This window comes from Carica papaya, chromosome 7, assembly GCF_054855325.1.
Source record: "Carica papaya isolate Zhongbai chromosome 7, ASM5485532v1, whole genome shotgun sequence".
Taxonomy (NCBI): domain Eukaryota; kingdom Viridiplantae; phylum Streptophyta; class Magnoliopsida; order Brassicales; family Caricaceae; genus Carica; species Carica papaya.
This window is the reverse complement of record NC_142315.1, coordinates 8212176-8337909: the sequence shown is the minus strand read 5'-3', so window position 1 is coordinate 8337909 and position 125734 is coordinate 8212176. Positions and strand designations below refer to the sequence as shown.

Sequence of the window (125734 nt, the reverse complement as noted above, 5' to 3'; positions counted from 1 at the left end):
GCGAATGGTTTGACATATCACTTGGAATGTCAGATTGGACATATTCAAGTTTCTCCCAATTCTAAGCTGCCATTTCATTAAATTTAACATCCCTGCTCACAATAATTTGGTTAGTTTTCAAACAACAATTATGTATCCTTTTGTGACAAGACTATAACCAAAAAAGATTCCTCTTTCAGCCCTTTATTCCAGCTTGTCCTTCTTCTGTTGTGGAATTTGATAAAAACAAATGCTGCCAAATATTTTGAGATGATGCACCGATGACTTCATACCATGTCAAGCTTCATATGGAGTCTTGTTTTTGAGAGCTTTGGTCGGTAGCCTATTTAAGAGATATACCAAAGTGTTTATAGTTTCAGTACAAAAATATTTGGGTAAGTTTTTCTCAAAAATTAGGCACCTAGCCATCTTCATCATTGTCCGGTTCTTCCTCTCGCTTACACCATTGAGCTGAGGTGCGTAAGTTACTATTAATTGGTGTTCAATCCCTTCATCTCTGCAAAACTTATCAAATTGGTTTGAGTTGTACTCAGTGCCATTGTCAGATTGTATCGTTTTAATTCTCAAATTGCTTTAGTTTTCAATATAATTTTTGAATTGTTGAAACATAGCAAAAACTTCACTTCCAACTTTGAGAAAGTAGACCCAACACATTATAAAATAATCATCAATGAATAGAAGAAAGTATCAGTTACCATTCATTAATGAAACTAACATGGGTCTACACACATCTATGTGTATGAGCTATAACTTCTGGGATGGCCTCCAAGTTTCACCTTTTAGAAATGATAACTTTTGACTTTTTTCCCAATTGACATACGTCAGTCATGAGAAGATTCAACTATAATTTTTGGTATATTATGAACAAGATTTTTTTTGTGAGTTTGGCTAAACTCCAATGGTTTGAAGTGCCCAAATCTTTTATATCATAAACTTGAATCATTTATATTTGCATCTCCATATCCATATTCTAATCCACAGCAAAGCTTTTTTCTTTTATTTTTATCGAAAATAATTCAGCCCCATCATTGTAAAAAATAATACAGTTTTTGTTTTTAAATTCAAGAGAATATCCCTTCTCCAACATTTACCCAACACTCAACAAATTTTGACTGAGTTCAGGAATATATAAAATATTATTAATAAGTTTGATATCTACAGATGTTCTTACTTCTGCTATACCTTTCCCTTTGACTTCAAGAAGATCTTCATTACCATTTCTCGCAGTGGTTCTGAAGCTTTTATCAAGGTTTTTGAAGATTGCTACATCAAATGTCATATGGTTTGTGCATCCGCTATCAATGAGCCAGCTGTTGTCAGTATTTATGCTTCAAAAGCATGAGGCAACAAAGAGCTTCTCTTCCTGAGTTTCTGTTTCTACTGCTTGAGCTTGTTGACCATTTTGAGAGTCTTTATTTTTTGCTTTTGCACACCTTAGTGACATGTCCGAGTTGTCTGTAAATACCACATATTGCATCTGGCCTCCACCAACAATATTTCTCCACATGAGTGGTCTTTTTGCAATGCTTGCAGGATACAAATCTTTTGTTGCCATCACAGCCTTCATTCTTCTCTTTTGACTTCTTGGTAAATTGTCGTTTGCCTTTGTTTCCTTGTTGCTGGTTTTGGACATGAAAAGCTCATTCAATAATCTTATCCTGTCGCAGAACCTTCCCTTGTTCTTGTGCTTGAAGAGCACTCATCAATTCAGTCATTAAAATAATATTAAGATCTTTGGACTCTTCTAGAGAGGAAATTTTGTATTCAAACCTCTCAGGAAATGTTACAAGAACCTTTTTCACAATTCTTCTATCTGGAACATCATCGCAAACAAGTGAATTTGGTTGACAATCAAGGAAATTTTATCTGAGTATTTGCTGATGGACTCATCTTCCTTCATACTTAAAGCTTCAAAATCCCATTTCAAATTCAAAATCTGCATCTGTCTGGTTCTGTCACTTCCTTGATACTCAACTTTTAATCCATCCCAAGCCTCTTTTAACAATCTTGCATGCCATGATCCTCAGGAAAACTGAGTCTCCCACTGAATTTTGAAGAATAGTTTTGGCGTTGGATCTTTTGATTTTTTCTTCGGAAAGGGCTTTGATTTGCGCCAAAGTAGGATCACTCGGGAGTGCAGGTACAGGTCTGTCTTCTACTACTACCTCCCAAAGATCAAAGGCTTCTAAATAAGTTTGTATTTTTACTGACCAAATTTGGTAGTTTTCACCATTAAAGGTGTTTGGAGCTGCCAAGGGAAAGCTGTTGCTCACTGACATTTTGGGTTTAAATTTTTTCTAGAATTTTTCTCACATATCCTCTAAGACCAATTATGACTATGATACAACTTGTTAGTTTTAAAAAAACAAGAAAGGTTGACAGTAACCTGAAAAGAAAATTTTCGGAAGAAAGATTGTTATTTTATTTTCATTTCAAAATACTTATTTATACAAAAAAATGATAAACTAATATCCTACTTTTTAATACCAAATTCCTAAACTGTTATAATTTAAAAATTTAAAGATAATAACTAAAATTTTGAAAGATCATTATCTGATGATCTTTATTTGAATAAATTTAAAACTAATTTGAAGTAATTTATCTTTTACAACTAATATTCAAAATGATTTTATCTACTAAATTTTGAATAAGTTTTTACTACTGGAACTAAAATATCAGATGTTCAACAAAACCAAATGAACAACAATTCAAGATTCTCATTTGTTTCTACGAGAAAAAAGGAAAAAAGAAGCTTGATGGATAGACCTCTTCTTCAACAAGAATACTATGAAATAGATAAGGGGGAGATAAGAAAGCAATTCTCTAACAACAATACAAATTTACCTATATAGTTGGTACGTTTTTTTCTCTATAAAAGATTGTGAGTTTTAATTTGACTGTACTTCTATGTCCTTATTAGGAGATTGTTCTATGTAGTGTTTTGATTGGTGTTTATGTATTTATCACCTAATTGATAAGTGTTAAAATTTCTGTTTTCTAAAAATACAAACTTAATTGAAGTCCCTGGCCTCTGATGGAAAAAGATAAAAGTAAAAAAAAAACCAGAGCAGGAAAAGCAAACGCAGTAGAACCTATAAACCTTTTCTTCTAATTCCAGTCTGTGTAAAATAAGCAAAAAGAGCCTTTATACATAGGCTTACATAAAACAAACAGAGCTAAAAAAACCATCATCAAATCCCACAACTAATCACACTACTCTGCTACTTATTTGCAACTGTAAAAGAAACTTACTTAAATTTAGGAAACTAACATATAAGAGAAAGACTCATTCAAACTTTTAATTACATTTCAACACTCTCCCTTGATTCAAAGTTACTAACTCCCATAATTTTTCTGAAATTCTCATGCTTTTCAAATGGAAGCACCTTTGTCAGTATATTAGCAACTTGTTCCTTTGTATTACAAGATTTTAACATGATTTCTTCACTTGTAACAAGCCTCTGAATGAAGTGATAACGAACGTCAATGTGTTTTGTTCTGCTGTGGTAAGCTTGATTCTTCATCATTGCAATAGCTGACATGCTATCACAAAAGATCTCTGTTGCTCCAGCTTGCTTTTGATCAAAATCAGCAAGAAATCTCCTTAGCCAAATTGCTTGACTGGCTGATACTGTTGCTGCAATACATTCAGCCTCTAATGATGAGAATGCTACCACCTCCTGCTTCTTTGAACTCCATGAAATTGTTCCTGATCCAAGATTGAACAGAAATCCATACGTGCTTTTTCTATCATCGATACAACCTGCATGATCACTATCAGTGAAACCTGTTAGTTTAAAAGTTGATACCTTGGAGTACCAAATTCCCAACTCTGCAGTTCCTACTATGTATCTTAAAATTCTCTTTGCAGCTCCAAGATGCAGCTTGCTTGGATTATGCATAAATCTGGACACAACTCCAACAGAGAAAGCAATATCCGGCCTAGTATGAGACAAATAGTTCAAGCCTCCAACAAGACTCCTGAAATATGTTGCATTCACACTTCCAGCACCATCATCTTGACTTAATTTTTCATTTATATTCATGGGTGTGACTTTTTTTTTACTGTTCAGCATATTGAACTTCTTCAAAAGATCCATTGCATATCTTCTTTATGAAATAAAGATCCCATCCACAACTTGCATTACTTCAATACCAAGAAAATAATGTAACAAACCTAAGTCTTGTCATTTCAAATTTTTTCATCATGCAAGCCTTAAACTCAGTAATTATAAACTTACTAAAACCCATATAAATCATATCATCAACATAGAGACATATTACCAGAAATTCATCTTTACCATTTTTCTTTAAATAAAGCGTATACTCATTTTCACTTCTTTCAAATCCATTCTCTTAAAAATAAGAATCAATTTTGAAATATCATGCCCGTGGTGCTTGCTTTAAGCCATAAAGCACCTTTTTAACTTGTAAACTTTATCTTCATTGCCATTTGCTACAAAACCTTCAGGCTGTGAGACGTACACTCCTTCCAAATCACCATTTAAAAAAGCAAATTTAACATCAAATTGATATACTGGCCAATTTAATTGAGCAACTAAAGCTAAAAAAATTCTCACCATTTCAAAGCGTGCAACAGGAGAGAAGGTTTCATAAAAGTCGATACCTTGTTGTTGAGAATAGCCTTTTACAACCAGCCTCGCCTTGTGTTTTTGGATACTCCCATCTGCATGATACTTGGTTCTGAACACCCATTTGAGGCCAATAGCATTCTTTCTTTTCAGTAAGTCAACCAAATCTCAGGTTTGATTTTTCTTAATAGCTGACAGCTCCTCTTCCATAGCTTTATACCATTCCTTACTTTTTACAACTTCTTCAAAGTGAATAGGATTTGATACAAGCAGAGCAAAAGTACAAGAATTATAAATTTCTTGCAAGGATCTATATTTCCTTATAGGAGTTTCACTTGATGAACTTGAAGATGATGATTCATTGCTTGTAGCGACAAATGAATTGCTACTTCCAGGAGTGCCGAAGCTAGAAATTGTTGGTGTTGAATTCAGCGATGATGCAACATTATCTTCTAACACTTGAACATGCTGCTCTTTGTTTTCTTCATTCCAAATCCATTTTGCATCTTCATTAAAAACTACATCTCTGCTAATGGTGATCTTGCCACTAGTGGGGTTATAGACCTTAATTGTTTTGGATTGTGAGCAGTAACCAACAAAAATATACTTTTCAGATTTTTCATCAAATTTTCTAGAATGGATTTTAACCAAAGCATAAGCTATACAACCAAAAAATTTTAAGTGGCTTACCGTTGGTTTTCTACCTGTCCAAGATTCAACAGGTGTTTGATTATGAACAGCTTTTGTAGGAGACAAATTGAGAATATACACCGCTGTTGCAACAGCTTCTGCCCAAAAATAAATAGGAAGACCTTTTGCTTGCATCATACTTCTGGCCATCTCCACTACTGTTCTGTTCTTTCTTTCAGCTATGCCGTTTTGTTGTGGTGTATATGGCGCTACAAGCTCCTTGCGAATTCCATTTTCCTTACAAAAAGTATTAAAATCAGTTGAAACAAATTCACCTCCTCTATCTGTTCACAATGTCTTTATTAAAAGACCTTTGTTTCTTTCTACAAGTGCTTTAAACTTCTTAAATCTGTCAAAAGCTTCAGACTTGCTTTCTAAAAAATAAACCCAATTCATGCGGCTATAATCATCTGTAAACAGCAAAAAATATCGACTACCACTAAGAGATTTTGTATTCATAGCCTCTGTGCATGCACTAACTCAAGGCAATTAGAGGCTCTCCAAGCCTTTCCTACAGGAAAAGACTTTTTACTCTATTTTATCGGACTCATCAAATTCCTTAAATAATGATTTTGTTCCACACATATGGTTAGAACAATCCCTGTCCAAAAACCAAACATTGTTAGACTGCTCTTTCTCACAAAAAAGAGCCATGAACAACTTACTTTCTTCATCTAGTTCCTCTGCAAAACTTGCTTGTTTGTTCTCATCTTTTTGTTTTTTCCAACAATAAGTCTCTCTATGACCTGGTTTGTTACAGTAGTAACATTTAAAGATCTTCCTTTGCCTCTCTTCATTAGATTCGCTTCTGCCTGCACCTTTTCCTCGGCCTCTTTCATGAAAGCCACCTCTGCCACTGTCACTGTCACTGCCACTGCCACTATCACATCCAGCAGCATTTTCATGCATTGCCCCCTTCACCTGAAAGGCTTTTTCTTCATTCTTTTCATATGATCTGAGCAATCTGTCTCCATGAGCTTGTAAGGAACTCATTAGCTCATCAAATGAATAATTTGATAAATCATGGGCTTCCTCAATAGTAGCAATAATATGTTCAAATTTAGGAGTAAGACTCCTTAATACTTTTGCAACAACCGTTTCTTCATAAATCACTTCACCATACGACTTCATTTGATTAACTAGAGAAGAAACTCTAGACAAATAAGCTTAAACAGATTCATTATTTTTCATAGACAGAGTTTCAAATTCACGACAGTATGTTTGCAACTTTTTCCGTAATTATCTTCGAGGAGCCTTGGAACTCCTTCTTCAAAATTTGCCAGGCCTCCAAAGATGTTGCTGCTGTTGCAATTCTTGAGAAAATTGTTTCATGGACAGCTTATTGAATTAGGAATAAAGCTTTGGCATCCTTCTTTTTGGTTTCTTTCAATCTTTCTTCTGCCTCTTCATCTGGGTCTTCTAAATCCACGAAACCATATTCGACCAAATCCCAAAGATCCTGAGACTTGAAAAGAGTTTTCATCTTAATACTTTAAAACTCATAACTTTCACCTGTGAAAATCGGTTGAGCGGCTGTGAGGATGATGAAAAAACGTTTGCTGCCATTCTCTGCACTTTCTCTTGTGTTTCCCTACACTCCCCAAAACCTTTTACTCAATTGCCCAAAGGACCAGAGCCTCGCTCTGATACCAGATTTGATGGAAAAAGATAAAAGCAAAAAAAAAAAAAAAACAGAGCAGGAAAAGCAAATATAGCAGAACCTGTAAACCTTTTTTTCTGATTCCAGTCTGTGTAAAACAAGCAAAAAGAGCCTCTATATATAGGCTTACATAAAACAAACATAGTTAAAAAAACAATCATCAAATCCCACAACTAATCCCATTACTCTGCTACCTATTTGCAACTGTAAAAGAAACTTGTTTAAATTTAGGAAACTAACAGATAAGAGAAAGACTCATTCAAACTTTGAATTACATTTCAACAGGCGAGAAGATTGATCATGTATGCTGGATTTTTTTATTCTTCATTTGGCATCTTAGTAAGAATAGTTTCTCTGCCTTCCTTTTTTAAGGAAATATTCTAACATTAATTTAGACGAGTTACTTGTTTCTCCTTATCTGCATACTAGACGAATTATGAAAATTTTGAAGTTTAGAAATCAAGTACTCTCTCGTTAAACAAGCGATTGCTCCATCTATCGTATATGCACTTACCGCTCTGGACTTTATAATGGGGGTTCTAAGCTCTCATGAGCTCTCACTCCCTTCTTCTTCTTGCTTCAGTGAATGAAAGTTCCAGTAACCCAGTTTCTTTCCCGCAAATTAGACTCCCAAAGACCCTGCAGACGCTGAAAAATCCTGGGGAAAGAAAAAACAAGTTAAGTTTAAATTATATAATTTCTTTATTTCCATCTTGAAACACATAGAAAACAAGAAGTAATGTGCAGGAATGAATGTTGGGTTCACCAGAAAACTACCTGAGAATGCAACTGAAATATGTAGCAAAGTAAAAAACAACCAAACAGACCACCACGAAGAACCAGCTCGTCCTCCTCCCTGTTATATGTTTCTTGAGCAAGACAACAATGCAGAAAACCACAGGTGGAGAATAGCCGGAGATTGATTTAAGGAAAAACTTAACAAGCCCAATCACCCACGAAACTACGCATATTACTTTCTGCAAACCACGCAAATTGAAGTCCCATTATCATCCGAATAAGAGATAAACATTCTATTTCTAGGCACTATCTGGGGCAAGCAGATCCTTACCTCATTACTCAAAATTCGGAATCTACTTCCGATAGATTTAAGTTCTGGATGTTGGGTTTTCTCTGCGGAAAAATCTCGATCCTCAGCGCGACAAATCTTCAGGCTGTGGAGAACCTTGAGAAGCCTGGACTTGAATTTCCTTCTGGGTTTCCTGGGAATTGAAATTGTGGACTCAGATTTGAGCTTGAAGAAATACTTGCGAAGCCTAAGCAAGAAGGAGAAATGGTAAAAGTTCCAAGTGGACGAGAATCTCGTTGCTTTCAGTTTGATGTTCAAGTTCTTGGCTCTCACTTGAACGCTGATTCTCCACGACTGCTGCTTCTGTTGGTCCATTTTGGTAATTTGATTTCCCGTGCAGTCTTTGTTTGACCTTATCTACTAACACTCGCTCATACTTTTTTACTTCCTGTGTCAAGTTTTATATTCAACTATTCATTCGTTCAAACTTGAACCTAAAAATACTACTATTAAAATTACATTTTTTTTGAAACTCGGAATGTACTTCTAAGTATATTTAATTTAAAATTTTAGTATTTATTGCTTTTATGATGTAAAAAATAAGCAACATGTAATAATTTTTTATTCAAAATACAATTTGATAGAATAATGTATTTTTAAATTCTGATTTATTTTAAAATAATTTTCAACCTGAGTGACTTGTCATTTTCTAGTGTGAGCAGGAACACTTTTTTAGTTGGAGGTAAGGGTTTTAATGTTTTTGTTTGAGCCTCTAATGCTAAATATTAAGACTCTACTGCATCAACTATATAATGATATTTCTCTATAATTTTTTCTATCTTGTACAACTACTTTATTCGTAATAGAAAATAATTTAATCAATAATATATATTTTTAAATATTTTTATATAATTCATTTAACTCAATTAAATATTTTATCACCAGTCTCTCTGGTAGTATTTTATTACAGATTTTAAGATTTTACATGTACAGTTTTGAACCGATTCTCTAATTAAGTAACTCATTTAAAAGTACTTTAAATTTCGAGACTATCAATTTATTCACCCCATAGATGTAACGGCCTCGAAATTTTAAATGAAATAAATCATAAATTAAATGCGAAAGCGAAATAATTAGTTATAGTTTATGTAACACCCAAAAAAAATATTTTATTTTATTTTTATTTTTATTTTATTTTATTTTTTATTAGAATTTTGTTTATTTTATTTTATTTTAATAATTAATTTATAAAGTTTTAATTTAATTTAATTTAATAAAAATAATAAAATGAGGTAAAATTATTTTTTGGATTTAATTGAAATTGATTTTGGAAAAAAAATAGTGAGAATTTGGATTATGAGAATATTTTTGAAAAGAAAATCGAAAATCGGGGGTCAAAACGCAATTTAAAAAAATAGTATCACGTCAGCAGCCGTGTCAGAAGCTCGGTCAGCAGTCTCGGCCAACCAAGACACGCCGCGTGGCAGGAACGCTGACGCAGGAAGCCACGCGGGATGGAGACACATGGGCGATCCGCGTGCACGCAATCGGACAGCCCAAATCCGTTCCCACGCGCACGGATGGCCCATATCTCACACGTGCGGACGGCCCAGATTTGATCACGCACGGACGGTCCAGATTTATTTCTAATTTAATCGCGATCAGACGGTCCAGATTAAATCATGATGGACGACTCAGATTAAAAGGAGAAGGTTATAAATAATCGCATCCACACTCAACCTCAAACCCTACCTGCCAGAACCCTCGCCGGAGAAGACGACCCAGCCACCGGAGGAACCGGCCGCCGCCACCCACCACTTCACCAGAGGATTTTCTGGCCGTCAAACGAGGTAAAATTTCTCCTCTTGGCTCGTTTTTCGATGTTGAACCTCCCTGTGGCCAAATCGGAGCCAAACCATCGGCTGATTGGCCAAAAAATACCGCCGAAGTCCAACGGTGCCGTCGCGGATTTCCTCAATTTTTGCCTCCGATGAGGCCCTTCCCAATTCCCGTTTGATGTAATTTTTATACCACTGTGACCACCGTCCTTTTCTCTATAGGTTAACCGGAGCAAAATACCAAATCGCAACTCGTGCCGGAGGAGCCGCCGTACCTGAGAGCTTCGCCGCTGGTAAGTCTCAGTTTTCTGGAATTTTTTTGCCCATCGAAGGCCCTAGGGGTGTTTTATCATAGGAACTAATGCAAGTTTGGCCAAATTCGACCGAAAATGGCCAACCCGAGGCGGATCGCCGCCATGGGCGACGGCGCCATCGCCGGAGCACGGCGGAGCCGCCGTGCCGAAATTCTAAAATTGGCCGAGAGGGCCTTGGGTCTGATTTGGAATTTTTTGGGGACATGTGTAGGTACCGAAAGTGTATTTCAGTTTCCGGAAAAAAATTCAGGGAATCTAGGAACTGGCCGTAGGCGCAGTGAGAACCCGATTTCAGACTCCAAAATAAGTAAGGATCTCTCACTCTATTTCCTATCACGGCATTAAAGTTTAATAAATGATAAAATGGTATTTTATGAATTAATAGATATGTGTAATTAATTAAGATTGCTAATGAAGCCCGAATCTGATGTATTTTTCGGTCAGATGTTATTTGATTTATTTTATAGTTTTGAATACAGTATGGTACTTGATGTGTTTATTCTATGGTTTCGTATGCATGAATCACGGTTTTATTTATTATAGTTTGAATTATTGTGAACCCAATATTGTGTTGTCTTGTTCGGTGTCCATTACTGGTTTACGTGTTTATGTTTGATTGGATAATTGAGATTAAGAAAAATGAAAAAAGGTATGTGAATTGATAAATGGATAATGCCGACAGCCTAACTAGATATTCTGGGAAATGGTGGACGGACCGGGTCCATAGGAAACCCTACTGGGAATGCGATCTCTCATATCGAACGGGATATGGAGACTTTATGCGTTTTGGCGCTCATACCGGACGGGGTATGGGGATGGCTCGTTTCACCTTCATATCGGACGGGGTATTGAGGTTTATGGTTTTGGCGCTCATATCGAATAGGGTATGGGGACGGCCCTGGAATTAAGTTATTAATGTAAATGGTTCATGTGTAGCGGGGACCCTCTATGGATCCCCATGGATATTAGTAGGCTGATAAAAGATGAAATTTATTTGCCTGATGATTGAAATACAAAAGCATGATATATGTTATGTTACAGAGTGTGCGTGATCTTATGATGGTTATGATGTAACTGTTTTCATAAATTGTTTTCATGAATCTCACCGAGGTAAGTGAACAGTAAAGGATTTTATTATTGATAAATGAGTTTGTTATAAATTATGCTCCATTGGTCGTTTTTGTTTTCTACCAATCTTTACTTCTGTGACAGTGAAATAGTGTGATGTCTTTACTGGCCTAGTATAGCTCATTCCTTACTTAACCATTTTATATCAGGAGGACTTGATTCCCGAGTCCGTTCTGCAGGAAGACAGCGAATAGAAGCCTAAGAGTTTATTAGTTTTCCTTATAGTATTCATTCATAGTATTTATTTTAGTTAGTTTATTCTTTCATACGTTTAATTCGTTTTGGTTATTGTGTAATTGATGTTAATCATAATCTATTTTATTTCGCTTCTGCACTTAGAATAAATTTATATATTCCTTTTAATTTTCGGGACCGTTACAGTTTATATTCCTTACACAATAAGTTAAAATACCAAATAGTGTTATGAAAATTTACCATTTTGAAGGAAATACAAAAAATTAAAAAAATAAACGGAAAATAAATAAAATTGGCATCCTATTCGTAACATTCTTGTGGATCGGACTTTGAATTCTGGTTCTCTTATTCTGAAATGGTTAAATAAGGAATGAATTATACTACTCAGTAAGAATATCACGCTACTCACTGACACAGAAATAAAGATTGGTAGGAAAATTAACACAACTAATTGAACTCTTAATTAAACAAATTCATCTAATCATAAACAAGATCTTTTACCACCTACTTACCGTAGTGAGATTTACAAAACAACTTATAGAGACAATAATATAACACAGATAATGATTTTATATGTAATCGATTTGAACAATAATTTTATCCTTTATCAGCCTACTGGTATCCATAGAGGTTCATATGAATGTCTCCACAACGCGTGAACCCTTTCATTTAATATTTTCAATTAAGGGGTCATCCTCATACCCCGTCCGAACAAACCTCGATATCCCATCCGATATGAGGCAACGTTCACGGTAGAATTTTCTATGAACCCGATCCATCCACCATCTCCCAGTATATCCAGTAAGGCTGTCGTTTCATTCATTTACTTAATTACACAATTTTTTATTTTTCTTTAATCTCTATTTTTTTTCATTTCAACCGTAAACATATAAAACAAATAATACATGCATTCAAAGCTATAAAATCGATCAATAAGATATTATCATGCATTCAAACCGTAAAAATAATCAACAAAAACAACAGTAGATAATTTTCAATTCTGGCTCCATTAGTAATCTGTAATTAATTATGGATATTTTCTAAATTGTACAAAACACCGTATTATTGTTAATTTGACTTCAATTCTATAACAGAGGATAAGGTGAGAGATTCTTACTCAACTTGATGCCCGAAAAGCTAAACTTATTGATTGTGCCTACTGGCGGCCTCCGGGTTCTCTGAATTTTTCTTTGGGGATTAAAACGTACAATAATTATCTATAAATAATAGAGAATAAAGTGAGAGATTCTTACTCAAATTGATGTCCGAAAAGTTAAACTTATTGATTGCGCCTACTAGCGGCCCCCGGGTTTCCTGAATTTTTCTTCGGGGATTAAAATGCTCAACAATTATCTACAGATATCCCAAAAACCCCAAAATCAGTGCCAGGACCTCTTTTTGGCCAATTCTAAAATTCCGACATGGCGGCTCCATTGTGTTCCGGCGGTAGTCCGCCTCGGGTTAGCTATTTTCAACCAGTTTTTCTTCAATTCCTATAATAAAATACAGTAAGGGGTCTCAGTTGGCCCAAAAAAATCGAAACTCACCAGCAGCGGGGCTCTCCGGTGTGACAGCTCCGCCATCTCACTTTACAATTGGGTATTTTGCTTCAGTCAACCTGTAGAGAAGGAAACGGTGATTACAACGGTGAAAAAATTTTGCAGAACGGGAATCAGAAAGGGCTTCATTGGAGGCAATTTTTGTAATTTTTCGCAGTGGCGCCGCTGGGTTTTGCCTGCGATTTTTGGCCAATCTGTCGGTCCTTTTGCTCTGATTTGGCCATGGGATTATTTAAAATTGAATTCCAAGTAAAGAGAAATTTTTTTACCTTTTTTGGCAGTCAGAAGTGGCTCCGGCACAGCGGTGGGTGGCGTCGGCATCCTTCCCACTGACTGTGTCTTCTTCTCCGGGGGGTGGGGGGGGGGGGGAGGTCTAGCAGTTAGGGTTAGGATTTGGTGTAAAATGGGTTATTTATATTCGTCTCTATTTAATCTGAGCTGTCCATCGTGTTTGATCTTGATCGTCCGATTGTGATTAAATAAGGAGTGAATCTGAACCATTCATCATGATCTAATCTGGACCATCCGATCGCGTTTAAATAAGAAATAGATCTGGACCGTTGATTGTGTTTAAATCTGACTGTCCAATCGCGTTTGGGGAGGGAATGCATCTGGGCTGTTCGATCGCGGGTACGCGGATCTCCCGCGTGGCCTCCCGTGTGGTACCGCATCAGCGTCCATTGCCACGCAGCGTGTTCTGGTTCGTCGAAACTGCTGACCTTTAAATTATATTTTGACCCCCCAGTTTCTGATTTTTCTTTCAAAAATATCTTCAAAATCCAAAATTTCACCTATTTTTTTTAAAATTATTTTCAATTTCATCCTCCATCAAATTTACTTCATTTTTACATTAAATTAAAATTAAAAAATTAAAAAATTATATTTACAAACTAATTTAAATTATACAAAAATTAATTTGGGTATTACAATAGATCCTAAGACCATTATGATGTGCATGTCTTTGCTCTAACTCGTTCCACAATTGATAGTTTCTGTTGGCATAAAAGGTTTTATACTTAAAGTTTACATATAATCATTTCATATCCACACAATAACAATATTGTTAACACTATAATCAGTGCTCCATGAATGGATTGCTTGGATCTTATGGTTCCTTCAAACTCATGTTGATAAAACATAGTTTATTTTTAATTCTTATAATGTATTTCATAAATTTCACGCAAATATATAGTTATTGAAGTCTAACAATTGTGTCACAAGTAAAATTTTTAAGTTCTCATTAATATGATGTAACTGTTCGGATAAGAGGAATTGAAGATAATTATAATCAGACAAATCTAAATTTTAGATCGAATTTTTGTAAGAAGTTTTAGTTTTTATTATCCGCTCTAATAGCATATAAAATTTTGCTAAAGAAAGATAGAAGTAATGAATTGAAAATGTGCGAATAATTGGTGAAGAATGAAGTAATGAGACGGATGATTTGAAATGACGAAACCATAGTCAGCTGCCTCTAGGTCCTCTTATTCATCTTTGAAACAGGAAAAAGAATATATTGTTTCAAAATAGAATATACATACATATATGTCCGGACCAACACATGATACACACACATACGTATCCTTTTAGGGTTAAATGATACTGTTTTATATTTATATATATATATATATATATATTGTTTGTTATACATACATGTATACATATAGCATACATACACAGGCGCGGATCCCTTCCCGGGTTCCGTTACCCGCTTCTCATTCCTCCGAGCTCTGCAATCCAACTCCCTTTGACATAATCCACACGATGAACAATTTTTATTTATTATCTACATAATATACACCTTCATAATTATTGAAGATGATAAGAAAGGGCAACCGCATATGCTTTCCCCAAATCCTCCATCTCAGGCGAATTGCGGATGCTCGAAAATGGCTATGGACAGCTTCATCGCCCACGCTCTCAATATACAACAGAAAAGTGAAAAAAGATTTAAGAAATACTAAAAACCTAAAAAACACGAACAGTCTCCTTGGATACATGAACCGCCGTCGTATCGCGGACAAAATTGGGCTTCGCAGATCTCAGCGGCGAACTCGGCAACCTCGACGCGAAGCTTGGATGAAACTCGGCGTCATCGAAATGATCGTCCTCGAAGTTGAGAGCGTAACTGAACGGATCGTAGCTGAAATCGGCGGAATGATGCTTCCTTCCGCTTTTCGCGCCGATCCTTGCAATGAGACCTAGACATTTTTCCTTAACCTCCAGCTCATGCGCCGTGGATTTCAGCCAAGTGTACGGAGACCTGTGCGAAGTCCTCATTCTCTCCGTCTCGACGACCGCAACATCTGTGGAGTTGGAACAGAAGCCGCCGCATATCGTCGATCTGAATCGACGCCTGGATCTGGGAGAAGAAGAGGAAGAGATGGAATCGCTGTACATTTTCTCGAGAAACAAACAGAAAGAGAAATGTGAATTTAGTGATTTGATTAAAAGGTGAGTGAATTTGAGTGTGGAATTAAGGGATACACACACACACACACATATATATAAATAAATTATACAGGAAACCGAAATGGATAAGGTGTAAAGCTTTGGGCGTTTCAGAGCGAGAGCTTCCTGATAAAAACCGTGGGGTGTGCGCGGATTTAGTGGTGGGGCCCAGACTGGATCCGCGTTGCGAACAAACTACCATTCAACTACTTTTAAATATGCTGTTCATTAATAAAAATAAATATATTATTTTTTTGAGAAATAGGATAAAAATATTTATAATATTTTATTTCAAAATTTTAAACAATTACAATATAATATATAAATGGATTTAAATAGATTTGTTATTGATAATTTGTTATAAAAAAATGTTAAAATATTAAATTATAAAATAAATATGTTATTGTTATTGCATATGTTGAACCACTCCTTTTCCAACTTGAGCTTTTTTACTCAGTTTAAGTTAGAGGTTTGGTATAGGAGGGTTTGTTTAAATGGAGAAAGGAAAGATAAATTTATAGGTATAATTTTTTTTTATAAATAATTATTGACATTTACTTTTATATATATATATATATTATTTAATAATTATATAAGTAACAATTATGTAGTTAAATGGATTAATCAAACAACTCTTAATTTTGAGGATTAGATTTTTGCATTGTATTTGGATGAGAAAGAGATGGTAGAAAATGTGGTTAATAATCAAACAAAATGTTGGACCAAGTCAATTAGGAAGAAATAAATACACCACCTAAATTAGATAGGTGTGAATTTGAAATATTCTTTTCAAATCTACTAGTCTCATTCTAGTTTTCTTTTTCTTTTTTTTTTTTCTGAAAAAAAGTCAAGAGGAGAACCTTATAAAAATATATGTGGGGAGAGACTCACATACATGAAAATTCGAAAATAAACTAGTCTCCTTAGTATAGTAGGCGACTTGGTTATATGATTTTTTTGAACTACACCACTTTTATGTCTGGTTAGAGTTCAAAATTAATTTTGTAATCTCAATTAAAAATTCATATTATGAACAGTTATCTTCTTCTATCATCAACACTCTATGCATTTTTAATGCATTAACTTCAATGACACATGCCCTAGAACTACGGGAGAGTAGATAATTTAGGGTATTTCGACAGTGTAGGAGTTATATAAGATAAGGAGACTTGCAACTTTAAAATTTTACGTATAAGACAACTAGTAAATTTTTTTATGAGAATTTGATGGTCGCATCGAAATCAGTTGTGCCATTTGTGTTGAAAATGATGTTGTCCACATTACACTTCAAAAAACTATATTATAGTGCCAACTACCTATTATCAGTGTCTAATTGTGTATTTTGAGTGCCACTTCATTCTCGAATATATTGGGCACACTTTTGTTCTAATAAATATAAATGAGTTAAAAAATATATAATTTGTTCGAGTTTAGTTAAATTATACAAAAAAAAAAATTAAATTGTGAATTAAAAAAAAACTATTAATTTTTTAATTGAATAGATTGTATTATGCTATTAAGCAACTTATGATACTTTATTTTGAATATTTTTCTTTAATTTCCGCCTATTAATTGTTTTCATATATATGTTCTAAATAATAATTTGAAGTACACAATAATTAATAAGTAAACACTATTATATTTATTATTTTGTGTAGTTAATTTTTTGTAAATCATTAGATCATGTGAAATCTAATTTAAATTTAAATTTTTAATTTTCATATATTATAGTAAATATATATGGGTCATCCGCGAGAGAATTCGGGAAGCGAGGTTGATGGCCACAGAAACCACGAACACTGAGATTACCATCCTACCCTCGTTAGGAGTCGTTGCAGAGCAATCGAACTGTTGAAAATGAAAAAAAAAAAAAACTAGAAGAAGAAGAAAACAAGAAGAACGAGAAGATGGCTGCTCTAAACTTGAAATTGAGCAGAACATCATCTCAGCCCCTTGAATCCTGGTTCAAGCCTCGAAAGCATCAGGTCTCCACAAAACTGCTTCTCAGGAGAGCCGTGAAATGCAGAGCCAATTCATCGGAGCCATCTGAAGAAGCAACCACCACGGCCACTCCCGAAATCGAGCTGGAGTTCATCGGAGTACGTTTTATTCTCTGATTGCATGTTATCTTATGTTTTTTCTTGCTCGAACCTGAATCAATTTTTGTGTAAAATAAAAACAAAATTCGGCGATTGTGGCAGCCGAAGCCGGAAAGTGATGGATCGTATAGAGTGGAGAGAGCGAAGGCCGTGAGTGGAGAGAAGCTACTGAGGAACATAATGTTGGATAATAAAATCGAACTCTATGCCACCTATGTAATTTCTTCCTTTCGTTTCCTCGAACAAGATGGATTTAGCTTACTTCTTCTCTGATTTCATTAATTTTATCCAAAACCATGGTTAGGGCAAAGTAATGAACTGTGGAGGAGGAGGGAGCTGTGGAACTTGCATTGTGGAAGTAAATACTTCTCTTCACTTGTTGTGGTTCTTATCCTGTATACACGTGTACATATTTATATGTACGTATGTGAATTTAGAATATAAACTTGCTGTGCAGATTCTTGAAGGCAAAGATGTTTTAAATGAAAGAACAAATACAGAGGCACGGTATCTTAAAAAGGTAAGAAGATGAGGTAGAATATATATGAAATTTTATATAGAAGTTTTATGAAGAGAGTAAATAACAATATAACATAGTCAAAACTGGGTAATTCAATGTGCATAGAAACCAGAATCCTGGAGGCTTGCTTGCCAAACTATAGTCGGAAACAAACACAACTCTGGCAAGGTACATTTCTTCTTTCAATATTCCAACTCTGCAGGCAATATTCAATGAATTAGTAAGTAATTGTAAATATGCACTTTGTAGGTTGTGGTTCAGAGGATTCCCCAGTGGAAGAAGAAATGACTATACACCTGCCATCATATATGTATGTAATATTCCCAACCAACTATATGATATTCATTCAGTGTTATTATATTACCTTCAATTTTTATACATAACACTCCTCTCAACTCTCAAACATTTTAGAATTGTATGTGAAATTGAATTGGATGAGAATACTTTGTTGTATTTCACCTCATCTGTGCACCCTTACAGTCGATTAAACATTGGTAAATTCACCCTACAAAAAGATTATTTCACTTAAAACCATGAAGTTCACCTCTAAATTGCACTTCAATTTTTTCCCCTCACCAAGAAGTGCTTGTTGGTGGGAAGTCAATTAGCAAAAAAAGAAGTTAAGACGCTCAGTGCTCGAAGTGTACAGTTGCCAGTGATTTTTTTTTTTCTAATTATTATTATTATTATTGTTGGTAAACTCACAAATGATTCTCATCAGTTTTACTATTTTCTCTAAAGTAGGGCGAGTCATACCATGTAAGTGTATATCTATTGCGCAAAACAACGCTTATGGGTGTTAATCCTAATTTACATAGTAATTAAGGTGCAAAAAATATATATTTTAGAAGGGAAATATTTTGCATGCTGCAATTTATAGTTTTATAGTTGTTACATGCAAATTTACCTTTCCATCGATGTATTTAATTATTAATGATCATTAACTTTGACTATCATTTGTCATCACATTTACCCATATTTTGTTATTATCTTTGACTATTACTTGTTATCATCTTTAATTGTTATTTTTTTTATTGCATATGCTAAACATGATTGTTAATTGTTATTTGTTATTTGTCAAATATTGTTTGATACTTGATAATGACAATCAACATTTAATAAATGGTCATCGCTATTCCTAAATAATCATTAGCAGATTTAGTCATTGAATTTTACTAAATGTAGGACTAGAAGCCTCTATGAGAATCCTTAAATGAATTGTCTCCTTGAAATTGACTAGCATTAAAAAACCCAACAAAACCCCATTCAAAATTTGACCAGCTAGATATTTTCTGTAAGTGCAACCTTTATTTGATTGACACAGTCTTAAGTTATCTTGATTGTCTGTCACTCACAGATTCTGTAACTTGACTACGGGTGATAATTTCACCCGAATTTTACAAGGATCTACCTAGGAATTTTTGCTGGGGACAAGATCAATGCGGTTATTTGATCCCAAATTATAGGGGTTGTGACTAATTCCCCATCTAGTTTAAATCAGCAACAAGGAGTGGTCTCATTTAAGTCTGAGGATGAGGACATAGAAAATGGGTTCTCATCCTAAGTTCTACTATGCCTCATTATGTTCCGATGAAAATAAATAAATATATTCTTGATATTGTAATATATAATATTCATATTGTTTAAATAATTTGAATACTTATGTTTTCATTTGTATTCAACATATTTGATCTTTTTTTTTTTTGGAATGATAAGTTTTATTGTAATTAAAACTCAAAATTGATTTATACTAAAAGTAGTAAAATAAAAATAAAAGACCATGTGGGTACTTTTACGAGTTAGAAATGAGAATGATAATCTAGTCCTAACAAAGAGTGGGAACAGTACTTATTAAAGCTTTGAAACCCATCCTGATGTCATTGTTATATCTATCAACCTATATAGAGAGGTATAGGACCTCTTGGGTCATATGCCTGTTAAACACTAAAAAAATTCTAAGATGGACAACCAATCTACTTTTGTAATGGAAAAGCACACTGACCCATAACCGACCATCGAACACTCATTCAATGTTGATAAATCAACCTTTATAAAATTATGACAAATGTGAAGGCCATTTGGAATATTTTTATTTTATTTAAAACTTTTACTAATAAAACTCTCATTCACATTTTGGAAGACCAATTGTAACATCTGGGTTCAAAAATTTGGTATGGGATAATTTTTTTCAATTTATAAAAAATATATATAAATAATTAAATTGTTATTTTAATTTGATTTTGTAGAATTTTTTGAGAAAAATAGAATTAGATATGAAATTAAAAATAATTCTAAAAAAAATATGTGAAATTGTGAATAAGATAAATATTTTCAAAAAAAAATTGAAAACAGAAGGTAAAATCGTAAAGAGGGAAAATTTGACCACGTGGGACGGTTTCGTCAGCAGCCACGACGAGTCAGAACCCGCTGCATGGTAGACACGCTGACATCAGCTCCACACGGGTGATCCGCGTGCCTGGACGATCCAATGACCTAAATTGCATCTCGCGTGCACGAACGGTTCATATGCATTCTCTCTTCAGATGCGATCGGACGGATGAGATTGATCGCGATAGACGGCCTATATTCACTCATGCAATATGCATAAACAGGCAACAATCGGACGACTCTCCTCGCTCCACGTCAACGTGAATGAACGACCAGGATTAGAGAGAAAATAGGTATTTAAACCTCTCTTCAGTCGGTCCTAAAACCCTAACCGACACTCAACAGAAAAAGAAGAAGAAGGAGGGCGGCCGGAGGGAAGATCAGCTACTGAAGGGACGCTGTTGCCGCCGCATCGGAGCCATCGCCGATGCCGAGAAAGGTAAAAAAAATTTCTTCCCTCTTGGAATTCAATGTCAAATCTCTCTATGCTTATATCAGAATCAAAAGGCTAACGGACGAGCCGAAAATCACGAGCGAAGCTCAACAGAGCCGCCGCGATCAAAATTCAAAACCCTCTCGGATGACCCTCTTCTTGTTATCCGTTTCGTGTGATTTTTTTACCATTATATTTTCCGTCTTTTTCTGGTGTAGGTTAGTCGAAGAAAAACCTCCATCGTGAAGGAGGAACGGTGGAATCGCTACACCAAGAGACCTTTCACTGGTAAGGTTTCGATTTTTTTGCCATTTTCGGTCAACCAAGGCTTCCTAACTTGGTTTTTTACATATTTACATGTAAAGCCGACCAAAATCGGCATAAATCGCAAAAAGGTCAAATCAAGGTGAACCACCGTCATGGACAATAGAGTCGGTGCGAGAGCGGCAATGCTGTGCCAGAACCCTAAAATTGGTCGGAAAAATTTTAAAACGTTTATTTTAGCATTTTGAGATATTTTTAAATATGTGACGAGTATTTTAATTTTCGTATAAAAAATTTAAGAAACCCGGGAACCGTGAGGAGGTGCAGTGAAAAGTATGTTGTTTCGGATACCGATCTGAGGTAAGAATCCCTCACTCTTTTTCCTATTTATGGTAAATTGAAGCCTAATAATCAATAACACGGTGTTTTATGAAAATTAAAACATCCAAAAATTAATTACAGGTCACTAGTGGAGACGGAACCGGTCAGTGCGTATTTGTCCTAGTTTATTGTTTATTTTTTCCTATACTGCCTAATGTGTTTACTGTTATATTGTGTGTTTTGAATTACTAGTTTTAGATTGCTTTCCTGATTATTTAGTTTACTTAACTGTATTGCCCTCATCTGTTGTTTTGTTCCTAATAAATGTTCTAATAATGATTTCTTGATTTATGTATCGTTTATTTGCATAACTTAATGTTGATTTGTGAATATGAGGTGTTAGTATATAATTGAGACTGGTTGATGACGTGGAATATATGTATAAAAGGTTTATCGGATACTTTGGGGAATAGTGTACAGACCCGGTGCATAGAAAAAATCCTACCGTGGGCATTACCTTAGCCGAACAGGAATGAGAAGTCCCATTCCAGAATGGGTTGTGAGGTATAATTCTTCCTTATACCGGACGGGGTATTGAGGCGGTGGTATGTTTTGGCGCCCATTACCGAACGAGGTATGGGGACGGTCGATTACTTAATAACTTGGATATTGGATTCACGCGTAGGGGGGACCCCTATGAACCCCTAGAGGCACTGGTAAATAAGTAAAAAATATAAGTTGCTATTTTGTTCATTTGGATGTAAAATCACAATAGTTTTTGAATTATTATCTTCATAGGTCGATTTTGGAAATTTATAAGGATAAGTTTGGAATAAACGATTTGATGTTGAATGAATTTATCTAAATTAATAACTCCATTAGTTGTTTTATAATTTTTGCCAACATTCAGTTTTCAGTATCAGTGATTAGTGTGATATTCTTAATGAGGTAATGTAGTTTATTCTCCTATTTAACCATTTCAAATCAATAAGACGAAAATCTAGATCCTGAATAGTAGGAGGGTTGCGAGTAAAGGTTACCTCACGAACTCCATCAAAGTTTTCAGTAGAGGTTAACCCCATAGGATTTTAGTTTCATTTCTGTTTTCGTTATTTTAACTTCTTTAAAAAAGACATTCCGCAACTTTATTGGGCATCGAATCTACTGTGTAAGTAATATAAATCCTAAATTATTATCTGCTTCCACTATTAGAATATATATTTTTTTCCTTAAGGGTTCGGACCTTTACACCGATCAAGTTAGAGCTCAACTTAACTTTATAGTAGAATCTTTCTATATATTATATATTCTTAACCTTAATTTTCTTGAGAAGACTCAATTTAAGGCAAGTCAAGTATTTAGTTATGATTTTTATTTGCCTTAGGAGCTTATCATTATGATTTTTATTATCCCGTATTCTAAGGCTTAGAGTCCTACACTTTCGTGGACTGTTGAAAGTGTGGTTATAAATTACCTTAAAATGCATAATGATGACTATATCCACAATATAAAAGTTGATTTATAAAATAATTTAGTGAAAGTAGCCTTAAAATTTTCTTAATTTATAGTTTTTACTCTTATTAACTAGGTATCTTAAAGATAAAAGAATTATCAATTGTTAATTTAGTCAAAGTAATTCCTCCACTTTATTTAACTATATTTACCTTTTCGAGAGCTAATTTGTTTATAAATTTATTTATAACATAACCAACTATCATATCTTATATTGGATTTGCACATAATGAGAAACTCAAATAAGTGCAAGGAAGAACCTCTTTTGAGATAAGCGGATTCGAACCACTGACATCCTCGACAGGATAAACCACTGCCTATCATGTCTCCCGATTGATTCTACCATAAAAGCTAACGATAGACAATAACTCCCTTTCCCTCCCCCTCTTCTCCGCCATCCCCTTCCTAACATAATTTATAACTTTCATCGTACTGTGCTATCCAAAAAGTAAATATTTTCAAATTTTCAAAATGTGCCGGGTTGGAATTTCATCATAACGAAAGATTCTTTTGGTTCCGGAGGATCTAGCTATAGGAGACCAAGAATGGAGATCTTTTCCTCCTTTTTTATCTGACTCTTTCAAATGCTTGTTTTAAGAATGAATGATTGTTCTTTTATATTAAAGTATGAAAGTATAAAAGTCGACGTATGGATAACATTCCATCATGCCAAATTGACAGTTTTAAGTAAGTTAATTTTCAATTTAGAGGCTATCTTAAAAGGTTCCAAATCTTTGACATTTGATATGTTTTATAAGATTGGATGAAAAAAATTTATAAGCATGCAAAATATTCAGATATTTGGGATACAAAAAATCCCTTGATATGAAAAGATAAACCTTTAGAAAAATCTTTCTTAATGCCAATGGTTGGCACAAGAAAAAGAACATTCAGTATCATGTGAAAAAGAGAAGAGCAAATAGGATCTCTTTATTTCAATCCCCTGTTTAGTTAAAAAGGTTGAGTATCTATTTTAACCGCAAGTGCTAAAATAGACACGTAGGAGATACGAAGGCAGATCAATGTCTTTACCCAAACATGATTTTGGCGTTAATTATAGCATAAACTACCACCTTAGCAATCAAATATTCATTTTCCACCCAATACAAAAATTGATTTTTGGAGATTATATTATAATATAGTATAATTCTTCATTAATTTGATAAGAGTGTAATAAAAATATTATGGATACAGGTAGCTACCGTGGAGACGGTGTAAAATTAAATACAGTTTTTATCTTTGCCTTTGCTAAAGTAAGACATGAAAATGCATTAATCTCCTTTTAGTATTAGTAGCTTGCCATCTTTTTGAAGAATTTCTTGATGACTTAAAAAAAAAGAATCACTCTTAATAATCTGCCAAAGTTCTTGCTTAAAGTGATTTTAATATAACATTTGTAGTTGCCTTCTAATCGGTAAGTTAATTCCTAGTTTTATTCCCTTACTAATAATTCAACTCCTTTATCCAATTACAAATGCAGCTACTCGAAGACTTTTTTAATTTTTGATGGATAACAAAATTTATGTCACCTTTATAAAAGAGTCACCACTTTGATTCTTCTAGATAATTTTAAAAAATAAATCATTTAGCTAGTAATTAAAGAACTTTTAAGGGTTAGGTTATAAGTTTTTGACCAATAAAAATAAGGGGTTTAGCTCATTATCCCACTTACACCCAAATTCAAATTTCTTCCAATCAAACATATGCTTCAAAATTAACATATAATATTTTTATCTTCGGCCAAAATAGGAGCCTACATGCTTACAAGAATGAAAATTCCTCTCTCATGGATGTCGCCTACTGTGTGTTCCACCAATCAATTAATGCCAAACAGAATTCAAACTTTGGAGGTAAATTATTTGTTTTAGATAATTGTATTTTCTTTTTTTTTTTTTTTCTGAGTAAATATTGATTGTTAGGTCTAATTTTGACAAACATGACATTGAACATGGCCCTCCACCTTCTTCATGTGAAATTCATGAAATTAAATAAAGATTGGGATCATGGTTTAAGAATTTCTGTAATGGGACCACAGGAGCCTCTTTAAAAATTGTGAAATGCAAAAGATAGTTGGAACTTTTTTTTAGCTCATTATACCTTTTTGGTTAAGAGGATAGCATGCACAAAATTAGTTGTGGATACTTGGTAGGGTTTTTTGCTCTTTTATTTCAAAGCTCCAAACTTTGCACCTGACCCCCCCTTCAATTCAAATTCTCTTATTATTTTTTGTCTTTGAATATACATATATATATATATATATGTACCGTGTGGGTCATTTGCTGCACCTTAATTAATTTTTGTTCTTAATTCAATTAGAAACAAAGGTCGTCTCTGTTAACACCGAGGACTAATTGAAAATTGTATAATCACTATATGAGGGAAGAAATCTCATGATTGACGGGTTTCTCATCCAGAGTTTTTTACTTTGCTTTTCTGTTTTCAAGTTCTCATACTCAATAATTTTAATTGAGTTTATGATAATTTTTCTCATGAATTCCTTAGTTTTAGCATGAATAATCCGCACCGATACGAGTATATGTAGTTTATATTTAACTAAATCGAGAACATATTTGATTTTATTATATGAAAATTGACCTGAAAATATCATCATATCTGAAAAAACTTTTAATTTTTTTTTTTTTTTCACTGTAGGACTTGTTCATTTATGATTGATTATATTTGTTGAAAGCAGACACTGGAATATAGTGTATAGCCCTATTATAACTACAGATTCAAACAGAACAAAAGAATTCCATTTGGGTCCACTTCACTTTTCAAAATCTCTAGAGCCCACTATGTACTAGCGGGAAAGTAAAATTTTAAAAGACTTCACCAATCATTTTCAAAAATTAAAGAACTGCTCTTTCTTAAATATATTTTTTAAAAAAAAAAAATACCAAAAAAAGTGTTGGATTGGCACAAAGTCTCCCTTAGTACTTTCAAGAATTATAAGTTTTTGGTCGTATGCCACAAGACATGGACATATTGAGTTGTAAACTTTCAAGACAATCATTAATTATAAGTTTTCACATCAATGGAGTTCATTTGTAAGTTTATTTCTATTATGCTAATTGAGAAAACTTAACACATTATATCGACTAATACCCAAAAACTTAATTCAATTTCAGTTTCTAAAGAAGAAGAATTGAAATTGACCAATTCAAAGTAATGACTTAAAAGGATATGAATATTGATCTACTAATCATATATATGGAGTATGTGAAAAATTAGTGGTTAATCTTGTAACATCCATTCCTAAATAAATAAATAAAAAATATGAAAAATAAATAAAAATTGAAATTTGGATTTAAATAAAAGAGTTTTAAGAATTTTAGGTAGTTTATTTAAATTGAGGGAATTAAATGAAAACAAATAAAAAAAAAGGTAAAAACATATATAAATGGAAGTGAAAGTGGAAGGGGGCAAAAAGAAATCAAGGAATTGATGGTTTTGGTCGAACCGTCTGAAAAGATCAAATGACTGAGATTTAGTGGAGAACGAACGACCCAGATCGAACTAGCGAGATCCAACGGTTGGGGATGACAGGTATAAAAAGAAAAAGTTTAGGATTTTTCTTCATTTGGGTGAGTAGCCAAAAAAGAGAGATGAGGAGAGAAAGAGGTGAGCCGATCGGGTGAAAGGGAAGAGAGGAGGTTGTCACACGGGGGAAGCCGAGAGGAAGAAAGAATGAGAGGAAAGGAAGAGGGAGGCTGGAGAATGAGAATAGGAAGGAGAAAAAAAGAGTGGTCGAGCAGAAGAGGAAATGGAGAGCCGAGAATGACCATCGCAAGGGAAGAAAAGGGCAGAATAGAGAGGTGGAGGCAAGAGAGTGACGGGAGCCAAGTCGAAAGGAAAAAAGAGGAAGAGAAAACGACCTGAGGCGTCGTGCAACGGTGGAGACTGACGCGAGCAAGGTAAGAAGGGTTTGTTTTTTGCCTTTTCTCTCCCTATTTTCCTTTCAATCTCTTTGTATTTTACACTAACCAATTTTTTAGGCATGAAAATCATCATTCCAATCGCAAGCAAGCAAGAGAGCCACAGGGTGGCTAAGAAAAAATCATCGAGAGCTAAACCGAGACCGAATTGCCCCACGCAAAAAAGGTAAAGCTTTTTTTTTTGTATTTTTGGTGTTGTTGAGCAACGGGGGAGCAGTGGTTGGTGTCGGACTGGTCGTGCGAGCTCGGTTGGGTCACCCACCTGTGCGAGAACCGAGGAGCCTTCCTCGGGAGTGGGAAATCGGCCCATCAGTGGAAGCCGAGGGGCCTTCCTCGGGAATAAAGACCAGATTCACCCATTCAAGAATCCAATTCACCGTTCGAGAATTTGAAAAGTCTTTCTCGGGTACGAAAATTTGAATCACTAAAAGGGAAACCGAAAGATCTTTCTCAGGTACAAATCCTGATATTTTCGGGTATTTCGTCGGGTTGTCATTGAAACTTGTAATTTCGGTTAATTAGTTTTTATTTAGCATTTAAATTATATTAATTAATTTGTGTTGTGCGTGTACATAGAATTAGGACGTTCAGGCAGATCTGGGAAGATTGTTATGTAGGAGTGTAAGTATTTCTGACTTTGAACCTATATTAAAATTTTTAAAATTTTACATGTATTTTTATTAATTTCATATATTTTAAATTTTGAACGAATACTAACTCGATTTTCGATGAAGAACATAACATGAATGTATAACCAGTGAACCTAAGCTATTGAAAATTATGAGAAGACGAAACCAGAAAACAAACCCAAAAACTAATGAATATTTGGACTGTGACGATAAATGAATTTAAAATTTAGAAAAATTCATAATTAAGTAAAAAATCGAAAAAAATAAAATAATATGAAGAAATAAAAAAAAAAAGGAAAAACAATAATTATGGTTGTGAAACGGTCAGTTAACTAAAATTTTAGATGAAGTAGAATGAGAATAAAATAAATAAGAAATCAAAAGCGAGATTATGCAAATAATTAAAGTACAGACCCTGAATACCTTTTTCATTTAGTCTAAATTGAGAAGGAGAGTGTGTGTGTGGGGCTGAAGTTCAGCAGGTATGATGAACCTGCACATGGATAGAGTTTAAAATCTAATTCAAATGTAGATAAGTGTTTGTGAGTGTAGGTCACCTAACAAACATATCTGTTGTGACTATTGTGAGATTTGTTTGTGTATGTTATCTATGCAATAGGAGGATCCATTTCACCTCTTCTCGAGAACGACATAAACGACATCACACGATGAAATCTTAAAAATGATATTTTGAATGTATATGTGATCTTTCATATGTATACAGTTATGTTTTGAGGTTGTGATTGATATTTGAGTGTATTTATGGTCTTTCGAGAGTATGTTGATATACATTAGAGAATTGTATTGGATATTCGAGAAAATTTAAAAATTCGATCAGAAACATATGAAATGGTAAAAATAATAAATGATTTTTGCATTGAAACATCCATATTACATTTGTCTCATATTGTGTGTTTTGTATTAAATCTTATCTAGATTGAAAGAACATAAATACTTATTGAGTTGGTGAAACTCATTAAATTTTACCTTGATATTTTTCAGATGAGAAAGAAGAGTCAGAACTGCTGCTAGACGAGTAAGACCTGTAAAAAGGTTACTGTTTATGTATGTGTTGTGCATATTCAATAAATTTTTATTTTGTTTAATTAAACTCTAAATTTTGACATCATATTCTGTATATATAATTATTTTATATATTACATGAGATGTTAGGTTGTATGATAAATTTTGATATGTGTATATGTATATTTTATGGGCCTGTTGTATAAAAATAGTACGAGCAAGAATTGCGTCTCATACTGTGTGTGGAGACGCATCGTGTGTAGGGTGTTACAAATCTCTTAAAGGAATGTACATATCCTTACAAAGCACAACAAATGTGTCTATTATAAAACAAGATATAATCTCATATTTTTCATGTATGTTAATTGATGGTTTAATTTAACATTCCATTAGCATGAAGGCATAGTTTATGATGATTTACTAAGGTATATGGTGTAGCTGCAATCATTAAATCCGCAATATATATATATATATATATATATGAGGTGAGCTACAAGAGAGCTAATATTTGAGCTCTTATTACCACATAGTAAGGGAGTTATGAAATAAATTTAATTAGATGCCTTAGTTGGACATGAATGATGAACTATTTACATGTGGTATGTAGAGAGTGGAATGAGATGATTGTATTTATAGGAATGAAGCAAATCCTTGCTCCAAGTTTAATCAAAATGATTAAGGTGGTTCAAGCCTCGGTATACCATGTGAAAATAATTATATCTATAAGAATTATATGTGTTACTTTGAATAGTGACTCACACTATGCTTTTGTGATTTTTGTAATTGAGAATGTTGTTACAAAGGATTTAGTTCGTTTGATAGATAATGTTTTGTTTCTTATTTATTTATTATTTATTATATTCTTCTTGTTAGATTTTTATAAATTATAATGTTGTTTATGTGACCTAACTAATGAGATATTATTTGTATCTAATAGTTTTAAAATTATTCAAGAGCCACCTACTTTTTTTTTTTATTATTCTATTTAAGGAGGATGATATTTACTATACAAAGAACTTATGTGTATAATTTTAATTTTGCATCAAATTTACCATACTATTTAAATATTAAATATAAAACACAAATATACTTTAACATATAAAAATCTAAAATTTAAGCAAAAACCTAAAATCAAAATTCTGAACAGAAACATATTCCTCAAACCTTAAATAATATGAACATTTAAACTTAGTGCCAGCCAAATATTCATCCTGAAATCTTCAAAAAGCATGATAAAAAATAATAATTTCTCTAATCATTAAACATAAAATACAGAAAATTAATATAATTATTATATTTTAAATACACACTTATTACAACAATTTAATAAAATGCATGTGGTTTAACAGTTTAAAACCCTTTATTAATTTCTTAATTACAAATAAATTTTTTTTTTAAGAAAACAATAAATAGCTATAATAAAATGAATTTTTTTTTTAAAAAAATTTTCATTTGAAAATGTGTCATTCCTGGCCCATCTCTAATTTATAACTAATAATTGTTGATAGCTTGCTCAGCTAATGCTATCAAAAGTCTTTTTCATTGATAATTTTGAATTACAAATTGCAACTCTTTCCTTTTTTTTTTTTGAAAAAAAAAATAGAAAAAAATTATTTTATTTACCCGATAATTTATTCTCGTCATTTATATTATTTAAAATAATAATAATAACAATAAGATACTAATATTTTAAAAGACGGGTATTAATATAATTTTTTTTTAAAAAAATTAGATTATATATCTAAATGAATAAATTTTAATATATTTTCTCATTTTTTACTATTTTAAATTATAATTTTATATGAATTGTATTAATGAAACATGGTGTAGAAAGTATTTAAAGAACAAATAAGTTAGTACTTGAAAATATCGTGTAATTATTTTCCAAAAAGAAAAAGTTGTAAGAGTCATATGTGATGTTTTCTTAAAATAATTGTACAAATTCACAGCATTTTATTCTTAATTTTTTTTTTTTGGGGGAATATAATGTTATTTTTAGTACAAGACTAATTATTATTTAATTCATAAAAGAAAATTATCTTTTTATCATTATTTTTTTGAAACTCTTTTCCATTTATTTATAATATATTTACGAACATATAAAATTAAAAATCTTAAAAATTGGAAAATGTGGAAATGACATATGTTGGGTCACTGTAGGAGTGGCCCACAACAATTTTAGAAAATTATTATTAAATAAATTAAAAACCTAAAATTTAAATACATAATAAAAAATTATTTAACCTGCCACGTAGCAGTGAAATTGATCCATGATCTGCCTTCAATTTTAATATATAATTATAATTTTAAACTAACAGAAAAATAATAAAAAAATTAATTATAAAAAAAGACTAGAGGATCATAAAATAAAGAATTATAATATCAATAAAATGAGTCAAAGCATCCACTGACCAACACTCTGGAAATCCAAAAGCTTAAAATAATAAATTAATTTTTTATTTAATTTTCTCTCTCTTTTTTTTTTTTTTTAATTTATTATATATTTCCTTTTCGCAATTTTACAAGTTCAAACTGTGCCTCCATCCCGCTCTCACGCTCCGCTCTACTACTCTTTATATTATCAACAATACTCTCCTCCCTCACCTCCTACCAACACCCTTCTCTCTCTACGCAGCTCTTACGACCGCCATTGGAGGTCTCGGAGCTCCCGATACCGTTGTAAGCTCAGCTCTCCATCCTCCAATTTACCTCTTTCTCTCTGTATCTTCTTCTCTGCGTCTTTGTCGTCGTCTACGTGTGCGTTTGTTTTTTACAGTGCTGGCTAGTTGTTTTGATTTACCTCTGGATCGAATGAGAGCCGCAGATTATTCGCTTAAATGTCCATGACGTTTCGAGTTTCGATTCGTAGATCTGCGGTGGAGGCTCTCCTTTGAAGGAGTTTGGTGCCTGTTTTTTGTTTTTATGTTTTTTCTGCTACTAATTTGGCCTCCTTAATCTCTCATTTGACTGGTTTTTCGTTTTTTGACCTGGAAGTTTTGTGGATTTTCGCCTGCATTGCGTTATTTAATTGTGCCTGTTAAATTTGAAGCAGATTTATCTAGTAATTTGGGCTAAATGTGGAGGATGGTTTCTGGAGTTCTGTTCTCTGGCATATTGGTTCGAATCACATTTCCGCGTTGAATCTTATGATGCTGGATATATGCTGTTTAATCGAAAATTCTTTGAACTGAACAATGTCGCATTGTGTTTGGTTATCCAAAACAAATAGGAGAAAATAAGAAGAAAATTGTGTTTCCTTCCTCAAAAGAGGCTAAGAGCCTACATAATGAGGCTAGATTCAGTCATTTAGCTTCTTTCGAGGTTATATTTTACATCAACGGGAAGACTAAAATAGTTGTTTTCTGTGTTTCAGTAGCTGTTGGGGCTAGCTGATAGAGATTAAGTGTCCAAAGCACATTATTGATTCTATTTCAGTTTCATTTGATTTCCGTTGGTTGCAACTTTTTGTTTTAATGATTAATTGGAAATGGATGGAACCTTATATATTGATTCCATTTACTTTTAAAAGGAGAATTCCCCTTCAACAAACTAGAAATATAGCATGGGGTAGTTTAAATTTTTTGGTTGTTTTGGTGAGTCTAATTTTTGCAAAAATGTAGATATTACAATAAGCAACAAAAGAAAATCCTTAAAAGGCATAAAATGTCCCAAGGGAGATTAATATAATGGATGGGCAGAGTGTAACTATTTGATACTGTAAGATGTTCTTATGCAGTTTGCATTAGTATCAAGGGAGATGAAGATTGTTCAAAAAATTAAAAGGAAAAGGAAATCAGCCAGCTAGCTCATATTAATATATGGTTTCTCTCCCTGCGATTTGAGGATGCAGTTGACAAATTGAAAGGCAATTCGTAACAAAACTTATTTTGAATCTGTTGTCATACTAGGTTAAGGTTTTGTGCATGTTGATCCACATCTCCATATATAGTCAAGTCCAAAATGATTCATTCATCAAGCAGGAAATCTTCATTGCTTGTCGAGTTGTCCTCACTCTTTCCGTAAAGAGTTGTAAGGCTTTGTTATGTGTCGATGTTAATAGCAGCAAATAGCACCTGTATTACCTATTGATTTATTGCGCTCAGACTGTTCTTTCTTTTTTCTCACACTGAGAGTGCTCTTGTAAGTGCAGGTTCAATGAATAAAATTCAAGTTTGAAACCATGCATTCCTCTTATACAAGGCATGCAAATATGAATAAGGAAAATGCTACTGCTAAAGCGGAGGAACCAACTGCAAGAATGACCCGAGCACGTGCCAAAGCCCTGGGAAAATCGGTGGGGATTCATCCTCCCTCCAAACCATCCTTTAAACAAGAGCAAAAGCGTGTTATTAGGGTGAATTCCAAGAGGCCAGCATCAGATGAGAACAAAACCTCTGCAGCTGCTGCCCGTGGCCTTCAGCGTAAGAGACGAGCAGTTCTTAAAGATATAACTAATTCTCCTGATGAAAGTTTATACATCAATTGCCATGCTGAGGCTAACATTCAGGTATGATGGTGGTCTCCAAGTATGGTTCCACATCGTGTAAGTTGTTTATGATTGGATTTCTTTTTAAAAACTTTTTCCATTTAAAGATTCCCCTTACCTAATTGTAAAATCAAGGGATACTTTGTTGTTAGTAGCAATTGTGTTAGGAAGTTTCACATGGTGAATATTAATTTTTCATTTGTTTCCCTCAACTTCTTGTTGAAACCCATTTTTTCTCAATGCTCAACTTAGTTTAGCTGAGCTAAGTTTTAGTCAATTAGTCACATGATTCCCTTTTCAAATTCACTTGGTTTTTGGTTTATGTGCTGTATCTGGACTAAAGTGCCTGTTGGCATCTTTGGTTGACAGTCTAGCGAGCAAGGAAGAAGAGAGCCTATGGAGAAAGATGTTTCCATGGGAATTCTATTGGATGAAGAAGGTGTTAAAACAAAATTAGCTGAAGACTTGTCAAAAATAAGGATGGTGGAACCACAAGAAGTAGCTATCCCAGCACATCTGGAAGAAAGAGAAATTACAGACTGTAGCATGCATCATGTTAGAAGAAAATGTGATGTAGCCGATAAATCTGCACCACATACTCGTTTGAAACATCTTTGTCTCAAGAGCCTTCTAAAGAAAGGTCTGTTTCATATTTCAAGAATTTCCATAATAATCTGGAGTTATAATTCTTAAATTGTTGAGTGACCAAAAATAATTTGAAATAGTGGTTTGAAGTAAGAGATTGGACTATATAGGCATTACTGATACATTATGTTCATTTATATGATGTTCAATTACAATGATATCGATGTTTCAGGATGGCAATCTTTTAAATATCCTTTCTAGAACAAAATTAAATTATATTGTAAATGCATTATATTACTTATCTGATAAATACATACAAGTAAAAGGTCTTGTATGTTGGCTAATGAACAAAAAGGCAAAGCAATACTTGATTTTTTCTCAATGGCTTTACAGACCTGTGGATAGTTTTTATCATCAGGATTCTTATGTATTCTAGGGTTCCACCTAAATATCATTTACTAAAACAATATTCAGATTTATAAGCAACCATTGCGCAATATTGATGCCGTGGTATTTTAAAAATTTTTAAACTCCATAATTATTTTTGATATCATTTTTTTAATTGTTAAGGAACTTATATGTTTTTGTGAATAAAACATATCATAGATTTAGAAGTGAAACTAAAAAACATTTCCGTGTATCAAAATGGAACCTAGTTTCTTGGAATTGAAAGGCAGATTCTGGCTAAGACAGTAACAGAAATCAGCCTTTCTATGACAATTTTTTTGCCCTAAAGACTATGAAAGCCTAACTTGCAAAAGATATTATTTCTGTTGATAGTGAATTTTTGTTATCGAAGTTGTTGCTTCTTATCTTCATCATCATTTCAAGAACTTTGTTTCTCAGAATCTCTCTCTCTTTATATATGTGGGTGTGTGTTTACTATTATTTGAGAAACAATCTTCTGGACGTGCTGAACAGTTGCTGTACCGTATAGCATGTTGATTCTGGTTGATGCTTTGAGAATAGAGTTCCAAAAAATTGTAACATTACAAATTTGTACAGGAAGTAGAAAACAGGCAGTCTGTGGATAAGAATACCCTGCTTATAAATTTATTTAACCAACACTGACGCTTCTTTTGTTGGATGCAGAAGAAAGTAAGGTTTCCGACAAACTGGGAATCTTGGGTGATCCAGGAGTCTTAGATATCGATTCGAACCTTAAAGATCCTCTAGCGTGTAGCTTGTATGCCCCTGATATATATGATAACATTCGTGTAACAGAGGTTTGATATTTGCTATTTTTGAATTCTAGAATTCATTTGCTTAATTCCTCTAAATTCTCATTTATAGCTGACTGCTACTGCATTATTTAACATTTTAGACATAATAATTATGTTCTGAATTGTTAATCACGGTTTTTGGCTTGGTACTATTGCTATTTCCTCTATCATTTGGAAAGCAGTTCTTTGAGGCATTTTAGAGTCTCTTTCATGGATTCTTTAGAAGGCCAATATTCAGTTGCAACATCTCTTGTTGGGTTGTTTTGGTTTTCCCACAAAGGATTTAAAATATTCTAGTTGCCTTCCTGAAATAAGTTTTGTTTTTCAGTTTAGCAATGATGCTAGCAGAGAAGGAAATAGTAGCTTATAGGTTCACTGCCTATCGCCAATATGTTTGATTCTAAAAGTGTAAAATATCTCCTTCTTCAGCTTGATCAACGGCCTTCAACTAATTATATGGAGAAGTTGCAGCGAGATATTACTCCAAACATGCGTGGAATTCTGATTGATTGGCTTGTGGAGGTTAGTATACTGAAACATATGTATGTCATCTGTATGGCAATAGTAGACGAGTTAATTTGCGTCAAATATTGCAAAATGTTTGTTTGCTGAAGGATACTGGATGGGACTTTTCTTTGGCCTAGAAACCGAAGAATTCCACCAGATTTTTCTTAGGCATATACAAACATCCACATCTTCCAGCCAACTCATAGTCCTTATCCAGATTAACAAAAAAATCAGTCCAATGTCTTTGTGTCATTCCCTCTTTGGCGTTTTTGACAACTGTATTTCTTATATTTCAGCTCTGCATTGGAAAAGATATTCATTTGTTAATATTTTGCTCCATAATGTGAACACTATCTGATTTCAGCTCAAAAAAAGAAAAAGATATTTGCATTTGTATCTTTTGTAGTTTGTATCTATCTACAAAAGATACAAATGTGTTCTTTTCTAGCTTTCTCATAATTGTTACGTCCTTTCTACATGTTGACTTTAGTGGCACCATTCAGAATGCGGATTATCTAATGGGATAGTGTCTTCATAATACTGTAGCACGTAATGCCACTAAGAAGAAAAGAGGAGTGCTGGTTAGATTTAAACTATCAAATATAAACTTTATATTATCCGATAATTGAGATTGACAGTATCTATGTCAGAACATAATACGGAAAAGCTTATGGATCTTTTGATCACTGAGATGCTGATTCATTTATAACTTATACTTCTATATCAGGTGTCTGAAGAGTATAGGCTGGTACCCGACACACTTCACCTCACAGTGAATCTCATCGATAGGTTTCTTTCCCAAAATTATATTGAAAAGCATAGGCTCCAGCTACTTGGTGTTACTTGCATGCTGATAGCCTCGTAAGTTCTCGATTTATCTGTGTTTTTGTTATTATTGAGAAATTATGTTGAACAAACTGTTCTGAACTGAAAATTATGTTCCATGAGGCTCTGTTGATGCACTAATGATGGTAGCCACAACAAGAATGGGAAATTATGGATTCAATAAAATGTTAACGTCAGTGTTAAGTGTCTACTATTAATGGTCGAGACATGAAGATCTTAGAGTATGGATTTCGATGTGCAAGCAGTAACTTCTCATCTAGGCCTTTTAGCTCGGAAGCTTTTCTATGGTTGTTTATATACAACTGGCAACATCAATTCCATTTTTGTTCTCTTCATTAGACAGTTAAAAGTGTTTATTTCTGTTTGAGGTTCATATATTTAAGCATCAGTGGATATATTTGGTGATACTTGTCATGTCTGTTTCTCCAATCACTGAGGGATTCTACTGTGTCTTTTATGTATGGTTCGAAGAAAGTACGAAGAGATCTGTGCACCTCGAGTGGAAGAATTTTGCTTCATCACAGACAATACTTACACAAGAGGAGAGGTATGTATAGATGATTTTACATGTATGACCACGAAGATTTCTGCATTTTGTTATCTTATTATTGTCATTTCTAATGTTTGTACGATCTTCCTGCCTACTGCCCTTTTCCTGTCTCCCCTCAACTTGTACGACCTTCATACCCTGATCTCATCTTTTTTCATATTTTATGTTACTTCTAAAAGCTAGTTTAAGCAATGATAATTTCACTCGGACGCGAGAGATCAGCGAGGAATCCTCGTTGATCACGGGATAATGAACCCTGAATTAAACAGAACCGAAACAGTTCAACCAGGAACACAGAAAACGGTCTCGCCCTGTTCCCGCTTGCCTCACTAACATAAATAAATATTTGTTTAAATATTATATTTTATTTTATATTATATTAAAATAATGTGGATATTTATTTTTTTAATTTGTATAGAATATATTATATTTATACTTTTTTTGGATTTTTTTTTTGTTTATATTAAAAAATTATGTGTAATTATAGTTAACTTTAATTTATACTAAGAATAGTAAATGTAAAATTCTCACAGTGGAACGGAAATTTTCCGTTTCCCTGCAGGGTGGGAACGGGGACGGAGAACAATTCCCCAACGGGAATCTGGGGCAAAAACAGGGAGGGTACCCTCTGCCCCAAATCAGCCTTGTTGTTTTTCACTTCATGCATTACCATAAAGTCAAGCTTGGTTAAGAACATGTTAAACCTATTGGTTCCTCAACATATAGGAAATTCTTAATGCAAAATAACAGTCGAGAGAAATTAATCTGAAATCTTAAGGCTCTCCTTGTTCAGGAATAGTTGGCTCTGGAAAGGGAAAGAACCCTCTTTATTTTTTCATGAAGTTTTATTTGTATTTTTCAACTATTGAAATCCATACTAGTATTTTATTCCGCGAGGCAATCATCTTAGCAACCATCAGCTTTCAAACCTAACATTCAAGGAATTTCCCAATTACCTAAGTTGTTGCTGATGACTGATATCAGAAACCACTCGAGTGTTACACATTATCTTTCATTTAAAAATAAGTAATATTTAAGGTTCCTGATTGAAGTCAAATAGCAGGTCCTAAAAATGGAGAATCAAGTTCTGAATTTCTTACGCTTCCAGTTATCTGTTCCGACCACAAAAACATTTCTCAGGTAGTTTTTTATTTTTGAAAGAATGCCATTGAATGGTGAAGTCACAAGTTGTTCTGACACACCTTTTTCTCTCAGGAGATTCATTCAAGCTGCACAAGCATCTTGCAAGGTATTTCATGTTAAACTAATCACCTGCGACTGCTTTAAAGTTTTAAAAAATATCTTCACCATACTTGAGAAACTGATTGACATCTTAAGTGCTTTAATTTACAGGCTCCTTGCGTGGAGTTGGAGTTCTTGGCAAATTATTTAGCAGAATTGACTCTTGTCGAGTATAGTTTCCTGAAGTTCTTACCTTCGACCGTTGCTGCATCTGCTGTGTTCTTAGCCAGATGGACGCTTGATCAGTCCGACCATCCATGGGTCTGCCCTTCTTTTATGTGTGCTAATATGATGCGTCTTTTTCTTACATTCCTTTTCTGTTCAACAAAAGTTGTCTGAAGAAATTCCTGCATATTCTTCCAGAATGTTACTCTAGAACACTATACTAGTTACAAAGCATCGGAGCTGAAAACTACAGTACTTGCACTTGAAGATCTGCAACTGAACACTAGTGGTTGCTCTTTGCATGCTATACGTGAGAAATACAGACAAGAGAAGGTACTACATGCTTCTGATATTTCACCTTTTTAGCAACGTAGAAATTTTTCAGATCACATTTTAGAATATGTCAAGATAAGGTTATAAAAGAAATGCGATTACATGTAGCCATATCAGCAAAATGTTTGAATTAGTGTGACCTTTACTTATTTAACATCACAGAGAAGAATTCAATGGTTAAAGGACTTAAGTGGACATCTTCTTTTTCTCACTGACCTTGTTATTTTTATGGTGACAGTTCAAGAATGTGGCAACTTTGATGTCCCCAGAACGAGTTCTTTCACTCTTTTCAAAGACGAACTGAAGCTGGTTAATCTTTAATGGATAATTACAGCAATCAATCAATCTCGGTATATCTTTTTCATGAGGACAATCCTCGTTTTTGTCCGCCGAATTTCTCCTTTGGTATTTAAGGTCTAATTTGTCTTCTTTCTTTCTTTTCTTTTTTCTTTCTCGTAAATTTGCCTGTAGTTGTTGTAACATCTTAATCCTGCTTGGTGCTTCCAGGCCGATTTGATTGTAATCTGTAATTGGTAGGGTTTGACACACCTAGAAAGTTGATCTTTAAGACTCATTAGAATAATTTTTCTCAAGGTTTTCTTTCTAAAAAACCAACTGATAACTGAAAAAAACAAAAGAAAGCAACTTGATTTCTTCCAATTTTTTATCCAATCTCCTTGTATGTAATTCATCTCTTTTTTATTGAATTTAATTATATAATTTGTATTCAACCATAAAGTAGCACATATCAGGTCAATTTGGTATTGGTTAAATTACTTTTAAGGTCAATTTGTTTATGAAAGTCATTTTAGTGTTGAAAATGGTAAGAAAAAATTTATGGTTAAAATGTGATGGTCACATTACTAGTACCATATATACAATAGAAAGTAGATGTGCTATACAAGAAATAAATGTTTATTGTATATTTGGTTAACTCAGACATGAATGTAAAGCCTATTTGGTGGTGTTTTTTACTGCTGTTTTTGTTATCTTGAAAGCACTTTTATAATTAAATGAATAAAATATAAAACACTTTTTTTAACAGGCAAAGCTAAAATTTTGTTTTGATAGTTTTAGAGTTAAAAACTATAATATGTAGCTTTTAAAAGATGGTTTGGTCTTTTATTAAACTTTATACTTAATTTTGAAAAGTTAATTTTATCAAATACAAATCTTTTACTTTCTTTAAGTAATAACTTTTTCTACAATTAGTTTACCAAATGCTAAATAATGTTTTATTAACATACTTTTAGTTACAAGTTATTTTAACAATATTTTTAAAACTTACAATACAAGTTATAATTCATTCAAACTACCACTAAATGTAATATGTGAGAATGATTTGTTACACTATTTGATTTATTGAATTAAAATTATTTTGTGATTGAAGTTATTGGACAAGTTATAGTATGATTTATGACGATTCAGAAATAGGACAAGCAACATTCGAGACATTTTTCAAAGAAGAATGAAAGGTTGAAAAAAACAAATTAATTCTCTAGATGTATGAGGGAATTTTCCTTGAGAAAGGAAAAGAAATCTCTCATAAGAAATTTTTCTCAAAGTGTAAAATTCTTCAAGAGGGATTTTCTCCCTTGGAGAAAATCTCCCATTAAAGAATTTTTCTCCAAGAGAGAAAAGTCTCTCATATAGGAGAAAAATCCTCAATCCTTAGTGGAAGAGAAATCCCCTGAGTAGGAGAAATTCACCCAACTAGGAGAAAAATCTTCTAAGTGGGAGAAAAGTCTCCTAAGTGGGAGAAATCCCCCAAGAGGGATAAAATGGCCCTAGGGAGAAAACATTTCCCCAGGTAAAATTAAAAGAATTTGAAAATGAAACTCAAGGGACGACAAGGAGACATGTTGGAAAAGAAAAAGAAGTAAAGAGAAAAATTTTCGATATAGGAAAAAAGAGAGAAAAACAAAATCCCTCGAAGAATTGAGAAAAATCCCCCAAGTAAAAATTCTCCTTTAATTAACTTAAAAATTAGAGGGAAAAATTAATTAATTAAGAACGAGACATGTTGGACCCAAAGCCATTAATTACATGAGAAGGTCAATCGAAAGCAAAAGAGCTTAGTGAGGTGAAAGTAGGGAATCATTAAGAGAAAAGATAATTGTGGCCAGATGGCCACCATGCATATGGATAGGGAGATTTTCCTCCACTCCCAAGGCTTCATTTCACCTTCATTGATCCACCTCACCGCTCATTTATCTCCTCTAACTACATAGGGCCTCAAACAGAAGCTAAGTCCCCCATTTTAGTAGTCTAAAACACAAAGAAAAGGATAGGAAAAGAAGAGGGGAGCAAGTGACTCGAGAGGAAGAAAGAAAAACCTGCAAGTGGCATCCTCTCTCCTCTTTCGTTTTTAACCTTTTTTCCTAGGCTAGAAAACTCCAAAAATTCTAAAATACGGGGAATGTTTAGGCTTATATCTTACGTAAATTTTAGTGAAAGTAGAGTGGGAAATGTTTTCTCCAAGAGGGAGAAATTAAAGAAAGAACACTATAAACTCAGGTAACCTCAGGTAAAGACTGTTGTACACATGACTTCTAGTTTTTGAATTTTTTCACCATTCAAATGAACTCCCAAAATTTTGAAACTTCAAGGAAAAGTAGTCGTATGTGGCAGAAAAATTTTGGTGTAAGAACCAACTAAAATGCTTCTTTCTATAGGGAGATAGATATAGTCAGTCGGACCACGAGAAGGTCTGGAGGCATTCTGGTAAGCTGACAATTACTTGGGTCATGGTTTTTTATTTTTATTTTTTTGAGCGCTCAAATGAACTCCAAAAATTCAGAAATTTTAGAGAGAAGTAGCCTTACGTGTTAGAAATTTTTTGGTGAAAACAGAAGTAAAATCAGTTCCAACCATTAAGGAGAAATAAGGGTTAAAGTGAGTTGTGGTCGGATGGTTTCTGGGTGAGAAAGAAGGAAACTGTTTGTGAAGAAACTTAACTAATTTTGAGGAAAATTTGAGGTGAATAATTTAATATTTGGAAATTTTTATTAATTAGGAAATTATTCAATTTTTAATACCTACCATCAAGAAAAAAAACTATAAAATAATTTCCACAATAAGAAAGTTATACAATAAAGTATATCAACTTCTATACTTTTTTATAGATATTAATTTTATATTTATATAAAATTAAAATAATTATGCCACTTTTTTTTTTATATATGTGTAATACAAATATTTTAAAACAAATATAATAAATAAGACTTATAGTTATTACCCATTGTGATTCAAACATTGTATTATATTACAATATTATTTAATTCTGAGTGGATATTTATGGTATTCGATTCAGTTAATTAATTCTATAAAACTACTCCTAACATTTTCACTCCCAAAAGGAAATCCTTGAGAAAAAAATCCTTGAGATTTTCTTTCTCTCTCTTAACACTTATTAAACCTCTTCATTTGCCCCAAATATAATACAATATAATCAAATTTTTGTATAATACAAATGCCACAACCAACACCATGAATACAGATTACATTGAAGGTGGTTAACAGGCAATGGAGGTTGCAAAAGGAGAGAGCAGAATCGGTGTATTTCTCGTTATGGGCTGTAGACTCGCTGCATTCTCTAGTTGTTCCCACACTTTCCTCCGTGTCTCAGCTACCGAGCATAATTTTGTTTCTTCCTCCATGTACCGAGAATGGCACGCCATGAACAGACTCTCATCCATCTCCAGCAACATTTTCCGGACATTTAAACTCAGCTTAACCACAGCTTGATTCCAATGCTTTTGCACATTCCTCTCCAGCGCTGCAAATATCACTGGAACAATCACCTGCCGGTTATGTGCAATCAGGTTCACTACTTGATCGTTGTTCCATAACAACAGCGTCCTTTCAGCCACCTGAAAATTATAACAAATCTACTTTTACCATACAACTTTTCTTCCATTCTTTCACTAGTTCAAGTCTATCCACTCAATACACTGTTATTATCCCTATACTATTGTTTTTATATAAGCTACCCATACAAGATTTCCTCCTTTTTGCTTAAGTTAGAAATATATATACATGATCTTTTAAGTAGAAACTAATACAACTTCATTAATTAAATAAGTGCTAACCTACACAAATGATATGTCAAACCTCCTTATGAGGACAAACGGAACACACATAACTTACAACTCGAACCTATACCATCATTGAATGAGATGGAAGTATGTACCATTCATCCATTGATATGTCAGTAAACATGGAATCAGAAGAACAACTAAGAGCTCAAGTAAAAGTTCAACAGATTGTAGCACCAAACACCATTGGTCTCCCTTAGCAAATATACCATAGAATAGAAAAAAGCCAAAACTTGAAATTGATACCTGAAGAAATGGACTGGTATTGAGAGAATGAAATGATGAGATCTTAGAGATATGGCATTAACATAATCAGTACTTGAAGATAACATTGTTAATAACAAGCAAACAAAAAAGAACTAGAGATTTCAAACATTTAAGAATCAGAATTCTCGCGCTAAAAATTGTGTATGTGTGTGTGTATATATACATGGAAGAGAAGAAAATTACCTGAAAGTGGAAACTGTTGATGCAACAACCCAATCTCCAAAACAATGAGATCATGACCTTTTGAAACTCCATCATGTTAATGGCTTCCAAAATCTCCTCCAACTCACCAAGAAACATAACCTCCTTTTGGCTATTTGTTACTGGCCAGTATTTCAACAATCCCTTTATCACACTACTTGCCAACTTAGGCTCCTTCTCTATGAACTGTGTAATACAATATGATAATTGTTGAAAGTAAACCCCCAATGATTTTGGTTTGTGCAAAGGAACAAGAACCCTCAACAAGAAAATCTTGTGTTCTTCTTTTAAAGGCAAAGCAAACCCACTAATTATACTCCCAAAAATCTCCAATAACTCTGCAATCCCATTATGCCTCTCAGTTTCAAACACAAATCGGTAGAAGATATTGCTCATCGACTTTCGAATAAAGGGACGATGAACCATGAACTTCCCATAAACCCTATGCAAAATGGTCTTCAAACACTCCCTTTCTCTTGGATCATCTGAATCAAACAACTCAAGCAATCTCAAAATAAATGTGTGATCTATATACTTCTTAGCTACCTTGGTGTCCAGACAAGATGAAGTGACGAATTTGAGTAGCAAATCATAAACAATCTGCAAATGTGGCCAAGCAGGATCAAACATTGGCTCATCATCATCATTTTCACCATTGCCACCTGAAGAATTAGATCTGTAATTGGGTGGGAAACCTCTAAAGAGATTAGCAGCACACATTCTACACATCGCTAGAATTGCTGGCTCACTAAATCTCATACACCCAGAACCAACAAAATCCAAAAGCTCAATCAATGTTTGCCGCTTAACATCTTTCTCTAAAGAATTCTTACCTGGTTCATTGTAATCAAAGGTTACACAACAAAGGCTCACTTTACTTACGAACAGATTCATCTTCTCTGCATTACCCACGTCCTTGAAGGGCACAATGGGTTCAATTGCAGTCACCACATTCGTTGGAAAAACCGCTGATGACGTCCGCTTTGTCTGGTTTGATAGACCAGGAGATGAGTTCCTACCATTGCTGCAATTTTGACCGGAGGACGAGGGGGCACCAGCTCCGGTGCCTGAGTTAATCCGAACTGACTCAGGCGACTCGGTTTTTGAGGATTTTCGAGGAAGCTTGCTTAAAATTTGCTTCAGCATGATGTTTCCTTTCTCTAACAAAAATCCCCCTTTTTTGTTAGATCAAACCATTGGAGACCAATTGAATCACCTGAAACCAGGATGAACACTATCGGGTGAAAATGCCATTAGATCTAAATGAAAGCGTGTAACACAGAAACAAAATAAAATAATTCTTGATGGATATAAAAGAGAAATGCTTCGTTGGGAAATGCATTTATGAAAATATTACATTAATTTTGAAGAAAGCAAATTAAAGGGAAAAGAAAATTAGGCCCTCTTTTTTTTTAATCTCTAATGGATTAGATTCTTTGAAAGAATGAAACTTTATTATTACCTGATTATACCCAGAATGTGGAAAGAGAATTAGAGAGAACTTGAGGCGCCCATGGCTCAAATTACAACATAAATGTCATGATTTCTTCATCGGCAAACTTTTTGAGGGAGAGAAAGAGAGAGGCTGTGAGAGAATCAAAGATGGATGAGAGAGAAACACAAACCCATATATTAACTTGTAAGAGAAAATATATACATATATTACAGAATTCGAGGCGTTAGATTGCGAAGTAGAAGTCTAAATCTTTGGCACTAAGAGATATTTTATAAAATTTCTAGATGGAGAAAGAAAGAGAAGAAAAACAAGTTGATGTGTAATGTCTAATATCCAGAATCATGTTTATTCGGGTATTTTGCTTGGATGTGAGAAAATTATGGCATTTTCTCAGAAAATACCAGCATGCTTTTCAGAAAATATTAGGAAGAAGAACATGTTTTCCTCTAAAAATAAATCATTTCTTTCTTTAAAAAATATAAATTAATATTTTGTTCAGGAGTAATTTCTTTATTCAGGAAAAGAATAATTGTTTGCATGCGTGCGATTAGTCAATCAGAATGTTCCACATGTATTAAAACCGTTAAATTTTATCCGTTAAATTTTTTAAAATAATTATTTATTTTTTTTACCATAATATTTAACATATTCAAAAAAAAAAGATTCGAAGCAGTTTTGGAATAATGTATTCTTAACTTTGAGACGGATTTAATTTTGTTAAGTCTATCACAATCCAAACTTTGTTACCATCCTTAATACTAATATCGTTAAACTATTTAATTTAAAGTTTTCTCTCCGATTAGGATGGGAAATATTATCTTGTTTTGCATTATAAAATACTTCCTACTTTACCTATTTCTGAATTAAGCAGAGGGATTAAGTAAATAATTAGAATAAGAACGTAAACAAATAAATTTTAAAAAAATTTTAAATTCATTTGTAAATTTATATTTAATTTGAAATTGTATTAGGAGATGATAAAAGTTAGATTAATTTGAAATTAGAACAGTATAAAGTTTTATGAAATTTAAAATATATGTGTAATTCTTTTTTAAATGTTTATATGATTTTTATTTAAAATAAATATAATTTTAATTAAATTTTTTGAATTTATATTAGTGGCACAAGCTGCAGGTTGGTGGGCCTGGGCCTGTCTATCCGAAAGAAGCAGATGGGCCTGGGTTTTTTGTCCCTACATAGCTGGAAAGAATGCCACGTGGCAGGCCCACATATCTCTATCCCTATAAAACATGTTTGCTTTCTGTGCCGATAATAAAGCTGCAAAGTCAGTTCACACATTATTTATCCCTCAGATCTGTTTCTAGGGTTTTCTCTTTCTTTTCTCTTTCTTACTCACCGAACAGACGTCGGCTTTAACCCACCCAAACCTAATCTTCCTTATCTCTCTCTCTCTCTCTCTCTCTCTCTCTCTCTCTCTGTGTTATCAGCTCAGCTCTCCCACTCCTTCTTTGGCAGCTCCTTGGTGATTTCTTGGTCAAGTCTCCGATCAGGTACTCAATCATTATGTCTATCTCTGCGAATCCTAGGTTTTTATTGGATTGCTGTTGTTAGGTTTTGTTTCCATAATTTCTTCTGACTAGTTTTTTATTCATGCTTTCTGCTTTTCGATTGATTTGGTTTGTTTTAGTTTGCTTTTTGATTGAATTATTTTAATTTAGTTTTCTCTTTTATCGCCTGTTGTAATACTTTTGAAATCACGGTTTTCAATTTTTCTTCTTCCCCGTTAGGGACGCCGTAGGAGAGTAAATTATCGTGATTACCGTTTTGGAGGTTTTTTTTTGTCTTCTACTTTTGGGATATAAGTAACTTTTCTTTATATTCATTTGATGATTAAATTGCGGTGGTGTAAGCCACGTTTTATTAAGTCTAATGATCTACTCGAGTTATCTTTTGGAATTTAATCATATGTAGGGTTTGGCCTTTTAGTTCTACTAAGCTTGTATTTGTAGATATATAGCTTATAGCTTATATAGGGGTTTAGAACTTTTCTATTGTAATTAAGCTCCTGTAGATCCTTTCAAGTGTCGAAATATGTTATCTTGACGGGGGATTTTGTTCTTGTGCATACTTGAGTTGTGAGTTTCTGTTCAAGGCAATACTTGCATGTTGTTAAGCAAGGTCCATTTCAGGGTGTTTAAAGGTTATACTTTGTCCTATTTGATTTATGTGAAAAGTAATAAGTATAAAAATTTGGAAATGGAGTCAAGAAAATGTGAATATGAATTTGCTGTATCTCTTTGAGAAGGGCATATGAAAAGGAATGGAAATTTGCTATATCCTCTTTGAGAAGAACATGCATCATGTTCATACGCTCCATATTCTATTGCGGAATTTCTGGTAGTTTCATAGTTTGATTATCTAACTGCAGACTTCAGAGATGTGTTTGAAATGAATAAATATGTCAATCTCTTGAAAGAAAACTTTTGCATTTGCTGCAAGTTTGTGAGCAGCTGTACACAATAAAATGTATTTTAAGCAGCATTTTACTTTAGCAAAAGCTGCAGATATTAAGCATCAAGTTTCTGAATGCAATAACTATATTTTATGGGCATGTGGTCTTTGAAGTTGTGGAATGATTGGAAAAATGCTGCTTTCTTTTGTTAGAATATTTATGCTATTTCCCCAACCTTTTTTATTCCAATGTTTGTACAACAATTATAATTGCTTACATGATAACAACTGAAAGTGAAGGCTCGTTAGAAGCCGAAAACTCTGTGAGTGGGATGCATATAACCATTATCTTCTGGTGCTTCCATTTATTCCCTTAGTTCTTTGTTATCATGGAAAGAAGACATTTCTTAGCAAAAAAAATTGGTAATATTGAGTTTAAATTAATAACCTTCTCTCTGATTTAACTTTCAGTGTGCCTTGCGGATGTAACAAGGTGCTGGTATAGCATGTCCAACAATCTGGTGTCTCAACAGCTTTCAATGCCAGGCAGCCAGATGGTTCGCCTGGAAGCGATATCTGACCAGTTGGGCTCTTCACTTAAAGCAGGGTTGAAGGCATCTGATACACCAATGCAGCAGATTCCGGTATCAAGCACGGAAATGGGGCTGATGGAAGCTGGTATTAGTGGCTCTGAGCAGATACCTACGTCAAACTTGCAAACAGGATCTTTGGATACTTTTCCTGGGTATCTTGGATCACAAATGCTGCCAATAGGAAGTCAGCAGACCAGCCAGATGGAAATTCAGCCATACAGGTCGATCTCACAGCCGTTTTTGGCCCCTCATAATTCATCAGGGATTATGGTAAATGTGATAAATAATTTAGATTCACAGCAGTTGTCGGTGAAGCGTAAGGCACCTATGGAAGCTATGCCCAATAGTCCTGCAATGCAGAAGATGTTAATGCCGAATAAGAGAATGATGCAAATGGAACACAGGCCATGGTTGCAGCAACCATCTGCACCAAATAAAAGAGTTTTACCGGTGCAATCTTCTTTCAGTTCTCCACGAGCACAATATTCGCCAGCACCAACTAAGAAAACAGTGCGCATGGACTCCATAACTAGTAAATCTGCTCAACAAACAACTCAAAAAAATCTACCAGCACAGATGCAGCAAAATTCAAAGGCTCGAAACGAGACACTTGAATCTGTTAGATCCAAAATGAGGGAGTCATTGGCTTCTGCATTGTCCTTGGTTTTTCAGCAGCAAAGTGAGCCTTCTAAGGTGGTTAAACCTTCTCAGATTGAATCTTCAAGTACTCCTGCTAAGTCTGTGGATGTTTCGCAAGCCATGGAATCCACTTCTATTGGTTCTGGAGTTGTTTCCCATGTGTCTGAAGGGACCATGCAGGCGTTGACCTCCAGTGATGAATGTTCTGCTCAGAAGTGTGCTGATGATCAACTTATCTCTCAAAGAAGCTCACCTGAGAGAAAGACGGGGGATGAACAAGAATCTCAAGTGAACAATGTTCTCCAACAGGAGGATGTTTCATTTAGTGACAACATTTTTGCCAAAGATGAACTTTTGCAAGGAAATGGCCTTTCCTGGGTAATGGATCCTGAAACAGATGGTGGGGTGAAAAATGAAATTCAAACAGCTGAAATTCAGAGGCCTGAAAATAAAGTGAATGGAAATGAGGAAGAAGAATCAGGTCAGTCTGTGCAGCTTTTGGCATTCAAGATTGAAGTGGAACTGTTTAAATTGTTTGGTGGTGTCAATAAGAAGTATAAAGAGAGAGGTAGGTCTCTTTTGTTCAATTTAAAGGATCGGAATAACCCAGAATTAAGAGAAAGAGTAATCTCTGGAGTAATTACTCCAGAGAAACTCTGCTCTATGACGGCAGAGGAACTTGCTTCAAAGGAGCTTTCTCAGTGGCGACAAGCAAAAGCTGAAGAGATGGCTCAAATGGTGGTTCTGCCAGACGCAGACATCCGGCGGCTGGTAAAAAAAACACACAAGGGTGAGTTTCAAGTAGAAGTTGAACAAGTTGATAGTGGTTTAATGGAGGTTTCTGTTGCAGCAAGTTCAGTAGTTCAGGTTCAATCAAAACCTAAGGATGCAGGATCGCTGCCTCCTGCAAAATTTATAAAGAAAGATGAAGTGAACTTTTCCAATGGAAAGAAAAATTCAGTGGATCAGGGTACTGATTGCACAATCACTATACCCTCAACTGAGGGTAACGATCTAATGCAAGGACTGATTGTGGATGATGGATTGAAAGATGCCGAATTTCTTCCGCCAATTGTCTCTCTTGATGAGTTCATGGAATCCTTACATTCAGAGCCACCGTTTGAAAATTTACCTGCAGATACTGGAAAGGTTATGCCTGTATCAGGAAAGAATGACTCAGAAGTTGGTTCCAAGTCAAAATCCGCTGCTCGGACTAAACAGGATATCATCAATGCTGTACTACAGAATCGTGAAACTACTGATGCACGTTCCCGAAAATGTGACGTTGATTCGAAACCCAAAGGTTCTGATATAAAATCAGAAACGAAACTTCCTGTTGTGTTGCCTAAGGGAGATCATGTATGGGATGGTTTACTTCAGCTGAGTATCTCCACCACAACTTCGGTTATGGGTATTTATAAAAGGTAAGTATTAGTGTCAGTCACTACATTATTTCTTTACAGCGGAGTTCAGGTTGTGTTTGATTGGGTTTGCAAACAAATTCTCTTGGTAGTTTTCAATAATCAGCTTATATGTTTTATTTTTATTTTTTGTGATCTAGATATCCTTTGTCTTCAAATCAGGAACCCTATATTTGTTTTATTTAGAATGTGCTGGAGTCATTTATTTAAGTGTTTTGGTTTTAATCTGTGAATCATGGATAATTTATTTTCTGATTAGATTGATAATTAAATTGTAATTTTTTGTTTGATTGTTGAGATATACTGGAGGAGAATTAGATTACCTCTGAGTACTTGTTACTGACTTGGTTTTGGTATTGCAGTGGGGAAAAATCACCCTCCAAAGAGTGGCCTGACTATCTTGAGGTGAAGGGAAGGGTCAGGCTAGATGCATTTGAGAAGTTTCTCCAAGAACTCCCAATGTCCCGAAGTCGAGCTGTAATGGTATCGCGAGTTTACTTCAATTGTACTGACTTTCTATTGTGTTTCTTTGTGTCGAATAAAATGAAAGAAAGGAGGAGTGAATTCCTTCCTTCCATTTTGTTTCTATTGAGAATTCCTTCCTGCTGCTATTATTTTGGGTCTTCTCAGCCACGGGAAATGTCAGATCATAGGCAGAAAGCTTCAATAAAATAAGGGGTCGGAGCAGTTTTTAGATGAGGGATCATATCGAAATTTTGTAGGATTATTATTTTTGTGGGTATGTATCTCATGCTCGTGCTTACAAGATTAATAACCGTCAAGTAATAAGCTGCATCTAATATAGAATCCTCGAAAGGAAGAATAAATGAAGGTCTATGGAGGCTCCCGGCAAGATTGGGTACACAACTGGGTTATTGTTATGTTATTATTTTGGATGTCGAACAAATTGAAAAGGACCTGCTGCTTAAATCTACTGAGCGTAGAGCTGGAGATCTGGCAACTATTTAAAAATCATGGAAATTTTAATATATATTTTTTTTCTTTCAAATTATTTTATCAATGAATGGGTACTATAATCAGCACCTTTGTAAAGCATGGGAGTGCAAGTGTAAAAATGTCGTATGAAGCAGGAATTATGGTATTTTTCTTTATAGAAGAATTTGTAACGCGGTCTGGCGGAAAATCTAAAATGTAAATCCTGATTATGGGAAGGCCCAAAATAACGGCTGCAAGAAGGCAATTCTCTTTATTTAAATGGATGATGCGTTGTCAGTTTAATAACCTACTAGGATGGCTATTAATGATGCAAATTCTCAAATTTTGCAGGTGATGCACTTGGTTGAAAAGGAGAGATCGCCTAAAAGTGAAAGTGAAACTGGCAGTCTGTCTGAGGTAAGAAATCAATTTTTTTTTTTTTTTATTTGGGTTCTGGAAAACTTCTTTTTAGTTTAAGGTTAATTTTATGTCGTACATATTTAGTTTGGCTCCTCCAATCAAAGTGTAATAACAACTGAAAAGGGCAATTTGATGCAGGCGGCTAATTCTTATGTTACTGACGGGAGAGTTGGTTTTGCTGAGCCTGCCCCCGGAGTGGAACTTTATTTATGCCCACCTCATGCTAAAATTCTGGAAATGCTCAGCAAGATCCTCCCAAAGGATCAACTGGAGGCTCTTATTACTTTAGATAATGGTCTAATTGGTGTTGTTGTATGGCGAAGGCCTCAATTAACTTCTACTGCTATGTCCCCCAACTCAACATCACACCCTAAACACACCTCAAAAAAGCAACACTCCAATACCAGGAGACATCATGAAAAGGATACTACAAACATGAATGTTAATTACACATCTAAACCTACTGCTGGGCTTTCTGCCTATAATACACCACCTTCTCAGGATGATGATGATGTCCCTCCTGGGTTTGGCCCTGCAGCCTCCCGGGATGAGGATGACCTCCCAGAGTTTAACTTCTCTGGTCGCCATTATTCTGCAGAAACCCTATCTCGGGGCCCAGCTTCAACCCCCATACACCCACCTTCTAAGACTCCAACCTTAGGTGTAAATCAAATGAGGGAGCTCATTCAAAAGTATGGGCAACCTGATGCTGATGTTAATGTCCCTACGGGGAACTGGCAGAATGAAATACGTACTGGAGGGGCTGCAATTCAGCCTTGGAATGATGACGACGATGACGATGATATTCCAGAGTGGCAACCGCAACACCAGCTACCTCAACCTCCAAACCCAGTTCAAAACTTTGGCGGCCACATGGTCAGCCAAGGGCACGGTGTACCAACGCATCTGTTGAGACCTCCTTCTCAACAGATACAGCAGGGTGCTTGGCGGGTTCCTCCGACTGATCTCCGTTTTTGTCAACCTAATGGAGGACAACACTATGGGGGCGTTGGCTGGCCGAAGGATGCCCCCAAAAGTAGAGGATTTTGAGTTGTTTCATTGTAAATATTATTTTGTCAGCCATAATGTGTAATACATCGGCTCTTTTGTTAGTTCCTTACACCAGAAGCACTAAATTTTGGCTTGCTTGTGTATGCAATGTTGTCAAAAGGGAGATTTTTATGAACTCAACCGGCCTTGTTTTTGTTTAGACGAAAGTAAAAGATAAACAAAAATCGTTTGATGGAGATATTACACATTATATCTTGGTCAGCGACAAAACTAAAAGGAATATAAAGGTGTGTTTACAGCTTTTTGTATTTCAATTTTATCATGTTTGCTCATTGCCAGTAACCATCGGAGATATATACATATGTATAGATTATGTATAGTGTGTTGTCGTCCCTGTTACTAGATTAATTTAGATTAAATCAGTTCATTTATGATACGGGACTAAAAATCAAATTTAAAATCATATTATTTAAAACTTCAATTCTAAACATGGAACAGTGCATATGATAATTTGAGAGGAAGAAATTAATGACTTATTTTTTTAATCTTCAAATGAAAAATAATTCAACACATACATTCTGCACATGGTACATATAGTACACAGGTGACCCGATCTCCGCAAACGAATACAACAAAAATTATTAAAATGTTAAACCTACTTAAATTAAAAGAAAAAGAACACCAACAGTACATATAACAGAAGGTACGATGCTATCACCTTTTAATCTTGGTTACTGTATAAATTTATATGAACAGTCCGTCTGCTGCCCATATCTTTCGGTCCAAAAATCTAGCCAGATACCAGGGCGAATCAGCTTGCTTTGGCATCAGAGTCCTGCTCAAGTTACTAGCCAAAAAGTATTGAACAAAATCATATTCAACCACCCAAGGCACGCTTGAGTCCTGCCTTTTGTTCTGCTGTCAATTTTGTTGGGAATTTAACCTCAAATTTAATCTTAAGATCTCCCCTATTGCCGGGCTCCTTTGCTATTGGCATTCCCTCCCTAGCAACAACAAGCTCGAAGCCAGGACTTATAATATCAGTTACAGGTATTGATAGATTACGGCCATCTAGTGTGGTGATATTCACTGTGGTTCCCCCTAATGCCTCGGCTAGTGATACTTTATGGTTTATGATGAGATCGTTACCATCTCTCTTGTAAAAATCATGTGCCTTCTCATCAATAACAAACACAAGATCAGCTGGAAGCTGATTTAACTGCTCATTTCCTTTATCAGGGAAAGTGATTTTTGTTCCCTTTTTCCACCCAGGCTTCACATCAATGGTTAATATCTCTGTTTCTTGTACCTGCCTTCTGTGAAAAATTTTGTTTTTAAACATCAGTCAAGAGTATCAGAAATTTAGAGAAGGGCAGCCTCATGTCTTTTGAATACAAAGCAATTACTTTTAACAAAAAGAAGCAGACCAGAATAAGATACTAGGGGAAGAGGGACGATTGTGGTCCGGCTAAAACCAAGGCACCAGATGCTCTAGTGAGTGCAATGCTACAACGCTTAGATGAGAATGAAAGGAAAGGTTTATTTCGGAAAAAAAAGGTGAATGAAAGAAAAGGCACTACAATGTACTAAATGGTTGTTGAACATGTCATGCATGTAGATTATTTCTCATCTTCCTTTTATTTCATTCACTTTTTTCTTTAAATAAAAAATTTTCGATCTTCTTTTTCATTCCTAGGGCATAATAAGCTTATTTTTATCAGTATCCGCTAAGAAAGCATAAGTTACTCAAAAGATGTCAACTATCAACTTAAAAGATATCAGCTAAGCACTCAAAAGACATTGATTAAGAATTGCTATAAGGGATAGAAAAGTTTATTTAGTGATCTAAGCTACTTGGCTCAAGATGGCAAGGAAGCCGAATAGCAAGTGTCATGCTTTCAACATAACATTTTGATTAAAGCAGAGGAAACCACACAAGGAGAAAAGAAGTTTTCCATTAATGCTTATTTAGTATAAAAATTTTATTAGATCTAATTAATTAATGCTAAAAATATAAATTATATATTATATACTGCATATTGATAAAATATGTTCGAAGTTCGAAGTATAATATTAAATATTTCATAATATTAATATCTGGAACATATTATACTTATATATATTAAATATATTAATTAGTTAGAATTTTGATTTAAATTAGTTATTATGTTTTAGAATTATTTGAAATTAATTGAAAGAAACTTGAAAGTTTTTCAATATGCGCAAAATGGGAAGCTAATATGGTCAAGATCATATTATAAATTTTTTTTTGAAATGTTTATAAAATAGTTAATCCAAAACGAACAAAAAAATCAATTAAGAGTATTTTGATTTGGATTGTAAAAATAACAAAAGACCAAAACAAGAAATTGTAAATTGAATCATGAGATTCTTCAAAGGATACTTATGGTTTTAAGATAATATAACAAGTCAACTAATAAATAATTGATGGTTGACTAAGTGAGGGAATTAATTGAAGGGTGTTTTTTACACCAAAATAGACAAAGGAATATTTATAAAGTAGAGGGATATCCGTAGATAGTCTAAACTAGAGGATGAAAAGTGTAATTTACCTTAACTTTTACTGTCCAAATGTCCAACTCATTTATGGCAACAATGGTGTAAAACGATAAGCATGTTTCGGCTTTCCCATCCAAATATCATTTAAAACATTATTATATGCTTTCATATGTTTACAAGATATCATTAACAAAAACTGCTAACCATCAAGAACCTGTCCTTAAGCAAGAAATTAAACATGCATACTTTTCATGTTCATAAGATTTCATAATATTAATGGAATCATGTTACTAGGATAAATCCACATACCCATTGGCATCGACTACTGTCCTGGATATCTTCATTTTCCTTGTTGATCCAGAGTAGAGCTCCCCAAGGCTGCACGGCAATTTGCTCTCAACAGGTGGTGGTTTCCTGAGTGTGGTCCCCTCACTGTATGTTCGAAAGATATTTTCACCACCGAATCCCCCAAATATACCTCCTCCGTCTGACTGGAACCTCATGGACCTCCCAGGTCCTGATGATCCAAATCCGAAAGGACTACTTCCAAAGAATTCTGCAAAGATATCCTCTGCATTCCTAGGATTGAAGCCATTGGACCCCCCAGCCCCAAATGTGGATCCACTGCTACCAGGAGGGGGCATATCTTTCAATCCTTCCTCACCATATTGATCATAAGTTGCTCTCTTTTGAGGATCACTCAAGACCTGAAGTCACAAGAATATCATAATTCCACATCCAAGTGAACCCCAGTAAAAATGCATTTTGTCAATTTAGGCTATGTTTGGGGGAAGCAAAGGTCAGCATGGAATAAAAAAAATAAAAGTTTAACATTTTCAACTTTGTCTACGAGAGTTTTTAGTAATAGAATGAAACAAGAATGGGAGGAAATACTTCTTTGTCATTTCTATCGAAAGTATTCTCCAAATTGGGAGAAAATTAACGCAAGTAAATGCAAGTACTAAAATACTGGGAAGCTTGATTAGCCTAAATGTTCTTTTGATCTTTTTCCTTCTATAATAGACAACAGAACATTATCTTGTAAATAATAAAAACTTTCTATTCCCCTCATTTACCATTTGTATCTGAAGAAGAAAAAATATTTCACTCTCGTTTCTGTTAAATTCTCTCACTAATAAAGTAAATCGCACAAAACTCGAGTGAATTTATCACATGCAAGTACATTTCATTCCATATTTACCCTGCCCTTCCCCTCTTTGAAACAGATTCTTTAATATAACCTTCCACAGCCATATGGCAAGACGGTATCCAAAAGCAACTTGGATTTGGAAAAGTTTAACTATTGACACCCAATAATTCCCAGGAATTCATTAATTTCTTATCGTATGAAGCTCATTTCCCTATCCACCTTGGCATCCTTAGCTTAGTTATAAAGCTCCCTGAGTCGACAATGCAGGTAAAGGACATTCATCTCAGAACGGTATTCTATAAATTGTCATGCAAAATGCCAATCCAGTAAACGAAAGCACACTCGCATTTTCTTCTTTTTTTTTTTTTTTTTTGATACGGATGAGAAGAAAAGAAATTTTTGAGAAGCTAAAGCGTATACTTGCCTCATATGCCTCAGAGATCTGCTTGAATTTGGCTTCAGCCTCTTTCTTGTTGTTGGGATTCTTATCAGGGTGCCATTTCATTGCTAATCTCCTGTACGACTTCTTGAGATCATCTTCCGTTGCATTCTTGTTCACCTTCAATACATCATAATAATCCACCCCCATAGTCTTCTTCCCCCTCTTTCTCACGCAGATTCAATATCAACTCCACCGAGCAAAGCAGTTACTACTATCGGATCGGATTTCTATTCAACCCAATTTCAGCACGAGAGCCCGGTGCTACTTGAAAATCCAAACAACACCCCAGTAATGAAAATTTCCTCCAAATTTCTCGCTCACGAATTCGCCAAAACAGGATCGTTAGCAGAATCTTTTTCTCTGTCTAGCCATCACTGCATCTCCCTAACCATGAAACCTAAAACGTTAAGAAGATTTGCCCGTAAACCGCATCTGACGTTGTCAAAAGAATCCAAAAAACACGCAAGGATAAGAAAAAGCAAAAACGAATTCCGAGAATTGAAAGAATGCAGACAGCGTTGTCGGAGGATCAGATCGTCAAATGATTTCTTTGGGAGGGAAAGAAAAAGAAGAATCTGAATCTGTCTGGGGGTTGAGAGATTTTCTTACCGGCAGTGTATTAAGACCGCGTTTGATGGAAAATGAAGTCTAGAGAAGCGGAAGCATCGCAACAGAAACAAGCATCCGACATTTTTATTTCTTCCTCTTGTTTGTGAGCAGCACGGAGAGATTGACGGTAGGGTGAGGGGGTGAAATTGAAATACACGTGTACGTATATACTTTTTTCTTTTTTCAAAATTTCCTAATTGATTTATTAAATAATTTTCCAAAAAAAAAATAATAATAATTATTCAATTGATATATTATTATATTATTATTAGGTACAAAGCATTTTCAATTAATTTTTAAAATTAACGGCACTAAAAAGCATTTTTAGTTAACCAACACTTGTAAATTTCTGTATAATAGAGTCGAGGAGTGTATAGTTTAATTCATACAGTTTAAGATTACAAGTCTCTTTTGCTGATTTTTTTTTGTTAGAGAATTTAATACACTATAAACACACCAAGAAGAAAAGTTTAGTTTTACAGATGTCTACATAACCTCGTACTCTTCTACCTCCAACTTAAAAACTCTAAAAGTAGGCCAACCAATTTTCTTAAAGAGTCTGATCTCGTTTCTAATAAGATCGTTTTCGTTCGCAATTCTCAAAACTTTTCAATAAAAATATTTTTACAAAATTTGTTTTCGTGACAAAATCACTCCCTCCCCCGTCAACTACCAAAATATAATCCCCGCGTAGAGCTCTTTTATCTAAAAGCAGCACACACAACTCCATATGTGAAGCTGAGATATATAAAAATGCACATTAATCAAACCGTTTTATCAAGAAACCAAATGACTCGCATAATTGAACAAACAAAATAAATTTTGACGAACAGAAGAAGCAGGAGTTCAAAGCTCTTGCCTTGGTTGACGGCTGAAACCTACCTGGAATCTAGCCCCAAATCAAGATTGAAGCTTGAAAATGTTTTCATCTGTAGATAGAATTAAGAGTACCAGAGTCATGCACCAATGAGGATATAAGAAATATTGAAAATCTAGAGATTGAGAAGAATGTACAAGAAATAAACAGCAGGTTGAATAAAGCATGAAAAATACTTGCAATACTTGAAGAAGCCAAATAGACCAGTCAAACTTTCCAGACAGCAGAGAGAGCTGCGATCCATTTCCTTCGGAGAGGCAAGAGTTGTCGACTGAAGCCCAGTCCTTCATTTTTCACTCAGCTGGAAGTGAAAACATCAAAAGAGAAGGTGACCCACAAAAAGAAAAATGAGGAGCTATATAGTAACCTCACATTTTTAAAGAAAGTCGTACTAAGTTACAAGTTCGACACAACTTTTGTTGGTCAGAAGTTTATTTTCTGATACCGCACAGATGTTTGTTCTGTACCAAAACCCATCAAATAAACAGAGTACTACGACAGACTACTTTAAGTTTGTACAGTACCTGGCTGGCACATTACAGCAAACATACATTATCTTACAAGAAATGTGTCCGGCTTTCTAAACACCCCAGCAGAAAATTCCTCCAGATCGAAGTTGGAATATGTAAATTGAGCAAGCATTTGCAGCTTCCTTCACTGCCATGCACATTAACCACTAAACTCTCCTCTATACATTGACTTGATGACCAGCTGCAGTTGAATATAGGATGAGAATATTGAACATATTGTCACTTCTGCTGCTGGACACTTGCCAACACCTTGGACATGGTTTTGACAGTTTCAAGTGACAGAATTGATTAAGAGACGAGTTATGCATCTTTTGCCTGTCCAGGAAAGTGCTCAAAGATGCACCTTTTATGTTAAAAGAAACATTATTAAAGAACAAAGAACAAATAACAAAAAGAGAGAGAATCAACAACAGATTGAATAAGACATCTTGTACAAGATGAACAAAGAGAAAACAAGAGAACCAGAAAAGAGAACAGAAAAGGGATCAGCAAAAAATAACCTCCCAATTACTCTACAAGTTAGATAAAGGCATTCTTGTTAGAAATCCACAAACCTTACAACACAAAGAAGCCAAAAACAAAAAAAAAAAAACAAAAACCACCCTATCCGACATAAGATTACGATATTGGGTGCATTTATTGAAAATTCTGGCACCATTTAACGTATAGCTTTAACCCCAATGCAGAATGGAATTTTTATGGAGTCAAAATTAATATAGTACATATAGGCATGCAACTTGTATATGAAGCTTTACAGATCTATCCAAATATTAATCATGTCTCATAAATCCTCATAAGTTCCTTCTAATGCAGAATTGCTAGATTGCTTAAATAGATTAGAAATTATAGTTCTTTTTAGTATAAAATTACTGTACTATTTAGAAGTCTATGATTACAGATTTAAGAACTTTTTTTTTTCTTTTTAACATTTAGATTTCATGTTCTTACTACAACTAGTGTTCCTCAATTTACTGCTATTGGGGAAAAGTTATTTAGCAAGCACTACAAATACCTTTTGTAATATAACTTCTAGGACATTTTATTTCAGTTATTCAATAAAATACTCCAAAAATTTCAGAAAATTTTCTGATGTTTAAAACTATTTAGAGGTGATGAAAAAGAAACCTTATATGTGAGGTCTATGCTTTTATTTCTAAATCAGTAAATTGAAAAATTAACACTGATATGTCCTACATCACATTCATCCTTGCTCACCCAACCCCTCAAATGAATGAGGAGGGAAGCTTTTAAGGTAGAGGAAACAACACACATCTCCCTAAATACTACAAAAAGCTAAGACCATAATGTCCAAACTACCTCATAATATAATCTAAACTGGTTATTTATCTCCAAACTCTAGCAAAAGTTCACAGAAATACAGGAGAAGGAGCACAATGCTACCTCATGTCTGCAACAAATTGTTACTAGCAATCCTATCTGGTGCCACGACCCAAAACTTTGCATTTGAAAGGACTTCAATCTTCCTGGCATTTAAAAGCAAATTCAGCCCTTGTATCTACCAGACAATCTTTTAATCCCATTACATAACATTAATTGGATTTTTAAAGGTTCCATAAAGATACTTCCTCTTATAAATATCAGTTGCAAATAAATTTTCAACCTTAAACTGAATTCAGGAAAAGTTTCAGATAGAACATATGCCTAACTTTAAGTACATAAATCATTGAGACTTCCCTGCCACTATCAGTTTAGGCTGAGAACAAATCTAATTGTTAAGAAGAGAGATTAACAAGACAGTTTTCTCAGATATCAAGTCAGCAACATCGTCCATTGATTTTATAAACTGAATATTTGGGGACCCATCAGGATCAAAGATTATAAAATACTAAACCTTCAAGAAATAAACATGACATTGAAGTTAGCAAGAATTTGGTTGCACTAGTTACTTCCTACAACAGAAATTATAAGGTTGTCAATTATGTGAAAGTGAACATGTGCAGACACAATTCATAGGCACATATTACCTTGGTTACATTCAAGTCCAAACAGTTATATCATACAACCAATTGGACCAAAAAATAATACTGTTTTAACACTTTATACTGCTCAAAAAATGATTTAGAAATAGTATGTCTTTCAGGTTCTCCCAACAGAAGAAAAATCATGTACATATACAGTGTTTGGCTCTCACAATCAGGCATAACAGATGCAGGAAACTTCTGCATCTTAACAGGGTGCACTAAGTATATGAACCCCCAAGGGTTGCTCAAGGAATGTAAGAAAGGTCAAAGATAAACCTCAGTTGGAGCTAATTTCACATACCTTCCTGAATGTTTCTTAATTCAGATGCCTCCCTCTCACTGATGTTTATCACACGGAACATTTGTTTCACCAAAAACCTTTCAACAGCTACCCCATGCTCTGCCAACAACAATTATGACTTATGAATACTGCCGCTAGAAGTAAACAGAGAGAATGGAGATGACAAAAGTGGATGTCATAGAAAATAAAAGCAAAATAAACCACTGCTTCTATTTGCCATCCACTGAGAACTCCACAAAGCCTACAGAGTGACATACAAATCATTGATACCTGATTCAACGTTAAATCTTCCGTGTATAGCTGTATTAGACTAGACAGTGCAACAGCATTACATGAGAGCAAGCACCAACATTCTAAAGCATGCTATTCATGTAGTTATTGCTCCATAATAGGTTTCCTGATTGCAACTTTTACTAATGACAATCTTCAAAGATTTCGCAACCTGAGGAAAGTGCTTCATCCAACCTTTTGTCATCGCTTCGTTGAGGATCTCATGGGTCACATCATCTGATTCACAACCTTCCATTACCATCATTTTAAGTACTGAGACAATTTCCCAGAGCTTAGCTCTCTGAAATAATGCCAGGAATATTGTATTGTAAAGAGGAATGCTTGGAATGATTCCTGCCGATAACATATGATCCCTCAACTGGAGAGCAACAGATATCTTTCCTTCCTTACAGAGACCACCAATTAATGATCCATAAGTAAAAGCATCAGGTTTCAATCTCTGCCTATACATGTCTCTAAATAATTGACTCACCAGAATATTGTTGCCCTCTCTTATGGAAGCATGTATTAGAATATTATATGAAATAATATCAGGAAAATATCCACTATTTCTAAGAGATCTGAACATCTGAAGCGCAGTCCCAAGTAACCCATTTTTGCAAAGCTTATCCAGCAGCATGTTGAAAGTCACTGTCGACGGATTGGGACCATAACACATCATTGTTTCCAGTAGCTTTAAACCCTCAGAAAATTTCCCATATGTACAAAAATACTGGATCAAACAAGTCGAACCAACAACGTCAAGCTTAAGACCTTCAGATTCCATACGGTACAAAATCCTTCTAATGATTGAAGAGTTTCCCTGTTTGCATGCTGCAGACAATATCGTATTGAAGGAAACCATATCAGGTCCCTTTGGCCATTCAAAACGGTCCAAGAGCCCAAGGGACTCCTCAACATTGTTTTCTCTACAAAAACCATAAAGAACTGTGTTATATGATATATTATTTGGTTGAAAACCTACTTCTACCATTTTGCTCAACAGACACAGTGCTTCTCTTGATTGGTTGTCGTGACATAAACAACGCAAGTATAGATTAAAAACAACAACATCCATACAGCCTTTTGAGATGACATAAAGCAACACGTCATGGGCAATTCCTACTTTTCCCCTTTTCAACATTCCCCCACCTAAAGCAGCATATGTGTACAAATCGGGCAAAAGCCCCTTTTGTTCAATCACCTGAATAAGCTCGCAAATGTCAGTCATGCTACCTTTACAAGAAACTTCACGGAGAATTACATTGTAAGCAAGCAAGTCTGGATAGCAACCTTCCTTTTCCATTTTATCCAAGAAGTATAAGGCGTCTACCATCCTCCCAGAATTACAAAGAAACTTGATAACCACAGTGTATGTTATGACATTAGGTTTACATTCATTACTTTTCATTTCATCTAAACAGCGAAAAACATCTTCCCAATACCCTGCTCTACTGAAACCATAAATCAAAGCTGTATATGAACAGACATTAGGAATTACACCCTTCTTCCTCATGGAATAAAGTAATTGCAATGCCACATATGGCTGATCAGACTTGCACAAAGCCCATAAAATTGGACTGAATGTATGCCCGCCATAAAAATAACCTTTATCTAAAAGAGCAGAGAACAAGCGAGATGCCTCACAAATCATCCCAGCTTTACTAAGCATCCAAATGAATGTACTCAAAGTGGATTCAGTTGGAAAATATCTCATCCCGAACATTAACTCAAACACATCAAGTGCATCATCTAAACTCCCTGTCAAAAGCGATCTTTTCAACATTCTTGACAGAGATTTGAAAGATGGCACAAACCCACTTCCCCACATCTCCCTAGCAATATGCAGTGCATCTCTCATAGTTCCAAGAACACGCGCTCCATTGAGGAGGGTATTGAAAGTGGATGCATTAGGGACAGGCCCAAACCTTTTCATTTCTGTGTACACATCCATCAACTCCTGAAACGGTACGCTTCGCGATTTCAAGCAGCAATGCATCAAGGAATTAAAATCATATACAGTAGGCCTTCCACTTATATTTTTCATGATATCCAAAGTGTATAGAGATTCTCCTAAGTCACCTGAGGCAGCACTTCTCCGCATCCTATGCTGCAATTCAATGTAATTGTAATCATTGCTGCTCTCTCCAACAATATTTGCAGTTTTCAGAGCACAGGAGGATGAAAAGTTCACAAGAAAATGAAATTTCTTGTAAATTTTGCGTGAGTAGCCGCATGTAGGAATCGTACAGAAGGCCATTTCCAGATTTCTATTCTCAATGAAATGAATGAAGGAACAGCACTAGCTGTGCCTGAAAGAGATGCGCAAAGCCTCAGCCAAGGCCAATTGTGGCTTTTCAGGAGGATTAGTATATATCCTACTAGTAAGAGCAGAAAAATCACAAGTAATATCAGCCATAAAATCAGCACAGTGATTACTTGCCATGTGATAGACCTTCTCACACAACTAGATTACCCAGATTTCTGATCTCCCATACTGAAGAACCCAGTAAATGAAAGAAACACACCTTTGAGTAGTCAGCTGACATGAGAGTCGAGAATCAATCTGAGTTTTGAATAAAATGTCGAAGAAAAAATTGTATTCAGTTCTCTATAAGGTTAAAACCATTCGTACTGTTGCCGCACCTATAAAAAATGGGAAGAACACCAAAAATAAAGTCACTAAAAATTCAACCAGATTAATTTGAACATTACAGAAGAGTAGAATGTGAAGACACGAAAGAGCATCAAAGCGAAGTAGTATTTGAAAACAAAAATATGATGTGGTCAAAATACTCTGATACAGAAAACTGATATCCTGCAGAGTGACTAATTTCTAGAATAAATCCATGAGCAATATCAGGAGTATTGCAACCCCCTGAAAAATATGTTTAATGACCCAAAATCAGGACTCATTACTGATTCTATTGGAAGCCAATAAAGCATTAAAGCATTCACTAGTCTGAAAAAAGAAACTCTGTTTGAAAAACAGCCGGTGAGAAGTTTAAGGCACCACTTAATAGCATAGACTTATTGATTTCAGTTAAGAAATTATGCTTTATGCCACCAATCCTATTCATAGCAGGATCAGGTGTTAAAGCAGGCACTAGGATGAAAAAAGAAACTAATTTCGGAATATAGTCAGATGAGAAGGTTTAGATAACAACCCAGTAGCATAGACTTATCAATTATGGCTAAGAATTTTCTATTTACATTCTAAGTCATAATACTACTGAACCATGAGACTAACTGAAGTTCTAACATCTAAGTTAGACAGAACCATAATGAAAATGCAAAAAAACAGTAACTACAAAAGTGAGGTTACCGCCAAGGGAGTAATAAAAAGACAAAGAGAGACAGTATGCACTTTTTTGAAGTAAACTAATAATTTCATAGCTCCTTTTTGGCCCTCCAAACATCATCCAATAGCGATGGGTATCAAGGCAGGTAGTGAATCTAGAGATTTGCTTCAGGCAGTCTAAACAGTCCCAAATGTTAAACGCAGTGTCAAGAATGTCAAGCTGAATCACATAATCCAAATAACAAGATTACTTCATTCATTTTACTCCATCCCTTGCTTAGTAATTAATCCCTTTCGAGTCAAACAGTTCTCATTTCATCATGATAATTCAATTCTCAAGATAAGGATTTGAACCAACTCATTTGGATCACTGTTTTAGCATGAAATTTTGCAACAGGTAATAAAAACAAAGACTTCACATAAGGTATGACTTATTTCAATTTAACATGCAGATTTCATCACAAATAGTCTCATTATTTTCCATTTCTCACAACACTCTTCCGAGTTTCACAATGAAGTACCAAAAAACAGAATCTTTTCATGGCATCATTCAGCATTTACTCTACTCATTCATGCTGACATAAACATAGTTTCATGGTTTCCCAGTTTCATTTCAACCTCTTCTATGCATTCTAAAGGGTTTCATACAAAACGCTGCCATCCAATTCAAATAGCAAGCTTTCGTTGAACGCAAAACGGAACTGCAAACTCTTAAGTTTTTAGCAATTACCTAAGGGGTCCAGGTTGGAATGCTAAGTTTTAGTCTCCTTTCCCCTTGCTTTCTTCTTTCTTTTTCTCCTCTTTCAATCTTCTTTTCTCTTCTTTTTTCCCAAAACAAAAACTCGTTGGCTTCGTTCAAGTTATCTTTGCTGCTTCCTCCTTTGATTTTCAGAGGAAACAGGATTAGGAACCGGTTTTTCGTTTTCTCCCTCTCCCCTTGTTTTCTCTCCAGAAGCCCTCAGCCTCTCCCCTCTCTCCAGTCGCCTCCAATGAAACCTCCTCCTCCTACCATCGAGTCCAGTCCACGCAGAGGGTCCCTGTCTCTTTCTTTATCCTTGAGCCGAGCACCATTGCTTCTTCGCGCTTCCCCGGCCGTACTCTCTGCTTCTTCTCGAGCCGGACGCCTCTCCTTTTTCCTCCTTCAATGGTCTTTTGCTTCTCTCAATACAAGAACATGTGAGATGACAGAAAAGAAAGAGTTATCTGCTGTCTCTTCTCCTCGAACACGACTCTGTTTGTACTAGGTTTGGACTCGAGCTAGGTTGGGCTTGGGTTTGAACAGTAAAATAAAATAGAAAGTAAATTAAGCAACAAAAGAGTTAAAAATAATATTAGTAATTTAGTTAGCAACTCATAACATTTCTCTTTTTATATGTTCACAGAGTTTTTTTTTTTTTTTTTTTTAAAATTCAATTATAAAAAATTTATCAAACGAACTATAATCATTTCCGTGTTTTATCGATGAAAAGAAACTTAGAGAAAATTTGAACCCAAATCTTACAATAATGAATATAAATGCAATTAAAATTTTTGAAGAGTTACACATTTGTGTATTGATAAAATTATTTACTATATTTTAAATTTTAATATTTATTTCGAATAAATGAACTGTATAGTAAAAAAAAAAAAACATAAAGTAAAATAAAAAAACTTGCTCCACCAATAATTAAATATTTCGTAATAGATTTATTAAATTTTATATATTTTTGGATATATTTAAATAATATATAGAAATATAAATTGAAATATTTTAGAATTACAAATATAGTTATTAAATTGTTACGATTGTAATAAGTTAAAGATAAAATTAAATGCTGAAAAATCATCTTTAATATCTTAAATTTATAGATATAGGAGCCAAAATCAAGAATAAATTTCTCTAAATAATGGTCAATTAAATATTTTAAATCTATTTTGATGAAATTTTGTTTATTTTAGTATATTAATTAAGTACACTTTTAATTAGTATTTGAGTTTAAAATATAACTTATTTAAACACACTAAATATTTTTAATTATTCAGCCTATTGATTAAACAACGAATTTTTTATAATTATTTTACTTCAATAAAAAATAAATAATTAAATATTTTAATTAATAAAATTGTACTTTTTTACTTTGGCCATTTTTTATTTTCTTAATCTAATTTATTATCTTAAAATTAAAATTTCTCCAATTTCTCAAAACTTGTAAAAAGTTATAATAAATTAGCATTTGTGACTTATTAGGTTAAACCGTTGATTTAACAATTGATCTTTCTCTGTTTAACTTATGTTTTCACCATTCTTGTCCGATTAGGGCATTTCCGCCATTTGGAATATCGTCTGGGGATATTTGTGTCAATAAATCTTCACGGTTTCCGCTTCTTCTCCACTGCTCTATACCCGAAAACCAACAACCCAAACCATCGCCATTGGAGGCAAAGCTAGGGAAGCAATCTTTAATCCGTTAAAAAAGCAGCAAAAGAAAAAGAAAAAAGAAAAAGGAAAACAAAAAATAGAAGAAAGTGATTCAAAGCAACAAACAATAGGTGCCAAACAAGTTTTCTCAGTTATTTCTTTTTTTTCTGTTTCTTGTTCAATCTGATACGTCTTAACTTGCCATTATTCTCCAGTTTTTTTTTTTTTTTTTTTTTTTTTTTATAAGAGGAGTTAGCTTTAATTGCGTCTGCTTTAATGGTATTAGAAGCATTTTTACAATTAAGTGAAACTCTTATTTGGAATTATTAGTTGGGTTTACATGCTTGAGGAGTCTATGGTAATCTGAATTGTCAGGGGACTAAGAGCTGGTTTCTTGGTCCCCAGTGTAGATGAGTTGCAATTGCGTGTGGTTGATGTATGAAGCACGATAATGGTTGTAAAACTCCACTGCCCATTTCTTAGGATTCCGGTTCATAGCTCTTTTAGTGATAGAAACGATGGAAACTCTATTTATTTGGAGAGAGGGAACCCTGCCAGAAGGGGTCTGCGCAAGCGCATTTGTTCAGAAAAGCAGAATTATTGGGTAGCGTCAGCAAGTAGGTTTTCACATTTTTGCGGTAAACATGTAGAGTTATGGAGGAAAACTATTGGGACGAGAAATGGATTGCAAGTGAAATGCATAAAGGAGCCTTTTGCTCGGAGCAAGGCTTTGGTGAGGTCTTTGACTCCATTGTGGCAAGAGGGTTTACTGTTGGTGAGGTGCTCAGCTTTTGCAGTTGTTATAGCAGGGGTCTGCTTGTTGGTATGGTATGGGCAGAAGAAAGCCAATTATTTTGTGGAGACGAAGCTTTTGCCTTCTGTTTGTTCGCTGCTAAGAGAACATATTCAGAGAGAACTTGACTTTGGGAAGGTTCGAAGAGTTTCACCATTAAGCATAACTTTGGAATCATGCTCAATAGGACCTCATGGTAAAGAGTTTTCTTGTGGTGAGGTTCTCACCATGAAACTTCGAGTGCGGCCATTTGCAAGTTTGAGGAGAGGGAAGATTGTGATTGATGCGGTCTTGTCTCATCCAAGTGTCTTGATTGTGCAAAAGAAAGACTATACTTGGCTAGGGATACCCTTTTCTGAAGGTGATATCCAAAGGCATTCCTCAACTGAAGAAGGGATTGATTATCGGACAAAAACCAGGAGGGTTGCCAGGGAGGAAGCAACTGCTTGCTGGACCAGAGATAGGGATCATGCAGCTAGAGAAGCGGCAGAGATGGGATACCTAGTTTCTGAGAGGAGTTCCTGTCAATACGAAGGTGATGTTTTAGAGGAAAGGCATTTTAGTGAAGTAAGCAGCTCCAAGGCTTTGTTATGTACAGATGAGAAGATGCACTGGAAGGATCACCATTGTATGGACTCAGGTGTTGAGTATCACACGAAGCATGCAGATTTGGAGAAATCATTTGGGGTAAAGTTTCCTGGTTCAGGGTTTAAGCTTTGGTCAAAGCTGATCCAAGGCCCTAAGAAGCAAAAATTTAAAAGGAAAAGTAACATGAGTGATTCCTCTGCCGTTTTTGTTGCTGCCAAAAGACGAATCCTTGAGCGTAGTGCATCAGCAGCCGTATCATATTTCCAGAACCTATCTCGAGTGGATCTTGATGAGCCTTCAGATTCGTCTGAAAATTATGATGTGTTGAATCTCGATACCCTTTTAATGAAGAACAACGGTGATAATAAGGTCGAAAAACAACATAAAGAAGTAGAAGAACAACGTGTCATAGTGAATCAAAATGCTAGCCATCTATATAATTTTGATTTTGTTCGAGATCCCTTTCTAATGGTGGTTAGCACACTATGTGGAAGTAAAAGATACAGAAAAAGTTTGCTCTCTGTTGGAACCGCTGAAGTTGATCTGAACAGAACAGGGAATGTGGTAGTTGATGTTGTAAATGAATGCACAAATGACAACGTAAATGAGAGAAAAAGTGGAAATGCATCTCAACATTTAACTTTTGAAGAGCATGAGCACCGACCTGCAGTGAATCATCCTGTTTCCATTTGGCCCTTAAACTTGAAATTTGGCTTCCTTCACTTTTCTAAAAATGTCAAGGAACTATTATCTAGTTTTTTGACTGGTCCATTTCAGAAATTGAAGTCTGGTATGGGTCCAAGGGTTGAAGAGATTGTTACCGAACTGGTTGATGGGGAATATTTAGTACAAACTGAAGGCATTGAGAAGATACTTCCAGTTACACTTGATTCTGTTCATTTCAAAGACGGAACGCTGCTTCTGCTTGCATATGGTGACAGGGAGCCTCGGTGAGAGCCTTCTTTTCATGTATCTCTCTATTGCACTCTTGCATGTAATATTACAATGGCTTATTATTCCAGACATTATTTTCTAATTTAGGTTGCGGACCATGTTATTAATTGCAGTTTTTATGGTCTTAGTATTTCTAAAACTTCATAGCTGAATGGGTTATAGTTCTAATTATTTGGCTGAAATGTATTTTTGAAGAACTACAATGTGGAAAACATATAAGCTAAGTTGGATGCATTACATTATTTAATTGAATGATCTCACATTTCCTTTACATCTATTTTTCTTTTTGAAATGAAAACATGTATATTACATATATGACACCAAGTGGGTGTCGCCCCTATACAAAGGAATTTACAAATCAGTTAGTACATCAAAAACTCTCCCAACATCGTTCCACCCATACACATCATGTTTCAGAATTAGAGTCCCAAAAGTATGTAGCCATCTATCTCTAATTCTTCCAATATCCCTCACACACCCATTGAAAATTTTATTGTTCATCTCTTTCCAAACAACCCAAAAAAAAAATAGACAAAGGAATCAATTTAACAAACTTAGATATACTCCGAATCCCATCCCACGCCCACAATTCATTTTTTATCAAGCTCTCAATCACCCAATTAATATCCAATAAATTGTACACTATATTCCGTGAACTATAGGTCACTAGGCACCAAAGAAGAAGATGGTTGCCAGATTCCGCAGCATTCATACAAAGGTAGCACCCATTGACCATAATGTGACCCTTTTTCATTAACTTGTCAAATGTGAAAATACACTCCCGTCTCACTTCCCAAGTAAAAAAAGCAATCATCAGTGGCACGTTTGCTTTCCATATGTGGTGGTCTGGGCAATCTTTTATCCTCTTTAGCTATCAAATAGTCATAGAAGGATTTCACAGTAAAGGTATCATCATTCTTGAATTTCCAAGTAACCATGTCATTGCCCGAATCCAAATGAACATCTGCAAGAACTTGAAAGCCTTGTATACTCATCAATCTCCCAATCATTTAAATTTCTAACCAAATTAATATTCCGCCCACTCCTCCCATCTCTCCCCCTAAACACCTCCTCCACCACCATGTTCATCCTCCCAAAAATTAATGATGTTACCCCTCCCAATCTTCCACTAAACACCCTCCATGAACTTCTCCCTCTCCAGATATATACCCTTCTAAAGACCCATCCCATGAGGCCTAGCAGACCCCTTACAATTCCCTTTCCCCACCAAAACCCCCCACCTCGCCCCAATGATCCTACGCCACAATGACCCCTCCTCCGAATGGCATCTCCATAACCACTTCCCCAATAAAGCTTTGTTCAAATCCACTAAAGACTTAATTCCCAAGCCCCCCCTCTCCTTTGACTGCTTCACCTCATCCCACCTAGCCAAATGATATTTTCTGTTTTTCTCATCATCTTCCCAAAGGAAATGACACTGAATGTTTTCTAATTTCTTTGTAATTTTCATAGGGATAGTCAAAGAGGATAAGTAATAAATAGGGAGATTAGTGAAAGTATTTTAATAAGAGTCAATCTCCTATCTTTAGAAAAAAAATTTCTTTTCTACTTTGCAAGTCTTCTCTCAAATAAATCAATCACTGGATCCCAAAATTTCGCATCTTTAAACTTAGCCCCCAAAGGAAGACCCAAATACTTAATAGACAAATTAACAATCTTGCATCCAAGAGCATTAGCTAACTGATCACCATTACCCTTACTCCTCAACATCACTAATTCAGATTTTTGCAAGTTGATGTTTAACCCAGAAATGACTTGAAAACACAATAGAATACATCTTAAATTCATGATCATCTCCACTTCCGGTTAACAGAAAATTAAGATGTTGTCTGCAAAAAACAAATGAGACACTTCCAAATGATAACCACCACTCACAACTACAATATCTCTAATCAAAATTTCCTTCCTAGATTTTTTAAGAATCCTGTTTAGAGCTTCCACAACAATAATAAATAAAAGCGGATATAAAAGGTAATCTTGTCTCAATCCTCTAGAGGCCCTAAAAAACGCCAAAGGGCCACCATTGACCATGACCGCAAAAGAAGCCGTTGTTATGCAAACTTTTATCGACTTCCTCTACTTCTAGCCAAAACCCAAACTCGCCAACATATAATCAACAAACTCCCAACGCACATGATCGTATGCTTTTTCCATATCCAACTTGCATACGACCATTTCCTCCCCCTTACCCACAACCTCATCCGCAACCTCACTAGCCATGAAAACCGCATCCAAAATTTATCTATCCTTCACAAATGCTTGTTGACTCTCACCAATCACATCCCCAAGCACTCGGGATAATCTTCTGGAAAGAACTTTGAAAATGAGCTTGTAAATGCAGTCAACCAGGCTAATAGGTCGAAACAGTCTAACGTCTTTAGCACCTTCCATTTTTGCAATTAGCACAATAAAGTTTGCATCAAGAGTTTTCACAAAAGAGCCAGATTGATGTAACTTTTGAACATATTCATCAGATTAGACTTAAGTAAAGGCCCGCACAAACTTCGTATTAAAATCATCCGGCCCCAAGATTTATCACCATTGTAGCTTCTAAGATTATAAAAAATCTCCTTTTTGGAAAACTCTTCCTCGAGATATCGCCTGCTTGCCTCAATAGTCTGCTTAAATTGAAGTCCATCCAATTTTGGTCGTAACAAAAACTCTTTTGTGTATAACTGCTGAAAAAAGTTCATAGCTCCCTCCCTAAGGTTATCATTACCTGATACACAATTATTACCCAATTCGCATTGCAACAACATAATTGCACATCCTTTGACGGTTGGCAAGACTATGAAAATACTTGATGTTACAATCCCCTTCCGCTATCCATTTTTTTTTTTTGCCTTCTGTTTCTATGAAATTTCTTCCTTACATAATCTATTGGTCAACTCCGCTTTAACCACCTCCCTCCTCTCCCCCTTCTCGCTTCTAAGATTATAAAAAATCTCCTCTTTGGAAAACTCTTCCTCGAGATATCGCCTGCTTGCCTCAATAGTCTGCTTAAATTGAAGTCCATCCAATTTTGGTCGTAACAAAAACTCTTTTGTGTATAACTGCTGAAAAAAGTTCATAGCTCCCTCCCTAAGGTTATCATTACCCGATACACAATTATTACCCAATTCGCATTGCAACAACATAATTGCACATCCTCTGACGGTTGGCAAGACTATGAAAATACTTGATGTTACAATCTCCTTCCGCTATCCATTTTTTTTTTTTTGCTTTCTGTTTCTATGAAATTTCTTCCTTACATAATCTATTGGTCAACTCCGCTTTAACCACCTCTCTCCTCTCCCCCTTCTCCCTTAAAAAACCACTCCCCCCTTCCTCAAGGTCCAACCCCTCTAACTTCTCCAACAACCTATTAGTATCCTCTTCAACCCTAACCCTCTCCTCCCCTCACCCATTCTTTAATATCAGCTTTCAACGCAATTAATTTTTTTTTATACCCGAAAAACTAGCCTTACCAGACACCTTTCCCTCATTCCACACCTTTTCCACCACCCTCCTCTTTTAACCAACTATTGTCCACCCGAAAAGGAACGACCCCTGAATCCTGTTCGACATAATACAAATCGGAAAGTGATCCTTGTAATACTTTATGACAAATACTTGAAAAGTCAACAAAAAAAATTCATTAGATATTAAAAAACAATCGATCATCGAGCACGCCGGAAGATCTCTCCCGCTCATCCAAGTACATCTCCTCCCCATCAAAGGTAAATCTACCAACCCCAAAGAATCAATAATATCTCTAAATTCCTCTGCACTCCTACTAGAAAATTGGTCTCCTGTTCTCTCCCTCCTCCTCAACACCAAATTGAAATTCCCCCCACTACCTATTTCCCGCCTCAGGCATTTTTGCAAGCCTCCAACTCCCTCCATAGACCTCCTCTCTCAACCCTAGTGCCTCTACATAATACCCCGGTAAAAGTCCAATGCAAATCCCCCCCACAACATTCAAAAAGACAAAAAATAGAATAATCATTCACCATCACATCTCTACACTCAATCCGGTCCTCTCTCCTCATCACCAAAATGCCACCCGCTGTCCCATTCGCAGGGATGCACTTCCAACCAATCTCCTTTATCTTCCACAACATTTGCTTTACATCTATGTGACGAAGTGACCAATCACCCCTCCCTCTGAGACAGTTAGAGTTGCTGTTAGGCCTCCACTCTCTCCTTTTTGTGACTAGCACCAAAGGGGGTGCACCCCATTTACAAGTAATTTACATCACAGTCATCAAGAGATAAATTTTCAGAAAAAGTCTCAATAACCACTGTAGGGTGACCCAACCTCAAAAACTTGAGTCCTAACCATCTATTCTTTAGGATATCAAAACCATTAACACAATTCACACCATCAAAAGTCCTTCTATTCCTTTCCTTCCAAACCATCTGCCAAATGGTGAGTGTGATAACATCCGCAAAAGAACATCTGTCGTTCAACAAACACCAGACCCATAATTCATCTCTGACCGTTCTTGCCATAACCCAATCAATTCCCAAAGCTCTATACACCAAACTCCACATCTCAAAAGTAATGGAGCATGATAACACCAGATGGTTGCAGCTGTCCTCATCCTTCAAACACAAAAAACAGCCATTGACCAGCACAAGAACTCTCTTTTTTAGTTTATCAATAGTGAGTATATATTCTTGAGTCACCTCCCAAGTGAAAAAAGAAACTCTTGGAGGGAGTCTCACTTTCCAAATCTGGTTGTGAGGGAATAATACAGTTTCATTAGAGTTCTTGACCAGCCACCTGTACCAAGATTTGACAGTGAACAGCCCGCTTTTTGTAAGTGTCCATCTCGGTCTCTCTTCCTCATACTATAGAGAAATCTGAGAAAGCATACCCAGCGGTTTTCCATATTCACTGACTTCCCAGTCATTTAAATTTCTAGTTACCACCACCTGCCACTCAACAACCTCCCCAATCACCCCATCAACACAATCACAGATTCTGCACTCTTTATTCTGGGCGATTGAGATATTATTTAGAACATAGATAATAAAATTCTGTCTTTTCTTATCAGTTTCTGTTTTTAGATATTGTTTACTTCACATAATATCGAAGTAGATTGTAGATTCAAATCATGGATACCTCATTCTCTCTCATTAGTCACCTAGTTGTTGCGGATAGGCCTTACGCAAAGCCTGCTAATTTGTGTTTGACTTGTGTATCTGTTTGGTTTCTCTTCATTGCTAATGTTGTTATCTTGTTTGTATACGGGAGTTTGTTACAATTTAAAAACTTAAATTTTTGCAAAAAGAATATAGATAATAAAGTTGAAAGGTTTCCTCCCTGTTTGAGATAATTGGTTATCCAATTATTTGACAATAATCTGTAACAGGTGGATGTAAATAAAAAAAAAATGATGTTTGTTAACTGAGGAGCAGTCATATCTTAAGGAAACCTTAATTCAAATGATAAGAGGAGGACCTAGAGCCTTTATCAATATTTTATGTTCCTCTAATTAATTTTGTTTATTTTGTATAGGGCCGTATCACCTCGGTGCCTTTGAACACGTGTCCTTTTTTCTCGCAAAAAAAGTTCAAATGATTAAGATTCATGATTAACATTCGATATTAATTTGGTTATATTTTATGAACTGACTATTCCAAAAAATTTTTTTATGAACATAATTTTGTTCCTAATGACTTATGGTGATTTCTCAAATATGTAGAATTCATGGGGATTTAGTGAACTAGTGATTGATGCTCATATATCTCTTTTGTTTTTGTGAAATTTGAGAACACTACTGAAGAGGGATTTTCTTCTGTCATTTTTTTTTTGAACTTGCAGGTTTATGATGCTAACTATAGAGCTTTTCATGCATCATTTATATGAACATCCAATCCTTTATACATTTATTAGATAGTGCATTACATACATGCTTTGTGCCTCTTGAATTTCTAAGCTTTGGCCAACTTATGAGTTAACAAAAGATCATTTCTAGGCTTCATTTAAAACTTTTTTTCACTTTTTGTGCATCCAATAAAACTTAGCTTTTTATTTTTTTATTTTTTTTAATATAAAGTATAAATGGTATATTGATATAGGCACCAAGGGGGTACTGTCCATGTACGAAATTTACAAGTCAATTAAAATACCAATAAGATCCGTTAATTTTTCATTGAATAAAGAGGATGACCTTATAATAAAAAACTAAGGGTCTGAGACCATCTATTCTTAAGAATATATATTTTTTTGAAATAATCTATTCTGAAGGATATCAGACTCGTCTATATCCTCAACCCCGTCAAAAGCCTTTTTATTCCTCTCTTTCCACACAAGACAAAGATAGTGAGTAGTATTAGCGCCCACTTGTTTCCTTTGATCACTTATGCCCTTCCACGTTCAAATTTCGTCTCTCACCAAACCTGCCATCATCCAATTAGTGTCTAATAGCCTACGAACCGTAATTCAAAGCTTATATACTGCAGAACACCAAAGTAAAACATGGTTACAAGTCTCCTATGCCTTTTACAAAGATAACAAGCATTGACCAATATCTTGCCTCGTTTTCTCAAATTGTCCATAGTCAGAAAACATTCCCTGCTAGCCTCCCAAGCAAAGAACGAAACACGGGGAGGGACTCTGGTCTTTCACATCTATCTAAACAATAAAGCTTAGCTTGTTAATTACAGTTAGATGACATCTAGTGATATATTCTTTTGTGGATAATGAGATCTGTATAGTTGCATAATGTGCTTTTAAATCAATATTGAATTCCTAAATCAAATACTGCTTTGTGTTAAAATGTAGCATTTAAAAAGTTCATGATTATTGTACAGAGAGATGGAGAATGTCAATGGACATGTCAAGTTCCAAAATCACTATGGTCGCATACATGTACAACTAAGTGGCAACTGTAACATTTGGAGATCAGACACAATATCAGAAGATGGTGGCTGGTTATCCACAGATGTCTTCGTTGACACTATAGAGCAGAAATGGCATGCCAATTTAAAGATTGTCAACATTTTTGCTCCGGTAAGGTGTATATTGAATGTGGTTATATCATTAATCCTGCCTATTCTCTGTAGGTAATGGGTTCCTTATATATTTTTGCCCTTGTTCATCTTTTTCTACAGCTTTTTGAAAGGATACTAGAAATTCCAATTATGTGGTCTAAGGGGAGAGCCACCGGTGAGGTGATTTTCTAAATTTTCTTTCCCTTTTATGATGTTGATTAGTCCTTTCTCTTGATTAAACACCGACAACTGCTATAACAAGATCATTATTTTAAGCCGTGCTTTGTATTTTTCTGCCAAAGGACTTCAATTTATTAGTGTTCTATCATATGGCCTTTTCAATTTCTCCCATATTTAGTATTTCCCCAAAATTTCTTGGATGCTTCTAGCTATTCTTTTGGGTTATTGGTCTTCCTTTGCTTGGGGTTGGATGAGTCGAGGAGAAATCAGTTTGTTTGTTGGGAGAGGTGTTTTAAGCCCGAGATAGAATGTGGGCCTTGTATTGGGAACTTCTGTTGTAAAATTTTTTCTGTTTTGGCTTAGTGGTTGTAGCCCTCTAGAATCTAACTTTTAATGGTATAGAGTATTAAGACTAAGTAGGTTTGCACCAAAATAGATGATGTTCTAGAATTAACGTCCAAGTACATAAAGGAGCGTCCATAAAGCTATATTAAGTCTCTGTGTTTCTTTCTTACCCTTGCTTCTTTTCTGGGAGGACCCTAGGGTTGATGATATCCCTCTAGGCTCTAGGCTCTCGTTTTCCTTGCCTTTACAGTTAATGCAAGATTCACCATTCCCCTGTTCCCTCTTTTTTGGATCAATCTAATGATTTTCACTCTTCGAACATGTTTTTCTTTAAAAAGTTTAATGATTGGGAAGCTAATGATATGATTTTACTGATCCAACTTTTTGAATCTGTTGTATTCTCAAACAACCCGGATAACAGAACTTGGTCTTTAGAATCCTCTAGCATCTTCTAATTTGGGAACATTTGATAGGTCTAACAAACGAACTTGAAGAGATACTGGTAAAGGAAGAGAGATTTTGGAGGCAAGAGGCGAAGATCGAATGGCAAAAGAAGGTGACGCAAACATCCGACTATTTTGTGGAGTTGTGAACGGTAGGAGGAGGAGAAGGGCTACAAAGGAGATTGAATTAGGAAATAGAGTGAGGAAAAATAGAAGGGAGGCCATAGACCATGAGTTCATGGATTTTGTTAGGAACCTATATATGGAAGAGGTGACCCATAGGCCATTTTTAGAAGGACTTGATCGGGGATCCATCTAGGGAGACAAGGCCATGCTATTGGAGAGACCATTCGAGGAGGAAGAGATAAGGCAAGCCATTTGGGAGTTAGGAAGTGATAAATCCCGTGACCTCGATGGGTTCTCTATGGAGTTCTTTAAAGATGCTTGGAAGGTTGTTAAACTAGATTTGATGAAGGTGTTCGGGGAATTTCATATGAATACATCTATGTAAGAGCATGAATTCCACTTTTCTCACTTTAGTTCCTAAAAAAGATGAGTCTATGGAAACCTATGGGTATGGTCCAATAAGTTTAGTGCCTTATCTATATGATCATCACGAAAGTCCTCTCTACAAGGCTTAGTGGGGTGTTGGATGACATGATTTCACTAAACCAAAAGTGCCTTTATGGGAGGTAGACAAATCTTAGACGCCTCTTTGATTGTGAATGAGGTTGTTGAATACATTAGAAGATCTAAACAGAAAGGTTTAATGCTCAAATTAAATTTTAAGAAGGCCTAAGATAGGGTTAATTAGGGTTTCTTGGATAAAGTGATGGAAGTGAAGGGATTTGGGGAAAGATGGTGAAATGGATAGGAGGATGTCTACTATCTATGTCTTTTGCGGTCGTTGTTAATGAAAAACCTCATGAATGGTTTCAAGTTTCGAGAGAATTAAGGCAAGGTGATCCATTATCTCCCTTCCTTTTCACTATGGTGGTGGATGTACTTAGCCGCATGTTAACCGGGGACATGGAGAGAAATAAAGTGAGAGGTTTAGTGGCAGGCAAGGATAGAATAGAGGTATCCCACCTATAGTTCGGAGATGCCACATTCATGTTCCTACAACATGATAACATATCTCTTGGAAATGTTTTTATCATTTTTCAAGTTTTTTGAGCATATCTCAGGACTAAAGATAAACCTGACAAAAAGTGGTTTGGCATGGGCGGAGTGGATGGGGAGGACATGAAATGTTTAGTGAGGTCAATAGGTTGTACTAGACTAGAATGACTGATTACCTACCTTGGGGTTCCTTTTCGGGGGAAACCTTAAAAACTGTGTGTTTTGGGGATAAGTGATACTAAAAGTAGCTTAATGTCTTGAGAGTTGGAAAAAGGGGCTATTTTCACTTGTTGGAGGGTAACCCTAATTCAGGCGTGCCTCTCTAGCATTCATTTCTACTTTCTGTCCCTTTTCAGAACTTTTGCAGCAGTAGCAAAAAGATCGGAGAATCATATGAGAAACTTTTTATGGTCTGAGGTAGGAGAGGAAAAGATGGATCCCTTAGTGAATTGGGAAACGTGTTGTCTACTTATAAGTTCAAGTAGATTAGGTATAAGAAATCTCAGATCTAAGAACTTTCCCTTACTGGCTAAATGGCTATTGTGCTTCCTTCAGGAATCGAGTTCTTTACGGCACAAGGTGATCAAGAGCATCTATGGGCATTAAAGGAATAGGTGGGATGCTATTGCTTCTACAACCAGCTCTCACCAAAGTCCATAGAAAGCCATTTCCCAAGCTATACCTCTTATGCCTACCTCACTCATATCCGGTTTGGAGATGACTATAGAGCCAAATTCTGGGAGGATACATGGGCAGGGGACAACCATTAGTTACAAAATTTCCACGTCTTCTCAATCTGTCCCTTAGACATCAGAACCCAGACTCAGAATTCATTTTGAAACAGAGGGCAATATTACTTGGAATTTCCACCTCAATCTTAACCTTTTTGATAGGGAGGCTTGTGATATGGTAGACCTTTCGAAACCCTTGGAACATATTCAATTAAGCACCAAACATTACACTAAGATGTGGACCTTGGAATCCTCAGACATATTTTCTTGTGATTCCTTCTTTGAACATTTCACTTCACAACCAAATGATAGCCCACTCTAGAAGGCCAAAAAATTCTAGAAATCTCCTTTCCTTCTAAAGTTAAGGTCTTCACTTGCCTGCTTCGATCGTATCGCACATCATCTTTGCTATGAACAAGAATATCATAGTCTGGAGTCATGAAATTTCAGAACCATGACATGATCATGAAATCTTCTTTGTGCTAAATATCAAGTGTGAGGTCTTCGGGTTTTGGTTCAGTACCAAGAAGATGACTAAGTTTGCTTTTTTCCTTGATGGTGGTCTGAATTAATTGAAACCAACTCAGATAATCTTTTCCCATGCAGCGATAGGCTGCTTGGATTGACTGAAATTAACGGGTGATATTCCCCATGTTAAAGTGGGTTCAGTGTTTTTAGATGTTACCTATGACACTTTTGAGAGTTTTTTTATAATTACAGTCAAATAAAAAGTTTACAGGAAGAATTTTACCAGGAGGGTATGTGGTTGTATGTGTCAGGTTGGAGGAGCCGAAACAGCTGTATGGACATACTAGAGTTGGCTAAAGGAGAAGATAGAAGCAGCTATGTGGGGAGTGGCGAGCGACTCCCATATAGATGCATGTGGCTGGGCAGAAGAGAGTTGATAGCTGTGATGGACCAACAGACTAGACGGATGCATGTGAGGTGCACAGAAGAAGCCAGTCGGTCTTCTGTGCGATTGCTGCTAGGTCTGTGCGTTTCTGGGTTGAGAGATGCGCAGATGGTGATGGCTAAGGTTGCGTGTCTGGTCGAACTGGGTGACTGAGAGCAATTGCGGCTGGGTTGTACACCATCTGGGTGAACTGAGGGCAGCCATGGTTGAGGGATGTGTAGATGGTGGTGGCTACGGTTGCACATTTGGACGAAATGAGCTGTGTTGTGCAATTTCAGCTGAGCTAATACGCGTTTGGGCAAACTGAATCCGATGATGAAGGAGGATGCTAAGAGCATAAGAGACTTTTGGCTTATCAGTCTGGTGGGTTGTATCTATCAGCACATTTCAAAAGTTCTTGCTAAGCATCTATCTAAAGTGCAGAATATGGTCATTAGGGAGTGCCAACACGTCTTTGTGGAAGGAAGATAGATAATTGATGCGATAATGGTAACAAATGAAGTGGTTAATGATATGGTTAGCAACAAGAGAGCCGAGATCCTTTGTAAACGAGATATGAAAAAAGCTTTTGATAATGTCTTTTGGGATTTTGTTGACTACATGTTAGAGAGACTGGGTTTGGGCAGAAATGGAGGAAATGGATCTGAGAGCGTATTTCCACCAGCAGCTTTGCGGTTTTGGTGAATGGTGGACTTTCCTCTTCCTCTCCTTTACTGTTTATAATTGTCATGGAAGTATTGAACAGGTGATTGGAACAAGCCAGGGAGAAGAACCTACTAAGAGGTATCAATACAAGAAATAGTAGAAAATAACTAGAAATCACTCATCTTTTCTTTGTCGACGTCACACTGATTTTTTCTCAACCTGAGGCTAATATGTTGCTTAATCTGAGGTCTGTCCTCCTTTGCTTTTAAACTGTTTCTGGATTAAAAATTAATTTGAACAAGTCAGAATTAGTGGGAGTCGGTGAGGGCAGAATTGGGAACTCTCTTGCTCGGGTTTCAGGCTGCAAAGCTGTACATAGGTCTTCCTCTTAGGGCTAAATACAAAGATGAGAGAAGTTGAGACCTCATGATTGAGATGTTTGACAAAAGACTTGCTGGGTGGAGGAGGAAGTCCTTTCTAAAGGAGGTAGACTGACATTTATCAAAAGTGTTCTCTTCAACCTTCCTATTTACTATATGTCGGTGCTTACTGTTCCAGTTAAGGTGGTGAAGAAATTGAAATCGGTTCAATGTAGGTTCCTTTGGGGGATAATAAAGACAAGAGACGCTATCATTTAGTGAAGTGGGAGGAGGTGAAGCTTCCTGTTGAACTGGATGACCTTGGTTTGAGACCTTTGGTTGATTTAAGCAAATCATTGCAAGGCAAATGGATTTGGAGATACTGGGAGGAAGATGACAGTCTTTGGAAAAAGATCATTGACGCGAAATGGGGTGGCGGGTTTAGGAAAGCCACTATGGAGAATAAAACTCATGGGGTGGGTTTATGGAAGAGCATCATGCAGAGACAAAATAGTGTGCTTGATTGCACCAAATGGGAGGTTGGTAAGGGTAACAGGATTTAGTTATGGCGGGCAAATGGTGTGGAAACGAATGCCTTATGTCCGTGTATCCTATGATCTATGGCATTGCCCCAAAAAAAAAATATGTTTGTCGAGGAGGCATTTTGGGGTGACAATAGCAGGGAATGGGCTGTCGATGTGAGCAAAAATTTACAGGATTGGGAGGTGGAAGAATATGAAGATCTATTGCAGCTTTTGGCCACTATCCATCTCAACAATAATAAGGATAAGCTCATTTGGAACCTCAAGAAAAATGGAATATTCTCTATTAAATCTTTTTATAGGCATATGGTTGGCTACAGAGAGGCGGCGGTAACTAATTTCCTGACTGAGGAAGGCTAAAGCTCTGCCACCTATTTCTTTTTCCACCTAGAAAATGGTAAAAGAACGACTTCTGACTATTGATAATCTGATAAAGAGGGAAAACTATGGTGAACCTGATGCTTATTATTCAGGTGACGCTGAGACTTGCAACCACATCCTGCTTTGGTGTCCTGTTACTTATAGTCTTCGGACTTTAGTCTACAGCCTTATGGGCATCAATTAGTCTATGGCGGGGTTGGTGAAAAGTGAGTTAATGGCTTGGAAGGGGTTTTATAAGAATAACAGACATTTTCAGCTAATTCTATTGTTCATTCTCTGGGTTATTTGGAAAAAGAGAAACAATAAGACTTTTGAGGGGAGGGAAGAGTAGATTGTCAATATTAGAGATAGGTGGTTACATTATTTGGTTCCATGATTTTGGGACATAACTTATATAGGATGAATGATTTTGGGGTCATTGTAGATATATTTATTGATATGTAAATTTTTGTAAGTAGGTGACACCCCATTAGTGTTTTTTACTTAATATACTTCTCACATTTTTTATTTTTTATTTTATTATTTTAAAAAGTTCCAACAAGATTGGAAAAATGCTCCTGCAAATCCATCAGGATCAAGGGCTTTCTTGGAGCTCATTGCCCATATAGCTTTCCGAATCTCTTCCTCAAACTATCGCTCGAGATATTTAAGCCTGGACAACTAATCCAGACCTTCAATAAAAGGTGTCGACACTTCTTTCTTGGTGTATAACTGCTTTATTGATTCCTTATCTTGCTCTACTCTTCCTCCCCCTCCCCCAAATTCAAACTTCTTAATCTCATTTCTCCTCTGGCTACCATTAACTACTCTATGGTATAGCTTAGTATTAGCATCACTTTCTTTAACCCACTTCAATCTTTTGCTCCTCTTTAGTCAGAATCTCTTCAAGTTCATTACTGATTTTTGCCATCCTGCACATTTGACTTGGGGAAATAGTTTATTTAAAAAAAAATGACTTGGGGAAATAATATTGTCAGACGCCAAATTATCCAAAAGGTTCAACTTGACAAGGATGTCCGCCTTCCTCTTTATATCATCAAAAACCTCCTTATTCCATTTCTTCAACTTTTCCTAAAGGGACTTTAGTTTGTGCATAAATTTAAACTCCTCCCAGCCTTTAACTGAGTCATTCAACGACAATTCCACTCTATCCATAAATCAGGATGTTGAATCGACATATTCTCAAACCTAAAAAGGAAAGTCCCCATCTCACTTGTTGGGAATCAAGAATAATAGGAAAGTGATATGGTATTGGACGCGGTAAAATTTTCTGTACAATGTTAGGGAATGTATCCTCCCAACATGATGATAATTGAAATCTATCTAGGCACAATGAAAATCTTTCTCTTCTTAACTAAGTCGAAGTGAATTGAGCATTATTTAACTTAAATACCGTAACTCAAAATTTTAGTATGAAGGTATTAGATCCTTTCATTCACCTTGTGACCTACCCCCTCCTAGCTTTTTGTTGAAAAAGTTGCAAGCGTTTAAATCACCCCCATGACACCAATGTGGATTACTTAACCCCCTGAAAAATAGGGTACTTTCTCCTAAAATAGATTCCTATATCTAGGGGCCATAAACACAAGTTATCCATCAGGATCCTTTCCCTTTCAGATCTAGTAAAACAGATGGTGAAAAGGATTGATGACATCCACTCTATTAGCAATCTGAGTATCCGACACCATGAGCATTCTTCCTGAAGCACCTGAGGATGGAGCAACTACCTAATCTTTAAAACTTAAATCCCATATATTCCTAATAATCATCTTTTCAATATGTTCTTTTTTTGTTTCCTGTAGGAGTGATATGTCAGGACATACCTTATTCATAACTTCCTTAATTTTTATTTCCCTTGATCCCATAACCCGACCTATTAATATTCCAACTAACTATCTTCATGAGCCTTATTACTTCCCTTACCATTGCTCGTGTCTTTGGCTGCTATTTTCTTAATTCCCTTTTCTACCCTTTTCTTTCTTCACACATAGGTTATGGGTGACACTGCTATCCTTACCTCCTTCCCAGATCTTCTCTAGGAGAGTATTAGGATTTTTTATTTTAGAATTTGTCATTATTGATTTTAGTGTTATGGTTTTCTGGGATTACCTGATTCCTTAACTCGTTAGTAAAGCTCCAGTATTCCTTTAAGTCACACAGATTACGAAGAATGTCATCTTTCTGAGTATTGTTACCAATCACAAGCCTCTGAAAGGGTCCATATCTGCTTGCAAACCTGCCACAAAATAAAGGTTATTGTGTTCTGAGTGGATACCCAGATATTTTCCAGGGCAGATCTGATGCAAGTTAGGTTCCTCCTCCAATGATTGATGTTCTTGTGGATGCAATGCTGTCTCGGTTTCTGCGCCTTCAAGCTGCTGTTCATAAGTGGCTTTACTGTGCTCATCCTCCTTGATACCTGTACGAAACAATGTTCACAGATATTTCATTATGTCTTTGGTTTCTTGACCCTTTACCATTTCATCTGACATCTTCTAATCTTTTGTTTAGCTCTCCTATATGACTTTTAGTTTCCTCTATCTCTAGAAAATTAAAGGAGGACACAGATGAAATTGAACCAACATCCTCAGCCAATAGAGATGTTGCATCATCTTCTTCCATCTCATGTTCTTCCTCCCCATGTTCGACAGAACATTCCTCTCTTTCAGCTTCAATATGTTCTTCTTCTTCCTCAGTTTCTTTTAGATGCACATGCTCCATATTGGTCGCCTGTTTTTCGAAGCCAGCCCTTGAATCCGCTATCAGGGTTTGCTGTTTCTCCTGCTGGCTTCTTTTCTCTTCCTCTCTGTCCTGTCGGCTATTCATCTTTTAGGGACGGGCAACTATGAAGATTTTAGGTGTATTTTTTCTCCAGGCTTCAGTTCCTCTTCTATCCCAGCGCCTTCTCCTAGTGCGATTTCTCCCCAGGCGCGGTTTTTCTGGTCAGTTTTTGGGTCTGTGTGATTGCGCTTTCTGCATCGCCGTGAGAGGAACCCTGTGATGGTACTGAGTTGGGTCGAGGCGCATCTGAGCACTGGGTTGGCCGTTTCGGTTGCCAGACAGCCCTAAATTAGGCTGAACCTTTAGGTTGCCCATCAACTTAGACTCTCGACTTCTTATGCCTGTTACTGTAGCCCATTTATAGTCGCCCTTAAGGTTGGGTGGTTGTTATTTTTTTTTGTTTTGGGGTTAGTGCCCTGTTTGAACTAGTGCTTAACTTAAGCAAAAGTTAGTAGAGAAGGCCAAACAGACTTTCTATAGCTAATTTGTCATTCTCGACTGCTTGTGTCAGTTACTGTAGCCCATTTATAGTCGCCCTTAAGGTTCGGTGGTTGTATTTTTTTGTTTTTGGGTTAGGCCCTTGTTTGAACTAGTGCTTAACTTAAGCAAAAGTTTGTAGAGAAGGCCAAACAGACTTTCTATGGCTAATTTGACATTGTCGTATCGGTGGAGTTTTTATTGACGTTTCTGAGACAATATTTTGTCATGGTAGCATAGAGAACCAACTTTTGAACTTTCACTGAAATATTTTTTTTTTCCTGCCTTGCTTACATGAGATTTGTCCTAGGACTATTGGTTTATGATTGTTAATTCTCCTTACTTTTTCTGTTTGCAGGTACACTTGTGCATGTCAGGAGGGGATACATTTCCCAATCTTCATGGGCAACTTGATGTGACTGCATTAGGCTTTCAAATAGTTGATGCTCCGTCATATTTTTCTGTATGTTCTAGTTTCAGCTCCTTTTAGATACATGCATTCTTTTCCTGAGATTTTCCCTGCCATGCATCATAGATATGATAATGTGGTTAACACAGAATGTTATTTTGTTAGTTACTTTTGGTCATATGAAAATTTGTAGCTCGACTTCTTTTGAGTATTAGGGATGCTATACTGTCTTCTTACCTGATTGTTTGTCTTAATCCTGTTCAACTGCCGCGTATGTTGATATCTATATTTCAGATTGTATCATTCATCCTCTTGCTTGGCTACAATTTTTCTTTTCTTTTTTATTTTAAAAAGAAAAAATAAGTATGTAAACAAAAAAAGCACAGTTACAACCTGAGTACGATAACCTATCCAGAAAGACACAGGAAGAAAAATTAAAAAGCTAAAAAGAAGCAGAAGAATTTGTTCAAATTAGTGACCCAATCTTTTTGTATCATAGAAAGAGGAATTCCACAAAGAAATTGTAACTTTCTAGGAGACTTTCTTGCTCAGGAAGTAATTCTCATATATTAAAGAGAAAAATACAGTATAATATATAGGAGAGGCTAATATATGAATGTCCTAATTTTCAATCCTAATGGTGGAAAGTCTTCTATTGGATTAGGATAGAAAATGTGGGAGAAGTATTCGATTATTCCCGTATAAACTTGCAGAAAAGTGGTTTGATTGATCTTAACATGGAGGATGAAGTTATCAGCTTTCTTGTGTGGTCCGTGGGTTGATTTAGGGTAGCTTGGTCCATTGTCTACTAAGGTGTCCCCTTGAGAGGAAACACTAGGGTAGGTGCATTTTGGCATAGGGTGGAGAGTAAAGCGACTAGGTGGTTAGAGAGTTGGAAAGGGGGGGTTGTTCTCACTAGGAGGGGGGGGGTCACTTTGATCCACTCTTGTCTATCTATCATTTGTCTTTACTATGTCTATGTTCAGAATCATGTGGGATAACCGAGAAATTAGAGGGCTATATGTGAAAATTTTATTGGCTGGTGGGGGAGAGGAAAGTAGGGACCATCTAGCGAGGTGGAAAGTTTTTGTCAATCTAAGAATTCAGTGAGATTGAGCATTGGGAATATAGATAAAAAAAAAGATCTCTCTACCGGCTAAATGGCTTTGGCGCTTTTCACGTAAACTGAACTCTTTTTGGCATTAGGTGATTAAAAGCATCCATGGGAGAGGAAAGGACAGATTGGGACGTCTTCACTGCAAGTTCCACTACTCATTGTAGTTCCTGGAAATCCATCTCCTATGTCCAAATCTTGTTTGCTCCACTCACTCGTTTTTAAGTGAGAAATGGGTTTAGAATATTGTTCTAAGAAGATACTTGAGTGGGAGACCAACCACTAGCTTCCAAGTTCCCTCGACTATACAACATTTCCCCCAGTCAAAATGGCCATACATGCACTTTCACTTTGATAGCAAAGGAAGTTTCACTTGGAACTTCCACTTTACCCAACACCCATCCCATAGGGAGACTCCGATTTTCTTTCATTATTAGAACTTTTGGAGCAATTCATCTCTTTCCTCTACTTTATAATAGAACTTGGGTCCTTGAGCCATCAAATCTGTATACATGTAGGTGAATTTGGAAAAAAAATATAAACTTTATTTTTTCATACCCTTTATGTTGTTACACCTGAAATATTTATAGAATTCTCAACGTACAGATAAAAAAATTACTATTTGGTAAAATTTTAATTATATTATCTCAACTAATTAAATAATAAAATATTATAATTAACACCTCCTCCCAAGTTGGTGTAAAGATATCACATATACCTAACTTACAAACTAAGTTTCGAAGAGATATATTGCAACTTTAAAGACAGTGACTGGAAACAGACTGGTCTAGCAAAGAAGTGGTGGCGCACACGGCAGCAGTGACAGTGATGCTTGGAAAAAGGACCAGAGAAGGTCGATCGGAGCAGCTTGGACACAGAAGAACCGGATTGGCGCCAGTATCGTGAAACCAGATGCAGACACGCGCGGAAGTCCCGGAAAAAGGATTAGAGAAGGCCGGTCAAAGCGGCTCGTGCGTGAAGGAAGCAAATTTGCGCTGGATCACCAAAAGCTGTCCCCATGTGGTCAGGTTTGTGCAATAAAGGGGAATATGTACCAAATCTATAAAGTCGGTCCTCGTGCGCACACCATAAGGTTGATTCAAGCTGGAGGAGAAGATTTCCAACGGCCTGTGTGGCTCACACACTTCCTTGTCCAGCGGGGTGTGTGACTCACACACTTCCTTGTCCAGCGGGGTGTGTGACTCACCCGCTTCCCTGTTCGGTGGGGTGTGTGACTCACGCACTCGGAAAGGACCACCGGAGTAGGTGCGGCAGGCCGGTGGTGAGACAGATCAGTGGTGGTGAGAGTAGATCTTTGATACACAGGCACTAACTCATCCTATTATGTTATTTTAAGGTTTGAAGGAAAATTTAAAATTAGAACCCTAAAATAACTTTATTTGGTTTTGATATCATGTTGATTTTAAAAAAAAAATATAAACTTGATTTTTGCACACCCTTTATATTATTACACCTGAGATATTTATAGAATTATTAACCTATATATAAAAAAATTACTATTTTAATAGAATTTTAATTATATAATCTCAATTAATTAAATAATAAAATATTGTAGTCAACATTAAGTCTTTCTTTGATCACATTACAGATAATGCCCTCTTTTAGCTAATTTCACATTGCCAAGATATTCGGATAGCTTGGTTCTGTTAAAGGTAAAGGTGTTCTCTTGAATTGCTTCTGAAGCTTAATGCTAATAATATGTTTCAAGTTTGTTGACCACATTGAGCCTTATCCGAATATATACTTTATGTGCTTCAGGGAGGAGGAGGCTCACTCTCATATGTTTCTACATTGTGCCACTATTGAAAAGATTTGGACTAACTTGGTTAGTGTTTTCGGCTTGAACTGCGAAACCCCCCCAAATGTGGAAAGTCTTTTATGCTCTTTTATTCATGGAGAAGAGGTCAAGAAGAATTTTTTTTTAAATAAAAATTATAAAATATGTATTAATCATGATACCAGAAGAGCGATAGTACCACCCATGTACAAAAGTATTTACATAGAAGTTAAAGTGTCAATGACACCCTGAAAATCCATATCGTTAATGATATCATGACTAAGCACAATCGACCCAAATAAATATATCCATCTATCGAATAGTCTATTAGAACTATTCTCAACACTATCAAAAACTCTCTTATTCCTCTCTTTCCAAATGACCCAAAAAACAGCTAAAGGAATAATGTTTAATAGTCTATTAGAACTATTCTCAACACTATCAAAAACTCTCTTATTCCTCTCTTTCCAAATGACCCAAAAAACAGCTAAAGGAATAATGTTTTTCATATCTCTTTTTACATAAAAACCATTCCAAGCCCAAATCTCCCTCCCGACCAATTCCGAAATTACCCAGTTGATCCCTAACAAACTGTAAATCTTACACCATAAATTACAAGTAGTGGGACACCTTAAAATTAGGTGGTTACACGTCTCCTCAGCCTTAAGACAGCAGTAGCAACTGTTAACAATGATTCTCCGCATGATTTTCAATCTGTCCATAGTTAGAATTCTTTCCCAACATGCCTCCCATGCAAAAAAAAAAAAAAAAAAAAAAAAAAAAATTCTAAGTGGAATTTTTGTCTTCCAGATTAGCTTTGTTGGAAAATCCAATATGTTCACAGCTCCCTTATCACATAAATATTTGTAATAAGAAGAAATAGAAAATTTTCCATTCTTTTCCAACTTCTAAACAACCTGATCGGCCCTGTCACAAATTTGCTAAGCATCAAGACACTTTAATAGGTTTTCAAATTTATCAACCTCCCAATCATTTAAATTCTGCTTTACCTTAATACACCAGACAATGTTACCATTTAAGACCCTGTACACCTCAACTGTCACCATAGTCGTTTGGGCAATATTAAAAGTTCTTGGAAATCTCCTCCTAAGACTCCCATTGCGAATTCAATCATCCTCCCAAAAATTAATTCTATTGCTTCTATCAATTTTTCAGTTAATACACTGGTGAAGGGAATTCTTCAACATTAAAATTTTCCAACACAAATCACGCCCATGAGGAAGTTTAATTCTGCCATCACTATTTCTATGCAGCTGCTCACCCCATCTAGCTTCAATAATCCTTCTCCATAGACGTTTTTCTTTCCCCTAATACTTCCATAACCATTTACCTTGAAGGACCTCATTTAATTTAACTATAGACCGCACACCCAAGCTCCCAAGATCAAGCGGTAATTTGATATCATCCCAATTGATTAAATGATATTTGCATTCCTCTAAGCGATCATCCCACAAAAATTGGTATTGAATACTTTCCAATCTTTTTACCACCTTCACCGGTATAGTTATTGTAGATAAATAATAGATTGGTAAATTGGTCAAGGTGCTCTTGATGAGAGTATATCTTCCACCTTTTGATAAAAAACCTCTTTTCCAACCCGCAAGTTTATTTTCAAATGTATTAATAATCAGATCCGAAGGAGAGAGATCCTTATATTTTGCCCCCAATGGAACACCAAGATACTTAAAAGGAAATTTTACTTCTTTGCAGCCCAAAATTCTAGCAAAAGGACCCGCATCACTGCTGTCTCAAATTCTCGCCAATTCAGATTTGTTGAGGTTTATTTTGAGCCCCAAACTCACTTGAAAACAGAGAAGGATGCATCTCAAATGTAGTAGATTTTACAATCAGGTTTTCAAAAAATTAAAGTGTCATCAGCGAAGAATAGATGAGTCACCACCGTGCAATTATAACCCCTACCAACGGGAACGCCCCTCAGCAACAAGCGCTCATTCGCCCTAACCAATAGCCCATTGAGGGATTCCATTACAACTATGAAAAGGAGGGGAGAGAGAGGATACTCAAGCCTTTTTGTAAGAAGAATATCAAGCCTGTTTGGCAAGGGGCTATGTTTCTGGGTTGTGGTGTTTACGGATCTCTTGAAATAGTTGGGTCTTTAAGGACTATCACACGTCTTTTCATGAGTTATGACACAGAGTTGAATATATGCTTCTGCTTCAGTGAGGAGGAGGCTCACTCTCATCTGCTTCTACATTGTGCCACTATTTGGAAGATTTGGACTAACTTGGACAGTGTTTTGGCGTGAACTGCGGTATCCCCCCCTCCCCCCCCAAAAAAAATATGAAAACTCTTCTATGCTATTTTATTCATGGAGAAGAGGTCAAGAAGAATATCAAGCCTCTTTGGCAAGGGGCTATTTTTTCTAGGTTGTGGTGTTTATGGCTCTCTCAAAATCGTTGAATCTTTAAGGACTATCACACATTTTTTCATGAGTTGTGGGACAGAGCTACCTTTTTGGTTATCATCTGGCCTTTAGCGCATGGACACTATCATAATACTAGTATTTCATCACTTCATCGTAGTTGAGATGCTATTGTTTGTAGCTTATAGGGCTGTATCACTTTGTTTTTTTTTTCTTTTTCTTTTAATGATTCTTTAGGGAATCTCCTTTACCCTCTGGGTATGCATTGTATTTGTTCTCTTTCGTCCTAATAAATCTTTTTCTCTTATCTTAAAAAACGAGTGATAAGAAGATCTTATATCTTATATCTTTTAGGTGATTTTGAAGGAAATGAATACAAGGATTTTTTAGGGTGTAGAAACTACTTTTGATTGGTTGAAAAACTTGTAGCTCCAAGCTCTGTGTTTTTTGATTGAGGGCCATTCTATTATTTCTTCTAAGGATCTGCAGGACCTTATTGACATTTTGATAGCTTTGTAAAGTCCTTTCTTATTTGGTTTGCACCCCTATGGTGCTGTGTTAAAATGGTCTTCCATTTTCTTATAAAAAAAGGTATTTATTTGTTTTCTATCTCTGTTTGTAGTTGTGATACCTAAAATTTCTAAATTCATTCCTAATTCCAAGGTTGACAAATTACTCCATTTTATCCTGTGAGATGATGTAAAGCTAAATATTAAATAATTAGTTTGATCACCAATTATCCAAATGTTTAAGCTATAAAAAAGGATTATCATCAGGAGCGGTAGGAGGCATGGCCCCACAGCTCCACTAGTTTATCTGATTTATTGTATAGCATGACTTGTAATCCCTTATTAAACTCATTAAAAAAGAACTAATAATGCAAATATATTTGTAAAATGTTAAAAATACTGTGGTTTAATTAATATTATGATTAATGGTTCCTGTTTAAATATCATATTTGCAAGTATATGGAAAAAGTATAAGTGTATACAAATACTATAAGTTTGTATATAGGGAATGTATAGATTTAAAATAAATTTTTGAAAAAATCAATTTGTCTTTGATGGAGGTTTGCAAATAAAAGAAGTAATGCAAATATTTAATGGATGTTTTGCTCCTTATCCCAATTTATCTTCAATGAAAAAATCGTTCTTTCCCCTAAAGTAATTTTCTGACTCCAGCCACTGCATGCATGCTTTTTGTATAAATGGAATAATGATCCTTAGCATGTGAATCAGAACCAAATGCTGAAAAGTCAATAACATTGTGAAGACATTCAACCATGGGCAACAGATGGGTCAAGAACAAGACAAGATTGTGAAGTTTCAATGGGTTGGAAGCTCAAGACCTACCTTAATAAGAAATAATAATTATTTGTTTGTAATCTAACAGACTAAAGGAAGATAGAATATGAAAAAAAGGATGCGAATAAGTTGACAATAAGTGCTACATAATACTTAATACTCCAAAATAAACACTGTTACTTTTTTAAGACCTTTCCATGGATTCCAAGTCAGATAGTGGTTTCCTCTATTCTCACATTTCTATCACCTATTTGCTTTCCTCTGTTCATTTTGATTTTAGGCTGAATGTTATATGTTGTTACCACCAATAGACTACAGAATTTCAATTTTTTTTTTCTTCCTATGATTATATTGATCCTCATATGATGCTTTATGTTAATTTGCCTACTTAGTTATTTAGAGATAAAATTTAGCTATCATATCTAAGAAGTCTTAAGCATCACACAACTAGAAAATTGAGAAACTCCCAAAGTATTTATCTAATAAGTGAACCTCTCTTAAAAGTAGGATTACAGAAAGTTTTTTCGATAGTTACTAACTAAACTTTCCGAAATAGGAATAGATCTCTAAATACTAATACTATTACGATCAAGAAATATTATTACTAATAAAACTAGAAAAACGAAATACTAAAAAAAAAATATATATTACTTTTAAATAGTGTAATAGTTTTGTATTCTTATTTATTTAGATAATCTGGAGCTAGTACATTCTGCATCGGATGTATTTGCAATCATAATCTTTTTAATCTATTAGATTAAAACTGAAATGTGAGTTATTATTGGTGCTAGTAGTTTGAAGATAATACACTGTACTATTTATCCATTTTTACAGGACATATCTGCCAGCTTGTGTTTCCGGGGTCAGCGAATTTTCCTACATAATGCTAGTGGTTGGTTTGGCAATGTTCCTTTAGAGGCTTCTGGAGATTTTGGCATTCATCCTGATGAAGGAGAGTTTCATCTAATGTGCCAGGTACAGTGTGAGATTCCTCCTGAGTTGAGATGATGTTTTAGCAGTGTTTCAGAGACAATAATTCAATTTATCAAATTTGAGAATAACATTATTTTCTGGATGGAATAGTAGAGCTGCTACTTTGTTAGTTATTCTCTTAAAATAAAAATGGTCATTGGTTCAGAGTAGGCAGTTTTTGTTTTAAGTGTTATTATTGTTTTGAAGGAGTTGTGAATTATGGGGCTCAAGTGGAGAGGTAAGACAAGTTGGGTTTGAAGCTAGCTTGTGCAGAATAGAACATATATTAGAGCAATAGAGGTGAAAAATAGAGGACAGAGAAAGAAAAGGAGTAATTTTAGGGGATTAAGGTGAAGATCCTAGGGAATAATAGCTTGAAGTGGTAGATTAAGAAGAACAAGAATGACAAAAGAGAGGACAAGATAATTTAATAAAACCTCAAAACAAGAAATTAGAGAGGAGACTTGTTGGGTGGAAACAGTGCTTTTTATTCAAGGAATAGCTTGCACCTATATAAAGTACATTGACTAATTTGCTCATTTATTGTCCTTGCTTGTTCCCTATTCTTTCTTTTGTGGACAAGAAGCCTGAGTCTCTCTAAATATAATTTCCTTTGGGTGATTTTAACAAGCAGAGAAAGTTTCATTTAGCAGCTTTGGAGTTTGTTGAGCAACCTTTTCGCAGATGGTCTGGGTATTAGATCCCTTGTACCATTTGTAAAGCTTTCTTGGGGAATGACCTTGTAGATTTATGTTTTTGCAGGCTCTTTGTTGGGGTGTCATTATGGCACAATATGGGTTAGAGAAGATGGGTTGGAGAGTCAAAACTTCAAGAGATCCTCATGGAATGGGCTTATGGAAGAGAATTGAAGCTGGTTGGGATGATATGAACTCCTGCTTTCATTTGAGGGTTATGTCGAGTAGGAGAGTTTTTGTTTCTAGACTGGTGAGTGGTATGGTAGGGGGATCTTGAAGAAGTTCTTCCATTTCGTGTTCTCTTCTAGAAGAAAGAAGGCTTCACTGAGTGGCCTCATTCTGGTTTTGATTTGTCTGGTGGTTTCAGACGTGGACGTTAGCAAGAATCTCAATGACCGAGAGGTGGACGAGTATAGTAGATTTCCTCATTGCCTCTCAAGGTGCAGTGTTTCTTCCTTTCAGAATGATGCCAATCTGGAAGCTGAGTTCTAGTGGTTCTTTTTCAGTGAAATCCTTTTACTTGTACCTCTCTCTTCATCTCCTCACAGCTTAGCCAGTATTTCCTTGGAAGTCTATTAGAAAGTTGAATGCGCCTTCAAAATTGCTTCTTTCACTTGGGAGGCTGTTAAGGGGAGATTTTTTACCATTGATAATCAAAGGGATAGAGTAAAGATCTTGGTAAATGGTTGTTATTTGTGCAAGAGAGAACTGCATAATCTCTTGACCACCTCTTGTGGTGGCCCCTCTCTTCTTGTCTTTATGTATTGCCATCAAGTTCTTGTATCTGAATTGGGTGATGATTGGCTCTGTAATAGATGGGATTTCTTAGCAGGTAGCTGGATTATAAGAGAAGGGGAAAGCTCATTTCTCTTAATCCCCTTAGCTACTTTGTAGGTTGTTTGGAAAAGAGGAAACTCTAAGTTTCTAATTTCTAATAAGCTAAAAATCCATCTAAACAATTTTATATGATAGAAGAAGGAAATATATTAACAGAAAGAAGATAAAAATTGGGAGGATTTGATATCCTCCTAAAAAACTAAACAAACAAGAGACAGGCTACATAATCACAAAAAAGAATAGCTGTCCAATCTCTGCATGAAATTGAAGAATGAAAAGTTTGTTTTCCTCATTGCTTTTGATAATAATACAAGGATTGTATTTATAATACAAAAGTTACCATATTTGCACACAAAAACTCTTCCAAATTAGTGAGAAAATTTCCAGAATAAATGATAGACAAAATCAAAGAGATTTGGTTAGCCCTGGTGCCATATCTTCTAAATTAGGGAGTAAATATTTTTGATATAACAACTATAATTACTCGATTTTTAATACTCTCCTTCAAGCTTGGACTATAAATGTCAAGTAAGCTTCGTATCTTCAATTTTTGCCTTTGGCAATGCCTTATTCGGAATATCTGCTCTCTTTTGATTTTTAGGTATCTAAGAGATGTTAATTATATCCCTTCTATCTTCTCCTTGATGAAGTACCTATCTATCCCCACATGTTTCATTTTGTCATGATGAAGAGTATTCTTGGCAAGCAGCTTGGTTATCATATATCATATTGATGGTATCACTTGTTTGAACATTAAGTTTGCTGAATAAGTGTTTTAACTACATTTCTTCACGTATCCAGTGGGCTAGAGCTAAGCCTTCGTAATACATAGTATAACACACTTCTTTCTTTGTTTTACCAAAAAGTTAAGCGCCTCTTTTTGTCATCTTTGCAGCTTTCCATCAACCCCTTGATCCATCATACTTGAGTGATTCGAGAAAAACGATTAATGTCATATTCTATTCAAAGTGGCTATATTTTATTATAATTACATTCCATCTATACCCCAATTTCATTCATTTAATATTTCGTTGGTCTCATTGACATAAAAGATGTCGTTTATAGTCTATCTCTTTTTATCTCAATAAAAATGATACTTACTAGAATTTAGTTAGAATTTAGAAGGCGACAAGAGACTTTAGTGCATATTGGAGCTGCTTGCTTTCTCCTCTACTGCTTGACTGCTTGACTTAGCTATTGAATGGGGGAAGGAAAGAAAAAAAGGATTGAAATCTTGAGTTGAAGGCCTTCTGTCTTTATTGAGGAGTACTCAAACGTGGGCATAAAAGGAGGTTCTATCGGGCCTCTGGTTGCTAGGTCATGGCTTAATTCACAAATCTTTGGAAAGAAAGTGAATTTTTTAACTATTTAAATTGAACGAATCACACATTAAGACTTTATGAGTCTTTTAGTCTCTCTAAGGAGATTGTCCCTAATTAGTCATATAGGTTACTCAGAATCAAAGCTAGAAAGAATGGTAGGTTGGTTCTTTTCTTCCTCTTCGGGTTCGTGGCTTCCAGCTGAAAACTTTCAAGGCAGTTAGACACAGAGGGAAGCTATTTACTTAGATGATGTCCCATTTGCCATATGAAAGATTTCAAAGAGCTAGAGAAGGACCCAATTAGACTTTTGAGATAAGAAACTTTTGTAATACCTAAAACGAGCCATAGAGCTGCTTTGGGGTCACATAGACTCCCTTTCATTCACTTGAGTTCTTCCATTCCTTTTTGTAATATCTAAGCAATCACTATATGCTTTTTGCTTTGCCAGGTAATCAAATTTTCCCGCAAGTCTAATATCATGAAGTGGATCTTCGATCAGTAGCAGATTCTGCCCAATTTGCATCACTAAACACTTTGATAGTTGATTGAATCTCCAAGAGTTTTTTTTAAATACCTTAGAATATGATATAGTCGATTCATATGTTCTTTATTAGGATTATTCATGAATAACTAGCCACACTAACAGTAAAGCCAATATATGGTAGCGTATGTGAGAGGTAGATGAGTTTTTTAACCAACTTTTGATATTTTCACTTGTTACATAGAATATTGTTTCCTTCTCCCTTTCTTTTGGTGATTGCTTCCATTAGAATATATGCATGTTTACAATCCGACATTCCTACTTTTTTAAGTAAATCAAGGACATACTTTCTTCGTGAAACTATAGTTCTTGATTGAGTCCTTATAATTTCCACTCCGAGTAAGTATTATAGGTTTCCTAGGTCTCTGACTTTGATAATATCATTTATGTAGACAATTATAATAGATATCTTTCCACCAAGAATATGTTTAACAAATAAGTATGATCTAATTGACATTAGACATATCCAAATTTTTGTACAGGCTTAGAAAATCTCCCAAAACATGTTTTGGGCAACTACTTGAGGTCATAGAGAGATTTTCTTCAGCTTACAAACCTTGTTTGAATTAGTCTGATCTTTGAGACCTTTAGGGATCTCGTGTATCCTTCTTCTTTTAGGTCTCCATTAAAAAAGCCATTCTTGATGTCTAACTGATGAAACTCCCAATCAGAATTCACTGCCAATAACAAGAGAACTCGAATAGTGTCAAGTTTTGGAACAAGTGCAAATATTTTTTGGTAGTCAATCACATAGGATTGAGTATAGCTTTTAGTAGCTAAATGCCCCTTGAATCAGTCTATGGTACCACTGGCATTGTGTTTAATAGTGAAGATCTACTTGCACCCCATAGGTTTTCTCCCAGAGGTTGTTCAACGAGTTCACATGTACCATTTTTCTCCTGAGTTCATCAGTAATAGCTTACTTCCCCTCATGGTATTGCATGGCTTCTTCAATGCTATTAGGAATATGAATTTCTGTGAATTTAGTGGCAAAAACACAATATTCATGTGACATCTTATAAGACATGAAGTTGCAAATAGGATGATGAGTACAAGACATAACTCATTTCCTCTAAGCAATTGGTGAATCGAGATCTTGTAATATAAACTTACCAAAAGTGTTACCTGATTGTGTCTCTTCCTAGATTGGCTCTGATCTAGCTTTATGACTAGTTCTTTATTGCATTTGTTCTTCTAAAGGTGCTTGGCTTTCTGTCTTCTTGAGTATATTAAGAGTTCTTTCTCATTGTTTGGGGAAATACTTTGGGAGGGATCTTCTGGACTAGAAGTGGTGTATGGGGAAATAATAGATGGAGCTGGAGCATTTTTTGACTCAATAGGTTTGGGATTTTGTGTTTGGTTGTTGCTCCTGAATTCTCAAAAAGGATGTTCTTCTATATTTCTATTGTCCCTTTAAATATCATTTTAAAATAAAATGGTTCATTTCAAAGAATGTAACATTCATAAAGTGATAAAATTTCTTGGTAAACAGAGAGTAACATTTATTTCCTTTTTGGTTTAATGCATATTCAAGGAAGATACATTTTATGGCTTTGGGTTCAAATTTACTTCTAGACTATTGAGGAACATGAGCAAATGGTGAACACCCAAAAACCTTTGGAGGAATTGATGACATGAGTTGTGCTGATGGATACTAATTTTTGAAGACTTGACATATTTTCTGGAATCGTAGGATATAGGAAGACATTTGGTTGACTAAGTAGGCTGCAATGATTATGATATCCTCCCAAAAAAATTTTGGAACATGAGATTGGGTCATGATAGCTCGTGTAATGTCTAATAATGTCGATTTTTCCTTTCAGCTATTCCATTTTGTTGAGAGGTTTCAATGCATGAACTTTTGTGGACAATTCCTTCTTCGATCAGATTCCCCAAGAATCGAATTGAAATAATTTTTCGCATTACTTGTATGGAGGATTTAGATTTTTGTGTCGAATTGAGTTTGCACCATTTTATTAAAAAACTTGAACAAGTTATGTATCTCAAATTTTTCCTTCATGAGGAATGCCCAAGTGAGACGCGAGTGATCATCTATGAATATTACAAATCATTTTGCTCCAGTTAAAGTTTTGACTCTGTATGGCCCCCAAATATTACTGCGAATCACTGAAAAGAGATTTGATTCTTTATGTTGTTGGTTAGAATATGTATTTTGAACATGTTTGGACAATTGATAAGATTCTTATTGAAATTCAATAGAGTTGTGATTAAACAACGCAGGAAAAAGTTTCTTGAGGTACAAGATATTTGGATGACGTAATCAATAGTGCCACGACATTATTTCACTATCTTTATTCTCAAGGGAGAAAAACACTCTACCTTTGGCTGGAAAATTATCATGAGAATCAGCTGTATTGAGCATGTAAAGTTCCAAATGCAAGTCAAGCATTGCCAATCATCCGTCCGTAAGTCAAATCTTGAAAAATACAACATTTAGAAGTGAATGTAGCGACACAATTTCTTTTCCTTGTAAGTTGACTAACTGAGAAAAGATTGCAACCTAGATTTGGAACCAATGAAACTGTATTGAGGGTCAAGCTTTATGGGAGAACCACAGGTCCTCTACCGATCACTTTTGAGACCAACCCATCAGCTATCTTGATAGTAAAGTCTTCATGATAAGTAGTGAGATTTCATATAAAAGGTACATCACCAATCATACGATCGGAGGCTCCAGAATCAATTATCCATAAATTTTCTTTTCCATCTTATAAGTTTTGAGTGCTATTGAAAAAAATACATTTGTGTGCGACGTTTCTTGTTGCCGAGAGGTTGGAATTTGGAGTAAAAGAAATCTGTGCTTCAGCACTCAGATTTTGAATGATTTTCAACTGTTCCTTGCTGAATTGGTTTGGTTATTCCTCGGTTGTAGTATGACTTGTGCATATCTCCCTCTTGCTTTTTCGCTTCCACTCATGGGGTTTTACATGAAAATTCCAGCAAGTGTCACAAGTATGTCCAGGCTTCTTGCAGTGCTCGCACCGTGGTCTTTCCTTCTTGGTGTGTTTTGCCCTTGGTTCTTCACAATGCAAGGACAGAAGCATCGTTTGTTGTTGATGGACTGGTTCCCAGGGCCCGTCATTACTTTTTTAGGGATATACCATGCAGTACTGTAGTCTAAAACCTATCCGAATTGGTTTAGGTTAGTCTCCTAGATGATAATCAGGGCTTTTTAGAATTGCCTTTATTGAAATAGAATACAGAAAGTTGCTTAAGGCTGTGTTTGGAACATATGAATTATTTTTGTAGAATTCATTTGGAAATTCATAGTTAATTAAATTCGCAAGGAAAAAAGTTCTATTTAAGAGAATAAAAGTTCAATTTCAAATGAAATTGCAAGTGGAATTGGAATGATAAAATTCAAATTCCATTGAGCATTTGGAGTTCAATTTTCATTGAATTGAGTGTGAATGTTGAAATGGATGCCATGAATATAGTTCCTTTGTTCAAAATGAATTTCTTTGTGTTGTTTCTAATGTATGGTTTTCAGCTATAGCAAATATGGTTCATCAGACTTAACTCAGAAGTCAGATCTGCAGTCAACAACTTAATATAACACAATTGCACTTTAAACTCGAACTTGCTGGCATGTATTGACATGTTCCTTTGTCCTCTTTATTCATAAATTCTAAGACAATAAGTTTTTATGATAAAATGTTCCTGTCATTTAGAGTGATTAATCTTTGGTTTGCCTTTACGGTTTAGATCCTGTCATTATGTTCCCTGTTATATTGTATAGGAAATATGTAGCGTTTCAAGTTCAATTTAGATTTGAAAGTACATAACAAAAAGAAAAACTGAAATGTACTTGATCTTCCCAAATCAATGTGTTCTCTTTTATAAGCGGCTGCTTGAAATTGTGTGGTTCTGCTGCTTGCATCTGATTCCTATGGTAAATTCTTTTCAGGTTCCTTTTGTTGAAGTCAATGCTCTGATGAAAACATTCAAGATGAAGCCTCTTTTGTTCCCAGTATGTAATACATGGCTGTATTTGATTAATTCTATACTTAATAATTCGATTTCCAATTTTCCCTCTCATTTAACGCTATTGTCGCTAAGTTGATCTTTATTGCTTATAGTGAGTTTTCAGTTCCTTGTTTGATTGAAGTCATCCTGAAAAATAACACTCTTGTAAACACAACTCACATATATTTACATAGATACACATAAATACACATTAGACAAGATACATCTAGATGTGTGTGTGTGTATAGGGTCTACATATATATGTTTATATCTATATTGTATATATGTGCATGTACTATAATACCTCTGTGTATGTATATGGTAATGTGTCACTTACACAAAAACTGTAGTGTTCTCATCTTGACCACTCTATTTTTTCTATTTAGCTATTTCTATTTTTGTCTTCCTCCTGACTGCAGTTGGCTGGTTATGTAACTGCTGTCTTTAACTGTCAAGGCCCATTGGATGCTCCTGTATTTGTGGGAAGTGGAATGGTATCTAGGAAGATTGCTCATTCTATTTCTGATGTCCCTGCATCCATTGCATCTGAAGCAGTTCTGAAAAGCAAAGAGGCTGGTGCAGTTGCAGCATTTGATCGTGTCCCATTTTCGTATCTTTCTGCTAATTTCACATTTAACACTGATAATAATGTAAGTTCTTCGTTATTTCGGCTCAATAGGGCTTTTGAGGGTCTTGAACAAGATTTTAATAGTATCAAAGATAAATAGTTTCATTATTTTGCCTCTACTGTTTTATGGCATAATATAAAATGTTTTAAAGATCTTGGTTCTATGGTAGAAATGCTAATTGACATGTAATTTTTTTGTAAATGGATGTTGCTCCCTTATCACCTCACATTAATACATCTTCTCTTCTTTTATTTCAAAAAAAAAATTATGTAAGTTCTTCGTTGTGTGCATATCGAGATAGTTGTAGCTCCTTTTGAACACCAGTTTTCTTTTAAATTTTTGGAAAATCTATTTTGCATGCAATAGGTTGCTGACTTGTATGGAATTAGAGCTACACTTGTTGATGGTGGAGAAATTAGGGGTGCAGGGAATGCATGGATTTGCCCAGAGGTATGTTATTAGCTACTTTTCTTTCTCGATTAAAAATTCCATTTTGTGTAGAGGCAAATCTTTAAGGAGAAAAGTTGTTGCAGTGTTTTCTTTGGGGTCAATGTAGGGAGTGCAGTTAAGTTGCATGAGTGGCCACTTAATGTCTGAAATTAAACGAATGAAAGATTTCATCATTCAAGATTTTCTTTTTCTTATGCGAACAGCTTTACTTTTACAGGGAGAGGTGGATGATACAGCACTAGATGTAAATTTCTCTGGAAATTTCTCCTTTGATAAGATTTTACATCGGTACATACCAGATTATCTTCATCTGATACCCCTCAAATTAGGTGATTTAAGTGGAGAGACAAAGCTTTCCGGGTCCCTTTTGAGACCGTAAGTTTGTAGGCTTTCTAAGAGTTCTTGTCGTTAAAGATTTATATTGTGTCATTTTTCTGTTTTTTCGTGGAAATTATAAATTAATTAGATTATGGTTTCTTGATTTTAACATAGGCGGTTTGATATCAAGTGGATTGCACCAAAAGCTGAAGGGTCATTTAGTGATGCTCGAGGGGATATTGTGATATCACACGATTATATCACTGTTAATTCTTCTTCAGTTGCTTTTGATTTTTACACAAAAATCCAAACATCTTATCATGATGAATACTGGATATCCCAAGAAGAATTCCATAAAAGAACTGCCATACCATTTACTGTTGAAGGAATTGAGTTGGACCTACGCATGCGTGGTTTTGAGTTTTTCAACTTGGTCTCTTCTTATCCATTTGATTCACCAAGACCTGTGCATTTGAAGGCAACTGGAAAGATCAAATTTCAAGGTCAGGTTCTGGAGCCTTGTGTTAATAATGAACAAGATGTTGTTCCTGATAAAGAAATGCCAGATGTTCAACTGGCACATAAAGGAAATGCAGAAAGTCTTGTAGGTGAGATTTCAATTTCGGGGCTCAAGCTAAATCAATTGATGGTAGCACCTCAATTGGCTGGACTGCTGACCATTTCACGTGAGCGGATCAAGGTAATGGCTTGAAGCCCTCCAACATAGTATACTTATTTAAATGGTGGTTGTGATTGTTCAATACAGCACAAGCTCTATTAAGGAGCAATGTACGTGAAGAATTCGATAGAGAAGCTTAATAGATGAATTAGCAATTACGTATAAAACCTGAATTGGCTTTGTCATTTGAACTTTGATAAGTCCCTATCAGTTAACTCCTAACTATTATTGGTAGTCCTTTTATGCATGAGATTGGGTCAAATTCTTGAAGTAATTTCAAAAGAATTCTTTCATAGCAAGGACAGAGATTCCTGATTTTACTTTGATCAATGAGATGGTGCAGGTTATTAAGAGGCACTAGTGTGAAGGTATCTGATGTAGCATGGTAGATTAGATTAAGAAAACATGAAAAAAGAGAAAAACCACAATTCACAATTACAGGGTTACCGAAATACTTGAATAAGGATACAATATCTTATAGTTTTATTCATAAGCAATAATGTGATGCTTTGTTGATACTTTAGGATTACCCTCATTTAAGATTGTAGTCCAAACAGAATCGCTTTCCAGAAAAGAGAGAAGAAAGAGTTGCGATTGTTTGGACTATGGATATGGAGCTGTAAGAAGAATTAGAAGTCTTGACCGCTGAGGAGTCTCAGCTCAAGACTTTATGACTGGTACTAGAGGTGGATGAAAAGGAGTCTAGTAAAGTGAAAAGGTAGGATATCTGAAGAAGAAAAGTTCCAAGACACAAGATACATGACCATCAAAGAGTTTTGGAAAGGCATGCGCTGCCATCTTATTTCTCCCACAGAACAAAAATTCTTGATTAAGCATGTATTTTTTTGGGGGGCTTGGCATGTGGAAATTATAAACATTCAGTGAAAGGTTGCTACTTTTTTCTTTTTCTTCTTTTGTGCTGCAATTTCTGAAGCTTCATTGAAAATTTGTGCCCCATTCATCTGCCAAAGTAAAAGTTTAACCGTTACTTGAGTGTATAAGACATACCAATACTTTGCAGCATAAAGCATGGGCCTCAGCTGTTATTTTCATTATTGGACTGAACATAAAAATTAAATAACCATGTCAATTATTATGATGTGAAATCTAATTTCTCTCAAGTATTTCCACATTTCTTTTTTTTTTTTCCTTTTTGAATACAGATCATTATCTATGCAGTTAACCCTGATAAATTGTTACTAATTTATTTTTAACCGTCCACAATTCGTGGGTGTCTAGTTGGATGCGACAGGCAGGCCAGATGAAAGTCTTGCAATGGAGTTGGTAGGGCCATTGGGGCCTAGCTCTCATGAGAGCTCATCAAATGGAAAATTATTATCCTTTTCTCTTCAAAAAGGGCAACTAAGAGCTAATGTTTGTTTTCAACCACAACATTCCGCTACCTTAGAGGTATCCAAAGATCTTCACTTTTAAGGAGTCTCAGTATTGATGAATAGGCTCTTCTTTCTTATCTTGAGATTAGTAGGTGAATATATTAAGTAGAATCAGTTCCTTCTCTCCTGGTTTTGACATCAAAAGAGTTTTGCAAGTTTAGATTATTAAACTTTACTACACATTCATGATTTGTTATAGGTACGCCATTTACCACTTGATGAATTGGAGCTTGCTTCACTTCGGGGAACAATACAAAGAGTAAGCTTATGTGTCCACCTGGGTTTTTTAAATCCTCTTCTCTATGTTTCCTTCTTTGTTCCACATTCTAGATTAGATAGGTTTGAAAGAGAATGTACAACTTAGTATAAAATAGTCAATTTATTAACAGAACAATTAGGAAAATACAGTAAAAGAAAACATTATTCCTTTTATTGTGAACAAACTTAATTTAAAGACACAAAAGCATAAGAGATGTTACAAGATCTAGAAGTTGATAAAGGCCTATAAGGTCTATAAGGTTCCTTATAGACACATCATTTACATTCAAATTGTCCCTTACCCAAAACTTGGAAATATGGAACAATTTCTTTGGTTGAGTGTGCTGAACTTCCCTCTCCATCCAATGCCATCCTATTTCCCTCACTAATCAATCACAAAAAGGGCATGGAGATTGAAATGGTGGTATTCCTATGCAGCCCTTTTGAAATCCAAACTCCATCCAAGCCCACAACCTTCCTTAAAATTATTTATTTATATATTTCTCTTGATTTTGTTGAACAGTACTGGTGGTTTTTTGAAATCTATCAAAAGTCTCAACTGTTTGTGATTTTGTTGAGGAACCTCTGCCAGCTATTGTGTTTGAAGTGCCAATTTAGCTATTAATACTTCAGTTCCAATTGCAGTGATGATGATTATTTATTTAATAGTAGGAAGCAATTGCTTCTGATCTAGACTTAAAATCCTGAATAATTAGTTCTTGTTTTTCCAGGCGGAAATTCAGCTTAATCTTCCAAAAAGAAGAGGCCATGGTATGTTATCAGTACTCAGGCCAAAATTCAGTGGAGTGGTTGGTGAAGCCCTTGATGTTGCTGTTAGATGGAGCGGTGATGTTGTGAGTACCTAAGTTAAAATCTTTATACTCCAGTCTGTTCTTGCCCATTAATCCATTGGCTAGGAACTCAATTGGTTGCCTTTTCTTTTCCTGCTTTTCTTTAGTTAGAATGATTGCTTGAGAGATTGTTGTTTGTAGTTCTCTAGTAACTACTGTTAAGCATTAATGCCTCCTTGTTTATACATGTCTTCCCCAAGAAACCGCCCCAATTATTATTATTATAAGGAAAAGAAGATATTATCTATATCTACATATAGAAAAAAAATGCTTACAAGTGAATGGTAATTACGAACAACATAGATTTATGAATTAATTTCTCCAAAAAAAAAAAAAATTGTCTCACTTGCCAGTTAATACAATTCAGATTTATGAATTATGAAATTAAGTAATCATAACGATATCATTAATTGATAAGATTTTCGTTAGGAATGATTAGAATATATTTTTCATTGAATATCACAGTCTTATATATATAGGTTTGGTTGTGATAGAAAAAGAAATAGGCAATTAATTATATAAGGTGTATTTTACCATAACCTTTTAACCTAATTTACACAAAATATACTCTTTTTAACACTTCTACACAAACTGGGGAATAAATATTGTTCATCCTTAGCTTGCTAATGATAATCTGAAATGTTGGATTGCTTAAGATTTAGTCAACACATCTGTTAACTGTGAATTTGTAGACATGTATAAAATCTATATTAGGTCACTATTGAGTTTTTCTTTAATAAAGTGTCTATCGAACTCAATATAGTTGATTCGGTTATGTTGTCTTGGACTATGTACAATGCTAATACCTTAATTGCCATCATAGTATAGGCGTATATGGTTCTCCCACATGATTTTTAGATCTTCTAAAATTCGTTTTACTCATAATAGTTCACATACTCTTTAGGTCATTTCTTAAAATTTTGATTCTACTCTTGATATAGCAATTATATTTTGTTTCTTACTCTCTTAGGTAACTTGTTTGCCCCCAAGAAAGGTACAATGACATATGGTAGATCTTTTCTCTACTATTGACTTTGTATAATTTGCATTCATATAGACTTATAGAAGTAACCTATCATTTTTTGTAAACAAGATCCAATTTTCACGTGACCTTTTTAAATAATTCAGCACTCTGTAGGCTATCTGTAAGCGAATTTCTTTAGGGCCATGCATGAATTTCATAACACGCATAGATGATATTTGGTTTTATGTGGGATAGGTATATCAGTCTCGCTACTAATTTTGGTATATCCCTTCATCTTCTAGTATATATTTTCTACCGCTTCCAATTTATGATTGAGATCAATGAAAGTACTAGTTAGTTTACGTGCTAACTTGTTTGTATCTTTTGATTCTTCATGAATGTATTTTTGATGAAAGATGAAGATCTTGGATTTTGAATACTTCCACTTACCTAATTTCAAGGAAATACTTCAACTTACCTAATTCCTTAATTTCAAATTATATTGTTAAGTATTGCTTTAGGATCAATTTTTCTTTCTCATAATCTCCTGTTACGATAATGTCATCAACATATATTAGGAGAGTTGTAACTCTCCTTGTTTTTGAGTGTTTGATAAATTAAGTGTGTTCTCCATGAGTCTACTTATATCTCACACTTATCATCCCCCTTACGAATGTGTCAGACCATGTTCTTGGCGATTGTTTGAGTCCACTGAGTGCATTTTTTAGTTTACATACTTTATTTGGTTATGCTTCTTTGGAAAAAACTAGTGGAATCTCCCCATAGATTTCTTCTTTACACCCTTACCACATGCGAGGATGAACAGACTTCCCTGCTCGCATTACACGATACTAACCTAATGCCTTTGTGCATTCAGCACCGTGCTACCCAGTGCACAGACCAACAGTGCGAGAGCACCTACTTATGCCGCGTTATAAAAAACTGGATTTTTCTCGATTCGGCAGGTGTCACGATCCTTTGCCGTGGCTAGGAAAATGTGAGCAGATTTTTCACCATCAATTGACTGCCAAAGAAGAAAAAATCTCCTTGGCCTCTTTCTACTTGGGAGCAGAAGCACAGTTGCAATTTTAGCACAATGAAGTGGAAGACGATGAAGAATAAAATATATGATGTGACAAATGGGTTGGTGATGACAGCCTGCAGAACAGGTTTCCCAGAATTTTTGGGATTGCCCATTCAAAATCAATGTACCATGGCTGATGCATATTGGATTTGCAATGATTGTGTCGAATGGTCTGTTAGAGGGAATAGACACTTAAATGACTGGGAAATTCAAGAGTTTGAAGAACTTTTGGCTCTTTTGGAGAAGCAGAATGTGAAAGAGGGCTCGGATCAGGTCTTCTGGAAGTTAGAAAAAAAGGGACAATTTTTTTGTCCAGTCATACTACAGAATGCTGGTTGGTGGGGATGGGGATGACAGTTGGGATTCCCCTTTTAAGCAAATTTGGAATTCTAAAGTTCCTCCTAAAGTGGCCTTTTTTGCTTGGGAAGTAAGCAGGTAAAATATTCTCACTATTGACAAATTAAAAAGGAGGGGGCAGGTTATTGTTAATAGATGCTACCTTTGTATGTGTGCAGAAGAAACTTGCAATCACTTATTTTTATGGTGCTCCGTGGCCTATAGTTTGTGATGTATAATTTATGGGCTGCTGGGGATTAATTGGGTTGACTGGGAATGTTAGGGATGAAATTTGGGCTTGTGATGGGCTTAAAATCAATGGTAACGTTACTGCTTTGGTTCCATTGACCGGTTTTTGGGTTCTTTGCAAGGAAATAAATGCAAGAGCATTTGAGGGGAAAGAAGTAGGATTGTATGAAGTAGGATTGTATAAATTAAGAGATAGGTGTTTTAATTATTTTGGGACAAATTTGTTTGGGCATGATATGATGAGTGAGGAGGATTTTGGGATTGTCATTGATATGCTAACTACTGTAAATCTTTTGTAAATAGGTTGCTACCTCTTTTTTTTAGTACCATGATAATATACTAATACATTTTTATTTCAAAAAAAGATAAATAAATAAAATTTCTGCATTGCCACAAATAGAAGTGATGGAAGGAGCGATGCTTACATTGGGAAGTCAAAATAAAGTATTGATACATTGGGTCTCTTCTTGTTAGAGCTTGCTGATTTTCCTCACCTGAAATACATGAATCGAAAGACCTGCGAAGCAGATTGTTTTTTTCTTTTCACTTGATAACAAATGCAATTTGGAGGGGGGAGGGGATATTAAGGTGTATACAGCAAGAAGATGCTCAAAAGAGGAAGAGAAATTTAATTATATATTTAGATATTATATCGTGTCTGATCATATATTAATATGTTGTGTTGTGTATAATAATTCTGCATTTTATGTATTTAAGTATGCCTATGATTTAGTTGAGGGATAAGATAGAAGATGATAAGGAGGGAGGTAGTTTTTTAAACTTGGAAATTAGGATAAAATTTCACAATAATTGCTGCAGATTAACTGCTCTTCATGTTCTAGATTTTATGTGTACGAACTACAATATTTAAGTGGATATTTGTGTAACAATCTCTTAGGATAATAGGAAAAAATTAGGGAGAATGTACAGTTGTAACTGCTCTGAAAATAATTATTAAAAAGATGACAAATTAGGTTAAAGAGCATAAGAGTTAATTACATTCTTTATAATTAATTATAATTAATTGTCTATATTTTTCTCCGTCCTACAGAATACATATATATATATATAATTGTAATATTCAATAGATGGTTTCAAAGTTTAGGTTAAAGAAACAATAGCTTTAGCTACAAATCCCATTCGGCCTTTATCGCGAAATAGATAAGAAACATTCTAAAAGGATTAGGTCAATCTTTATAGCTGGCTATTGTAGACCAACCGCTAACCACTACCGCTGATCACCGGTAGCAGCCAAATCGACCTTTTTCGCCCGCCTCTCAGCCGCGCATTTAGTTGCATACCACTTCTCTGCTACAACCACTTCCCTCTACATTCCTCTCTGCCACGCGGAAACTCCTAATGCAATCACACAACTGCGCTCAGTTCCCTCAATTGTAGTCGTCTTTAGTTGCACATCCAGATATAACCACACCATTCTGTGATAACCCTAGTCGCACAACTCTCTCTCGCAAAGGCAACTCTATATCAGAACTCTATGTCAAACCAAACATGATCACCTGCAAAGCGCAACTCTCTATCGCACTTCATCTGTACAAAGTTCTTTGATGTGGCCGTGACTGCGACACCATCCGTCATGCAACCCTCTCTTGTCAAACACCACACCATTTGTTGCACAATCCAGAAGGCAGATACAAGCGCACAACCCTAGCACGTCACTGTCACCAGAACCCTAGCTTGACTCTCTGCGACGTCCTGCACACAAATGCGTGCATAATAGCCACTGATCTGCTTTGGCGCGCCACTGTGCCCATGCCTTCTGCCTAGATTTAAGCCAATTTGACTCGGTGAATTTCTGGTCCTAGTTGACCTAGTGAGTTGACCCAGTAAATTCTTGGTCTTAGTTGATTCAGCGAGTTGACTTAATGACTCAGGGCAGTTCTTGATCCGAATTTGTTCGCCAACTTAACTCAATGACTCAGTGCACAACCAGAGTTGTTGGAAGCTGCAGATTCTCTCCTCATGCAGCCACGTCTTCCAAATCCCAACATGGCAACTTCAAATCTTAGTGAATTCAAAATAGAGATTGAAATATTAAGGGCTCGAATTGTGTCCCTGGAGAAACAAACAGTTACCTATTTATTGACACACTCAAAGTATGGCTTCTACTTAACATAAACTAAATATTTTAGATCAACAATTTGAAAATTCTTGAATTGTAAAATTAGGAATTCTTGAATTGTAAAATTAGGAGTTACAAATTATATGATCAATACTTTTAAATATTTTCATACATATGCTCCATTTTCAACTAAAAAAAAGATTCTTATTGCAGATGGTACCCTCAATACTATTGCATGCAAGGGCATCATTAAGTTTAGTCTTACTTTTTTTCTAAAATATATATTATATGCTCTAAAATTGTGTATTAATCTTGTGTCAATTGATAGGTTATCGCAAGATTTGTACCGTAAAGAAACATTTGATTTTTCTTATTGTGACTTTTAGAGATTAATTGGAATAAAGAAATTTATTAGAGATTAGTTGGAATATTGACCTACCTGTCCAACACAAGAGCAGACGTTGTTTATAACGTAAGTATTATATGTCAATTCATACACAATCCAAAAGAGATGGACCTATAAACAACCAACATAGTACTGCAATACTTGAAAGGGTCACTAGGGAAAAGAATTATGTTAAAAAAGAATGACAACTTGTTTCTAAAAGTGTATACTGATGTAAATTATGCAGGGTCAGTCATACATTTAGTACAAGTTATTGTATCTTTGTTGGAGACAACTTAGTCACTTGGAAAAGTAAGAAACAAAATGTGACTGCAAGATTAAATGCAGAATTAAAGTTTTAGGAAATGATCCAAGGGTATGTGAATTGTTATTGATAAAAAAAAAGTTAGAAAATCTTAAAATCAAGTAGGAAAATCTTATGTGCCTACATTGTGACAATAAGTCGATCATAAACATTACTCACAATCCAGTGTACCACGATTGAACCAAACACATCGAGATCGACAGATATTCTATCAAAGAAAAAGTTGATGGCGGACTCATATGTACCCCATACATGCCCACCAATTCTCAAGTGGCAAATGTGTTAACTAAATGTGTAAATAATCTAGTATTTCAAACTCTTATTAGTAAGTTGATGGAAAACATTTATTCCCTAACTTGATGGGAGTGTTAAGAAGAGGGTAAATTAAGTTAAAAGGTACAAAGATAAATTGTAGTATTAGTAATTAATTGTCTATTTCTTTTTCCATCATCGAAAACTTGCATATACAACTGTAATATTCAATAGAATTCACATCAAACCATTTCTAACAATTACCACCACAACAATTGCTCCTCATCCCTCTTGTTTAAAAACCACTTGTTGTCTCTGAAACTAGATATGCAAAAAAAATTATCAAAAAAGTTTCCTGACTACTTTAATTCTATGAGATTGTAGGTTTCTCTCTTAACGAGCTCATATTATTAACAAATCTCATAATAAGACTCGTAAATTAGGACTATAACATCCTTATTGACATCTTGGGAACTCCAAAAGAAAGCTGTGGTGAAGCCACTAACCCAAGCCCCTCACACAACTTTCTTAATTTCTTCCTCCGTGAAAGGTCCTTGTAGCCAATAGGCTCTCCCCTCTTCAATAGGAGACCAATCAAGACCCTCAAGATATGAGCTATTATCAAGCGTATCAACATAAAGATTCTTAAAAGAAAATTGCAATCTCGCGCTCAATAATCCCCTAGTCTCTCTCAATTCTTCCATCCCAATTTCCAACTCCTTGATATAACTCTTCTGCCTTCATCCATTTGTCAACTTGTGGAAGAAGAAATGTAAGATTTAGAGGGGCTATTTTGTTCAGATTATGGGTTATTTGGTTAGAATTATATGATAGGATTTTAGTCTCTCTCAATTCTTCCATCCCAATCTCCAACTCCTTAATAGAACTCTTCTGGCTTCTTCCATTTGTCATCTTGTTGAAGTGGGGATGTTAGGTGTAGAGGGGCTATTTTGTTCAGATTATGGGTTATTTGGTTAGAATTATATTCTAGGATTTTTAGCCAGCATTTTCAGCCACAAATACGATTTGGCACAGAATTTTCTTTTTGTTCCTCTCGTTTAACAAGTGCTCACATTTTTCTTGGATGGGTGCTGTTGTCTACTTTTGGATTGATTTTCCATTTTATCTTAATTAATTTTCTTATCTCATTTTAATTTTATTTCCTAGTTGGAGGATACCTTATCCTCTTGACTTTTGTTTTTAATGGTTCTATAGATTGCTAATAAAATGATGATGAAATTATTACAGCATGCTTATTCAACAATTTAACTCACATATAGTTTTAAGCCTTTGTACAACTTTCCATGAATGATGGACTTGAATGATGGTATTATACTTTGTTCAGATTACAGTTGAAAAAACCATTCTAGAACAAAGCAGTAGCCGCTATGAGCTTCAAGGTGAATATGTTTTGCCTGGATCCCGTGATCGAAATGTTGTTGGAAAGGACACTGGTGGCTTGTTTAAAAGGGCAATGACTGGGCATCTGAGTAGTGTCATATCTTCTATGGGTCGGTGGAGAATGAGACTTGAAGTTCCACAAGCAGAGGTTGCCGAGATGCTCCCACTTGCAAGGCTTCTTTCTCGAAGTACAGATCCTGCTGTTCGTTCTAGATCAAAGGTTGTTTTCCACTGATGTGTAATTTTAATTCGTGAGACACGAACACATCCAAAGCATCAATAGTAGTGCAAAGTTCTAGCTTTTGTTATGTTTCTTGATGGTGATAGCCAAATGTGTTTATGATTATGATACACGCTATTTGCAAATTATACTATTGGTTTTTCTCATTATGCATTGAATCAAGTATAGATATGATCTTTAAGTTTTATGTTTGGATAAACAAATAAGCAGACCATTTTGTTTTATCCTGGCATCTTATATGGATGATATTTGGATTTGACATAAAAGCATGCATGCAGTAGCCTTCATTTTACAGTTCACAAATATCTTATGATATGTCCATTCATACTTCTGTGCAGGATCTTTTCATTCAAAGTTTGCAATCTGTGGGATTATATACTGGAAGTCTCCAGGACTTGCTTGAGGTACTTGATCAAATACAAATAACTTCATTTTTCAGTGGGGAAGTTGCATGTCCTAGCGTTGGATTTCCTAGAACTTAAAAAATGTGATAATTCCTACTGTTCCATTATTGTTTGTTTATACCATGAACTGTCCCAAATGCAAATTCGAATTTATCTGTTGCTATAAATCAAATGCCTCTGTGATTTCAGGTGATACAGGGACATTATACTCCATCAAATGAAGTTATTCTTGAAGACTTAAGCCTGCCAGGTTTGGCAGAACTTAAGGGCCAATGGCATGGTTCGCTTGATGCAAGTGGGGGAGGCAATGGGGACACAATGGTATTCATGCTTATACATATTTAATTCTTTATCCGCCTCTCAATTTAACAAGGAATCTTCGACTTTCATATGCATATTAGTGACAGAAAGAAGATTTTGTTTTTAGCATATGTAAGTATATGTATGTAACACCTATACTATTTCAATCTAATGGTTTGAAATTTCTCAGTTGATCATTTCCATGATCATCTTTTTCTCTCAAGAATCTCCTATCATGCAGCATTTATCCTCTTATAGTTGTATTTTTCTTTATCATATGCATCTGTCAGGCAGAATTTGACTTTCATGGAGAGGAATGGGAATGGGGCACCTACAAGACTCAGCGTGTTCTGGCGGTTGGTGCATACAGCAATGACGATGGTTTGCGCCTCGAGAAAATGTTTATCCAAAAAGATAATGCCACAATCCATGCAGATGGGACTTTATTGGGGCCAAAAACAAACCTCCATTTTGCTGTTCTAAACTTTCCTGTTAGCCTGGTTCCTACTCTGGTTCAGGTTATTGAATCTTCAGCTACTGACCACCTTCATTCATTACGCCAATTGTTTGCCCCAATCAAGGGTATTTTGCACATGGAAGGGGATATGAGAGGAAGTCTTGAAAAACCTGAGTGTGATGTTCAAGTAAGGCTTCTAGATGGTGCAATTGGAGGAATTGATCTTGGACGGGCTGAGATTGTGGCTTCCCTTACATCAACCAGTCGTTTCCTTTTCAATGCCAAATTTGAACCAATTATCCAAAATGGTCATGTTCATGTCCAAGGAAGTGTTCCTGTCAATCTTGTCCAGAAAGACATGTCGGAGGAAGAAGATATAAGGGTAGATGGAAATGCTGTAACTAAGGTTCCTGGTTGGGTGAAGGAAAGAGGTGGAGGGTCTGCTGATGAAGCCAGTGAGAAGAAAAATTTTAAAGATAGAAATGAAGAGGGCTGGGATACTCAATTAGCAGAGAGCCTCAAAGGTTTAAACTGGAACATCTTAGATGTAGGAGAAATCAGAGTTGATGCTGATATTAAGGATGGGGGCATGATGTTGTTAACAGCTTTATCCCCTTATGCTGACTGGCTTCAAGGCCATGCTGACATTTTGCTTCAGGTGGGTTAAGAATATACTGTCTTTGCAGCATATTTATTTTGTCCTGAAAGCATACAGTCATTAGTAGTCAAATTCAAAATTTGGGATTGTTCAATATTTTTTAATTCTTATTTCTAATCAACAGGTCAGAGGTACAGTTGAACAACCAGTGCTTGATGGGTCTGCTTCCTTCCACAGAGCATCAATATCCTCCCCAGCACTCCGAAAACCTCTCACAAACTTTGGGGGGACTGTACAAGTAAAATCAAACAGGTTGTGCATCACTTCATTAGAAAGCAGGGTAAGCAGAAAAGGAAAGCTATTTATTAAAGGAAATCTGCCCCTCAGAACAACTGAAACATATGTTGGTGATAAAATCGAGTTGAAATGTGAAGTTCTGGAAGTGCGGGCGAAGAATATTTTAAGGTGCCTTATCTCAATTATAACATTAACTTCTTTATATTTTGGCTTTTTGGCGACATTGTTCCTTACATGCAACCAAGGACGTACTTAGCAGAACACTGAACATTTTATGTTTGCTGAATTTGTTCCAAAAGGCATGCTGTTTATTGAGTTTCAGTCCATTACTCTTGGGAAGAGAGATGAAAAGAGTCTTTACTGTATTTTATAGTTTAATTCATTTTCTTTATTAGTCACTTTTCCCAAAACCTTTCTGGACTCTCAGCTAATAACTCATCCATTAAATCTTAGGGTGCTTTATCAACTTAGAATTTTGATTGTGGGAATTCATTTCTTGCTAATTTCAGTGGCCAGGTTGACACACAGATGCAAATAACTGGTTCAATATTGCAACCAACCATTTCAGGGAATATTAAATTAAGCCATGGAGAAGCATATCTACCGCACGATAAAAGTGGCGGGACTGCCCCTTTTAATAGATTGGCAGCGAATCAATCCAGGGTTCTAGGCACTGGTGTTAATCAAATGGTTGCTTCAAGATATGTTTCACGGTTTTTTGGTACAAAACCTGATGCCTCAACGAGGAAAATCTCCCAGCCCTCAGGTAACATGAGCTATTTGTTCTTAAGTTTTAGTTGTGATGCGGTTGAAAGTTAATGTATCTGGAGATAGGGACATCATTTAAATTTTGAGCTTCTATGTAGATACTTTTGGAATTTTTTTTATTTTTTTTTTGTGAATTATGAGGGATTGAGTCTGGCTTCATGGGTAAGTCAAAGGAATTTGTTAAATGGAAAAGGTAACTGTTCTGTAATGTCTCCACTTTAGGTTTTAATCAAGACTTGTTTTTTTTTTTTTCTCTGCAAAAGGATATCCTTTTCATAGTTCCATTAAATTATCTTTTACATGCTCGTTTACCTGTGTGGAGTCAAAGGTAATACCCGGAATTTAATTTGTAATATTGAAATTAATATATATAATTTAAATTTTATTTTTTTAATTATTATTTAATGTAAAAATGGAGAAAATTAAATAGAAGATGAAATTGAAAATGCTTTTGAAAAAAATGAGTGAAAATTAGGGTTTTGGGGGTATTTTTGAAAGAAAATTTAGAAACTGGGGGTCAAAACGTAATTTAAAAAAATTGTGCCACACAGGATGCCTATTTAGCAACCCCGATGAACCGGAGCGCGCCTGTGGCAAGGGATGCTGGCGCGGTACCACGCGGGAGGCCATGCGGGCGATCCGCGTGCCCGCAATCGGACGGTCCAGATTCGTTCCCGCGCGCACGGATGGTCTGGATCCATTCCCTTCTCAAACGTGATTGGACGGTCAGATTCAAACGCGATGAACAGTTCATATCTATTTTCTATTTAAACGCGATAGGACGACCCAGATCAAATCGCAATGAACCGCTCAGATTCACTCCCTATTTAATTGCGATTGGACGGTTCAGATCAAACATGATGGATGACCTAAATTAAAAAGTGACGGATATAAATAACTCTTTTCACACCAAACCCTAACTCTAGCCGCTAGATACGCCGCCGGAGAAGAAGAGCCAACCGCCAGGAAGGAAGTCGCCTGCCACCCGGCGTCATGCTGGAGCCACTTCCGACCGCCAGAAGAGGTAAAGAAAAATTTTTTTACTCAAAATTCGATTTTAAACACCCCCATGGCCAACTCGTAGCAAAAGGACCAACAAATTAGCCGAAAACTACGAACAAAGTCTGGCAACGCCACCGCGGGAAAATACAAAAAATGCCTCCGATGAGGCTCTTCTCAATTCCCGTTTTGCGTAATTCTTCTACCATTGTAATCACCGTTTCCTTTTCTACAAATTGACCGAAACAAAACACCCAACCGCGAAGGTGAGCCGGTGGAGCCGCTGTACCGGAGAACTCCGCCGCCGGTAAGTTTCGGTTTTTTGATTTTTTTCGGCCAACCGAAGCTCATTAAGGTGTTTTCTCGTAGAGATTGATACACAAAAACAACTAACCCAAGGCAAACCGCCGCCGCGGGCGATAATATCGTCGCCAGAGCGCAGCGGAGCCGCCGTGCAAGAATTCTGAAATTGGCGAAAAAGAGATCCTAATATTGATTTTGGGTTTTTTGGGATATTTCTACATACTTGAAGTGCGTTTTAATTCTCGAAAGAAAATTCAGAGAACCCGAGAACCGCCAGTAGGCATAGTCAAAAGTTTAGCATTTCGGATATCAATTTGAGTAAAAATCCATCACCTTATTCTCTGTTATGGAATTGAAGTTTAATTAATAATAATACGGTATCTTGTGTAATTTAAAAAATATATATAATTAATTACAGGTTACTAATGGACGCAAAATCGGAAGTTATTCACTATTGGCCATGTTGATTGATTTTACAGTTTGAATGTATAATAATACCTGATTGATTAATTTTATAGTTTTGAATGCATGTATTGCTTATCTTATGTGATTACAGTTAAATTAGGAAACTGAGATGCGATTGTATTCCTTTGATGCATGTTTTGTTTGTTTTATGTGATTACAATTGAAATGGGGAAACTAAATATTAAAGGTAAACGAAAAATTGTTTAATTAAGTGAATGGATGAAACGACAGCCTTACTAGATATATTGGGAGATGGTGGACTGATCGGGTACATAGGGAATCCTACCGTGAACATTGTCTCATACCGGATGGGGTATGAGGACGGTCCGTTTCACTCTCATACCGGACGGGGTATGGGGATGGCCGTTAATTGAAAATGTTAAAGGAAAAGGGTTCACGCGTAGTGGGGATATCCCTATGAACCCTCACGGATACCAGCAGTCTGATAAAAGGGAAAATTGTCATTCCAATCGATTGCATATAAAATCATGATATGTATTATGTTATTGTTTTTATAAGTTGTTTTTGTAAATCTCGGTACCATAAATAGACGGTAAATGATTTTATTTATGATAAACAAATTTGATTAATTAAGAGCTCTATTAGTTGTTTTTATGATTTCTACTAACTTTCATTTATGTGTCAGTGAGTAGCTTGATATTTTTACTGAGTTAGTGTAGCTTATTCTTTCATTAACTATTTCATATCAATAGGATCAGGATTTAGAGCCCGATCCACAAGAGAGTTGCGAATAGAACATTCAGTTTGTTTACTTTTAATTTATTTGTTTGGTTAGTTGTTTTTTTAGAAGGGTTATTCCCGTAAGGCATATTTGGTACTTTCAGTTATTGTGTAAAAAATGTAAAACCTAATTATTTATTTTATTTCCCCACTAAATTTAAAATTTTTGGAGTCGTTACAGGTACTTCTTGGACAAAAATGATAGCAATGATTGTGCTTCCAGAGTTCCTCCAGAAATTTCATTTATTAATTTATGAAAATGAAGTGTTCTTTTAGAATTTGTTGTTTTACTAGTAATTTGTTTGGTGCAAGTTTGCACGATCATTCAGTTCCTATTTTTTTGACTGACTAATGCCCGTAAAATATTTTTGTCTAAAACATGTTTTTGACTGACGAAATGGCCTTTATAATGGTACGGTCAGCATTTTGGGGTTCAATCTTAACACAGATCATTCAGTTCTTATGTCTTTTTATCTGAACATGCATTTAAAACAGTTCTGTGTCTATGTTTTTGAAAATTCATAACTAAATTTTTGTTTTACTGAATTTTTATTCATGATGCTTAATTTACAACAGGTAAATATATATAGGAGAACATTAGATAGAATTTTAATAGGAAACTATATGTAAAGCAGTCCCTAAAAAGAAAATAACTTCCAATAGTGGAATTCAACTACAATTATATTCTATAGACAGATTTCTATGAAGATACCACCAATCCGTATAGGAATTGAACTTCTACAAGAAGTCAGATTCCAACATTTCCACTCAAGTTGGTTTAGAGATGTTGAACAAACAAGGTTGGAACTCATTCTTTGAAAGCTTTCCTATGTAATGTCTTGGTGAAAATATCTGTTGTTTGATGGCAAGACTAAATGTGTCATAAGAATAGTACTCTTGACTTTATCTTCCCTTTAGCAAAGTGTCTATCAATCTCTACATGTTTAGTTCGATCATGATGAATTGAGTTTTTGCCATACTTATTGTGCGTTGATTGTCACATAACATTTCCATAGGCTCTAAAGAGATAATTCTTAATTCACTCAGTACCTTTTATTGTCATATTCCTTCACAGATACAATGTACTAGAGCTCTAAATTCAGTATCAACACTACTTCTTGATACTACAGATTGCTTATTGTTTCTCCAAATAACTAGATTTTCCCAGATGTATGTATAGTATCTAGAATTGGATCTTATATTAGTTATATAACCAGCCCAATCTGCACGAGTATATATTTCAATTTCTTGGTTTTTGGTTTTTTTTTAAAGCAATCATTGTCTAGTTGTAATTTTCAAATATTTAAGAATTCAAAACACTATCGCCATATGGTCTTCAGTTGAGTTATTCGTGAATTGACGTACCATAGTGACAGCAAACTAATATCTGGTCTAATATGTGAAAAATAAATTAATTTACCTACTAAAAGTTGGTATTTTTTTTGTCAACCGGAGCATTGTCAATTTACTTCCCAGATTAATGTTGGGATTCATGAGTGTCTGTGGGTTTGCATTCAAACATTTCAGTCTCTTCTAGAAGATCTAACACATTTTTGTTGAGAAACTGATATTCCTTTCCTTAACCTAATAATTTCCATTTCTAAGAAGTATTTGAGATTCCGTAGGTTTTAAATTTCAAATTCTTTAGTTAAGAACTTTTTTAGTTTGAATGTCTTTTTTGTATCATCCCCCTATAATTATCATATTATTTACATATACGATAAGAATTGTCATTTTTCTCGAATGATCATACTTCACAAAAGATTATGATCTATTTGGCATTCGTTATATTCAAAGTTCTTGATTATCTTAATAAATTTGTCAAACCATATTTTTTGAGATTGTATGAGTTTATAGAGGGACTTTTTGAGTCTGCAGACCTGTATGTCTGTGACTTGACATTTCAAAGGCAAGTGGTCCCTCCGTATAGACTTCTTCCTTCAGTTCTCTTTTAAGAAATGTATTCTTCACATCTAGTTAAAGTAATGGTCAATCTAGATTGGCAGCTAGATGCATAAATATCGTAACTGTCTTAAGTTTCACTACTGGTGCAAATATCTCCTAATAATTGATTCCATATGATTGAGTACCCTTTTACTACTAATTGAGCTTTGAACTTGTTGATGTTACCCTCAATATTATGCTTGATTGTAAGCACGCATTTACAGCTGGTTAGGTGTTTCCCTGGTAGTAATTCTGTTATTTCCTTTGGGTACTCTTAATGCTTCATGTATCATGCTTAGTATTTGTATTTTATCAATATTGCTTACAAATTTCTAATAAGTTGATGACAGACTTTTGTATGAAACAAAATTGTGATTTGGATGCTCAATACATGCTCTTTTTTGTTTTTTTAGAGTAATAGATTTATTTACACATAGATTACCAAGGGAGAGATCTGAATTTAGATTACTTGAAGTATTTAGTGATGTTGGATCTAGATTCAGGTTAGACTCATGACTCTGATTAGGTGGTTGTGGTTCTTTCTCTTCTTAGTTCTTGTTCCTCTAGTATAGATCCGAAGTTCAGGTTTTTTAGTGTGGTGAGTAGGTTCAGGTCCAAGTGTCTCATCTCGATCTATGTGTTTTGGAGACTGAATAAATTTAATTAGAGGAGGAAGAAGATATGGTTGAGTCCCAAAATTGGGATCTTATGTATTCTTCTCCCCCTAAATACCAATTTTATAATATGACTTGTTTTCAAGAAATGTGACATCCATGAAGTTATAGAACTTTTGGGTAACTAGTGAATAACACTAGCACTTATTTCCCTTTTGATTTGATGAGTACCCACGAAAATGCATTTTATTAATTTAGGTTTGGTTTGTTTCTTTGATGGTTACATATGTGAACAAAAGTTGAACAATCAAAGACTTTGATAGATAAGGTAAATAGAAATCGAGTGGTCGGAGAATATTATAGCATAACTTGGTAGGGTATTTGAAACTTAAGAACCCAAGAAGACATTTCATTTATAAGGTAAGTCGCAATTAGAATAGCTTTTATGCAGAAAAATTTTAGGACTTTAGTTGTGAACATGAGGGACCAGAAAACATTTAAGAGATGTTTATTCTTTATTCGGCTATCCCATTTTTGTTGGGGGTATCAACACATAAATTTTAATGAACAATCCCCTCTTTCTTTAAGGTACATCTCCAACTCTTTTCCAAAGTATTATTTTGCATTATATATCTTCAATCACTTATATTTTTGTCTTGAATTGAGTTTGTATCATGTTGTTGAATTTTCTGAATATATGGTCAACTTCTAATTTTTCTTTCATGAGAAGTAACTATGTAATTCTTGTATGATCATCTACAAAGAATATAAATCATCTAATATGGTGATATTATTGATTTTAGATGGTATATACCATAGCAAATAGTTTGGAGACTTTGTACGATAATATGGAATATATAATAAGAGTATATTTTAACAATTGACGTACTTCACAACGAAAGCTTTTTGAATTTTTTTTTTTTCTAAATAAAGAAGAAAATAATTTTTGAAGATATACACAGTTTGGGTGTCCTAATCGATAATATCATAACATAATTGTATTAAGATTATCTAAGTTGGACTGTTTTGAAACTCTACACATGCTGCATTATAGGATCATCTCTTAAAAAATCCATTATGCTTGAAAAGAAAGAGTCTGCAGCACACTTTAGCATTGTTAGTCATCCTCCTCGAATCTAAACTCCTCAAATTCACATAAGTTTGAGGATTAGCAATATAGTTATGATTGGGTAAGTTTGCTTGCTGATAACAAGTTGCAATCTAAATTAGGTTACACCTATTCCAGCCATTCTTGAATGAGATTCATTTGCTATTTATACGGTAAAATTCTCACTACATGAATTATATTCTTAAAATAATGTTTTATTTCCCGTTATGTGGTGGATGCCCTTAAGTCAATGATCCAACTATCTTGATCTCCTGAAATAACATTAAGAGCACTAAATGAATTACCTCTTTGGGTTGTTTTCTCAAATCCTATCTTGTTGTTAATGGAGTTTTGATGTTGGAACACTTTTTATAAGGTTTCTATCTACTCCTTCCCGAATTAGCAAGATTCCATAATCGAGATAGCTTCATCAATTGGGACATGAGTTCTCTTATTTTCTTTGTCTGTAACTGATTTTGTAGTCTTCAAATCAGCTAGTTTTCTATCAATTTTCCAGCAATTTTTTCGAGTATGATTTGATTTTCTACAATGATCACACCAACGGTAAAAATTTCTGATATGGTTCCTTTACTCGAGTAGAATTACTCGATTGCTTCCCGAATTTTGTTTGCGGTCCGGTACAACAAGAAATTCTCACCGATATCATTTGTCATGAAGCTAATTAGCCACAGCATGATCAGATTATTCTTTGCTTTCTAAGTTCAGAACTTTGGATTTCCGGCGCTTGTTTTGGTGACTTATCCAGTGAAAAATCAGTGAAATATTTTTCTCTCCCTCTTCTGCAGATAAACATTTTGACCGATTGAGGCCATTGAATGTATTTATTTCCGTTTAACTTGTGACTGGTAATCGAAATTTGAGCGGCTTTCAATTCAGATTGTTTGATGAAAATAATTTTATCAGATCGAGATATGACTTTAGAGAGGTCATTGGTTCTTACCGTGGTCATTCTGTATTTGATCATCAAGAAAAGAGAGAGAAAAAGAAAAAAGTTTCTTTAGGGTTCGGAAAACAGGACTATGATATTATGAAAATTTTCTATTTATTGAATTTTTATTCATAATACTTAATTTACAGCAATTGAATATATATAAGAGACAATTAAAGAAAGTTTTAGTAAGAAACTGGATACAAATCAGTCCCGCAAAAGGAAAAGAACTTCCAGTTATAAAAGTTGACTATGATTCTGCTTTATAGGAAAATTTCTCTAGACATTCCGATCTGTATAGGAATTGGATTTATACAAAAAGTTGGATTCCTACAGCTTCATCTTTCTTTTGTTCAAGTTAAGAATTTCATTGTTGGTTGTGATGTTCTCAAACTAGAGATGGTTTAATTTGTGATTCAAGTAAATGTTCTGAAATAGCATTAACAGTAACTTTATGCTGTCTTTGTTTATTTTTGTATTTGCAGTTAAATCAGCTGAAGTTGAAAAGGAGATGGAGCAAGTAAACATTAAACCAAATGTAGATATCCGCCTTAACGATTTGAAGCTTGTTTTGGGACCAGAATTGAGGATAGTTTATCCTTTGATTCTTAATTTTGCTGTTAGTGGAGAGCTTGAGCTAAATGGGCTGGCTCATCCCAAATTGCTAAAACCTAAAGGCATTTTAACATTTGAGAATGGTGATGTCAATCTTGTTGCTACTCAGGTGAGTCTTGTGTTTTTATATTTTATACTTTATGGTCAAATCTTTTGGCACTATTGTTTCCTTCCTTTCTGTATTTATATTGACTTTGCATTTAGTGAATACTGCTATGAGCAAATGATCTTTCCAATGACAGTTGAGGCTTAAACGAGAGCATCTGAATATAGCGAAATTTGAGCCTGAGCACGGATTAGATCCAATGTTAGACTTAGCTTTAGTTGGATCAGAGTGGCAGTTCAGGATTCAAAGTCGGGCCAGCAATTGGCAGGACAAACTGGTGGTGACTTCAACACGTTCAGTGGAACAGGATGTCCTCTCACCTACCGAGGTAATAGGATCAGACATCTAATACTCAGATCATGTTTTATCCGGAGATCCTTGTCTAAGATTTGTTAATTTTTAGTTTAAGCCCTTGTGTAGTTTTCTTTTCACTGCTGCGGATTTTGGCTTGTTTGTTGTTTGAAGATGATACAAAAGTTGAGGTGTATGTGTCATGGGTAGTAAAAAAAAATTGCAGGCCTATCATGTTATGAAAGGTGTGGGGGAGGGTAGGAACGAAAAAATGTGTTAACAGTTTTTCTTTTTTAAATTCGAGGAGTTAGGGTTTTTATGGTAAGTGAGCCAGAAATTTGATTTTGATAGTAAATGCAAGATCAAATAATCTTATAACAGAACACTTCTTTCTAGCATTTTGACATTTATTTAGTCATGAAAGCTCTGTGAAAGTTGCATGAGGTGCTAGAATCTATTGCATTGGCGTCTATGCCAGTTAGTGTCAATGTTCAAGCTAATGTTTCCTCTCAAGGGGGGCGTCAAGTACTCAAAATTTCTGTCATCCTACACACTCATTAGTATCTTTGTGCTTCTGTCCATGATGACACATGTCATACTATGCCTTAGTTATTAGGGCCATATAGCTGAGCCAAGCTCTTTTTGCGCATGTATACTTATTGATCTTGTTTACAAGCATGGGTAAGTATCACTTGGTATCTTTATAGTATGCAGCATGATATGTGAAAACGACACAGATGATTTCTTCGCTTGAGTTCAGATACAAGTGATGAAATCTAGATAAGAATGTTTATTATATGAACGCCTTTGGGCAAGTCAATATTTACCAGCTTCTCTCATTTGCCCAGGCTGCTAGAGTATTTGAGAGTCAATTAGCAGAATCCATACTGGAAGGTGATGGCCAACTTGCATTCAAGAAACTTGCAACAGCAACACTGGAAACACTGATGCCCAGGATAGAAGGGAAAGGAGAGTTTGGACAAGCTAGGTGGAGGCTAGTTTACGCCCCTCAAATCCCTAGTTTGCTTTCTGTTGATCCTACAGTTGATCCTCTCAAATCTCTGGCTAGTAATATTTCATTTGGTACTGAAGTTGAAGTGCAGCTTGGGAAACGCCTTCAGGTTATCTAACTGCTTCTTTTATCTGGCTTTGAGATTTTCTTTATTGAAATCAGTTTTTGTGAGTAGAGCTTCTTTTAGAAAAAGTTATTATCTGGGGTGGATTGTTGACAGTAAGTTAACAATGTCGATACTTTTTATGTTGCCTTTTTTAAGGATCTTGACTATGATCTCCGACATACCAACAACTGATTCACTTTTTGGGCATTTAATCTTATTATGTAATAAAGGCTCTCAGATAAATGTTAGAATAAAATTAAATATTTCGGGAACATGGCATTTGTGGTATTTAACTAATGCTGAATATGAACACATTTTTTCGTCTGAACATTGCTGGTATTTACCATCATCTGAACTTCTCACCTCAGTTATGTTCTGCATAGGCATCAATTATCCGGCAGATGAAGGATTCGGAGATGGCAATGCAGTGGACGCTGATCTACCAGCTTACAAGCCGCCTGCGAGTGCTGTTGCAGTCTGCCCCTTCTAAAAGGCTCCTCTTTGAATATTCTGCCACTTCTCAGGACTGAAAATTGCCTCTGCTTCTTTCCTCTTTAAACTTTGCTGCCTAAGATCATGCATAGAAGCATTCTGCACCAGTTGAGGCATTTTATGATCCATCTGTCCCTTTGTTTCCTTTTTTTTTTTTTTTTTTGGAGGATAAGGAGAAGTTGTTCAGGCATTTGCAAGGTAAAAATGTGAATTTAGATATAGGTATATAGCTTATTCTTTGCGCAGAAAGAAACCAGGTTTTAATTTTCCCACTACTTAAGCCTGTAATAAAATCCATAAAAATGTACAGGTGGTAAAATCAGTGAACTGAAAGTTCGTCTTGATTATTCTCAAAAAAGAAAGCTCGTCTTGATTAAATTGTTTTGACAAATTTATATTATGCACGTATGCCTGAGCTTTTGAAGATGCAAACCCATGCATTAAATATTGGCTTGAACCACATCGTTATCCATTATCGACAGGCAAAAGACTCAGGTTCCCAAACATTATGTAATAAATATTATGTAGTTAATATCTTGATATTTGTTCTGGAATACTATGTCCTGGTATTTGTAAGTTTTAGTGTACTAATTTAGATTTGTTGATATTTCATCATTTATGTGTATCAATTAATATATACAACTATATATTGTAATTGGTAAAATTATAACAGATGTGAAAAGTGTTTTCTTAACTTCATTCTGTCACCGTGTCACGGTTGATTTGCGTATTGATGTGTTATAATCTGGTGCTATAAATTTCATGTATCTCAGTAAGAATAATTATTAATATGATTAACCAATTGTTACTTAATTGAATGGTTAGTATATATTTTTTGTCCGTAAGAAATTATGAATTCGAGTGATGTTGTACTTGTATGTTATGATTCAGAAATTATTTTTTAATGTGTTATAATTGATATTTATGTCTCGTGTATTTGAATTTCTGATTAAAAATTATCAGTATGGTTCAGATTATATGGATTTATATCATTAGTAATTAATAATCCATCAATTCTAGCAAAAAGATTCTTTTTAAGAGACTTAGAAAAAATAGGGATTTTGTGAAAAGTAAGGTTGAGGTAAAGGCCTGAGGAAGATAAGGAAAAATCCTCTCGGCGAACTAAGGATGTCAAAAAGGTTTATGGAAAAAGTTATCTTACAATCGCATTTCTCACTTAGGGTTTCGATCAAGAACAAACATGATAAGATTTTAAAATTTTATTTTGTATTTACGACGATACATGCTTAGAGAAGCATCATCACAAATTAGTTAGATA

General features: G+C 35.2%; 8 protein-coding genes across 29 annotated transcripts; 4 read left to right on the top strand and 4 right to left on the bottom strand.

Moving 5' to 3' along the window:
* Positions 1-14971: 14971 nt before the first annotated feature.
* Positions 14972-15403, bottom strand: LOC110811340 (uncharacterized). Its single transcript, XM_022037815.2, has one exon. The coding sequence runs from the start codon at positions 15401-15403 to the stop codon at positions 14972-14974; it is 432 nt and encodes a 143-aa protein (XP_021893507.2).
* Positions 15404-17213: 1810 nt separating this feature from the next.
* LOC110811360 (2Fe-2S ferredoxin-like superfamily protein) lies at positions 17214-28582 on the top strand. 14 transcript variants are annotated; one of them, XR_015813096.1, is made up of 8 exons: positions 17215-17553; positions 17656-17769; positions 17858-17911; positions 18011-18073; positions 18151-18241; positions 18323-18383; positions 20481-20900; positions 21113-21855. XR_015813096.1 is itself a non-coding variant. In XM_088207006.1 (7 exons), exons 1-7 carry the CDS (start codon positions 17362-17364, stop codon positions 24901-24903), a joined length of 738 nt encoding a protein of 245 aa, XP_088063132.1. In that variant the 5' UTR covers positions 17214-17361; the 3' UTR covers positions 24904-25010. The 14 variants fall into 14 exon arrangements, 13 of the variants coding, with proteins under 13 accessions (XP_088063132.1, XP_088063135.1, XP_088063138.1 ...); XM_088207006.1 differs by lacking the exons at positions 20481-20900; positions 21113-21855 and adding an exon at positions 24741-25010 and having other exon boundaries at positions 17214-17553; XM_088207009.1 differs by lacking the exons at positions 20481-20900; positions 21113-21855 and adding an exon at positions 21953-22372.
* Positions 28583-31099: 2517 nt separating this feature from the next.
* On the top strand, positions 31100-39202 carry LOC110811353 (cyclin-A2-1-like). The gene is made up of 12 exons (XM_022037836.2): positions 31100-31257; positions 32729-33085; positions 33434-33704; positions 34742-34875; positions 35302-35394; positions 36107-36240; positions 36697-36772; positions 37839-37915; positions 37991-38024; positions 38129-38278; positions 38381-38515; positions 38754-39202. Exons 2-12 carry the CDS (start codon positions 32759-32761, stop codon positions 38817-38819), a joined length of 1497 nt encoding a protein of 498 aa, XP_021893528.1. The 5' UTR covers positions 31100-31257; positions 32729-32758; the 3' UTR covers positions 38820-39202.
* Positions 39203-41881: 2679 nt separating this feature from the next.
* LOC110811372 (Protein phosphatase 2A regulatory B subunit family protein) lies at positions 41882-44995 on the bottom strand. 2 transcript variants are annotated; one of them, XM_022037862.2, is made up of 4 exons: positions 44747-44994; positions 44543-44665; positions 43063-44296; positions 41882-42387 (listed from the first exon to the last, which is right to left on the bottom strand). In XM_022037862.2, exons 3-4 carry the CDS (start codon positions 44224-44226, stop codon positions 42031-42033), a joined length of 1521 nt encoding a protein of 506 aa, XP_021893554.1. In that variant the 5' UTR covers positions 44227-44296; positions 44543-44665; positions 44747-44994; the 3' UTR covers positions 41882-42030. The 2 variants fall into 2 exon arrangements, with proteins under 2 accessions (XP_021893554.1, XP_088064159.1); XM_088208033.1 differs by having other exon boundaries at positions 43063-44314; positions 44543-44995.
* An 818-nt stretch (positions 44996-45813) lies between these two features.
* LOC110811321 (uncharacterized) lies at positions 45814-52148 on the top strand. Its single transcript, XM_022037779.2, has 5 exons — positions 45814-46047; positions 47420-49604; positions 49964-50084; positions 50889-50954; positions 51096-52148. The coding sequence occupies exons 2-5, from the start codon at positions 47455-47457 to the stop codon at positions 52005-52007; spliced, it is 3249 nt and encodes a 1082-aa protein (XP_021893471.1). The 5' UTR covers positions 45814-46047; positions 47420-47454; the 3' UTR covers positions 52008-52148.
* Positions 52149-52478: 330 nt separating this feature from the next.
* Positions 52479-57558, bottom strand: LOC110811336 (DNAJ heat shock family protein). The gene is made up of 3 exons (XM_022037808.2): positions 56063-57558; positions 54798-55195; positions 52479-53284 (listed from the first exon to the last, which is right to left on the bottom strand). Exons 1-3 carry the CDS (start codon positions 56225-56227, stop codon positions 52846-52848), a joined length of 1002 nt encoding a protein of 333 aa, XP_021893500.1. The 5' UTR covers positions 56228-57558; the 3' UTR covers positions 52479-52845.
* Positions 57559-57742: 184 nt separating this feature from the next.
* Positions 57743-65184, bottom strand: LOC110811334 (uncharacterized). 6 transcript variants are annotated; one of them, XM_088207878.1, is made up of 6 exons: positions 64681-65184; positions 60650-63295; positions 60380-60478; positions 59498-59580; positions 58091-58439; positions 57743-57867 (listed from the first exon to the last, which is right to left on the bottom strand). In XM_088207878.1, the coding sequence occupies exon 2, from the start codon at positions 62907-62909 to the stop codon at positions 60747-60749; it is 2163 nt and encodes a 720-aa protein (XP_088064004.1). In that variant the 5' UTR covers positions 62910-63295; positions 64681-65184; the 3' UTR covers positions 57743-57867; positions 58091-58439; positions 59498-59580; positions 60380-60478; positions 60650-60746. The 6 variants fall into 6 exon arrangements, with proteins under 6 accessions (XP_088064004.1, XP_088064003.1, XP_021893492.2 ...); XM_088207877.1 differs by having other exon boundaries at positions 58118-58439; XM_022037800.2 differs by having other exon boundaries at positions 57743-58439; positions 60650-62961; positions 63178-63295.
* Positions 65185-66315: 1131 nt separating this feature from the next.
* Positions 66316-124833, top strand: EMB2410 (embryo defective 2410). Of its 3 annotated transcripts, XM_088208184.1 has the most exons (23): positions 66322-68679; positions 75509-75707; positions 75809-75868; positions 84966-85070; positions 92471-92611; positions 99932-99994; positions 100410-100640; positions 100986-101069; positions 101287-101444; positions 101562-102087; positions 103306-103476; positions 103660-103719; positions 104450-104572; positions 111590-111865; positions 112225-112290; positions 112480-112611; positions 112881-113705; positions 113830-114110; positions 114452-114708; positions 122319-122557; positions 122691-122882; positions 123694-123966; positions 124347-124833. In XM_088208184.1, the coding sequence occupies exons 1-23, from the start codon at positions 66800-66802 to the stop codon at positions 124491-124493; spliced, it is 6489 nt and encodes a 2162-aa protein (XP_088064310.1). In that variant the 5' UTR covers positions 66322-66799; the 3' UTR covers positions 124494-124833. The 3 variants fall into 3 exon arrangements, with proteins under 3 accessions (XP_088064312.1, XP_088064310.1, XP_088064311.1); XM_088208185.1 differs by lacking the exon at positions 92471-92611; XM_088208186.1 differs by lacking the exons at positions 122319-122557; positions 122691-122882; positions 123694-123966; positions 124347-124833 and having other exon boundaries at positions 66316-68679; positions 114511-114648.
* Positions 124834-125734: the final 901 nt, after the last annotated feature.

What these genes read in the sequence shown, in the direction of transcription:
- LOC110811340 (XM_022037815.2), bottom strand. Translation starts at nt 15,403, where the DNA reads ATGTACAGCGATTCCATCTCTTCCTCTTCTTCTCCCAGATCCAGGCGT.
- LOC110811360 (XM_088207006.1), top strand. Translation starts at nt 17,362, where the DNA reads ATGGCTGCTCTAAACTTGAAATTGAGCAGAACATCATCTCAGCCCCTT. An exon ending in TCGAGCTGGAGTTCATCGGA is followed by an intron (nt 17,554 to 17,655) that starts GTACGTTTTATT and finishes CGATTGTGGCAG; the next exon opens with CCGAAGCCGGAAAGTGATGG. An exon ending in AGGCACGGTATCTTAAAAAG is followed by an intron (nt 18,074 to 18,150) that starts GTAAGAAGATGA and finishes AATATAACATAG; the next exon opens with TCAAAACTGGGTAATTCAAT.
- LOC110811353 (XM_022037836.2), top strand. Translation starts at nt 32,759, where the DNA reads ATGCATTCCTCTTATACAAGGCATGCAAATATGAATAAGGAAAATGCT. An exon ending in CAAGAGCCTTCTAAAGAAAG is followed by an intron (nt 33,705 to 34,741) that starts GTCTGTTTCATA and finishes TGTTGGATGCAG; the next exon opens with AAGAAAGTAAGGTTTCCGAC. An exon ending in ATCAGTCCGACCATCCATGG is followed by an intron (nt 38,279 to 38,380) that starts GTCTGCCCTTCT and finishes ATATTCTTCCAG; the next exon opens with AATGTTACTCTAGAACACTA.
- LOC110811372 (XM_088208033.1), bottom strand. Translation starts at nt 44,226, where the DNA reads ATGCTGAAGCAAATTTTAAGCAAGCTTCCTCGAAAATCCTCAAAAACC. An exon ending in TCAACAGTTTCCACTTTCAG is followed by an intron (nt 42,388 to 43,062) that starts GTAATTTTCTTC and finishes TATAATTTTCAG; the next exon opens with GTGGCTGAAAGGACGCTGTT.
- LOC110811321 (XM_022037779.2), top strand. Translation starts at nt 47,455, where the DNA reads ATGTCCAACAATCTGGTGTCTCAACAGCTTTCAATGCCAGGCAGCCAG. An exon ending in CCCGAAGTCGAGCTGTAATG is followed by an intron (nt 50,085 to 50,888) that starts GTATCGCGAGTT and finishes CAAATTTTGCAG; the next exon opens with GTGATGCACTTGGTTGAAAA. An exon ending in AAACTGGCAGTCTGTCTGAG is followed by an intron (nt 50,955 to 51,095) that starts GTAAGAAATCAA and finishes AATTTGATGCAG; the next exon opens with GCGGCTAATTCTTATGTTAC.
- LOC110811336 (XM_022037808.2), bottom strand. Translation starts at nt 56,227, where the DNA reads ATGGGGGTGGATTATTATGATGTATTGAAGGTGAACAAGAATGCAACG. An exon ending in AGATCTCTGAGGCATATGAG is followed by an intron (nt 55,196 to 56,062) that starts GCAAGTATACGC and finishes TTGTGACTTCAG; the next exon opens with GTCTTGAGTGATCCTCAAAA. An exon ending in ACAGTAGTCGATGCCAATGG is followed by an intron (nt 53,285 to 54,797) that starts GTATGTGGATTT and finishes AATTTTTCACAG; the next exon opens with AAGGCAGGTACAAGAAACAG.
- LOC110811334 (XM_088207878.1), bottom strand. Translation starts at nt 62,909, where the DNA reads ATGGCCTTCTGTACGATTCCTACATGCGGCTACTCACGCAAAATTTAC.
- EMB2410 (XM_088208184.1), top strand. Translation starts at nt 66,800, where the DNA reads ATGGTTGTAAAACTCCACTGCCCATTTCTTAGGATTCCGGTTCATAGC. An exon ending in AGGGGAGAGCCACCGGTGAG is followed by an intron (nt 75,869 to 84,965) that starts GTGATTTTCTAA and finishes TTCTGTTTGCAG; the next exon opens with GTACACTTGTGCATGTCAGG. An exon ending in ATGCATGGATTTGCCCAGAG is followed by an intron (nt 101,070 to 101,286) that starts GTATGTTATTAG and finishes TTACTTTTACAG; the next exon opens with GGAGAGGTGGATGATACAGC.